Below are 144,179 nucleotides of genomic sequence, written 5' to 3' on the forward strand. Positions count from 1 at the left end.
CTATGTATATCTCTATAATATACACATAGTCTTAAGGTATGATGCTATATTTCATCAGAACATAATGAAAGATTATTCTGAATCTGTGGCTGTAAAAGCTGTAAAACCAGTATAGTTGGTAGTAAAGTACATGCAAGCTTTTCCATGTTACTAAAGTACGTACACTCAAAGTGTGACTGGGACTGCAGAGCAGGGGTTCCTGGTCATGACCCTGGCCCTGGAGAGCCTCAGTCCAGTTAGTCTTACAGGCCCCCTGCTTTGAACGATTGACAATACCTGTGAGCTATTTGATGAATCATGCAATTAATGTGTCCAGTTAAGAAAACTGTGGTCCTTGAGGGCTGACATATATTTAGATTGTAGCCCAAAATCATCTCTAAATTCTGAAACAGACGACTTGTTAAATGAATTGATCAGATGCCTGGCTCCAGAGTGCAGGGAATGTATCAGAAGAGTGGTACATTCCCTATATTTCAAAGCTCTGTATTTCCGCAAATATAGACCTACAGGAGAGGAATGGCCTCCTCTTATTTGCAACTTTCTAAAGTTCAAATAGATGAGACCGCATTATTAATACCAGTGTAATTAAAATCATTCAATACCAGTACTACTCTCCCACAGCTACCATTTCTGCTACTGCTAATAAAAAAATAAAACAGATAACTATTACTGTTAGAGTCAAAAACAATATTGCACGTTCTCTGGTAGTTTTAAGTATAAACTCTACTGTTGCACAGACATGCACCATTTGTATTATGTCTGCAAAAAAAATGACTCAGAATAATTGCAATAATCATAATTCTAAAAACATAAAAATCTGGCAGGTATATTACAGTATGTAAAATAGTAACAATCTGAGAAAAACAGGCAGCTTCCTGCGCTTAAAAAGTCAAATATTTACACTAGGTGGCAGTAGTAAGTTACTTAGAATACACACTACAGTACAAGCTGTGCACTGTATATTTAACAGCTCTTACAGAGGTATATTCCGTGGGACTGCTACATTAATCTTGTAATGTGGGAATAAAACAGCTGAGTGAGCTACAGGCAATTTTGGAATTCAGCAATAAAATAAACACATAAAAGAGCCTCCTATTTTCCTTTGCTTGCAAATTTCTGTTCCCTTTGATTTTGCTTAAGGACACTGGGCTACAGTCTGGTGTAGCTGTTCCTATTACTTGTGGGAATAGATGTGGCAATATCTGTATATATTATTAATAGAGTTGTGCTTATTGTCAAGTTCTACAGTAGATGTTTCCGAAACTGCATTTTGTAGTGAGTCCCCAAGGTAGAAAAAAAATATTTTCTGGCCTCTAATTTCTTTCAGGAATACCTTCTGAAATGGAATAGTTAACAAGGTGTAGCCTCACTCACACTACATTTGGAAAGATTGCATTCAAGGGACACAGAGATGTATTAGTTTCTATGAGATGACTTAGCCTGCTATTTACTGAACAATTATAGATTGATGGTTGTTGAATTAATATCTCTGTTGTAAATTTAATCTGGTGTTTAATTATATGAGGTTGTTTCAAGGGCAACAACAAAGCTCCATATTTTTTTAGTATACCAGCTCATTTGTTGTGTTTTAAAATCGTAGAATCATGATACAAGGAAAACCACATTATTATTATTGCCATTGTCGCTGTCATTGTTGCAGGATGCCAAAACACAAAATTTCAACAGTTATTTTAATCCAATTTTTCATACGATTTTTTCTACTGTCAGTGTCCAGAAGGCGGTATCATCGTGAACCTGTGATTTGACTGTTGAGACATACCGTGACTTTTGGTTAAAGAGCATTGACTGACGGAGAACTTGAATCCCTCTGGCCTGCTCTGTTAACTGAGCGGCACCACTATGGCTGAAGAACAGCAGCTCTGGCTCAGAGCTTGAGGGCACGCAGTCGGAGGCAATGAGTTTCTCTCGATAGCAGCCTCAGCTCACTGCTTGACCACGGCAGATTTTTAAGTAAGCCTTTCAGCCACTTGGTGGAGCTGTGCATCAACTCAACATACCTGTCTCGGAGGTACCTTGGGATCGTGCGTCCTCAGAAGAGAAAAGGGTTTCAACACTGCATGCAAATGTGTTTTTATTTGTGATACACTGTATTTAAATTGTCATGGCTGCCTTAAAAGTGGCCCCTATCTCTGCAGCCCACCCACATGCACTGTCCCCTAGGTAAAATGTCCAATATTAAGTATGGCAGCCATAATAAAGACATGCCTAACTATTTTCTTTCATTTTGGACAGAGACCAGATCATATCCCCATGATTTATAGCAGACCGATTCAAAGATTAGAAATCCAAGCACTTGGAGCAGGTGTTACATTTCCTCGACAAACCAGACACATCTTAAATGAGAAAAACCCACAACAGGGAGAATATGGAAAGCTGAGGAAATCTGAGAATGTGGTTATTGGTATCCAGATTATAATGAATTAAAGCATGCCATCACTCAGAAAGCAAGCCTTCAATGCAACATTTCAGAGAAAAAATGTGGTTAATGAATGTAGATTTTAGCATGCCAGAATTATTCAAAGGGCTTTCAGATTCTAAATCTAGGTTGGATTAAAATGGAATATAATAGTAGATTTTGGGAAGGGTCACCCTAATGGCAATATTATTACCAGGACGTGTGAGAGCAGCTCTAACTCATTTGTTACCTAGTCAGGCCATCTTCTACAGCCTGAACAATGCACCCAGTGCACTTCAGAGCACCTCACACCACAGCTAAATTGGCACTAATTCAGATCAATTGGCAATCTTTGCTCAACAAGCTCTAGACTCAAATGGAGAACAAGTGCATGTCTCTGAACTGAAGGCAGCTGTCAGTCAAGGTGGTGGCTATAAAGAGGAATGCCAATGAGTTCTATTTTCAGCGTCCTATTGATCTGGAGAAAAGGGACTGGGCTTTCACAATTACACAGCTTTCCAAATGAATAAAGATATGCCTCACTGTTCCGCTGCTGATTGCACATTTAATACAAATGTAAAAATGTGTAAAAATGAACACACAAATGCAGAATCCTATCTGCCAGTTCTCTCTTGTAGAACATTTCTTTGCTTCTGTACACAATGAGGCTGGATGCATTTATTGGTTGACTGGTTCTTGGTTTGTTTATCATTTTACGGAGCTGTTTTTCTCCAGCTTGTTTAACAGCCCGGCTTCCCAGTGCTGCACTTGAGCAGAACTGCACAACATCTGGCCCTGGGTTCTGAAGAGCACAGCTTTTGCAGGAGTGATTAGAGAAGAGACAGACAATGCACACTCTTTCTCTTCTGATGTTTTCCAACATGTGATATGAAAATGAAAGACAATGATGCAGTAAAAGATATAGAAAAGAAGTAACAGAACAGTACAGCAACCAGTGTGAAGACATGTCATGCTGTTGCAGATTCTAAATTAAACAGTCATCCCCTACCTTCAGTTAAACTATTGAGACAGAGATTCACACATTTCATTCCACTAAGTTCAGTAGTTGTTGGAGCCAGTTGACATTTCTTTCCATAGTCTGAATTTGCAGAAGGATAAATGAATTCATCAGAAGTCAACATAAAATCAAGGTCTATAGTACCATGAGCTGATCCATATTTGATGTACATAATTACATAAGCCATTTCAGTTACATGTTTATAAAGGAGTATGAACTGTTGGATCAGGTTCCTAGTTTGGTTTGAACATAAGGGGGGAGAAAATGATATCAGTCACAGGGCTTAAGTGTCGAGCTCCAGCAAGCAAAAAATAAATTCACACCTATTGAATCAACACTAGATGGCAGAAGTACCAAAGGTGTATTTTGTCAAATTAAAACCTTTAGACAAGATTAAGCAAGAAAATGATTTTGTCACTGCACATTCAGACCCAGGTGAAGCCTTTTGTTAAAGTGCACCATCACGGCCGTAATGTGCATTAAATAAAGGGCAGAACTCTTATTTCCACCCAGCATGTACAGTATGAAAAGCAAGGTCAGACATTTTGGTAGTGTGCCCTATCAAACACACAGGTCTTTCATACATTTGGAGTGACTGGATGTATGCTCTAAATGGCTTTTTTCCTCATAGAAACACTTTTAAATGTTTGTTTTGTTTATTTCTAAATCTGGTGATCTTATTCCATTAGCTACAGCCAGCAGCAGATACTTTAGATTTCCCATCAGAGGTTCAGTTTGTGCCCCAGCCACCCTGTTGTCTTGCCCCAAAGGTCTAGCTGTTGAGTGGTGGCCTGGTGCACAATGGCAGATGTGTACCTGTCAGTGCGGAATACGCTTTGTGTATTCAGACTCTGTATTCACACTCGTCCTGTGCTGCATTATAAAAACCTTTTCAAATCAGAATATGATGAAAAGATGCAGAACTAACCCCTTGAACTATTTTCTCCCCACTCAAAACTGATTAAATGATCACACAAAAAATTAATATATATAATTTAGAAACATACTGAACAGAGGTAACACTGCTATTCATGTTGTTGACCTTGTTTTGTATGTTTTCATTACATCTGCAAGCTGTGAACACTATATTTGTAATTTCATCTCCTTGAAACCTGCCTGTATGCTGCTTTAATAATAAATAACACAAATGCTCTTCTGTAAAGAACACATACATCAGTGACTAACAACATGCTCATACTGAAGTTATTTAATGAAAAAATAAGTTAATACCACATAGCTTTAGCAAATTTCTAACATAAAGGGCAAAGAAGCTTCACTGAACTTCACAATAAAATATTTGACATACTGTACCTCTTTTGGATGTTGAATCTATAATAAGCACTACCACTGAATCCAGTCATCAAGCATTACAGTTCATTTACATAGCATGCTAAAAATTCCATAGTCAGGTAAGCATTCATAGCAGAGAGCATCTGCAATGATAAACATAAGTACACAAATGAGCTTTGCTCATTATTTCAAAATTCTGTGTTCCCTCTCAGCTTTAGTAGCTCTACCCATAAGAGAGCAAAATTCCCTCTAATGCATTTACAGAATACTTAGAATTCTGCTCTGGGATTCCAAGCACTTCATTCACATGGTAGAAATAAATAGCAAAGCTTTAATTTAAAAATTAGGTTTGGGCATGTTAAATCAGCAAGCTCTGTCTACATATTGATACAGTCCTGAAAACTACAAGGGAACCTGGTCTGGGTATTCAAAATCTTCAAAGGCACTTACAACATCAACCCAGCGGACTTCAGAATCAGCTTTGAAACGTTTTGAAGTACAATAGTAGAAAATAAAGGGACATGCATTTAAAAGTGTAAAGAGTACACACTTGTTTATACACACATGTTGTGGAAGCATGAAATCTATCCACTAGCTTGAATGCAGGACTGGATCAGTTACTACTTACTACAAAATTGGCTGGACATGCTGAATGGCCTATCTTGTCTGTGGTGGTTCTTATGTTCACGTACAGTACTGTATATGTAGGACTTGCAAGCATCTGTATTGAGAAAATAATCCGTTTGCCAGCTGTTCCATTTTTTTAAATGCAAAACAAAAATGTGTACAAACTTGCCCATGTTGAAAAGTGCATCACTGCTAATTTAAATAAAGCCTGCATTGATATTAGCTATTTATATTTTAAAAAAGTCACTCTTAGGAACATTTGCATTTTGAGACTTTTGTTCAAAATGAAACTCGTTTTGAAAGAAAAGTAAAAGGCTAGGTGTTTGGGAGCTGCTAGAAAACAGAGAAACGTTCAGAATATCAAACACATGTATAGCGCGCAAATTTAGAAGCAGAAAATTGGATCTTCAGATAGAGAGACAGGCCTGTAGCTCGGTAAGTCAGAGGGTAAACAGATACTTGGCCCTTATTTTCCATTCAGTAAACAGTGAGTTGACTTGGTTGTGAAGCCAGTCCTCATTTCCTTATTTGTGTTTGAAGCTCCAGCCATACACACCGATAGCGGATTTCCAAAATGAGGAAAAAAAAGAGAGAAGCACACACAAAGAGGTTTCCGATCTTTACTGTGAGGAAATATCTTACACAACAAGTGAGCAGAGGAACCAGTAGCACAGTAACGGTATTTGTGAGAAACGTTTTTAATGCCTCTTACTAGAGTTTTGGGATTCGGTTCATTGTTGGTCTTCTCTTCCTTGGACATTTGGAATTTCAGCGACATTTCCTGCTGACACCTGTGAATTCTTCTTTGGTTGCAATGTTTTTTGTTGCACAGTGATCATTTAGCAATTGACTTTCAAATGTAAACATGCAATTGCACACAACACAAGCTTCCTCTCCCAGTAAATAAGCAGATGTTAAAATAATGTTAAAGGAATGAAAGACACACTCCTCCCAGGCTGTGACAACTCCTAAACTGGAGATGACCAAAATCTGTGCAACCAGCCAGCAAATGGCACAATAATTAAGATGATTATTTGGCATAACGAACTGAGGCACCGTCATACACTGCAATGGGAGCCTTGTGTTGGATGCCAGGCATGCCCCAGGGCTCTGCAATGCTTCAAACAACAGAGATCACAGCGGTGACTTTAGACTGGAGGGTTTACATTAACACAGCAGAATCCTTAGGGCACAGATGCTATGGAAATGCCCCTGTCTGCCCTGGTATAATCACAGCTTTCCCTACAATATCTTCAGATGCTACAGCGCAGTGCAGTTATTTGTCACGACAAACATAATGGAATGTGATGCATGGTTAATTTGCTACGCTACAGTTCCGACCTCGTGCAGACACCAGAATCCCTGAACTTGCTTACAGGGTATTTGCATACAAGTTCTAATCATGTCCCTTTTTAAGTTTCAGCACCTGCAGCAGCAAACAAAAACACTAAGCAAGGCAATTAACCTTGTTAAGCAGACCACAGTACAACTAAAGAAAACAACAGCAGCCTTATATAGAACTAACCATATGTTAGAATGTGCAGACCTGTTTTCGCTTTTTTAATATCTTCTTTACTCCGTAATCAAATCCTTTAAGGCCAAGGAATTTAAAAAGGGAAGAAAAGAGTTGATATCCATCTTACTGCCAACAACCGGGTTTCTCGGCCAACAAATTGTGTTGGGGAAGCAGACTTTCAACTCAATTAACATTTCAACTTATCACAGTAATAGCCCATTAGGATATCTTATATGATGAAGAAATGACCATGTGAAACCCTCTCTCCACGTTTCCCAGGAGTACAGCTCAGACACCTCGGCTGCAGCCCCTAGTATCTCCAGGTGGCTTGTGGAAATGTACTGATCCACAGATGCTGCTCCAGAGGTAGCACAAAACCCAAAAGGTGCTAGATTCAGTTTCTCTTTAATTAAATGCCATTCTAATAAATTCTCTGGCATTTGTCTGCTGTACCAGTGGTTATGAGGTACGTGCCTTTACAGTAGCTTTATGTTTATTAAAACTGCAACTTTGTTTGTATCAATGAATGCATGACAACATTCCAGAAGCTCCAAATTATTTCTGGCACGCAAATAATATATTTCAAGGTTTTGCCAGCTTGCACCCATCACTAAACATATTGTATCGTTTGTAGTGCCTAGGGATACTGAAAATTCTAGCTAAGTGAGTTAAAGTCTATGTGTACAATGTGTTAAATTCTGTGAGACTTCGTTTGTCTGTGTGGATGAAAGATGCAGCATTAGAGTTACTGTAGATTGATTCCTATTTACTCAATCATCACAGACCAGAGTGCTCCGTAATGACAGTCTGCTCCTCTTTCATTATTCAGTGCAGATTATACATTGGAAACGATGTAATAACCTCAGTGGAAGAATTAACATGCTTTGCCCATTTTTATTTTAATATTTTCTGGGAAACAACTGAGTTCAGCGTTGCTCCAAAGAAAAAAGGAAGGAAGAACATTTCCAAGTGTGTTACTCTGATGATGTGCAGGATCAACACCGAAAGATAATGGAAAGGCTAAAACATTTGACCCAGATTTAAGTACACAGAATGGGGGGAAAAAAATGCTGTTGAGATCAAAGGATTATTAAAGCAAATAAAATGTGCCCTGCTTTTTTCTAGGCAGTCAGCCCAAGCGAGCAAACAAGTTTCTAGGGACGTTTCAGCAGATGCATCTACACTACAGTAAGTAAACAATGTTGTACTACTGACAAAACACAGCAGCCAATCTGGCATTCTGTTGCTCTGAGAATTTTATTTTTCTTTCAGTCAACCAAAATACTTTGAAATCTCACAAAGGCTTCAGACTTCCGAACCCTGTGTGAGTGTCCTTGAAAGGGAGTCCTTACAGATTCAAGAAGCACTTCCCAGCTGTTCAGAGCGGTCACGTGCTTCCAGACAGGGCGCCCGCCACTTTGTGCCCACCTAGAGACTGGCACGGCAGCTTTCGCACAATAAGACGGAGCTCATCAACAACTTTCATTTCCAGTCTGATGTACGCATCTCGCATAATGAGCTGAGTAAAATCAATTACCAGGGTTGTACTTTACCAGAAAACACACAAACCACATGATGCATGCATAACTAGATTTGCTCCATTCTGGATAATTTCACTTCATCTGCAATGCATTACAACGGGTGTTTTCACGCTACTTGTGCTCCTTCATGGCGGAGTTTTACAGTATGTTACAGAGTATCACATGTCATGCACTAACATATATTCTGAGCAGGATAGATACAAGGTGACTCTAAAGTTACTTTGTGAATTAGATTTCTTGTAACAAGAGCAGTAAATATGCATTAGCAGAAACAGGTTTGCACACACATTGGGTCAATACTTAATATATTCCTGGAGCTTATAGATTTTTCTACCTTAGGGGAATGGAGCACTTACATTATGTTAACATTACCTGATTTTTTTTCTATGTATGCTAGCTTACCATGTTTTCAGAAGCATTAGTTTGCTTTGGTTGCTTCATATATTTGAAGGTGTTTCTTTTTGCAGTTAACCCAGTGGATACAGTACTTCATGTTAAAAGTAGGTACCGATAACGTTAGTACAGTACACCTGTCAGAGATTCTTAATTTCAAATAAAAAACTTTAAAGGCAGTCACACAAACGGTCATTCAGTACACTGGGCTAAACATGAGATTGTGATTCTAAGACTATAACCAGGTTGCCATACAGGGACCCAACAATTATAACCACAAGTATCCACCATAACAACAACAACAAAATAACAACAAATATTCACCATAATAGAATCATAATGATTCTCAAATATCACTGTGGCAATTCTAGACTTTTGTCATGGGATGTACTCAGAGAATAGTTTGCTAAAGTTCATGTTGCTGAATCTGTACAATTCCACGTACAGCTATCTCCAAACATTCAAGCCCTTATCATTCCTTACCTTGCGGATATCAGTTACAGCAATTTAAACCCCAAAAGAATCACCCCAAAAAGAAAAACGTCCTAATGGACACAAACGGTCATTTTCCTTGGGAAAACAAGTAACTGCTCACTATTCAGGTCTTCACTATGTGCCATAACAATTCTGAGAAGTCTTAATTTTTGCCGTTTGTATGCGTTCGCCAATTTATGTGGTCGAACACTTTATTTAATACATACTTTACACGTCAAACAAAGATTAAACATGTCAATGTGTCTAAACATGTCTAAACACGTTGTATAAATGTACAAAACGGCATGTTGGGAGAGCATGACCTTAAGAAGTTTAAGAAATTGATACAAAGCAAGACTTCATCACCTCAAGTCTTTGCAAGCTAATTCAGTATAAAGGTGTATGCGGCAATGCAGAAACATGCTTGTGCATTTTTATCTTAAGAGGTATCTTCCTGCCTTCTGCACAGAGCATGGCGATGTGGAATTCTTAGTTTCTGTGCACGGTGCAGCTAAAATCTAATTCTGGTGTCATGAATTATTTAAGACTGTTATATGGAGCTTTTTCAACTGAGAATATCAAGTACTGTACTAGCTTAAGATTAAATGTAGCCAGGAATAATAAGAGCTGAATCAATACAAAAAGTATTTTAACTGGAACGATAACATTTGCAGTTACTGTAATGCAATTTCAGTTTGGTATTCTGTTAATATATTTTGTAAGACAGACAACAGGGGAAGGTGTAAAAAACAATATCCCAGAATCATGCACCAGGTCCTGAAAAGCTGTGTTAGGCAGGTCAGAGTGAATATGTACCATCTCAGTGTATTTGCAAGCAATTTACAAATCTGGGTGACCCACTGAAGGACCTGATAAATACAGTACCAATAGGGCAAGGCAAATTTATTTCTATAACACATTTTCGTACACACAGGTAATTCAAAGTGCTCTACAGGAATAGAAACCATAAAAAAACTGAAAATTAAATAAAACTTAATTAAAGGAATATCATAGAAGAAATATAAACACAATAAAACTAATCAAAAGTAGAGGAAAATAAAACAGTTTTTAACTTAGATTTAAAAATGGCTAAGGCTGGGACACGTCTAAGAACCTTTGGGAGCTGGTTCCAGCTGTGAGCAGTGTGATGGCTAAATGCCATTTCACCATGGTTAGTTCCGACTCCAGGCACCACTAGCTGACCAGTCCCTAAAGATCTAAGAGACCTACCAGGTTTATATTCCTCAAACATATCGGAGATATATTTGAAATAAGGCATTTAGTTCCACATCCTGAATTGGATTAATCAGCTATGCAGTATCATTGAACAGTGAACATCCATCCACTTTTTAAAAATAGCAAAAAGCAATGATATTTGTTGTATATTTTTGTGGAAAACTGAAATTTCCTCAGCTCAGACCAAGATGCCTGATAGACTTCAGCGCAGGAGCTGACTATGAGATCATGGCTGGTTCTGTCACCTGGTGTGGACCACATCTAAAGCCAGAATCAGAATGAATCGCACCTCATACACACTAACTGGAATCCTGTGTCCAATAATCACCTCCAGCTTTCCACTCTTGTACGAGAGCAAGAAAACTCAGGGGAATTTTCCATAAAGCCTGTTTACTCAAAAACAACGGTACACCTCATTACTTTTTTCTATTACTTTTTCTATTATCCAGCTATGCATTGGATAGTGCAAGTTAAAAAAAGAAACACCAATTGAACTCCTGTTGGCTGCATACAGTACTTTGGTCTTTTAATTAAGTTCCTGTCATATCATATTGCATTTCATACTGTAGTGCCTTCCATTATTGTACTCACAACAATGGAAATGTATTTAATTGTATTAAAAGAGCTGATATTCGTCTTAAGAACTATAGCTCATCCAGGACTGCACTGAAAGAAACGGTCTAAGTGTTTTGCATATCCAGGACCTAAGCGAGTCACTACTTGTTTTAAACTAATTATGTATACATGCTGAAGTGGATACTGCAATAAAGTTAATATTAAATACTGGAGAAAACCAGTCAGTTGATAAGTCTATGAGATTTATTGTCTTTACGTACAGTATATACAGCAACTACAGTATTAATGGGCAATTGATAAATTTTAAGAATTAAGATCACATTAAAATATTTGTCTGTGCAATCTGTGAAACTTTCCTTTTAAGATGGTGAAATTTAGAAAGTCCCTGCAATGAGACACAGTGAGAAGCATGAGTTAACAGCTTTTCGGGAGAGAAAATTATTTTCCAATGTGCATAAAATTTAAAATAGCCATAAATTTCAAAAACCATGGTAAACTGAAAAAAAGAGCCAGTAATTTATTTTCTGCAGAATCTCTCCACTCTGCTGAATGTGTCTATAAAATTCTGAAAGAAAAGTAGGTTGCTAAAATGCACTTAATTTGGCATGATAGATTGAGTCCATGCTTCAGTGACTGTAATTGAATCTGTGACCTATTTCTTTAGAAGAAAATTGTCTCTTGGGTTTTTGTCACTATACTTTTTAATGGAATTCAATAGACTGTCACAACATTTGTACATTTTCAACTAATTGTTAACATTCCCCTTTCCATTTGTAATTTTTTTAATTGATACTTCCTTGTATAGGTACAGTATACTGTACTGTGAGGAACTGTGTATATAATGGTCATAGAGAACACTGCCCTGAAATGGTTTAGATCAAAGATATTGTCAGAAAAAAATCCACATTACAGATTTTCGAAGTTATCTCTCCATTTTTTTTACACGTCAGTACAGCGCTAAAGCCAGGCTTCATTTAATTAGACTTCTTTAACTGAATATGTCATAAACCTAAACTGCATCATTTAACCAGCAGGTCATTTTCAAGTCATTTGTGCTGATCTCTTTTAACATTCTAGAAGGTTATTTGTGGCATGGCACGGATAATACTTTTCTTGCCAAATTAGAGGGTTTTGGCAGTAAAGCCCAAAAAGATCAGAACCTAATTCTTGGCCAAAATAACGAAGACAATTTAGGAAAGTTAGGAAAGAAAACACTGATTATTAACTTATCACTGGATGGCGCCTGGGCTGGGTAGTAGTTAGAGCTGCTGCCTTATAACTATATCTTCTGGGTTTGATTTCAACTTGGGGCACCTTACAGTATGTGTGGAGCTTTATTTAAATAAACAAGTCATCAATTAGCACTGGTTATTTAGAGCTCAGCTGGAATGAAAACGAGGAGACACAGTGTTCCTCCAGTACCAGGGTTGGGAACCAGTGCTGTCTATCATCACCAGTCTGAAAGTGGCTGATGGTTTCTATCAAAACCTTGAGAAAAAACAATGTGGACTTCAGAAACACATGAGGCAACATTAAAACGTCTGGGCAGATTGTTTAAATCAAATGGGAAAAGAAATGCAGCTGTAATGTGCAGATTGTTCTCACTTTCAAATTCTTGGGACGCAATTTACTGGAAAGCAGACCAGTGTTGACAGGCTTGTGTTAATTCAGACACTAAATAAAATAGAAAATTACTGGGCGAAGCTTTTGGCTTTCGGTTTTCCTTTCAGTTCAGCGGTAGCTCTATTACCGGGCAGCACAGGCGACACCACAGGACAACAGCAACGGTGAAAATCGGGAGTCTACGTTCGAAAAGTGTCAATGATAGAAGATCGAGAGAAACAACCAAACAGGTGGAAAGGAACAGCGATGACAACACAAATGATGAATAACAGTGCAACACATGACTTTCTAGATCTAATTCACAGATAAATGCCCTTTAATGTGTGATAGTGTATACATGTGAAACATGAATCAGTGGTGACAACAGAGACACTACATAAATCATTTTCCTTTAATATTATTATTCTTTCATCAGTTCTTTGCAAAGTGAAACTGGGGCTGTTTAAGTGAAAGCAATTCTTAAGTGCAACAGAGGAGATGATTAAAAAGAACTACTGTTTCACTGGGGTCTCCACCGACAGGGAAAACAGAGCATCCCCACAGCAACTTTGCCCGTGTGAAATGCTATGACATGGGCAAGTTATTACAATTACACCACCAGCTCCTCAAGATTAGGTAACAACCCAGGGAGCCTTCAACAATCAAGACTTTGTACTATAATCCCAGAGATTACAAACTCGAGAGCCTGTTTGTCATCTTGAGGAAGAGGATGGGATCTTGTGTGATGTTACCATGTCTAAACCCAGTGGCTCTACAGTGCTGTTCCATCCAGACAGCTTGGGAAGGATGGCTCTTGACAGCTCTGAAGTAGCGCGTGGGGTGGAGCGCTGGCTCTATGGCTGAGGATCTGAGCCTGTGGCTGGAAGGTTGCTGGTTCAAATCCTGCAGCTGGCAGAGGAATCCTTCTCTGTTAGGCACCTGAGCAAGGCCCTGAACCCCAACAGCTCCAGGGATGCTGTACAATGGCTGACCCTGCACTCTGACCCCAAGCTTCTCTCTCTCTCATGGAGAGCAAGCTGGGGTATGTGAAAAGATGAATTCCTAATGCAAGAAATTGTATAGGGCTAATAAAGCAACATATTATTATTATTACATTATTGAAGCACTGTGATCATGACCATACTGCAGGAAGTGTGAATGATAAAAAACTTGAAAAACTTGGTTGACACTTGAAGAAGGCTCCACAGCTGAAACATTGTGTTTCTTTTCTTCTCTTTTCAGCACGGAATAAACCTTTACTTGTTCCTTTATTTCTGAAAATGGTGCAAAAACGGCTTCTGTTTGTCGCTTAGCCTGGCTGATATAGGAAATGCACGGCTGTCTGGCTTTTTTGTGGGTGTGTTGAGAAAACCTGGGACTTTCTGTAAAAGGAGATTGGGAAGCAAAGTGCTGCAATATGTCATTAATCAATATAAGTTAAAATTAAAACACATGGTATATCACCACAGTTAAGAAATGCCATGTAACAGCATAATGAGGTTCTCTCTATACCAAGCTGAGTCTAATGAGCAAATATTCATCATCATAATCATCAATCAGCAGTAAGGCAATGACAAGTTAAAGAGAAAATCACAGAGACTGATTGCAGGTGAATGTCTGGCTAAGCAATTGAGAGAGGTTCTTTTTTTGAGACAAATCCAGCACCAAGACGCTCAGAACCCCAAGGGCCCTACAAGAGGTGTCTCCATCAGGTGCTATAGGACACCATTTAAACACTAGTTTCCAAAGATATGGAACAATTTCTGTTGTGATCGAACTAACAGACAATTTGTTTATTTAAGTAACTTAGGGATAATTTGGGGCTGAAATCTAAGTACTCTTCAGTTCTCAAAGAGCAGAGTTCTCTTAATTGGGCTTGCAGGTGTTGCCAGTCTTAAAAAAAACAGGTGATTTGCAAGACTAGCTCAGATGGGGCTCTTCAGGACAAAGGCTGGAGCCCCTTGCTTTACAGAATAATAAAAATGACACCTTAAGCAGTTTCTTGGTTCTTGTAGAACTGTGCCTTGTCAGAGACAAATTCAATTAGTGAACCCGTGAATCATTTGTTTTATGAAGTCCCTGTTCAGCACGAACTTAGTTTTGCAGTTGGGGGACTATCAAGCAGGCACAGAGATTCCGAAAGTAATTCATGAAACTCACCTCAGCACACAGCCCGGAAGAAAGGGGATTAAGTTCACAGTCTTTCTAATAACTGAACAGTTGTTCCACTATCAATGCATATTGAGGGAAAAAAGTATGAGAATTACTATTTTAACTTTTTTTAAAAATGTGTCCTGATCAATTAGCAGGCTTGTTTTATTGCAATAGGCAATGACAAATATATTTGCATCTTTAATTATTAATTCATAATAAATCCATCAGTGAGTGTAAGAATGACGATCCGTTGTTTATAGGAAGAAATTTGTCAAAAAAAGGTAAAATAATTATTAAAGTTACTTTGACTTAAATGAAGGTCAAACTTCAGAAGACTCAGAAAACAGCTCAGAATCACTGGGCAGCAGTTGAAGTGTGAAACATATACAGTGCATACAGAATGTTTCAGTTAATAAAGTGGCGTTTCTGCTTCTCTCAGCTGAATCATGCAGAATGCAGTGTTTTTTTCTCTGCAAAACAATCATCCAAAGTTCAATTGGTTGCTCTCCACAGAAATGTTATCCATAGATCACATTAATGACTTCCCAGACTTTGTTATAATTAATGCATTTAGTTCTTATTAATTAATTGTAGCTAAATTTTGTTCCATCTGCTAAGTTGTGGGGGGAAAGGGACTGAAATTAGGTCAGTCTTAAAAAGCCATTTAGCAGCATTGCTAGATACCTCATCACAGCTGTAATAAGAGATATCAGGCTGTTCTGTTAAGGTTTAAGATGAACCCTTGTATCATCCCAAGGGCAGAAAGAGAACAATCTTTTCAACAGCAGGAAAATGCTCTGATACAATAAACCTTGTTTTCTAGCTGCCAACATCTGGGATATTGTTGAGAACCACTGGTGAAAAAAAAAAAAGATTCCAAGAGCTTTCAAGACAGTTGGCTAATCTCCTGCAACTGCTTAACTAACTGCTCCCAAATTCAACTGGTTATTTCCTTATAGGACACAGAACAAGGAATTGGGAAAATGAGGTACCCTTCCATTGGGCTCCTACTACCACTTCCAGTGGTTCGTCCACCCAGGACTGAGCACATGTCCCCTGAATTAGGAAGAAATAAAAACACGGAAATCACCAAGTGAATTCACTAAGAGAATAAAGGGATTGACTACCGATGAGGAAATCAGTTTGACAGCTGTTCTTCAATGCATGGATGCAGTTGAAAGCCTTAGAGGAGGCCTCCACTGTCCGAAGCTTATGAACATAAGAACAAAAGAAAAGGTCATACACAAGAGTACTGTAGGCCTTTCGAGCAATCTAGTTCCTTTAGTTTTTAGGAGCCAAATAATTTGAGAATCTAATTACAGTACCTAGTAAATTACCTCCTGCCAGTGATTTATGTCTGACATCATCTAAGGCTCTTAAAAAACACAGTGATTTCCACATTTAGAATTGTATAGTACTTTTGCAGGTTTCACAGTTTTTTACCATACTGGAAATCTTTTTTATTTACCATAGATTTCTACCCTTGTTATCACGCCATAAAGTACGTTTTACCAGGACTTTACCATGATTTCACTGTGCTTTACTATATGTTTTACTGATTTCACCACACCCCAAATGGGTAGCAAGCTGTACAGTAAGAGTGAACATACTGGTATTACCTACAATATGCCAGAAAATTAATATAATCCACTTGAAAATGATCGATGCAGGCTTGTAGATGGTCTTCTCATTGTTGTTCCCTATCCCAATCCACTACTCATGTCCCTGAAACACCTAATCAGGAATGTGCAGTGTCTGTTGTGTCCTAATAGGAGAGCAACGATCATGGAGAACATGCCAGTGAGACAAGTCCATGTAAATATTCATACTCACTTTGTTTATGAAGAGTGCTTTTTCCAGAAAGAATTTACAAAGGCATGAACAGAAGACAGCAGAAACAGAAAAGATTTTGTGTGGTCGTCGTGGGGTGTCCCTATTATGGTGCAGAAGGAAACTGTGGTTCCTCTCATGGCTGTCTCCCAATGTGTTTAAAATTTCCACTATTGTTGAGAGAGAGCCATTGTAGAATTCTGTATTATTCTTGACCAGGGTGTCACCCAGTGATCTCTGCCAGGAATACATTCCTTACCTGCTGTACAATGCTTCCACCAGGTACAGTATAAGTGATGTCATTGTCTTTACAGTATATTTTGACCAGGTTGAGATTGAAAAGATGATGAGGAACCAACAATGACTTCTTGCCAAGGAAGTCAAAGAAGAGTACCGATGCCAGTATCCGTTTTGTTCATTCAGTTTCTGTCTTTCCAATCACTGTTTTGGTTTATCTTTAACTCTCAGTTTGAGCCCAGATTTTGTTTTTCTAAATTTCACCTTTGACTTTCTACCCATCGACTTCCACATAAGACCCCTACAGGGAAGGTGATACAACCAAAAAAATATCTGTGCTGAAATATCTACCCTGATAATGAAAACACTAAAAACTCTGACTGAGCTAGTATGCCATTTAAAAAAATAATTTTCGCATATTGGTAGAAAAAAAAATCTGAATGTTATAAGACAGGAAAGAGTTTTCAATTTTTAATGCTCCTGAATTTTATTTATTTAAAAAAATGATTTTACAAGGAAGAGCTCATTGAGATGCAAAATCTCATTTTTAAGCATGTCCTGAGGGAGAGCAGAGGCAGACAGCATACTGAATCCAATCAACATTTAAAGTTATTAAAATGTGGTAACCTTTATTAGTTAATTCAGTCAAACTCTGAGTCTTTATTTATTTAAGGTAAAATAAAATCAGATTTAAAAGCATTCCTCATCTGGGAAATACTGTACATATATATATATAAAGCTTTTCAAGCAAAGCAGGACTTGCCAACTTGTTAATAAGCTAATCTTGCTGTGCTGTATGTTCCTTGATCTCTAGCTGCTTAAAGGCCTTTCCTGCTGCATAATTTCTTCCTGCAGATGATAGCCTTTTTAATAAAGAGAAGGGAAAGTGAAAAAGTGGGAGAGAAAGAATTCAGCCTGAAGGACTCAGCTACAGCAGCTATAGAGCATGTTTACTTTTATTTCGGTGCCATGCAATATGGATATAATCTTCTTCTACTTGACTAGTGCTTTACAAGAAAATTATTGTCCTCATCTTAATACAAGGCTTAGAGCTATGGTGTAAAATGTATTTATATCTTTCCTTGAAAAGGACAGATTGCCACACTGATTACTTTCTAGGAAGAGCAATAATGCACACTGCTTTCTTTGTAATATCAGACCTTCTGTTTGTGCAGCCTTGCATTAAAAGGCCCAATAATTATTACTGTATTCTGCAATAACAATCACTTCCACAGGAACATTAGTAGTGTCATGGTTCCTTAGAGACGTGCAAAGATTATTATTCTTAATGCATTTTAAAGCAAGCAGCTTCACAAACAAATAAAAACCATCTATAGGAGCACAAGCTTTGCTGCAAGTATGTAGCACATTATCGGCAAACCACAAAAAAAAAACATTTTGGTAACAGAGCTAGAATTACTAAAGGGAAAAGAATAGTTCAGGTACTTTTATAACCCACTGTTTTGAGCACAGGCAGGAGGGCCCGCAGAAGACAATTTTCCTGAGTTTATAACAAAATGCTGGTGTTTTTCTCAGCTGGCTCCCATACTATGAGTATATGAGCTTGTAGTTTACCTATGGGGATTCGTGTATTGCTATTCTAAACACTGATTTCAATATGAAATACAGGGTCAGGTTATAAAATGTTTTACTTGCATATAAACAGTTTCCTTCAGAACCGCATCAGCAATTGCTTGCTTAAAGAATCAATGGTAACCACAGCTTGTCATTAGTTTTAATTTAGAGAGTGTGTATGGATATAGGGTGAGGTATTCTCAGATGTCATTGATAGAAACAGGAACAATGGCAGAAAGAAAATATTTAAATGTTGTGAGGTGTGAGCTGGCAAGTACCTGGATGAGAGACCTCCAGGAAAAGCTAAGGGTCCTGCTGGAAGAGGTGTTAGTGCAGCCAGTAGGGGGCGCTCACCCCACTGCCTGTGTGGGTCCTTTGATGGGGACACTATACTGTGAAAAGGTGCTATCCTTCAGATGAGACATCAAATCAAGGTCCTGACTCCCTGTAGTCATTAAAAGGCATTTCTTGAAAAGCGTAGGGCTGTTACCCCAGTATCCTGGCCAAATTTCCCATTGATCTTTAGCAATCATGGCCTCCTAATAATCCCCCTCTCTGAACTGGCTTCAGCACTCTGCTCTCCTCCCCACTGAGAGCTGGTGTGTGGGGAGCATACTGGTGCACTCAGGCTGCCGTCACATCATCCAGGTGGGGCTGCAACTAACTTGATGTACAGTAGCAGTAACACACAAAGAAAATCAAAACTGACCAAGAGTGGAGGAACACCACAACAGATATCTGCTTGGTCCAATACGGACTCTCCAAGTGTGGAAAAAACAACTTTTTACAGGACGTGCCAGGTGTGATCTAACCAGTTCATAAATTTCCAGTTAGACCAGCCAAGATCTTAAGGCAATGCACAGCAATAAAATAACATTGTCCACTGTCTACTGTATGATATACTGTACAGCACTGAGACTGAGCACTGAGAACAACTTCAGCATGGAAGTAGCATCCACACATCAACATGTCACTGGTAACTTTAACTTTGACTACTGCAGTAGGAATCCTGACTGAAACTTGAAATTTATTTGAACTCATTTCTTTCAGTATAGCCTTTTGAGATGACATTTCTAAAAAAGGAAGATTTAAAATGGGGTTAGAAGTCTTTAAGTGGAGGCTTAACTAGGGCAGTTTAAAAAAACAAGTGGAATCATTTTTTTTCACTGCTAATGCCGTTAAGGCTGGAATGTGATCTAAAATGGAACATCTAGATTTTATCTGTATTAAAGTCATATTTAGATCCTGAACAGTTACAATGATTCTATTAATAATTCCCCATGTCTATCTGGACTAGAGACACCAGATGCACAGACTGGAACTTGGGCTCTGGTGGTCTGCATTTTAGAGTGACAATGAGAAATTCCTTCCAGGTTTCAGGAGCTGATTCTAGATTGTAAGGGGAGCCGGACCGGGCACCCGTGAAGCATAATTCAGGACCCTGTGCAGACGGTTTAATCCGGAAGTAAGTGGAGAAGGACAACAGGGAGTTCACGATTTACAGTATGCTTCAATTTAAGACATAGCCTGTCAAATGAAGTCATTAATTACAGGTGTCTGTCAAATATTTAAATCAAATCACCATTAAGAACAGTTGTACTAAACTTACCCAGACTTTTATTGTATAAAGGTAGACTAGTCTCATGTAAACTGCCTTAGAGATCAGACAGCTTAAGATCTTTTACAGATGTAATATAATGGTCTAAATCCTGAGACATAACGAAATCTAATGTGTCCTATGAGTGAGGTCTTATCACATTATGTGTGAAATCCAAAAAATCTGCTTGCTATTATTTTATTGTTTATTCATATTACTGTGTTCATGATTTCTCCAGAAGAATTCATGTCACAGTGATTTCCAGCAAAGAAAGGAAAATCCCTCCATCTCCAGAGTTAGATCTTTATTTGGAAAAATATAATTAAATAATTGTATTCAAACAAATAGAAACTGTGTTTACAAAACAATTAGAGTAGTGCAAATGAAAGAGGCAATCTGAATGACCATTTTTCATTGATTATGACGATCTGAAGGCTAATTTAAAGCATCACCTAATTGCTATTCAATATTAAAGTATGACCCCAAATTCTAAAATCTGAGACTTCTGAAAAAGGCATTTCAACCACATCTGCAATGCAATTTACAACCGGGGGTCATTGTACCCTTATCTGTAGAACTGGGACAGGTCAAAAGGGACAAAATGATGAGATCATCGCAGATGTAATACTACCATTACAGTTTTGCAAGCGGTTTTCATTTTGCAATTTACAGGTCTGATGAAAAAGTTGAATTGGGGTTAATGTGGTTGGGCCAGAATTAGGGTAATGAATTAAGTTCAGGTTTAGATATGCTAAGAGGTAATGACTAGATTTGGTGTGGGGCTTAGCATACAGTTAAGGATTATGAATGGAATTTGGACTAGAGTATATGAAAAGGTAGAAATGAGAGAGGACCATATGGCCCATGTAGATTGCTTTGCTGATTGTAGCTACAGTAATTGATCCAAAGATCTTATCCAGAATTTTCCTTAACGATGGCCAGGTGTTGTTTCTTTTCAGACCCCCACAGCAAGTGAAACAGGCACTGGTTAGGATAAGGGCTGAGCCACAGGTTTGAGGTACTAAGAATCATTAATGGAAGAGCTTTAGTCACCAGTGAAATGCATTAGAAGGCCCCAGTTCACAGAGAACCCAACTATGTTTTACCAAACACTCCTTTGTGCTCAGAAACATCAAGCAAGCAAGAAATGTTGCACCGAGCAGAACAGAGACACCAATTCACAACATGCAAGCTGAAACTATTAATAGTACACACATGCTGCTGAATCTCATATACTTCTATCTGAAGAGCAGCCTGGTGGAACACCAGAACAGAGCAGAACAAACAGTGCTCAAGCCCACAATAATGTTCTGTCTACTTTGCAAAGTTTCCAGCTCCTCCTGGCCAAGTGAAGTGGTGTCTGTATTGTGTTGCTTCTAGACTTACCATTTATTAAGTATTGTAGCAATTATAATCCTGCAGCTGCCTCACCAGACGCCAGCAGCTTCTGCTCAGAAGTCATTTTCCCCAAATTAAATCCAACACAAATGTTCGCTCTACTTTATTATCTCAAGAAATTGCCAATCAGCAAGAATTACTCATGCCAGCATTCAACGAATCTATTTTATTGCATTTATGTAGAAACGTTGATGTAAAGAAAATAAATCCCAAACCACAGCGAACTGTAGTCTGTAAGCCAGGGTGTGTAAGAAATATGATTATGATCAGCTCATGCATACATTTGAAGTGTTCAAAAGGGCCACCTCAGTTTACAGGTAAGTACTGTACAGCCCATATTGAAGCTTTTATCTTCCTGTTGCTCCACTCTGATAAGAGATACTAACAGGTGGATGGCAGTTAGGTGGAAAAGTGGTCACATTATCAAACCACAGAACAAGACACAGAGCAGGTAGGGCATCTATGCTAACGGTCTGCGCTATAAAAAGAGAGATAAGGACAGAGGGGATATTCAAAAATGCAAACCCACAGGATACAGACATTTATCAACCTACTGGTAAGTAATTTGGTATGTATGTGTGAAAAAGATTAAAATTTTCAATCAATAAAAATACTGTAGACGGAGACCAGGCAGGTGTAAGCTGTACACCACAGAGTTCATTAGTGTTATATCAGCTTACATAGAAGGTTATGTTTCTATGTTAATTGTCTGTAATTCATACCTCAGGATTTTAGATGGAACCTATTGTCTTAATGTTACTTTCACTTAAAATACACATTTAGAAAGGTAAGAGATTTGGGTTATCCTTTTTGGCCTTATCGTGTGTTGTTTTTGGACGGTGTTGTGAACTTCAGAAATCCCAGCAGTAGAATGCTGTCCTGACAGCCCAGGTCACTACAAGGTGAACAATCTACATTTGTTCAGTTGGAAAACCAGCCGGTTCCCTAATGAAAGCCTCCAGCATTATGTGACTCTTGAGTTTTTGTACATTTATACGCACTCAAACCAAATCCTAAACAAGGCAATGTGTTTTAGGTGGGCTGGGAATATACATCTTTAAGGGGAAGACAGAATATATCACATCACAGAAACAAGGCAAGGCACTACCCTAAATTATGCCGTTTAAAACAATATCTGTCACTGTCAATGTCAGCCCAACATCAGCTTTCTCTTCTTTTCTGTTAGCATGGTGAAAAAAGGATCAGCCTAAGGCATGCATTCTGACTCTTAAGCAGTGGGCCCTTTCAAACACAGACAATTCTTTGAAACAAAATCAAAGATGCTCATCAAAATAAGCCTTGCACTTTTATTGAAGGTTCTATAATGCAAATAACATTGCTAAAGCTCATCTTTTAAATACTGGAAAAGCTTTGTTTTTTGAACACTGTATTTCCTGGAGCGGAGTTTGTATTAAGAGCACAATGCACTCCCAAGGATAATGCAATATGATTCTTGCCTGGTTTGCTTCACATGCTTACACCCACAGCAGGCTGAGAATATTTTACATATATTTGACATTAGGCCTGCCCCAGGAAATTCGTTAGCATGTATTAGAAAGAGTAAAATATATAACCTTAAACGTATGGATTCTGCTATTTTGTAATTTTGCAAATTTGTAAAAGTCGTTCGAGATACCGCCCTCTAGTCTCATAGGGCTATCTGTACCCACCCAAACCATCAAAAGAAAAGGTGAGTAATTAAAAACCCAGGAAGGCTGGACATCCAAGCAGGAGGACGCTTCTCACTCTAGAAGAGCATGATATCACTGGCATGGTTTTCTTCAGCAATACAGTGTCAGTCATATTTCAAGGCTCATCCATCAATATTGTATAACATTTCATTTGGGGTATATTGGGAGTTTTTATTTTTCTTACAGTGTCCAATTACATAAGATAAGATCACTTTATTGGCCATATACAATTTCTTGCATGAGGAATTTGTCTTTTCACATACCCCAACTTGCCCTCCATGAGACACACAGACAGGGAGAGAAGCTTGGGGTCAGAGCACAGGGTTGGCAGTTTAGACAGCACCTCTGGGGTGGATGGGGGTAAGGGCCTTGCTCAGGGGCCCAACGCAGAAGGATTCCTCTGCCGGATGTGGGATATGAACCGGCAACCTTCCAGCCACAGGCACAGATCCTGAGCCACAGAGCCACCACTCCACCCCCTCTTTTTTTAAAGATAATAATCAATTATCTTAATTGTCAATTGTTTGAGTGTTTCACTTCATTTGCTGTTGAAGTAATCAGAGCACATAGATTTGTATTATTTATAACATGCAACAGCGGAAATGTAAGCATACATTAAAGATAGTTCAGGTGGGTAGCTGCGTCAGCATGCGAAGGCTGCAAAGGAACAGGCAATATGTTTATTCCATGCTGAAAAGAGAAGAAAGAAAACACAACGTTTCGGCCGTGGAGCCTTCTTCAGGTGTGAGGCTAACAAATATAAATATTAGTAAGTTTGCAGCAACGTTACAACACCATATTTTGAAATTCATAATTTCTTGTTTACTACTTGACCATGTCTTGAGAAATACTTAATGTCAAGACTTGTTTACATGCAGTCTAACAGACAGGGTTATAGGGTTACAATAGGCCAGACACAAAAACCTCTTCATGTAACAGGCTTGTAATTTATAACTGACTGTTGGGCTAGAGTGTTCATTCAATACTGACCATAGTGTGAAACTCCTGCTGGCTGAGCCCCTGTCTTCACATGCTAAAGTACAGTATATGCAGCACTGAAGGAGTTCGTTTAAACTGAGAGATGGTAATGACAATTTAAATCAATAATTAAAGCAGACACACTCATACGAGTACATTGTGTATATTAATAGTCTTAAAAACATTTTGTTGTATCCTTTACAGTAACAACCAAAAGCCATAGACCTACTGAGGGTTCATCATCTTTAACAATGTGAGGGTTTATCCATTTAGCAATGGAATTTCATCTAACAGGAGCTTGTGGAATTTTAAGACTCACAGATTGGAATTCTATTTTCTTTGCCAACATTCTCAGTGCAAAATCAAATACCACAGGAATTCAAATCATTTGTGAACTTTGTCTTGCTCATGTTTTCATAAAATGTACAGTAAAATGTTTTCTGTAGTGCCATTATGTCGTTGCATTATTGCTAACCTATTTTCAAATAGTTTTAAGTACATGCAGACTCTACATTGATGCAGTAAAATAGATTCTGGCCCACAACAGGTTTTAATAAACATTTAAATGAGAATGAACCTAAATTCATATCAGATCAATCTAATAATCCCTAGGAGACATGTTCACTGTAGCATTGTGAGGCTGATTAAGTATTTTAAAAAGAATTAAATGTGTATACTTAAAATTATGCAAAATTAAAAAGAAGGCGTTGGAGAACACCTGGAGAACAGAAGTATTTAAGGAAACTTGAAATCAAATCTTTTGAAAGCTGCACTGCAGGGATCCCAATGGAGTCAGACCAACAGAATTGAAGGGACTCGTCCCCAATACAGACCTCATTATGGTGAGTTTTTAATGAGCTTCACGAATAGGTATGGCAGTGTTCCAGCTTTAATGTTGCAGATGTGACCTTTAAAATAGTTTTTTTAGAAGTTTACAGCAGCCTTCTGGGGTACGATGGAAAAAAGAATCAAAGCAGAATTTAACAAAGCAGGCCAAAGTAATATTAAGAGTTTAGTGTTTTTATTGCCTTTTAATTTATTTGTGCAGCTGTTGGTGCAGTCTACAATCTCAGCACAGAATTTTCAGCTTGCTTGGCTAACAACAGCAAAATACTTTCATCAGCTGCAAATCCGTAGAAAAGCTGGAGCAAAGGACCAGCAGCAGGATGATTTTATTATACTGTAAGTCATGTTTAGTTACAGGATTCAGATTCACAGATGCCTTTGCAACCTAATTGCTTATGCACACTGAATTCTAACATGTCTTATTCACGCAATTAAGGCAATGTGTTTGTAATTTCGCGCATCTACTGAAATACTGTTGGATGGAGAATGTTAACCAGGGCAATGAAATCAACACGGCACGATGAATTGTGAAGAAGAATTTAACAGAAATTCAACAGTCAACTCAATGAGATGAATCTTGAGTGATGAGGCGAGATGAGGTACAGTATAAATGGACACAGACTGCAGAAGAGCATGAAGCTAGACATACAGTACCATACTAAGTCTTCACCTCTGGTTTTCCACCAAAATTCTAAGTGTTTCACTGAAACATGACAGGCTGTAGGCTGGAGAACTACTGTACATACTGTACTGCAGTACAGACACAAATTGCATCTGTAGCACTTTTTTCTGCCGAAGGAATTAAATTGCTCTAAAACTGCATCAGCAGTCCCTAGTAAACAACACTGCAGTTAGAGACAGTAGATATTGTTTCAAAGGTCAAAATAAGGGGCACTTCAGAAAGGTCAGATCGTCCAAGCCCAGATTGGAAATTAGTCAGGACACAGGAATGAACTAACTTTCTCGTACGGTGCCACAGAATCTTTCATGACATCAATACAGAGCAGCACAGTAGTCCCGGTCACCATACTGTTGCATCAGTTTGGAAAATTCTGATCCACAGAGAAGAGCGGCACCTATTGGTTCAGTAACACTTGTTGCAGCAGCATGGTTTTCCTCAGAGTGCTGCAATTTGTGCATATTTCCCAGTTACATGTATGTGTTTGGTCATGCAGTAAAAAAGATTTATACAAAAGATTTTTCATATAGTATTGACTAAGAAGCAAATTTTCTATTTTTGATTTGCAATTCATGCAGGGTAGCATCATAGGAGAATAAATAATTATTATATAGTATAAACTACTGAAAAGGTGTTTAAGGTTTTGCACTAAAATTGCAAAATGCTTTATTTAGTATATTTATTTCTCTACAAACTTATAAAACATTTTTTTTACTATAGATACATTATTTACATTTATAGACTAAAAACCTTTTTTACATGGTACAGAAATTAAATTTTGTTCAAAACTAAGGTCTTGAAAAGAGCCTTAGTCAACGTTTTGAGAACTAAAAGCACTCATATAATGTTTAGTTACACTTTATAGTGTGCTACGTATAAATGTTTTTATGTATAAAATAAAAGCAATTAATTAGTTTACAAACTACAGGAATATTCTCTAGTTGTCATCTAAATGATGTGAATATAATAACATATCATTATAATATCACCTTTATAATAATTTATTTATTGTTGATTTACTTATATTAACCACCAATTAAACATTCATTAAACTTTAATAGAATCTTTCTAATTAGTGTCTTACTCTGTTGTCAGATTATTGTATCATAATTTAGTGAACAGAACAATCAATATCACTAATAATACTATATTAATAATAATAATAATAATACTGCTGCATTAAACAATGATAAACAACTACTAAAGACCCAATTTGTTCACAGAAAAGTAACAATAATATTAAACTGAAAAATATTAAATGTTAAGCTCCCATTAATCACAAGGTGAACTCGTAGTATTATGGGTGTTTTTGAATGGTATAAATGGTATAAATTGACAGTTTCCTAGTGTACACTGTACATGTAAAATGGTCTGGCTTTTCATACTGTAATGAAATTGCAGCTGTAATTCCCTGATGTCCAGCATCTCTGGCATCTTGCTTGTGCCACAGTGCCACCCTGTTTCTTTGGAAACAGGTAGTGGAAAAACGCATTTTAAAAGTTCAGGCAAGCATCTCAAATTGAAACTGACCGAAATCGATAGCTGCATAAATTAAAGTTGTGAACAGAAAGTGAATTGCTGAAAGATGAAAAATTTACAGACGATTTATCCTTATTACTAAAAAACTTAATCTACATGTTAGTTATTCACTTGCGTATCGAAGGATTCCATAATAAAATGCGATAATTACTGTAGATTAGGGTGGGGGTATTTGTATCATGCCATCCGGGTATATTTTGCTTGAATATTTGACAACTGTAGTTAAGTCTGTCACTCAGACTTCACAAAAATCACAGTATATAATATATGATTAACAGGTTAGTATTAATTAAGTGTCTATTTGGAATTACAGCTTAAAATTTCATTGTTCTTGCACAAACAAAAAACCTCCATCCTAATAAGAACAACAAAATGCATCTAAAGCTCACTTGGTACGAGGCTTGAATTCTGGTTCTGAATGTATAACTGCAACTGAGGAGCAGCGCTTTCAATAGGACCCTGTGATAACCACCTGCCCCCAGGGCAGAGGTGAGTGCTGAGGCAAGGCTGGGCAGTGCCCACAGAGCTCTAATTACATTCAGAGCCAAGCACAGACACAGCGAACCCCTTTCTCCAGAGCAGCTAATCAGACTTTTCATTGTAACCTTTGTTGTGATTGTTCCATGTGCGCAACCTGCAGTATTCATTTATGAGAGCATAAGAAAGGTTAGAAATGAGTGGAGGCCATTCGACCCATCAAGTCCATTTGATAGCAGTTAATTGATCTGGGGATCTAATTTAGCCATTTCTTGAGAGAAAAAAAACGTATCAGCATCGCTAGTATTGCCGGGAAGCTTGCTTAATTCTTCCACAGCCCTTTGGGTGATGAAGTGCCCACAGAGCATATACAGTAACTACTCTTCAGGCACAACTGTTAAATAGACTGGTTGCCATATTTAGAGGTAAATCAAGACATCTGTTAATTCTAAATTTACACCTGTATTAGACTAAGAGTTAGTAATTCAATGCTGGCACCCGAGATACCTAATTAATTGCACACCCACACTGCCACCTCTGATCCTGCAGAGCTTCTGACAATAAAAGGTGTATTCCTTCTGGGCAAGATGTACAGTACACATCCTGCTGAAGACTGAACACTGAAGTGTGCAAACACATTGCCATTGCTTACTGCACCTGAAGTACTGTATGGAGCACAGGTCCCATGGATTAAAAAAAGGAGACTGCATTGTACCTTCTGTTTCTATAAAGGTTAAATCAACCCCAATCATCTAATTACACCCTAACCTGCCCCAGATTCCATAGTTCAAAAATAGCTCTTTGAAATTAACAGATGTTTGTGTTTTCACACCAGCTGTCTGAGACTGGTGCACGCTGGTGCTCACAGCCGCAAGTCATTGTAATTGAGAGGTAGTTCTCTGCTTGTCAAAAAATATCATTACAGACTGCTCCAGCTCCCTGGCAGTATTTATTGATAAGGTTTGAAGGATTTAAGGCATCTTCAAATGATTTGAACTTTGTCATGGAGCAGTGAGCTCTCCTGAATCACAGAACATCAGTTCGCTATCATTATAACTTTAAATTTCCATCCATCAGCAGAGATAACTGAGATTCCTTCTCCTGAGCCCGGGCTTCAGCTTGAGATGCTTAGAGAAGTACTGAGCAGCACGAGTGAGAGCAAAGTAAAATATTCAGAAAGAGAGAGGAAAATAACACATTGTATGGAGTCTCATTAGCTTCAGATTTTTAATAAAGTAAACTGAGTAACTCTGTAAATGCTTGCCTCAGCCCTGAAATGTGTTGTGAGTAACATTGCCTGGAGATGCGTGGGATGATTTAAAATGTCCTTATTTTATACTGGAGACTTTTACTGTTTGGGCTTCTGAGGTTGTGGTCCCTTTGTCAGGGATGTGAGAAATGAGGAAATGCTTTGCGTTAAAGCACATGCTGAGCCCAGCCATGCCGACAATCTCCTGTGTAAATCTCCTCAGATTTATTTGCAATGCTTCAGTGGGCACCAGGGGAAAGCTGAAGGATATCAGGGACTTCAAAAGTCTGGGTGCTCATGCAAAATGCTCATTACACAAATTATGGCCCAAACTGTGAGCAAGGTGGGTTGAGATGCAGCCTGCTGGCTGTCCCCCGAGTGACCCATAATGAGATCAGTTACTGCCGAGATTTTCATGCCTTGAACCAGAGAGCCTGCAGAATGCATCCTGACGACCTGCTCATGTGCCACAACTGTGAAACCTAAAAAGGACCAAATGAAAGATGAGGCTCAAGTTGATGGGCTGATTGTCTCAATGAAAACTTGGTTTTACTCTCTTTATTAGCTGCTGTAATATAAAATAAGTCATAAAACTTATAATCAATAAAGTGACTTAGCTTTGCTAGGAGTATAGTGTTGTTAGGCTCAAGACTCTAGGGACAAGAGTGAAACATCTAGCTAGTGTCAACATTTGTAGTTCTCAGGAGAACAAAGCAACAAAGGAAATGAAGTGTTTACTTGGGTCTGAGACACATGGATCAAAGGAATCTGAATCTTATTCACCTTGATTAATTAAGCTCTGGGTAAATGATAAAGAGTCATCAACAGGAACAGAGGATAAATCAAAAGAGCTTGTTATTCTGTTGATTTTAGGAAATTGATTTACTGGAGAATCCCTATGTTAAAAAAGATCTCTCCTAGTTAGTGGATACATTTTTTAGTATAGAGAGATAGGTTCCCATTCATTTTAAGCATCTAGGCTTTTACAGTATTTATAGAGATTTAACTCTAGCTTTCAAAATATTCTGCTAGGTGCCTCTAATTAGACCACCCATGCAGATATATTCTTGGCAGAACCTTTACAGTTTGGGGGCTATTATTATTTTAATTATTGATTAACCTGCTCTGTCTAATTTCGATATTCTTTATTTTCATAACTCGATATTTGTAACAGTATTTACAAGGCCCCTAGTATTACACCTTGAACACATAAGGCCAGACAGGTGTTAGTTCTTAACTATGATACAGTATATAATACAATTGTATAATAAGTATCTTTCAAACATCGTCAGGTAACATTTGAATAGATTAAAGTTGTTTAACCACAATGAAAATACAGTATTTATATTGTAGTATTTTTCACCACAAATTTCAATAACAGGATGAAACAAAAAAAGACTAGATACAATAACCATATCACCCTGCAACTCACAATAGGAAACCCACTGAAGCTAAGCAGGTGTGAGCCTGGTCAGTACCTGGATGGGAGACCTCCTGGGAAAAACTAAGGTTGCTGCTGGAAGAGGTGTCAGTGGGGCCAGCAGGGGGCCCTCACCCTGCGGTCCATGTGGGTCCTAATGCCCCAGTATAGTGACAGGGACGCTATACTGTAAACAGGTGCCGTCCTTTGGATGTGACGTAAAACTGAGGTCCTGACTCTCTGTGGTCATTAAAAATCCCAGGGCGTCTCTTGAAAACGGTAGGGGTGTAACCCTGGGGTCCTGGCCAAATTTCCCATTGGTCTTTATCAATCACGGCTTCCTAATTATCCCCCTCTATGAACTGGCTTCATTACTCCACTCTCCTCCCCACTGAGAGCTGGTGTGTGGTGAGCGTTCTGGTGCACTATGGCTGCTGTCGCATCATCCAGGTGGATGCTGCACACTGGTGGTGGTGGAGGGGATCCCCATTACCTGTAAAGCCTGTAAATAATAATAATTATTATTAATATTCCAAGAAACATCCACCTTAGTCAGCAATTAACAGAATAACATAACTGAGTGTTACAGGCCTGCCTCCTTGAGTCCTAAGCATCATAATTTAAAAAATCATTTATAGCCACAAACTGCCCAGGTAGTCAGATCTTCAGTCTTTTTAATAATACAATAATTTATGAAACACAACATTTGAAAGCAAATAAATAGTAAGTGGCTTTTCAAAAGTAGCTTTTTCAGGTTCTCCAGACAAAGCTACCCTTATCCGAGTTCACCTGTTTAAATGAGATGGTAGGCTTTTTGCACTGAAGGTGAATGGACCTTGTAATGTACTGGAATGACAGTGTATACTGTCAGAACCTAGATCTGAGCCATGGTCACACCCCAGCAGCACCAAACCCGTACAGCTCAGCTGAGTTCCAAACAGTGCCATCTTGCACCAGGATGCATTTCTCTCTCGTTCACTAAAGGCTACAGAGCTTACAACATGATAGAAGGCCAGTAGGCCTTGCTCTTTCTGACACTAGTGGCTTAAAGGGGAACTGCATTAGTTTTTCTCTTTCTCAGACCAGTTATCAGATCTCGGTAACAAAATAAATTCATTGACATTATAACATTTTTTTTTTTACAAACTTGAAATTAAGCACAAAATCGTGAACTTTTTGAAAGAGCTGTAAGTCGCCATGTTGTCACAAACTCACATTCAAGTTCCTATGAATTGCGACGGGATGCAGCCCTTCCTGCTCACTAGTCACTGGAACGACCGATGTACTGCGATGTAAGAGCACATAAATACAGGTTGTATGGCAGACATTTCACCGCAGAAATGTTGCAATGTCATTTGCATGCAGTTAACAAGTAAGTAGTATTTGTTGGCAAAACAGTCTTGAAATCAAAAAGCAATTTTTCTCCTGGATTAAAAGAGATGCATTCACAAGCCTGCATGTTAACAATGTCTCAGGGCCACACACATCCCCAGACATGTTGTTGCCTCTTTCTAAATCGCAAAGCAGGGCGCTGTGCATACCTGGAAATTTAGTCTATTTTGTGAAGTAAATTGGAGGTTTCACAACCTATTGTATACATTTTAGTTTTATTGCAGTTTGAAATACACTTGTAAATGTTATTATTATTATTGTAAATGCTGATAACCCCAAAATATGAAAAAAGCTTTACAGTTTCCCTTTAATGATGCAGGACTCCCTCATACTGCTTCTGAAATTATCAAAGTTAACTTTCACCATAGGGATAAGGAGCTAGTTCCAGACTCCCACAGTCACCTGTGTAAAGAGGAGTCTCTCAATGCCCTGAACATTCCAAACTTCTGTTTCTGATCTTAACATAAACTGAAGCTTTAAAGACATATCCATAGCAATATAATCACACTGAACCCATTGGCAGGACCAGAGACTATAAACACTACTGGGCAAAACAATATGCACCAACTAACATGTTTACTTTAAATTTACCCATTTTAAGGTTTCTAATTAAGAAAGAACACAATTTTACTAATTAATGCTTCAGTCAATTAGGCTTTTTGCATGTCACTAATTAAAAGGAGATGGCAATCAGCAGTGAAGCATTGTTATTAGATCATGATGTCTTTCTTTAAAGCCAATTTAAAAGCACAAGATAGCATGTACCAATGCCACTTGTGCAAGCTTATAATTGCCTAATGCAATGCTATGACTAATTAAATCACATAGGAGATTGTCTCTTAGTAACACACCTGGCCCATTCGCTGTTGTTTATTTCTTCGCAATCAAAGCTGGGCTTTCAAAGGACAAGGGAGCCTGGAGCAAAACAAAAGCACATGGATTACAAAAGCTGCAGTCGGCAGCCACAGAAAGTGGCTAGTTTGTGCTAGAAAACGAAGACTTTAACTTGTAAAAAAAAAAGAGCTTTGCAGCCTCTGCTGAAACATCATGAATGCTGCAGTAATTTCCTGAACACACGATGGTAATCTCACTGACAAAGGTTTCCTGTCATTATAATTATAATAATCCCTTTCACTTATATAGTGCTCTTCTGGACTCTCCACTCAAAGAGCTTTACAGGTCATGGGGATCCCCTCCACCACCACCAGTGTGTGGCCCCAACCTGGATGATGCGACGGCAGCCATAGTGCTCCCCACACATCGGCTCAGTGGAGAGGACAGCAGAGTGATGAAACCTGATAGATTATTCATAGATGGGGATTATTAGGAGGCCATGATTGTTAAAGGCCAGGAGGAAATTTGACCAGGATATCAGGGTTTACACCCCTACTCTTTTCGATAAATACCCTGGGATTTTTAATGTCCTTGGTTTTATGTGTCACCCGAAGGATGGCACCTTTTTACAATATATACTGGGGCATTAGGACCCACACAGACCGCAGGGTGAGCGCCCCTTTCTGGCCCCACTAACACCTCTTCCAGCAACAACTATTTTCCTAGAAGGTCTCCCACCCAGGTACTGACCAGGCTCACACCAGCAGGGTGATATGGCTGCTGGCATATACAGTACAGTTACTTAACAGTACACAAACCTGAAGTTGAGAGTATTGTGCTGCTGAGATGACTATACAACAGTTTGATGCATCAGTTCCTTTGTGCAATCCTACTGACAGAGTACACCAAGCCTCTCAGCTGTCCCTCGTAGTTCCACAGAGTAGTGGTGAGTATGGTGGAATTGGCAGCCTTATAAATGACACATAAGAGGGTGTCTCTTTGATTCCCATAAGAGACTTCTCCATTTTTAATCCCCTGGGTGAGTGTGCACTTTAATAATTCTCTGAGCCACACGGCAATGAGGGTGAATAAAAAAAAAACTACTTTTTAATGCAAGGCAAATCTAAGAGAAAAAAAACACAGATACTGTTCTGTTACTCATACTAATAACTGCCTGAAATCCATCTGTGGATTAGTAACACCTTTAACGTATGCGTACATACACACATCCACTGGAGCCCTGCCGAGCACATTACTGTCCTTTAGAAAAAGGATTCTGTAGCTACAGGGAAAAGCAGAAACAGAAATCATTTAAAAGAGAATTGGATACAGTAGGAATGATAATACACTGTGCTGTTAAAATGCAACTGGCATGCAGGTTCTCTCACAGCACTTCAAAATGTACTCCTGTCTTCAGCTCCTTCCTAGGCTTGATGTGAAGAAACCCAAAATGGCATGAAAAAAAAAGACTTTCTTCTGTTACAGAGCCTGGAAAAAGAGCTGTGTGGGGAGGTGTAGTCAGGAGAACTGCAATTTCAGGTCCAATCTTAAACACCTCCAGCTCCCCAGACAGACCCCTGGTCGGGCTGTCATGTTTATATTACTGTATCAGAAAGATGAGGTGTGAGATTGAGCTAATTCCTAACCTGTAGCTGAAGACAAGGCAGGCTGGCCATTCTAATCTACATCATAATATAATCATTAACCTTACATTTATGCTGCTTCAAATTGAAGAAAGTGGGTTCAATGGGAGTTTATTATTCCACATTAAAATGAATATACAATACATTAATCTTTCTAAGTTAATTTAATTTAGTTACAGATAACTATTCTTTATTATCGGTCTAGACATATACAGTACATGGTGAGCGTTCTTCAAGAGAAAACACAGCAAAATCACAGTACATCATTTATTTCCAGGACGTGGTTCTATCTGTTACCACAGTTTTATACACAGAACAGTGAAAAAGAACATCACAATATGTCCACAGAGTGTGGGTGTGGGCAGTGTTACTGAATACTGAAATATTCTGTGCCCACTTAGTCAAAACTCAAAATCCCCAAACTAAATATGCCATCGGATTGAATAATCTATCTCTCTGGAAGATGAGTGCTAAAACGGGGGACAGTGTATCTGTGAGAGTTATGGGCTGCAAAAACGTGCATGGTTTCTGAACAGAGAACAGACCTGGAAAATCAGTTAGGGAAGCAGAGCCCAAGAGAGAGGCATGTCTGAACAGGGAATTTCATCCTTTTTCATTTGTCCCATAAAAAGTAAATGGGTATAAAGAGCATCAATAGGATTTAGCTGTACATTTAATTCCTTTGTATTATTATTAATAATATTAGTGGGTAGTAGAAGCTGAGGTGCTTGTGGTAGTATTAGATTGCAGAGGAGGGAAAATCTGTAATTTTTATTAGCATTGCCAGTCGACGGACCAGTGTGAGGAATTAATAAAATTGCAGCATTTCTCTCTGTAAAAATGTAATTAATGTAATGGTGTTTTATATCACGTCTGTTTTTCCAAATTTCTTCCACTTGCTTTAGAACAACTAATTAAGAGCAAATGAAAAACCTTTCAGGCAGCAATGAAATCAAAACACATTTGTTTCTGTTTGCTGTTGCTCGTGAACTATATCCAGGCAATTACCCAGGATTTGCCAAGCAAGAGAGACTTACTGTACTGTCAGCCTGCAGCCTGTCTTTATTCACTCACTGACACCACCTAATCCATCAATATGTAATCAATCAAAAAATACCTGCAATAGTTTTCATCCTATGACTTCATATCTTTGCATCCCACAATTCCTTCCAGTTTTCCAGGTGCTGGAAATCTAACATTGTCTTTAAGAAAACTAAAAATCCCTAAATGCTCCAATTCTGGTAAGGGTCACTAAGGTTCAGTTCTCAAGACATCTCCTCATTCACCATAAGCTAATGGACTGGGGTGACAGAAAAGTAACACTTGTGATATCATCACTGCAATGGCTCGATGGGGAATAAAAAAATCGAATACATGTGTTGTGTTAAGCAGAACAACATGATGGAAGACTGGAGGCTGATAAGCATGGCTGGGGCTGAAACGGTTTTCTCTTCAGGTACATGTACTTGATGCTGTTCTCAAGTCTCAGATAAAAGAGGATGTGTGTGGCTTGCAGAGACAATGGCTGGGACACGAGCAGCCCCATAACAGCTGAGCGGCAAACCACACTTCTGACCACGCTCATTCAGTCGAGCAGCTCAACATTCGTTGGCTGACCACCGGAGCACGCTGATACCTCACCTGTGCAACTGCAAGACATTGTTCCAGCACTTAATGCATAGGACCCGTTGTGTTTATTCAGTAAAACTCCATAGCAAACAGCGCAGACATGTGCACAGTGCATGAGACATACAGGGAAAAAGTTAGCAAGGCTTATATCTAATAATTCAGAATTACTCCTCCATACCAACCAAACAAAACAGATGTTTTATAAAGTCATGCTTTCCTTTGAGTGTCACTACATTGGTGGAAACTCACGATTCTGCTATAATTATAGTGCATGCACTCACCAGCAGTACTGGATTGTTCAACTCTGCAAATATCAGTGAGCTTGCTCAAGCTCCGGTAAGTTGTACACTTTTTATGATTAAAGGGAAAAGGAGAATTGGTTAAAACAGGGTGTATTTCTGGATACCTTTCAACCTTTTAAAAACCACACATTTCCCACCAGCACCAAACGAAAAGAGGATACAAATCAAACTAAAAGTGAAATATTCTATTTTTACCCCTTCAGCTCATGAGCACCACATTAATTACTGTGTGCTGTACTATTGCCTCAAAGCCAGGTTAAATATTTAAGATGTCTTCTCACAGCTTCATGTACACAGAGAATCTGGAAACAATTTAAATGAGCATTTGCTACCTTGCAACATATGCATTTTATACGAAAGCATTATGTTTATAAAATATTAAAAGTACAACATTAAATGTGATAATAATCAATCTATTATGTCTAATAATTGGATGTTAGCAACAGCCTTTGCTAATGGGTTCACCTTGCCCTGGGATTTGAACCACAGTCCTCCAGGCAGGAGTCCAGAGTCCTGATTAGTGCTTTACATTCCACACTCCCACCTCGGGTACAAAGCCTACTTACTGTATAGAAAAGCCACAGTGTAGCCATATAGTTAAAGCGCTTTTCTCAGGACAAGACTCCCCGTCCAAGATAATTCAGTGCCCATGAGTCTGACAGCATCGTTGGGAAACCCTTCCACAACGCTAACAGCTTCTGGAAGGTGTGGCTGTGTTTCTAAACCTAGAAGGCAGATGACAGGCGGTGTCCCCAGCCTCCAGCATGCTAGTGCAAGTACAGCATCAGCTGAGAATTACCCACCTGTTGACGTGACCCTCCTCGCACTGTTAATGCTCATAAACCACTTCCAAATTCAGCTACTCTTCAGCTCTCCATGCTGCAACACATTGTTCTGTTAAAACATCTTTACTTTCTCCACCAACAGAATTACACGCACCTAGAAGCTAAAATCACTAAGAATATAAATGCACTAATTGGAGTGTAAGTGAGCTAATTATAACATAATTACGGAGCACAGCTTACCTTGTTTTGATTAGGACACACTGGGCTTTAGTGGGTAAATTGTTCATGCCTGGCTGGTTGTGGGTGAAGGTAAATGTTTATTAAGACAAAACAGGCCAAAATTAACAAATGCAAGATATAAGCAAAATAATATTCCACTGATTGTTTTATTCAAACACTAGCGTCCTCGTGAGGTGATCTCATTTTGTTGGTTTCATCCCCCAAAAACTGAATATAGTCATGTGAATGAGCATGATCTTTCCAGCAGTCCACAGCAGCCATGACACTCCCAGTATAACAGAATTTTCTTTATTGAACTGGTTAGCACAATTCAGAACAAATACCCAGCTGCAATGAGAACCTTGTGTCAACCCCTCCTGTGTGTTTTGGAAGGTGGAAGGAAGCCAGATTACCAGAGAAAAAAATAAGATATGTTCCGCTATATGAACACAGGGAGAACCCACAAACTCCATGCCACAGACAAATACTCAGGATCATGGGGCTTAGAGGTAACAACACTAATCACCACGCAATATTTTCAAATTCAGTGCTTAAGGGGCCATGAGGTCCTGCTAATTTTCACTCCCCATGAGCTTTTAATTAGGAAATGCAACTAATTATTTACATAACCGATAATCTAAAAGCCTAATTTGGCTTATGTTTTACCAACCATTTGAGAGCATGGTCCCACAGCCGGGTTCTTCATCCATCTCGCCCTGCTCTGGTTTTGTTCTAAAATACTAACCTGTCCTGAACACATAAAAGTAAAATAAAGTTAAAAGGCTCATGCTGAAATCCATGACTGTGCAAAAATGTAGCTTAGATGTTTTATTTTACTATATTATTTTACTCCCATTGTACACCATCATTTTTTCCACCACAAACACCCTCAAAGCCTGTGAAATAAAATAAAAAAATATCAACTCTCTGCAATACATTTGACCACAGCTCGCTTGATGGAAACCGACAAAAAGAAAGCGATATATTTTTACTTCTGTTCACACTGTAACAGAGAACTGTTGCTCACGATTAAATAGGACAAAATTGGAATCCACCTGTTACAAAGTTCAATGACGTGTTAATGTTTTACTTATCAAATCACTGATCTCTTAAATCAATGTGTTTTTATTTTTAAGTATTTCCAGGTAAAGGGTAAAGTCCCTCATGTTATTGTTTTCCAATACACAATGTGTGGAAAATGGCATTGCAGAACTGAAATTAATCATTTCAAGACAGGCAAGTTCCCTATTAACCATTTGTTTTCCTCCTGCTTTAGGGAATGGATGGGATTGTATTTCGCAGCTATGGGCCCACTGCCAACTACTTGTGGTTATACAGTTAATAGTCCCAGCCCACCCCTCCTCTGTTCTTATTTACAGCTCCTTTGATGAGCCCCGAGCAAGTTATGTGGCTTGTTCCAGTTGTTCCATGTTTGGCTGGATTAGAATACCTGATGACAGTTTGGACATGTTTGAGGCAGATGGTTCTTGACATTTTTCATGGCATCAGTTACAGGTCACACAAGGAAAGTCTTTCATCTTTTGTTTGCACTTCACTTAGAGGGCCACTAGAGTAGATAGTGAAACCCCCCGTTTTTCACAGCCCCAATGAAGGCATGCTACTAGGCAGATGTTGTGCAGAGGCTAGAGCTTGACAATTTGCATTTAGCACTCAGGTTGGTTTTGTTCCTGTCTAACTGGGTCACTTCTCACTTGAAATAGTCCCAGGTCAAGTGTTGCACACTGAAACACCATTGCCTACCTTAAATAACCAGAGCTGGTTCTCTGTCCTATATAACTTTAGGTTAATCTCACAATCAGAAAAAGTAAAATACAAAGAGCCTGCTCTTATATTTTGGAGTTGCAAGGTACAGAGCAGCTGACTAAACACCCTTTGACAGACCAGACTCCAGCTGCTGCTTTCAGGCGACATTCCCATCTCTGACAAAGAGAAAGGCATTTGCTTTTTAATCTGTTTGCGTTTCTCTTACTTGTGCTGTGGACTTTCAATGGCTTGAAGAAGGTGGGAAAAACCTAAAAGCTTCTTGCAAACATAATGAAAAAAGGATTATAACATCAGGACCTTTTGGGTAGTTTAATTTAACTGGGGGATGGGCTCCCTAGCACCACTGCTGCTCAGCAAATTAGATGTCGTTACTGCTGCAGCAGCTGAAAGTAAAACAAGTTTTGCTTATGCAGATCCAGCAACACCCATTGGCTGAAATAATTCAGATGTGTAATGTTTTTTTCTTCTTCACTGTCTCGGTAAGAAACAAAATAAACACTGTATTTTAAAATTATTACAGTAAATATGAATTCCACAGCTTTAAAGGTAGGAACACCCTTAAGAATAAACAAAAACTAGCACTATCAAGTTGAGAAGTCTATTGTATTTATACCTGTGCTAAATCATACTTTCTTTCATGTAATCTCTACCCAGTCTCTTCTCCCAACACACTGGATAGAAAATCCACAGAGGACCCTTGGAAGGAGAGCACAGGAGTTGAGATGGAGCCCTCATTACACAGTTACCTCTAGCTTCATAACAGAATTGGGAAATGTGATTTGAACTTGTGATGATCCTTGTTTTCAGCACTGTTATCACATTACAGTGTGTAAAACTACAGTTGCTTGGAAAAAAGACACCCCAACTGTTCTTGTACCACAGCTGCTGAATAACCCCACTTCTGATAAAATCCAAGAGCTGCTGTTCACTTGAACTTTCTTTGAATGTGCTGAAGATCCAGGATGTTTCCAAAATGCAGTTACCTCACTCATTTCAGAGCTCAGCCTTCAACAAACCTGAACCCTTGTTACAGTATGTTTCTTCTGCTGTTGTGTCATGAAAAATGTAAACATCCCATACACATACACTTGCATGCCTTTCTGTCTGTGGATTTTATTTCACAAAAAGTCTGTTTGGGCATTATTATGAATTGCAAGAGCTCATTTAAATGCCATGCTTTCTGTAGTGATTAGGTATAGAAAAGGTTCTGAAAAGAGAAAAGAAAAAAATAACCCAGAAGCCTTGTTTTCATTCAAGTAACATTTCATAGTTCATTTCATCTCAGATATTGATAAGAACTGCCAGAGCTTAGGTACGTGACCTGAAACACATGAGTCCATTACTTTTTTAAAAAAAAAAGAGAAAATAAGGAGGCTGAATGTATTATGCTAGCCGCGTATTAAAGGGCTAAACAGAAGTGCCCTTGTGTTTACAACATGATTGCATTGGGCTTGGCTGGTCATAGAATCATTTACAGGGAAATTAAATTAGAAAAAAAACACGGTCCTTGGCATTTATTAGAATACATTAGAAAATAAACCATCTGATGAATGTATTACCATTAAGGCTTCTGCACTGTGAAAATTTAAGTTACATTTTGCCGCAGCTACTCAAAGCACAGGCAAAACTCACATCAACACAATATGCTCGACTCTCACACACTATTCCAATCCAACCACCGAGACGACCTTCAGGAAGAGGAGAAAGCCAGGATGTTCCTGGCCTGAGCCGAGCAGTGGGAATGTCCCTTTACCAGGAAAATTGAATCAAGGGAGAAAACAAAGAATAAAATAGGATCCAAGACACGTGATGAATTTAGGCCAAGTAAAACTCCAAATGGATTGGGACACAAGTATTAAGACAGCGTAGGATCTAAGCTTTTTCACACTGGGTAAAATGCATTACAAATGGGTTGCTGTTGCACACTTTAATGATAGAAGTAAACTATTACCAAATATTTGAAAAGGACCATTAATCCCTTTCAATTACAGTGTGCATCCAGAAAACTGTCCTGTTAACAAAATACTGGAATGATATGATGCAGTACTTTTTATTCGAGGACGGTGACTAGTGCGACTTGGATTTAGTAGGAGTTAGGCAAGAAGAGACAGGCACACATGCCAGAAGACATAACAGGAGCCACAGTACAACTACTGCTTCACTCAGCGGAGGTGAGGCCCCAGAGGTCTTTAAGAACACCACTTCTGGAAAGCTGGGTAACAGAGGAGTAGGAGGAGGACACAGGGCAGGGGGACCCCACTGGTTCAAGAAACTAAAGTTACATGTGAGAGACGCTGCAACTGCCTTCACTCCATTGCTGCAGGCACTACTGCCCATGCCTCGTTGCTTTCATTGTCTGCAGACTGAGCTTGAAAACAAAAAACTCCGTCTTAATGATCTCAACAAAAACAAATGCAGCTTAATTATTTGCACGCCCCCTGCTTTCGCTGTAACTCTCATCGAGGGAAGTTGATTAAGATACTGGATACTGACCCTAGGTCGCTATAAACCCTTTCATGGCTTTGAGCTTTAGCGTTGCATAATTTCTTTGGTTTTTTTAAGTCATCACGGGGAGAACATTTCGAGGAGCTGGGTGTTGGACAGATTCATTTGCAGCATTTCAAGAGCAAACTTCCCCACATCCAACTCCAAAGGATATTCATGACTTGGGACTGAACTGAACTTAATTGGAGGTGTGAGTTAGAATACAAACAGGGTTACTGTATGTGTTCTGTAGACGTAATAGAATATGGTTTTATTTTCATTTATACATTTATAATTAAAATATGGGTCAGAAACTGGCAAATGATAATGAATGGATACCCAACCTTTTAATGCAGTACAGTACATATAGCTCTGGCAGAACCTGCAGTCTATCACGCTGTCAAAGCAACACCAGCCTGCACTAAGGATTATACTATATATAGTGTACAGAAATTGCTCTTGACTGAAAAGCCATTTTCTGACAATATCTTACACAGGAATGGCAATTCGATAAATATTGTGGGGATTTCTGTAACTAATTGGTGTATGGCGTAAGAAAATAAGTGCTGCTCGTTTAGCCAAGTGAGGGATAGCTGGTAACCACGCTCTGAAAGGTTGGCTGCTCTTTCGGGAATAATCTGCTCACTCTTCTATTTATTCTCAAAGCCCAGATAAACAGAGAGATTTCCTTGTCTCATATGTCAAGGCTATGAAAGGAAAGAATGATTAATGAACTCTCTATTTTCTCTATACCAGTACCATTATTCCCCCATCAGTTCCCTCTTTGTTAATAAAAGCAAGTTTCGCAGGGGGAAGAAATAGAGGCTGGGGGCAGGTAAAATACCAGCACTTGTTTATAGTATTGATATTCTCCATTTTTATTCCACTGTACATGTTAAATTAATTCCAAGCTACACAAGGGAAAAAAAACAGGCCACAATGTCCTAATTTATTATTATTATTTTTAATCTCAGTTCTTTTCTTGTGTCACCATGGTAGCATTCAATTAAAGGGAGGCATTTTATCATGCTAAAAGCACTAATTAATCATTGAGAGAAAGGTTTACCTTAAGATGTATTTTTCCAAGAGGCTGTAAAGCAAGGTTATTGCTCAATATTGGTTTATCCTTTTGGATCCTTTGTTTGGTTGAAACAAGGCATCTGAAAGAGATGCTTAAGAAAATTACTTATTTTCCTCTCATGAGATATCAAACCACTCAGAAAGTAAGATTGAAGCGGTTCTGAATGTCATTAAACCCAGAAAAGCTGCCCATTCTTTGTCACTAACCTTAAATTGCCCATGTTAGTCTGAATTGGCTCAGAGGGTCAGACAATATCTATGGAGGATGATTTTCTTTCTTACGCTACTGACATGCTTTTGTTCAGTGCAGTGTACCATTTTATATGTGTTGAGAAATGTCTCCGACAAAGCCTTAGCTCAACAACCCTAAAGACTTTGGTTTTGTTTCTTATTTGTTGGGTATCTGAGGAAGATGCAAATCAAAACTGGTCTGATGAGTAATACCTCCTAATTTCCCATCATAATGCTAGAAACACGATCAATAAAATTAATATAATTGGTAATATGAATCAATAGAATTTGACCAGACATTACAACACAATCTGTGTTGCCCACTGAATTGACAATGGCAAATAATCTTCAGCAAGATTTCTTCTTTGAGAACATTTTCTCTAGGAATCAGGTAAATGGAATTGAAACTCTTTCAAAGTTAAGAAGCAAGTTCTTTACAAGAAGGTACCGGGACTTCAATAACTGGTAAATACTTTTTCTGTTAATACAATGATAATGAAATGTAGATTTCAAATATCCGGTGTCAAATACTTCACAGACTTGTAAAAAAGAGGTTAATTAAATGTGCCCATGTAGACATGCCCTTTTCCAAACTAAATTAATATGAAAACATTAATTTAACAGAGGAATTTGTATTACCAGGGTTTGATTTGGGTAACTTCAGGGCATTGCAACACCACACAGCTCTTCGCTATATAGGTATTCTCTAGTGCAGGTCTTGCACGGACTCATAATGAAACAAGTCAGCTTTAATTGTAACTGCAAAGTGACTTGTCTTATAAGAGCAGAGCAGCTGACAGTGTGAGCAGATTTGTTATTTAAACACGTCGAGTCTCATCCGTGTAATTGCACAGGTGAGGCCTGTGGGACCTTTGTGAAGCTTATCAGGAAAATAAGCTCACTAATAAAGTACCCAGCAGCCAAGAGCACTGCGCTTTCTGACATGGCCTGAACTCTAAAGACACGTTTCATCATTTTTCATTTTTGTCAATTTACATCACTGGGCCCATGATTCTGTCTGCTGGAAATGTCAGCCGAATTCTTCCGCTGTTTTGCTAATGTCATAAAAGTTTCCTTTGCCCGCTCTGTCAGAAGGTTAGCCAAGCCGTGTGATGCCTTATTTTATGATATGTAAAGCAAAACCACTAATTTGTTTCTAGCAGGAGATAAATAAGAAGACAGAAGAAAAAAAGAAGCATTTTGATTGTGACCAGAGACCAGCTATATGATCTAGTTATCATCATCGAAGTGAAAGTACTTTTTGCACTTTATAATGGATCGAGTAACTGGGATAATTCAAAGTGAAATGTTATGTTCAGTATCAAGATTTGATTACACTGATGTCTTCATTTTCAATGCCTTAAAGGTCAACAAATGCATATGAATAGACCATCCTATCATAACTTAGGATAAATAGATCAAGGCATTAGTTTATAACGGGAGTATCAGATGGATCTGTTGTGGCACTGCTTCATGTAATATTACACTAGTGTCTGAACCATATAAAACCAATTGCATTTATTTAACAATACCTCCAAATGCAAACATTAGTTTCACATGCAATAATTATTAGCAGAACAGATCTGAATTACTTGGAGCAAACATCTCACAAGGTTGCATAGCAACCACAGAGCAAAATAACCTGAACACTGTACAGAGAGGAGGTATTATAGACACGGAGATGATCTCGTATTGTTTCTTTATATAGTCCTTTTCACATTCTGGGAAATTCATGCTAGAGACTCATTCTCTCAAAAAATGTTTTGGCAAAGGGGTCACATAATATTAGTGCATCAAGTAAGATGACTTTGCGAAACAATAGTAGAATATAATAGATTGTAGTAATTAGAAGGTTGTGAAATGTTTGCCACAACCAATGTGTTTAAAAAATCCACAGTCATGTCTGTAGTTTAGGGCAGTACAGATTACAGCTTGCTATATTCAGAAGTAATAACCATGTACATGATAGCATTTCTTGTAAGAACTGCACATTCCTTTTGAAAGGCACTAGAGAAAAATATTCAGTTATTCCTCGCTCCTGTGCTGGACAGTGTGATGCACTTAAAAAGCCTGCGATTAATGTTTTTCCCTCAGCACAATCCAGCAGCACCTTTTCACTGGAAGAAGAACAGTTAGCAATTTCTGTTCAATTCCATTCAATTAGGTGCAACAGAATTACAGCAGCGTCACCTTTGCAAATGCAATCAGAGGTCTTAATTAGTGTGCTCAGAATTCTGCAAGCATTATTCGATTGCTCTCTCGGTAATATAGCCATGGCTGATAACAGGATTTAACTAATTAAAAATATTAGGAAATTATTAATGGAAAAGGGAGACGTTGATTCTGTTTTTAAATACACAAATTAAGGTTGGTTACAAAGCAACAGAGGCCATGGAGCCATTCCAGTTTCTTTGGCTCCTAGTAGATAATTAATCCAAGGATCCCATCCAGATGTTTTTGGAAAGAAGCCAGGAGATCGACTTGATCAACCTGGCTGGGTAGCTCGGTCCACACTCCCACAACCCTTTGTGTAGAATAAAAAGATTTAAACGAGTAAACCCAAATGGAAAATATGCCCAAAGATGAATTATAGACATGGGCGTAGGGTTGGAGGCCGAATTCTAGACATTGTTCAACACAGACGAGTCCTGTGACAGAATGGCTGAGGTCTCACATGGGGTGATTATCTATTTTGATTACCTCTGGCCTCTGGATTCTGCAGGAAGACCCCTCAGCTCTCAGAAGAGAAGTGGAGACTGAAGCACAGAGATCTCCCATCACAGACTGGACAGTGACCAGCACTTTGATGAGTGGTCCTCACTAGGAGCTCTAGGAACTGCTGCTACTGTTGTTCTTTTAAGCTCCTCACATATTTACATAGCATCTGACATCATCACATAAAATGTTACTATGCCTGTTCCTGTTATACCATTTGTACCTCCTATAATTATACAAATGAGTAAAAGTAATTCAAGAAGGTAGCTGCATCAGCGTGCGTAGGCTGCAAAGAAGTACGTAAAGGGTTATTCCAGGCTGAATAGAGAAGAAAGGAAACACAACGTTTCAGCAAATTGAATTTGCTAACTATCAATAGGGATGACTAAAATGTTTTATTTCCTTTGCCATAGGAAATCTAAATACTGAACACAGTTTATAAACCGCCACAAACAATGTTGCAAACTGAAGATTGAAACCCTTTCAGTTTCTGTCAGAATCTCATGTCCTGACAACGATTCGAAATCTTTTGAACTGACAAGCCCCTGCTTTCACTCTCCCTGTAGGAGACACTAATAACAGACAGGCTCTGATCCCGGGCTGCAGCAATGAAGACTTTGGAAGTCAGGGCTGTCAGCCTGTGTGGGTATTCAGTGCATGATGACTAGAGGACAGCACACTGTTTGGTTTTCCTGAGCAGGTCTTCTTGTGTTTTGGCAGATGCATGTCATTCCCTTAGCTAATATATCATCACAGGTGTCCTGAAAACCACAGCTGATAATAGACTTTGTTTGATAACAGCGATTGCAAGGATAGTGCTCCAGGTTAAATGAGATTTGTTTCTATCTACAGGAGTTTCTGACGGAGGGGGTCACAGAGGCAATCTTGTAAACCTTTTGTGCGGGGAGATGTAATTGGATTATTATGCAAGTCTGATCTAGGCTACAGGTCATTCTTTCTGTATGAGCTTTGCTAAATGGGCCATTTAAACTCACATGGTACAGCTGCCTGGAAAGGTATGCAAAAGAACAATTTTAATACTTGAAATATTTAAAATTTGTATATATTGTAAGAAAGCAGGGTTGGTTTAGACTTCTTTCAATGGGATTAAAAGCCAAAAAGCTAAATGAAAATGTTTTCATCTCAGCATTCGGAATGATGGTAAAATATTGCAAAGGGACGTCAGACCTTTGTCTCCTAAACTGTAGGTATTTCAATAAAACTAAGAGATGTTTTATGAGAGGCAAACCAAACTGCACATATTAGCTGGTTTTCTGAAAATTTAATTAATGTCATATAACACTTTCTGTGCAATGGCTCGTTGCCGATTAATCATTCTTTGAGAAACGATGTCTGCTTACACATTATGTGTGCACTCGTTTGACATCTACCAAGCATGTACTCATTGACATTTACAAACTGGAATCTGCTCATTTCTCGTGGCACATCCTTAATGCACATTCTGTATTGTCTGTTTATGCAATTGTATTAATTAAATGTCTCCACTTGCCAAAAGAGCCCTGGCGAGATTTGCAAATGTTGTCTCAGTGGGTTTCCCTCAGAGGAGCAGAAACAGGAAATAAAAATCTTTAATGAACTGCACGTTCCCTGGGTTTTCGTCTGTAAGAACTGTTGTAAAAATCCAGACACCTATGTGCACCTGCAGCAGGGCAGTGTAATCTTTGTCTTGCTACCAGTTCCCCATTTCTCGTTACTTTACCCTGTCTGAATCCCTTCCAGCCCAAACCTTGAGTTAACGAACAAGTAACCACGTACAGGTCATTAACAGACGAAGCGTAAAGTGCTGGAGAGACCGTTCCAGAAGTTGAAAGATTTATTAAACCAACACAATTAATTATTAAGCCCAGAATGAGAGAAAATAAGCCCTCGGGGCAGGGGGGACTGGCGGAGGTGATTGAAACAGTGGGAGATGAACGAGAGACCAGTGGGGTTGGACGACAATTTGCGTGCAATTTCCTCTTTTGGGAATGTAGCTCCCTTTTCCGGTCCAGTCCAGCTAGAATGAAAAACAGCAGATCGGGAAGCAGAAGGCATTTCTGTGGCGTGGAGATCATCTAGTTCAGGGGTGACTTCTCACTGGTCTCAGAGAGCCTCATTCCAGTGAGGTTCATGCATCAATCGGAAATTGGCCAATTTTAAGCATTCCGCCCAATTTCGTTTTGACCACTGAAAGACGCGATTTGTTCACTTAAGGAGCTTAGAGATCATTGAAATGATAACACCATCACTCTCTCGCTCCACCACTGGTGGATACTGGCTCAACTGAACCAAATCTTTTACTAAATCGATCAGAACGCACATGTTCACGAATTTATGATTTGAGGGCGGCCTATATGACCTGTTGAAATATATAGTTAACTCTTCAGGGCCTGGGCAGACCATCCCTGATCTGGGCAGAACAGGCAGCAAGAAGCAACTGCAGCACAAGTTCAAAAGAGCCACATTCTGCACTGTGGGCCACAGTAATAAAGAGGCACAGCCACAGTATCATTTAAGGCAAGGACAAGGCAAATAAAACCAGACTGATACACACATTAAAATAATATGGGGCAGGACTTCAATAAAAGTGAAAACAAATCCAATATTTTTTTATAGGAAAATGTTAAGAGTTTATCCAATAAGAGTAACATTTGTGGACCAATATCTACGCTCTGTTACAGCTATAATACAACAAATAGCACCGTCACAATGTGAGCTAGTCATGATCTCCATCGGTAGAGATCTAACGGAAGTAAAAACTAAAGCACTGGCTCTTCTCTAGGTCCTGGGATGTGTGGGTCAGCATGCAGGGTCTGTCCCTGAAGAGTGCTGGTCAAAACCTTAGATGAAACATAACCTTTAGTTCCTGAAATTCCTCACATCATGAGAAAGAAACCTTCTACTAATTGGTACTGTGATTACAACTCTATCTACCAAATATCTTTCAGGGTTACAAGGTGCCTTCTCAGTGCAGTCAGTCGTCATGTACAGTATTATGAGATGGGTGAATATTCATGACTTCTGGTAGTTTAGCAGTGTCAAAGTCAGTGTCACACTGGTCAAAGTTTATTGCGTCATGCTGATAAACCCTAATAAGTGTGATATACAGGGTAACTGTCCATGGCTGATCTTGACATTGTCTACACCTTCTCAGATGGTCCTTTTCTAGCATTGTGAAATAGCAAGAGCTTATTAATATTCACATTCCCATAATGAACCTCTCTGTTTTTGTTTGGCAGAACCAGTCCCAAGAACAGAAAATAGTGTAAACTCAAGACAGTAGCTTTTTAAATCAAACTGTTTCAAAGAACGACATATGGCCTGTTTTTTTTTCTTACTGCATTAAAGGTTAACTATGAACATGAAAAATCAGACAAACCATTTTCAAGTAGGCCTGTGGTTTATATTATTTATAATGTCCTAACAAAAAACTCAAATAAATGCTTGATTATTATGTATACAATGTTTCTGATCAGCCAACTGAAAAACTAATTTCATTTTCTCATTAGAGGCCTCTCCCTGAGGCAGACTCTCATGTCAATTTTTATTACACTGAAAACAGAAAATTAAAATTATCAGTTGCAATGTAGAAAGAAATGCTTGTTCAGAATCATAGCAGTGAATCAATAAAGAATCTCCTTAAACCAAATAATAATGAAACCATATCTTGAGGAAAATAATAATAATAATGATAAAAAATATATTGCATTTTTCATTACATTATTACATTGCACAGCATCTGTGGCCTTTTATATCTTAAGAGATTTAGCCATGCAGTTTCAGGTGACTTTAGAAAGTGGCATGTTGTATTGATTGTACAGTTTCTGGAACTTGAATTTTCAGTGTTTGCAAAATCTTTTCACTGAGCTGTTGGCATGGTTTGTACTGGACCTGAGATTTTATCTGCGTGATTTTTCCTTACGCCAAGAAAATAGCAGGCACTTCAAACAAGAATTTCTCTAAAGATTCATTAACTTGATATTTACCATTCACTTCTGCAAGGTGTTTTGAAGTCCAAGGCCAGAGAATTATTTATTGCCTAAGAAGACTTTCCAGAGGATCTCCAAATGCTACACAAGTATATTTTATACAGCAGCCGCAAAAACATTTTTCTTTCTATAGTGCAGATTTATTACATGAAGCCTCTGCAGCCCTGTTTTTTTTAAACATACACATATCATGCATACAAACCAGACATTCAAGGTCATTCCTTTAGACAACATTACTACACTGAATTCACATGAGATGCTTTACAAAAAAAAAAATCTCTCATTGGTCTTTAATGCTTTTGTTGGCTATAAATTCCTACAAATACAGGGTGATTTAAAACAAAGGTGAAACCTTTTCACTTTGTAGCACAATACACACTGCAAGGATGTATATCCTCACTACAAGATGTGATGCAATAACATTATTCTCTATAAATACAAAACATCAGGTGTGACTAGTACTGTGACAACAAAACTGGACTTTATTACCATTCCCATGGGCAAAGATATAAGGAATGATTTGCTGGACTGCTAACAAGGTCCTGACAATTTACTCTGAATAGAATTTAAGTTGACCACTGTGGCTGAGCACCCCAAGTGCCAACAGAGTACTGATTCCATCTCCTCTCCTCCCGATGCACCCCATCTGTTGATTGGCTTTTGTTGACAATCACCATGCGGACTGCTGAAAGGAATTGAGAAAATTTGTCAAATGCAGGATCATCACAGTAAACCATGACACAGAAGAACTTAGGCCAACAGCCAATTGACTCTCTAACTCTTACATGTACAGTACGTGTAATTTGTGTAGGCAGAACATCCCAATAGTCTGTGTGCTTTACAGGAGATCTGCCTTCGTACCAGCATATCACATGTAATTCTATAAGTGTAAGTGTTATCTTGTGTTGCTATTGCCTTGTTACAGTTTACTACTGGTCTACCATGTATGGATTCCTGCACTTTAACCTTGTATAATTTTCCGTATGTATTTGTAACATTAAATGAATGTTTTGTGAAGTATTACTGTTAAAAACTATGCGGTAATAACAGGCCATTAATCATCAGAAATCTTTTTCATGAGGACATTCACAGCAACATGGAGTCTATCCCTGAAGTCTATCCTTGCCACCCTGGGTAGGATTCCAGTCGATTGCAGGACACGCACAGCGACCGTGCAGAGACAAGCTGGCCAAGCAGAAGCAGGAGTAATCCAGAGCACCCAGAGAAAACTCACACACACACTAGGAGAGCATTTAAGCGCCACAGAGAACAAGCCCTGTTGCAGGAACAAATACCTCCCCTAGTGTATTCACATTCAGACGAAAACATTGAACAGACCTGTGCACACGCCAGGACGTCTCTGTTCTGTGAACTACTGCTCTTCCTCTGCTGCTGTTGCCCCACTGCTCAGGCACTTCAAGTACATTAATTTTGTGCTTCTTTTGTGACTCTCCCCCCACCGAAACACTCACCAACACCTCAGTGCTCATTCCTTTTTTTAGCATTACCTCTGCCCAGCATTTCACAGAAGAAAGGTCTCCGGACCAACAGACTAATATTAGATTTTAGTGAAACATGTGTCTTGACCTTTTCAGAAAGCACCTCTATTTACTTTTTAATGTAGTTCACCTCGCGAGGTACTGGGTACTGTTCCCATAGCTGGAGTAAAGGTCAGAGCACGTGTGAGCAAGACCTTCCGCTGCTGAATCTGCTTTGTCACCTTCCTTCTTCCCGAGCTGCAGCACCTGCCTCTCAAGCATGGGGGGGTTGTTTTTCCTCCAGAATGGGAGCCCTTTGTTCGAGGCTGTGCACGGTCTCCTTCACTCCCTGGTTACGATGCTGTGACTCTTGGCTAAAACCTACAAAACAAACGTGCACGCAGAAACGCCAACTAATGTCCAGATGAATAAAGAAGTTCTGGGTCTAGAAATGAACAATGTGGTGCCCACAAAATTATGAGATAACTTACAGGCATACATCTCCACAAAACCTCATAGGCGTTTTAAATCACAACCCGTATTACCTACAAAAATCGTAGTGTAAGGTACACAAGCATCCGTTCAATTTAGGATATCTGAAAGGATATTTTGGTAAGCATAGGTTAAAAGTGCAAATTTGTTTTGCTGCAATTTAGTTTGCCGTGATTTCTATTTTCTCACAGGGCCGATTTAGATTAAGCAAGAGATAATTGCTTGTGGCGATTCAGGTAGCTCTATTAAAGAACAAAAGGTTCATGAACCGTGTCTTTTTAAATACTCTCTGACCAAAAGAAATGAGCACAATACAATTTTGAAAAGTGCTGTGCAGTTTCCATTAATCAGCAATGACAGGGTTTTGCTCATTTGCGTTTGCGCGAAGTCACACAATTCCGAATTTTCCAAAGTGAGAATGTGTGACCCTCTATGTGAAGAGGGTGGGGGGGCAGGCTCTGTCAATTTGACAGTGATCGATGATGCCGCGACAGATTATGAACACAGAATTAGCACATTAGGGCCAATATGATAAATAGACTGACCTCCTCCCCCATTTCGTCCTACAAAAAGACAGATTGCCAGCACTCACTGATTAAACTGTTTCAAGTTGTATATTGAAGTGTTCGCACACTGCCTTTATTTCCTCTCTTCTTACTGCTGGCCTGCTCATTAGGTGGCATTTGTAATCTGTTATTCATTAGCCGTTATAAATGATACGCCATCATCCACGAACGAACAGCCACTAAGAGCAAGAGCAAGAGAGAGAGAGAGAGAGAGGATAAGGATTGAAAGTGACTTCAGTGTGAGAGTATAATTAAACACATGTACACTATCGATCGCCTAAGAAGCTGTAGCGTTTACAAATGAACTGAAGTGCCGATACCAGTAACTTCGAGGTCACAGTGAAAACGAGGAGACAAAGGTAACGCTGTACTCAGTAGTAGCTTTTCATGGCCGCCTTTAAATTAAAAGAAAAGAGCAGCCAATGTTCTTCTCTGCACTCACACTCGCCACAGACAGACAACCACAAGCGCTCACAACATTAATTACCATTAATAAAATATCTCATCAGAAATAGAATAGGTCAGGGGCTGATAAAACCACAGCTTGAACCATGCTGCTGAAGGAGAGCTGGCAGCCCCACTGGAAATAACCAGTCCACATCTTTTGAAGAATAAGCACACAGCTCTTGAATACTAGGTTGTGTGCGAGTAGTATTGGATTTCCTTAAGGAAAAAAATCAAAATTCTCCCAGTTAGAAAAGACAAAAATATTGTATACATTATTTATCCAAAAACGTTATTACAATGGTATCCTGTAACATGGTGAAGGCAATTATTTTATTACTATTGAGAGTCATGTGGAAAAATTATCCATGAGCAGCTCTGCGCAATTCAGTGCTAGGTTTGTCTTTGTCCACTCCAGTGTGCTCTCGGAGCGCAGGTACTGTAGGCAGCTTTTACATGCAATATTCAAACGCCCAGAGGTTTGGATCTTGGAAGGTGGTCAGAAGGGTACTGTGTCTGCATACAAACTGCAAGCTGGCTACCCTGCTCTGGCCCCTCACTCTGTAATGTACAAACAATGAGAGAATATAAACAATGGATCACTCTGGGCACTGAATGAATTCTGGGGTCAAGCACTAAACCTCTTTTGACAGAAACACAACCCACACTTGTTCTCCTCAAGAGAGGCTGACCTCCCGGCAAAGAAATAATGAATGCTGCTTCTGCATTAAATAGATAAAACTGTGGGGACTGTGTTCAGTTTTGCAGACAAATCACCCTAAATAATAAAGAATAAAGGCATGTTCTGTTTTTTTCCCCCCAGTATATATGATATCCTACCCAGCATGTTTGCAAAACAGAACATACTGTTTGCCATCTCTGGATACACATGCACACAAAGAGATGTCTGGCTAAAGCATGAAATAAGACCTTGAAAAATGACCTTAGAGGTCTGCAGTACGAGGAACACAGCTGATAATTAGAACAAGAGCTGCAGCTGGTGAGATTTGAAAGTGCAAAACCTTGATAATTGAGCAACTTGTACGCCTTTATGGAGACCTTTCATCATCACAGTTCTAGGCCTCAGCTGTTTGCACATTGGAAGGTCCACAGACAGTTCTTGGAAGATGCTGCCTGAGATTCCTACAGGCACAGAACATGCAATGTAAATGGAACTGAACTGCATGGGTGATGAACATTCAGAGTAACAGGCACAATGCCTTCAGCCCACTACTAAATTCTCTGAGAACACCCTACTCTAGACCTGTATAGCATAGTAAGTTATATTAACAGGAGTTCTCAGATGTTCTCTGTTTTTTGAGGACTGAAGACGTCATGGACCATTCCAACTCAGACCTGCTGTAGAAATGCAAGTTCAGAAATCAAATCATTCTGATCAGGCTCCACCCACTTGAATAAATAAATATGTAAGTCCTTGAACTGACCTTCTGGATGTTAAACTTACTTAATTATTTATTAACAAGATAGTTAGGCGTTCTTAACCTGGACTTTTTTTTTTGCATAGGTATCTGTATTGCATCCTGAAGTCAAGAATGTGCTTTCAGGAAAGGAGACGATACAAGCAAGCACACGTTTTTCAGACAGCAATTAACACCTCCAATTACGGAAACATTCTCATTTTTGTTTTTGAGCGATCATGCTGCTTGGGGTTTATTTTGCAGTCACCCCTGAAGAAAACCTCTTTCACTATTTGAAGGACGATCCAGGCTGTCCTTCACTATCTTTGATTTGGAGACTTTGGCTGAAAAAGAACCAGTCCACACCAACAGATTGGGAAAGCTCTGTGAATGTTAATGCAACTCATGCCCATCAAAGCGAATGGAAGTTCTTGCTTTCTCATTACAAGTAGAAACAAAATGTTTGAGCTGTTACCTCTCCTCTAGTTTTAATTCAATTTAAGATTGTTTTCCAAAGGAGACAGCGTGCTGAATAGTACTGCGTTTATCTGCATGATGTACAGTGCAAGGGTTCTCCTGGACATGGATTTAATGCTTATAGTTCTTGCAAATAACCCGGAAATTTCAAGGAGTTAAATGTTAATGTTTTTCCAAGGCCGAAGATAGAGAGATAACCCTAGTAGAAAATGAGACATTTTGTTTGGAAGTCTGAATTAATATTTCTGACAATGCAAACACAGTTTCAAACATCTCTTCCCAAACAGTTTGATGTGCTCCAATGTAAATATTATTGCAATGCTGACAAACAAGAAGAAATTATTTCTGCAATGCATTAAAAAATCATTCGTTTCATTCCTATGTTGTATTTTAATGAAAGCCACTCACAAGACTTACTTGTGAGTGAAGCAATTTTCCCCACTGAGAGAGAGAAATAAAGAGATGCCAAAACAGCTGCTGGCCTTTTTGTTCTCCAGCTTTTCTGCAAGACAAAAGAAGGAAATGCAGATCACAGTGCAGTGAAAGATAATGGCCAATTTTGTAGAAAGACTTTAGATATCTCCTCTATTTCCAATGGGAAACAAGATTGGTTTGCTACAGTACCTGCACTGTCATGCTGACCATACTGTATGAAAGAAATGTGAAAGTTTTACACTGTAACACACTCACAAAACACATTTCCATGAGGTCTGACTAAAGAAATATACACAACATTCCAAATTAATTAAGATTCAGAATAGCACAGTCATACTCTGCCCTGGTCCCATTCTGCCATCTAATTTATATTCAGCTTTGTCTTGCCAGCAACTATAATTATGGACCAAAACTGTAGTTAATGTGGTACTTCACCAAAATCATCAGCCCCCCCCCCATCCCAATTCACCAGGCAGCAGCTGTCTGGGGAGTTTTTGAAATATTTGGATTTATTCTTTTGTTTCCATGTTGAAATACCTTCAGTGAAAGAAGGCTTGTTTAATTCTCCCACTTCTTTCCTTCATTTGAATACACCCCTTGCCTTCTCCAAATCATGGACCCCTCACTCTCAGTCCATGTGGGACTCCAGGTGCCGGGCTCGTCCTCAGCAGGAAGTGCCACGTTTCCCCTTTCTTTAATTCTTTCCCTTTCTGTCCTGTTAAGCCCCTTCTGTGTTTGTTAGCTTTCTGAAAGGTTACAGAGCCTGCCGAAACAAGACCAAATTCCTTAAATCCGGTAAAGGAAAGTTTCCTCAGTGTCGACCTTTAAAAGGTCACTGTATAAACACTTAAACTCTCAATGTACTGCAAAATAAAGAAAGTACTGCAGACCCGCAATCAAATCATATAACTCCGCACTGGAAACGGTTGGAAACAGGCACTCCTGAGGGCACTCGGCAGTCTGATCACATGCACACGTTCACCAAGGCACCTCAACTCCTGTTCTGGTGGTGTTTTTCAAACCTCCTTCAGTTCTGAATTAGAGGATAGCATTTCAAGACAAAGGAAGATTCCACACGTAAGTGGAGTTTGCCATTTACTTGCAATTTGCGTTTGTTCCCTACAGAGAGTTGCTATTTGCTTCGAATTCCTCTTTCCACACACACCCACCTACTGTATAAACACACATTCACCCCTGTATATAGATAATTATGTCGCATTTTTCCAATGCTGCTAAAGACACTGCAAGCAATCTCACTAATGTAGTGATTACACTAAGCTGGGTACATCGTAATAGAACATTAAACACCAGAGGCTGAAGCATATCTCCACCATTACACTAATATATAGAATGATTTCCTTTTGTTTTGTTGCCAGGACCATTAAAATGATGTTTATTTTACCCTACTGGCACTCCCTCATAACCAGTTCCCTTCATCATTACTGTGAGGCTTTATTTCCTTTGCAAAATCCAACTCAGAAATTGCTTTCTATTGCAACTTACTTAGCCTATTAATGTAAGTTATTACTGAGCTCACATGTTACTATGGCAACAAAACTGATAAAGTGTACCAGGAGACCACAATGATAGATTACATGTACATGCTGTGTCATATCCAATTAACTCAAATTGACTGTGTACCGCATTATGCCACTGCTCTGAGGAAGATCAATAAATATGGACAAAATCCAACAAGGTTCCCCTTTTTTCCCATCTGACTGTAGGGAGACTGAGACAGATCATGCTACTATGATGTGTTCTTGCTGCTAAAGGGGGCAGGTGCTGCATAGACACCATTCAAACTTGGCCTATTCAATCCAAACTCTTCTAACTCTCCATTCATGCATAGCAAAACACCATCTGCTCCTATTTTGCCTCGAGCAATCACAGCTGACCAAAAACCGATGATAACAGCTGTTGTGAAAGAAAAGCCAAACAAAAGGGGGTAAAGAAAGGTTAGGCGCAAGTCCGGTGTGGAAAAATATTTAGTGAAGTGGGCAACGGGGGCTTGCACGCACTTAGCAATCTAGGCACCCAAGCTGCAGCTAGACGTGAAATATTTAATCCATTTGTCTAGAAGAGGCTTCAGACTTCAATGGGTCAGGTGGTAAAGGAGGACTGAAAATGAAGCCGGGCATCGTCCATCGCCGTCCATTCTGCACTTTTACCAACCCGGCAAAGGCCCGAGAGACGCCCTGCGTTCTTCCAGTGAGTATCGCCAAGGCGGATCGCGAGGTAATGCGCTTTAACCCTCTAGGGCCAGCACGGTGGTGAAAACGAAAAAAAGAAAGCTCCTAAGGTAAAGAGAGAACTCACTTGATTACTTCTAAAACCAGCCCCAGCAAAAGCAAAAGAAAATGGATCTCGGCTTCCGCCTTGAGCCGCGCATTTGAAACACACTGAAAACCCTCCCGTGGATTTTCCACGAGCCCAACCCATCACAAAGCAAGCAGTCACATCTGAACTACTTGATCGGCATTACGCTCAATAACAAAAGTTGTGGACAGTGATATGATATTCTTATTAATCCCTTTTCCCCATTATCCAGGAAGAAGAATGCTGCAGGGAAGTGGGTCACGTTAAAGCCTTTGTGTTCAGCCCACAGACCTTCAAGTTACTCTTTCTTCTTCTATTGTCGACTTGGTGCATCATTTGCATCAGACACAAGCCCCTGACAGGCAACCCTCGTAATGTATGGCTGCTGACCCGGAGGAGGGCTGACCAGGGTGGCTGAAAGACTCCCTCGCATGCTTTTGATTCTCAGCTGCCTCAGCTCATTTTAAGCAGCTAGACATCATCATTTCATGCACCACTGCATTTCTAACAGTGCAACAACCAGAAGAATAATAAGTTAGCTCAAACCTCGCAGCTACATAAGTGTATAGTAAATATTTAGGACACTGTCAGTTGTATCTTTTCAATGTACATCTAGCTCACTTTGTCATTTCTTCATGCCACCTGTCTTCTTTAAAGAATTGAGCTGATTGACCTTTTACGCTTTGCTGTGTGCTGAAATGGATTTTACTGGCTGATGAATTTATCCCGCCAACCGACTCTCCTGATATATATATATAGGCTTCACAGATGTGTTCCCTTCTAGGACAGACACAACATCTAGGTGCACTTGTCTTTTTTCATTTCATGGAATTAAGCATGACTGTGGCTGGTCTTTGGAAAACAAAAAAATTATGTTGATCTTTATGGTTGTTATAATTAGAACTTTCCTGTTACATAATAGAGTCATACTTCACAGCATAACCTATAAAAGTAGAATAAGCTTTTCAAAATTTCTGCTTATGTACAGTACCTTTATTTATACATCCATATCTACCCTTGGACAAAGAACCCTTCTCCTTTATTAATCCTTGCAGGACTCACGGGGTACAGATCCCATTTCGTAGTCAAGACTCTGGGGTCAGTAGCACAGAAAAAAAGACTCTTCCGTTCACAAGAATTGTGCATGGAGAGTGAAGAGGATTAGCTCAACCTTTGTTTCAGTGAACTGGGGGGCACTGCCACAACACATCACTGTCACAAAAACACTAAAGCGGGCATGCAGCTGGATTAGAGGCTTGATTTTAGAAAATACACTAAAGATGTAGAGAACTGTACAAGGTGATGTTAGCAAAAGTATCTGTAGCTAGAGGAATGCCCAAGCACACTATGGATACTACATAACAATTTTCTACATCATAACATGGTACAACAGCCTTACAATGAGGTCCCAGAGATAAGCCCCGATACTCACGGGCAGGTGAGACTCAGTGAAGATCAGTTTCCCATTTTTCACAGGTCAGAGCTCCTCCATGGCCTCTCCTCCCAGCTGCCTTGTGTACTTCCTTTCGTCTTGCAGGTTTCAAGGTCTGCTACATCCACACGAGCCAGAGGGGGCTTGGAGTTTAACAGGCTTGTAGTTTCTGTTTTGTTGTTTCTACTGGATCCAGAGCAGCTGTAACAGTGTCAGCCATTTTGTTTTGGAGTTGTGTTCAAAGGAGATCAGCTCGATTTTATTGAAGATGACCTCAGTTTAAATCTGACTACACTCTGTTCTGGAACAGATTTTACTTAATGTAAAAATCTGTTGCAGAATCTTGTTTTTTTTTTTTCAGTCACAGCTAATGTTTTCAGTGGCTGATCTTTTCAAGTATTTGAGGTAGCAATCCCATGATGCTTTGTGATTATATGTACAACTGCTCCAGTTAAATACATGTAAAAGGTCAAGTGCAGGTGATTGGACCAATAAGGTTTTTCAACATCATACAGGTGACTACATCAGCCAATTAGATTCAACATCTTTTACTTAAGAGAACTTTAGCCTTTTTGCAGTTTTGAAAAACAAATGTGACCCAATCAGATCTTCAAAGCTATAATGGGGTCATTACCACAGTTCTGGCTGTTATTGCTTTCAAAACAACAAGAAACAACACTGATTTTTGCCAAACCTTTCACTTCCTTATTGTGACCACATCCTATCGGCCATGATTGCAAAAGATGCACAGGTAAATCAGCAATTTAGTGTAAATTTATGATAGACATAATGCAATCACAAAACAGCTTTGGCTTTTTTAAGGCTTGTTTATTTTATTGGTTTAACCGTTTTCCCACCCCTCCATTGAGAAAAGATCAAACCGTCACTTTTTTTTTCACCAAGAACAGTCCTGTTCAGTACTCCAACACTCCCTAACCCTGTACTTGCCTTCCCCCTGCACCACGTCTTCGCTTCTAGACCTTTTAAAAATCCCCCAAAGAGGAAAACGATAAAAGGAGGGAGACCAGGTCTTTTGCATAATGTATTAGATTGTGGAAGCAATTTCTAACACTAAACATCTAGCAACTAAACAAAACCGCTGAACTGAACATCCTCCTCCTTCTAACCTCTCTTATATCCTTATGTTGTGAGCAGTGCCATACTTTTTGTTGCACATGACTAAATGTAATTTACTTTTCATTTCCAGTCCACATACTCCAGCCACATCCCCTGAGCGCCTTCCTTTTGACTAGTACAAAATGGAACATTGGGTTTCCACTCTGCACATCTGGCCTACCCCTTGAGCATGGGGCATGACTTGAGCATGGTGGTATTGAGTTCTATACTTGCAAAGGAAGAAAGAATTGAAGGATAATGTTCTAATGCATCCCAAAACGTCTATGAATCTTTCAGCCTGTTAAGACAGTGATGGCAGCGGCCATCTTCTCCTTAAGGCAGGGAACATGTGATAGTGTGCCACACGAGAGGCTGGTAGGTTTGTAATCCCCATACAGCGGCTGGTTTCTTCCTGGATTGAACCTATTGGGGCAGCCTCATGGCACGTAAACATAATTATTTAGAACACTGCTGCGTTTTTGCAAAGAAAAAAAGGCAAACCTGTTTACAGCAAACATTAAAGAACAGTACTTCTGCGTATAATAATTGGCTAAATGTCATGCGACAAAGCCTCCAGTTAAGACTGGAAATTCACAGCCTGTCGCTCTTGGTTATTTTCACTTTGGTACACAATCCACATCATTTAATGTCTTGATAAGGAGCATTGGAGAGATTAAGAGATTACAAGCATTATAATAACAGAATTTAAGACGTGTCTTTTTTATTTACGGCGAGTATAACCATTCTGACCTGATCAGATCGTCCTTTTCTATACAAATGCAATTTATTCGAACATCGAATTGAAATGCCGCCAGCAATCTTCCACCAGCTACGAGAAAGAGCAGGCGTTAGAGCCGTGGGTTCAGTCTGCGTGCGCAGAGCAGGGGACAAGCATTAATTACAGACTGGCAAGGCGGGCTCGTTTTTCAGAGAGGGGCTGTGGGGGAGAAGCCGGGCTGCAGACTCAAGCCCCCACTCTCCGGGTCAGCAGCAGCGGGGTATTGTTCCAGCACCATTGTATGTGTGCACTGAGAGAGAGGAACACAGCACCATGTTAAATCGGGGGAAAAAAAGACACTTCTCCAGCCAGCCTCTTCCTGCTCTCCCCTGGCCTTCTCTGGATGTTTCGCCAATGATTTAGAAAGGAAACAAAAAAGTTCATTAAATGAAACAATGAAAAAGGTTACGTTGCTGTGTGAAGTCATTTAAACCATATGAAAACGACTCCGAGTGTATCTATTGTGTTCTTGAGATCATGGCACTATTTTCATTCAAATTACGCTGGATAATTTATTGCATCTAGTCTTCTAATAGCCCTGATGGCATGTTTTTTTTTAAGTCACACCAATTATTTTAACCCCAGGAGAAGTGTTGTCAGTTTTAAATGGGTTACAAAGATTGTTTCCTTTAATTAGAGAAAAAATAGGAGAAAGCAAATCAAAAACGCAAATCTTTTTCGGTCAACTGCAGGATCTGGTCTCCTCCTCCCGTTTTATAGAGAAGCTAGAAATGTTTTGGTTCTATTCGTTTTACACAGAGGGCTCATATAAAAATGCTTTTAAAAACACATTTGTAACTTGGTTTTATTGAACAGTCCCAAAAATACAACCCTTGCTGTGAAATATTTGTACACAGTGAACACAATGCTAAAGGGTTATGGAATAACAAAAGCAGCATGCATTATTAATACCCTTCAACATAAATCTGTTCAGAATAATAAATGCCATTTCCCAGAGCCTCATTATTGTGTGTTTTTAAGTCTCGTGTTTTGGTAGTCATGGACACCTACTTTAACATTCTCCCATACCCTCTATTAAGATTCAGGTCATGTACAACACTCGCTGCTTTTAATTTTCATTTTATCATAAGCGGTTTAAGATTGTTGCCAGAGCGTATTTGCAGTTTTTCTCCAGACCTCTTCACTATAGCTTTTGACAGGACAGATGCTGTAATTAATCATGCAGGGGAGAAGGGAATTGCAACTCTACTGAATTCAGAGAATCATTACGGTCTCGTCACCAAATTTCAAAATAAAAAAATATTAAAACACTTTATCCTACAGGTATTTCCAAAATACACCAGGGCAGTGTTCACTTTTATTTTAAACAGTGTTCAAATCAAGTCGTGCTACAAGACACAAGAAACCAAGCAGCTGCGTTACATATGTCTTGTGGTTTTATGGGCATCAGTGTGCCTCTCCTTCCCTTCCCTCTACACCTTTTCAGAGAGAGCAGACCGATTTGGAGAACATCTTGGAAACAAAAAAAAAAGGCAAATTAAACAATGGCATTTAGGCTGTGGGCTCCACAATGCTCAATACTGCCCGTGCAGAGATTTAGGAATAGCGACTAAATTAAACAAAGATTTTAATGTAGCAACAATAATGTTGTTTAGCACCTAGAGTTCGGTTTCCCTGACAAGTTTATTGTATGAAAAGAAAATGTACTGTACATCTTCTCTTCAGATTCTCTCATGTTACCAGAACACTGGAAAGTCACGGGTTACTAAATGTATGGTTTTTGGGGGGAATTTTATCCTACCATTTTAATCCCAAACAAGTACACCTCAAAGATCACGAAAGGAAATATTAAGCATACTTGGCATTTGACAAACTTTATGGCTCAATTCATATTATATCAGTTCTGGAAGGTCTCTATATTACATTGTAAATAAGCAAGAATAAATTTGCCTAGTAAGAGTTCAAAAACACTTGGGTTTTTTTACTGAAATGTATTTATTCTATAGCAAGATAAAAAAGCAGTTCTCTTTTTTTCTGTTAAGCAAAATACAAACAAATTAATTGCTGCTATTGTAACTCATAAAAAAGTATAAAACAGCAGTAAATGCACTATGCGATGTTGTAATCCACAGTTCATGTTACCAATGTGAATATTAAAGCTTCACATATGAAAACTTTACAACATGTGATACGAAAAAAAATGTACATCTTTTTTTCTTTTTATTCTTAAAGGAATTCTTTACAGCTGGCACTAAATATTTCCACGCCTATTCAAGTGGCTTTTACAGTGCAACAAAACGGTTTTGCTACAGGTCTTCATTTTCCTTTCAATAAGTACATGGTACTGACCATACGGTTTTAAAAATACACTGATCATGAGACCATTGAACTAGAACCTGTGAGTTACAATTACCATAAAATATTTGCATTTTTTTACACAAAATTGAAAAAAATAAACATAATTTAGGATAGCGTTAAAAGTCTGAGGTAACAAAAGACAAATACATTAAAACGGTGATCCATTTGGAGTGCTGTTTCTGGGCTTAGAGTGAATGAGCTTCAGATTTCCCAACCCACATACCCACCCACCCCCCTTGAAACTTACAGTAGTTTACCATCACAGTTTAAAGACACACAATGACGTGAATGGTCTATGGCAGTTTTTAAAATCTGTCCGATCTTCCTTCTGCCTCGAGCACATGTGCATTACTCTTTCCAAATTCCTCCAGTTTGGATGCCAATGACAAGGTATTGTCTCATGTTTTTTTGGGGGGAGCTGAAAAAGAACAAGCCTAGGACTAGGAGCTCTGACAGCCAGTACTACGCAGAGAAAGCTGCTGGAATGTTGAAAAAACCAAAACAAAAACACAACCTTTACAATGAACTGGCCTGTGGAAAAGAAAAAAAAAACATCCATTTTTTCATTGGATGCATTACTGGTTACCAGTACTGTAAGTTATCATGTCCTTGTGATCCCCATCTTATAAAGGGCTTCCCTCAAGATTCACGGCAGATCCAGGTTACACACGCATGGTACAGTGACTCTCCAAACCCAACGTGGTTGTCCTTTCACGCAGCACAACAGACACCGACACCAGTGTAAATAAAGCTTTGCCATTAGAAAAGAATACAAAGTCTCCCAGTGATCATTGCAGCAAGTTCTCTCAGTTATGTGCCCCAACTCCATTCCAAAGAGTGGAGAACAAACATAAGCCCATTGTCTGTTTCCCAGCCTATTTTATAGACAGAATTGGTTTCAGTGCCTTGTCCCATTATGTCTGCATATCCATCAACAACAATGGACAGTTCTTGGTAAAACTTTATTTTTACACACTTCTTAAGTGCAACTTAGAAAAGCAACTTGGATGATGCTTTTATTAGTTTCCGCCTCTTTGTAATTCATTTTGGCTCAGAAGATGCTGACTTGTGATAACACCTGGGCCTGGGCATGAGCTTGTATTTGGGACTGATGCTGCTGCTGTGAGGTGGACTGAGGACTGCCCAAGGTTACAGAGCCTCCCACAGACTGCGGCGTTCCTGGGGAGTGCTGGGGAGGGGAAGACTGGGGTGGATGTGGCTGTTGTTGTTGCTGCTGCTGCTGCTGCTGCTGGAGCTGCTGCAGTTGTTGTTGATGCAGCTGTTGCATCTGCATGTGCTGCAACTGCATCTGCTGCTGTTGCATGTGGTGCTGCTGCTGCTGCTGATGCTGCTGCTGCTGCTGCAAGTGGTGCTGGTGCTGCTGCAGCTGCTGCTGGAGGTGGTGCTGGAAATGTTGATGCTGCATCTGCTGTTGGATCTGCTGGTGGTGGATCTGCTGCTGCTGCAGCTGCTGGTGCTGAAGATGCTGCTGCTGAAGATGCTGCTGCTGCTGCTGCTGCTGTTGGTGCTGCTGCAAGTGCTGCAACTGGTGTGGCTGTGGAGGCTGCATGGGAGGGCTCATCTGAGCCACTCCTGCAGGGGGCGCCCCCACCATACCCCCACCTATCTGGCTGATCAGGGGTGAGGGAATGTTTGTGGGCATGTTTTGAGGAGAGACAGTAACAGAGGTGACAATCTGGCTGCCTGACAGCCTCATCTGCAGTGGTTTGGGTGCGATGGCCCTAGGGAGGGCTTGCTGCAAGGCCTGTGCTGCTGCAGAAACAGAGGGGTGCTGGGACAGCGGGGTGTTCAAGATGAGGGAAGGGGACAGGTTGGTGGACGCCAGGGTCTGCTGGACGGAGCGTATGGTCTGCGCCTCAGCTGACTCTGCAGCTGCCTGTGGACAGGTGGGGAGAACCAAAGAACCCATTTATGTCCGATTGGTCATAGAATCGTTTATGGAAACATGCAAATGAAACTTTGCTAATGAAGCAGATGTATATAAAAAGAACAATTGTAACTTGGACAACCTAGAAGAAAAAGAAACTGCCAGGAAGAGCTGGAGAGATTTGTTGACCCTTTTCTTTGGATGAAGAAGTTTGCTCTTATATTTTATAGCCATCGCAATTCTTGTGCATGTCTACAACGAATCGCTACAAAATTCAAAGCACTTTGGGATCTTAGATCTCAGATCAAAAGGAAATGTCCAAATAAGATATTTATGTAACACATCTCCTTTGAAATTCTTCCAGACACTCAATTGGATGAAAAAGGGGTCTTCTAATTTCCTTTGTCCACTGCTAGACCACAGTACTCTGGGAAAGCAGCTTTGCACAGATTAAGTCATGCAAGCCTGGAGCACAGCCAATGGAATGGAGGGACACTGTACAGCAAGCTGTGAACTACTGTATGCTGTCATAGTTCACAATATGATATGCATTAATTACAGGCCAAGGGTCTGTTTTTATTGCTGTAGCTTTTAACATTTTAAAAGGCTTATTAGTGATGGCTCATTACGGCAAAAGGTAACTGAATATTGGCATATCTCACCTTTGAAACCAAACTGGCTCGATAGGCAGCGAGGGCTTTTAAATATTCTTTTTTGGCGGCTTCGGTTTTGCTTTTATAGACCTGTGGGACACAAAAAAAAGGGCAATTAAAGAACAGAAGAGTACTTCTTTGAGTTCTTATTGTGAAAAACAAAATCCACATGCTTATCATTATCTACATGCCATATATTGTAGTCCTAATACAGGAATGGCCAGACGATTTATGGATGGATGGACTGTACTGATGTCTGAAACAGGTGTCCTGCAGTCTGTACAGGTGTGGGGGTGTGGTACCTGTTTCTGCTCCTCCCCCAGGCTGTCCCACATGGAGGCCACGATCTTCGAGACCTCCCCAAACGTAGCACTGGGGTTCTGGCCCTTGATGGCTGCTTGGGTGTCTCTGAAGAACAGAGCGTAAGCGGAGACAGGCTTCTGGGGCTCATTGGGGTCCTTCTTTTTCTTCTTCTTGGGGGTCTTGGGCTTCTTCCCAGTGTCCGGGGCAGGACGCTTCTCTCCAATCGCCTACAGCGCAGATTCAGAAGGTCAGCAAAATCAAAAACACTAAAGCTTCAATTCTGCTCTTCTCAGTCAGTGTTCCAGTTTCTCTGCGTACAGGGCAACATTTTTCAAATATATATCATATAAAATATATAATATAAATACATCTGTTTGTCGATCTGTTATGGGGGTTCAAACTTGCAATTACGAATTAAGCGATGAATTAAATTGCAAGATCACAAGGTAACAAACTACACTGAAACCCAGAAGTTAAGATAAATGTGCACTACTGCATGCTGGACTTATGAAATATTGTGGAAAAAAATGCAAAATGCATATGCATATTTAATCATGTATTCATATTGTATTGAGTATAAAATGCTTTCATATTATGAAGAAAAAAAGGTGGTTTCAAGCCAACAGACAACAGGTGAAAATAAACAGGTCATGTGCAAAACATTTGTGAGTGGCGCAAAATGACTTCAGAAGCGTGATGGAGAGCAACTGTCAATTACGTGCCTTTTAAAAGGCACAAAACGATTAATTTCTCCCAGATCTTTCTCATCTGCCGGCTCAGGCCTTCTTTCCTACTAGAGTATCTTCTAAGGATCTGAACACTCAGTACTCAGATCCCGAGTCCTGCAGAATCATTTTAGCAAACAAAAAATGCTTGGGTAAATTGCACTGGCTCTCTGAGAAATGTAGAGTGGACTTTAAGATTCTTCTGCGCACACATAAACCACTGGTCAAGCTCCAGGTTGACTTTAGGACTTATTGCACAAGAGCAGTCGAAGATCTTTGAGCTGAGATGTGCTGGAAGAGTGTTTCGCACTGGCTGGGAGGTACGGATTTGTCTCTCACCCTGTTTCCTTCCTCGGGGTCCTCCTCATTGATGGAGCTGGAAGGGGAGGGCGTGGCCGACTTGCTGGCAGGGGGTGAGGGGGAGGTATGTGGCATATTGGGGCCACCCAAGTTCAAGCCCAGCTGTGCGCTGAGCTGCGACTGGTTGATAGTAGTCAGCTGATTACGTGACATCATTCCTGCAGAGGGGTTGCTCATGTTGACCACAGACCTCATGACCATAGAGGTGTTGGGATGACAGTGATGCACATGACTTTGGGAAATGTTCTAAACACAGAAACAAAACAGAAGCAACAGTCAGTTCTGCAGAATTAGATTTTAATAATTTTTAAATTCAAGGATATATATAACTGTTTTACTCTTAGAATTAGATGTAGGTCTGTTACATTTTCTTTCCATTAGAGCTCTTTATAGCCTGGACAGCTCTGTTATCTAAAAGTACAGATTGCACTGCTTTAATGTAAACATTACAGGATACCCCCAGTGTGTTTAGCATGTAAACAACTGACTGTTTTCAATATGTATTATCTACTGTTCAGTAGATGAACATTTCCAGTCCTTGAGGGTCAGAATCCTTCAGAATTGCCAGGTATCTTTAAAAAATTTACTTCTGAAAACCCATTGAAAAGTGTTAAAATTGGTCCTATTAAGCTAATGACCAGCTCGATTAAGACATTAAGAACACAGATGGAAAGAAAGCCGCAGATTTGGTGACCAATCTAGGACTGGAGCTGTGTACCCCTGGATACAAAATCCAAAATTTTAAATATACATTGAAAATATTTGTACACATGTAAGTAACAAGACACAGGGATAAGAACTGAATGATGACACATTCTTATCTTTCGCTGCCTCATCTACCAGCCTCATTTCTTTTCTTAACAGCACGCAGATGTAACAATTCATCCGGAAAAGCCTTTATGGAAAATACAGTAAAATTGTTTGCATTGACTGCGCTGGAACACAAGTTACAGCCACTGCCATTCCAACAGAAGGAAGACTGATCAAGAAGAATCAAATGCTGACAAGGAACTGTGCGAAATAACTGAATACAATGAGAAAGCGATTTGTTCTCCCTGAACACATCCATCAGGTTTTCAGCTGCATAAACTCAATCTCTTCAAATTTCATTGTAATATCAGGAGCTCATGCAACAAGCTTTATTAAAAAGACCCACGAACCCCTTATTTAATTCTGAATTCCATACATCTTTTTTTTCTCGAAAAAGGCAATATTGATTTTTCTGCCTCCGTGTTCTATGTTTTTCCATAGTACAGATTTCTTACTGCACAGCTCTTATGAACCAACAGCTGTGTGCTCTTGTACGATGATTGCAACGCTGACTTTAGAACATGAATCGATTTTAGAATTCCACTTCTCCTTTGCGTTTCTCACATTTCACTTAAACGCAAACAGTACATTATTGTAATCATTCAATTCTCTACAGCCAACATCCTGCAAGGGTTAAAAGGGCTAAAAATTGACTCTAAAATTTATAACTCTAAAATTGAAAGCATAAGTCATTCTTTATGAACAACCCAAATGTTATAAATGCTCCACTGGCTATTGTAAAATACTTCTGCTGCTAAACGTATGTTGTCACACAGCATTCAATCTGAAAATCTAAGACCAAAGGCTGCTGCAGGGTCTTTAGTCAAATCTTTCTCATCTTCCTCACAATGCTGCAAAATGGATCTAGGTATGGAGGACATCAAAGATGCACCGAGAAGCAACATGATGAGCTGGGAAGCAGAACACAAGGCACAGGAACACTCATAGGATACATCTTATGTTCAAACAGTAGTTCACCGTTCTCTTTCATCATTTAATCGATAGCTATTGATATCTATATAATAATCCTTTCACATGATCCCAAAGGCAGAATTCTGCTGAGAACAGTGACACAATCACGTAGTTTCTGTAAACCAATAATGCAACAGCAATCTGAAAAGGTCTAGAGTTTTCAAGTCCGTTGATCACTCCTGTGCAGAAACCAGGAATGGAAAATAACTCCCCATTTAGGCAGGCAATGTCAGATCACTTATTTAAATAAATCGGTTTTTAACATCCCTTAGCAGACCTGAAAACCATTAGTCCTTCCATCTTCCACCAGCAGTATTCATACTTCTAGATAATAGATAACGGATACTTTTGGATAATGAAAACATTTGAAAGAAACAAAGAAAGAAATTAATGTTTTTTTTTTCCAGTAAGGTTATTAATATTTGTGTTAACATCAATTATTATTACTAGTAAAAGTAATCACAGAAGCAGGACCTTAGGAAAAAAAAACGTAACATCATAACCACAATTTTGTTCTAGTTTATTCTACACTCATGCAAAGCAGATATTATAACCCTCACCATGGAATACAGGCCAAATAGAATTGATTAAGTCTCTTTAAAGGATAACTAGCTATTGAAATTTTTTTTCCTGTGTAATAATAATTTACAGTAGCTCCATTTGCAAATTACCTATTAGCTATAGACCAGTTCATTTTCTATATTTATGAGCATTTAATAAATAATTAATTGCTACAGTAAAGTCTTACTCAGTCATACTCCACATTCCTTGGTTATTCTGAATAACTGTGACATATATGATATTCTCCCCACACGGTGAGCGTGCTGTACAAAAGTAAATACCGTATTAGGTGTAACTGAATTAATAAAAAAAACATGAAAATTTCTGAAAACGTAATGAATAACATTTGCTTTTTGAGTAACATCTCATGCTTGTGTTAACCATTGAACAATGTACGGAAGGACTAGATGACTAGATGAGCACTTGTAAACAAGATGTCTCGGTGTTTAAAATTTAGGTAGAAAGAAGATTCAGTGGACAGGGATTCTCATGGTGCCCATAGTATTGACCCCATTTCGCCTGTAGTGCAATAATAATGATAATAATGATAATGATAATGTTTCTTTATTAGATCTATACAATTTCTTGCATTAGGAATTCGTCTTTTCGCATACCCCAGCCTTTTCTCCATGGAGACACAGACACACAGACAGGGAGAGAGAAGCTGGGGGTCAGAGCGCAGGGTCGGCCATTGTACGGCGCCCCTTGAGCAGTTGGGGTTAAGAGCCTTGCTCAGGGGCCCAATGGAGTAGGATTCCTCTGCCGGCCGCGGGATTTGAACCGGCAACCTTCCAGCCACAGGCGCAGATCCTGAGCCACAGAGCCACCGCTCTGCCCTTAACACTGCAATGTTACACTGCAGGGTTTCCTCACCCTCAATCACCGCCGCTCGTGCTGTCCGGGGCCACCGCACGCCAGCGGGACAAATCCGGGGGCTGCAGAGAGCTGGGGCATTCCGCTCGCGATTGTGATCTCGAATTCTACCAAGAAGTCGGCAACCAAATACTTCAATATTCAATGAATGGCCAACACGTAGCACGTGCCCTGAGCTGTATGATAAATTACTGTTTTGTGAGACCCCATTACCTCCATGTCCTCCAACAAAGCTTCTGAACAAGGCGTAAGCAGCAATAATACCCTAACACACCCCTACGTAACCCCCGCAGGACGCCGAGAAATGAAAGTAGAAGCAAGAGCAAAGCCTGGCATTACAGTATTAGAATATGCGCGGGGCAACATGTGAATCTATCTGAATAAAAGCAGCCCCAATCTGGCTCTACAGATATCAGAACCAGAATTTTGGGAAAGAATTTATTAGCGGCGACACTGTGCCAGATATAACAGGCTGAAAAGAATGCTAACAAGTTCAATTTCCATTCAGTCAGCAGTGCAGCTCTTCGAAATGTTTCATTGCAGGAGAGGAATAAAATAATCTATATGGTAATTATGAGGTTGAGTCCCCCCAGTAACTCCCACCAGCATGAAAGGTCAGTCCTATTAAAGATAGTTTATCAGTCCCCTGCACATATTCCTGCACTGTTGCTTTAAAGCAGGAACACTATTTTATTTTCTCTATTTACAGCTACCTGCAGAATGAAGTACTTAAGCCAAATACGAAAAAAATGAAATTTTGAATGCTGGCAAAGGCTATAATACCATGAAGATAAATAGTTTCTCTCTCTTTTCTCTCTCGCTCTCTCAGTACTCCTCCCCCCCCCCATCTTTTTCGTTATCCCCAACCCCCTTCTTCCTTTTTTCCCTCCCCCCACCACCCCAATCCCAATTCCTCCCTCCCTTCCCTTTTTCTCTAGCCTACAGGGTTGCTGTTTTTTCTCCCATTTCTCCTGGTGCACTGTGGGTATTTAAAACTTGTTCAACATGATTTCATTTCATTTCAGGCACTGCCTGAGAAAACTAAATTACAGAATCAATCATACAGAAGGTCAGACTGAGACTTCATTATAAGTATTGCATGCTTGCATGAATATCTTTCATTTCTGACTGACCCAATATGTCACAATAGCTGTCTCATAAAAAAAGAAAGAAAAAAAATCCACTTTCTGAAATTGATGTACTACTGATGTCAATGCTACTCAGCAAGCAAGGAAGATTAGAGAAAGGTGTAAAAAAAAAAACTCTTTCCAACACTAGTCATATTTTCAAAGAAATGTCACATTTTGTAGCCTGAAATAATTTCACAATGCTTATCTAAACAGACAGCACAAAAGTGCCCCTCGGTTTAAAATAAAGAAATTCAGAAAATAAAAATACTCCTTAGCCTCAAAACACCAAATAATTTGAGGCTTTAATGCAGGCGTATTCTTCTTAATCACAATGTCTTAAGAAAATCAAATGGGAATCTAGCGTTATCACGTAGTGTTGGATGTAGCTAATAAACAAGTTACTGAGAGCCAGCTGCTTCTTTCCAATGTAAATCTGTTCAATAGAAATTACTGGTGAAGGATTTGAACCAGCAGAAGGAGGCACTGTATCCTCCAAACCACTATTACTGAGTGGAGTCACGCCAATGTACCATGTCATATTTCTAATGGCAGTGCACAAAACATTATACATGTATACTATATCAAACACATAATTAGCATGGAGTCTCCAGTTTAAAATCGGTCTTCATAATCCAATATGTATCTGAATGACTATCATAGTGACAGCACAGCACATCGGTCTAATCACTGCTTTATGCATATTTATAGAGATTTTCAATCATCTCTTGCAGCCGACAAAAACACTACCACGTTTACTCGGTTTATGTGAACAATGTAAAAAGAATCTGCCTTGTTCTTCTACTCTGGTGCTCCTGTTTCGCCACGGTGGAATATCGGTCTTCGGCATCGTATTTTGCGGATGTCGGGATCAACCCCACAACGAGGGAGAGTCTGTCCGTACCTGTGCTCCATGATGCGTGGGGCTTGGCTACCTCTCATAACCCAGGGAAAACAAACTGAGCCCAGGCTGTAGCCATGCTTTGCACTTTGCTTGTCTGTAGCCATGAATAATTAACTGCACTTTCTTCAACAAACTGTCTTGTATCTTTCTTTGGGGAAATAATACTGTTGTGTTTGAATTATTCGAAAAGGAAGCCAGCCAGGTTTACCCTGGTGAAGGGGGACTCCCTGCCTGTTATTAAGCTACAGCAAACCCCCTCCCTTGCCAAAGTAAATCAGTGCTTAGCTAGTGCTGGACAGACTCAGAAGCCAGATGCATATTCAATTTCCTGTTCCCTCAATTTCTTACAACAACCAAAACTCAATATAATGAGTCATAATTAAGGTTGGAATTTAATAATATGCAACTTTCACTAGATGTCACATTATACTGCAGTAAAACTATTTTCTTCATTATTGAAAATGGACTAAGCAAGTTTCTAATGTGCAACATGATTATTAAGCAGCAATTATGAAGCATTATTAAGTCTGATTAATACGTTTTGGAGTTTGCCGGGGTTTATTTTCTAAGAACTGCAGACAAAAGAGGTCACATTTTTAAAACAATGTAATTTGGCTCAGAAATGGTGAGGCTTTTGCCCAAAGGCATCATGTTTTTGTATGCAAAGTTCAGCTTTTTTATAGGATTTTTTTTAAGTACAGGAAGATAGTGCCCTTCATTAAAAAGCTTCTCTTATCTGTCAAAAATTATACTTGGCATGCCCTCATTTTTCATAGAATTCCTATTAACAATTCGGCTTTAAGGAAGCAATCATCTATATCTCTTCATTATAGCTTATGTAGATGTGTGTTTAAAAGCACAAGAAGGACATACAGGTGGACAGAGAGGGAACAACAATGGTATTTTCTAGTCTGATATTTGTCGTGATTGAAACTAAACACATATCAGAAGGTCTAAAAGACTGGCTACCGCATGCTGTGAAACTAAAATGAAAGTCAGAAGCTTGTTAGGCTAACAGATTAAATAAATAATGACTTTAGATTCACTGCTTGCAAGAAAGAAAAGAGATTTCTGGAGCAGGGCAGCATTTGCTCTGTAGCACCAGAGCATCTGCACCCAATTTGCAAGACATACGCGGAGCATTAGGAAAGAAGAATTAGTGCCCCATTTGGCAATCAGTCTGCAAAGAGGTAATTTAAAGATTGCAGTGATATGCTGTTCTTAATCTTTCCCGAATCTGGATTCAGACGTTAAATAACATGTGCCCTTAAAAACAAGGCAAAAATAATCCCCATTTCTCAGTCATTTGTCTTTGTTCCATATTTTTCTTGACACTTAGACATGCAGAATTATGCCACACTTACAGTGCAAATGATTTCTCGTGGGTTACATTTTCTTGCCACTCAACTAGGAGTTGAAGAAAGTCTTCCAGAGGGGACACTGCAGTTCAACAGTAAAAAAAAAAAGGTCTTTTTCCAGCCTTGTGTAACTTCACCTCCATTGGCTCCAGGCTGAGATGTTCAACCAGAAAGCCTTTCAGTGGTAAAAGCCTTCATGAAATGATCACCTTCTGTCACAATTAAAAGTCTTTTCTCAGGAGTGAGTAGTATAAAGGGAACAAACCTAAACTTCCTTTACTCATCTGCCACAGTTCCAAGTCTCCATTTGTGTGTTTAAAAACACATATTTGTGCAGATTAAAACCTGCTTACCCATGATGCAAAAAAAAAGTCGCCAGTAAAAAAAGCAAAGTATACATGCAGCCTACAAGTTGACCAAGGACTGGATACCTTCTGAAGGTCACACACCTTGTGTGAAAGAAACACGAAGCTCTCCTTCCGTTCTCCTCCGGTCCACAATGCTACCCCAACTCTTTTAACCTGACACTACCACGGAACAATGCTTAAAAAATAAAGGCAAACATTCCCAGAGGGGATTTAATAAAAGCTTACTTGGGATGAACACATTCCATGCTTAAAGAGGAAGAATCCAAATGGAAATCAAAAATTAAAATCTACTACAAAAGTCACGACAACAGTCAGCACTATAATTGTTTTAAGGTTCCATTTCTTCCAGATGTAGGAAGCTTAACTGACCATGAAATGAAAATTCTTTAGGCAAAAGCCTTCTGAGGCTATATTATGCATTACAGATATTTTAAAAGCTGCAATTATTTTACATGCCGGCAGTAAAGGGAAAAAGCAATAAAAAATTTATAGCGCGTGCAGGAACTGGAATGTACATATCCCTAATATCTGCACAACTCTCCACGTGCCCCACAAAATGAATCATTTGTGTTTGTTTCTGATTGCTTACACTTTCAAGTATATTTTGACATAGGTTGCGTCACTGTTTTGTTTTATTTGCACTACCTAATGCGCAACGGCAACAGGAACGCAGGCAATCTAGTCACAACTCTGCTTTTGTTTTTTATACATACGGCTTCCAATGCACTTGACATTTGGAAAAACAAGAAGAAAACGGAGAGCCTGAATTAGTTTAAAAGCACTTGAAAAACAAAGTCGTCTCTGACATTCTCTCTCTCTCTGCAGCGCTGGGCCTAGTTCATTTAAGGAAGTTTTGTTTTATCTGGAGATCATAAAACAAATCCTCTATCAAGTCAGTGTTCCCTTAGCTTAACAAATTGCTTCTAAACATTAATGACATGTAATTAAGTCCACTGCCAAATCCTGAAATGGAGCCTGTGCAGTTCTTCTCCCACCAGCCTGCTCCAGCATGATAATCAATGCAAAAAAAAGTGTAATAAAAACATAATAAAAATTTAATAACATTAAACATGCAGAGGACACTGCAAGGCAATGGCCATTTTCCCCCATCTTTCTCTGAATCGACATGCTTTTTCAGTAATTATCAGGGCTTTGTTCCCAAGTTACAATGATCAGTTACCAATGCAGCTGTACAGCACCAGTGACCTGACTGATGCACTACCTCCTCTGCACCTGCTCTGAACATGCAGCTACTCTACAGCCCTGGCATACAGCATCTGCCCCCTGCCTGCCTACAACACACAAAGGAGGGGGGAGGCAGAGTGTGATGGGAAAGGAAAACCGAGAGAGTGATGGAGGAGAGAAAAGGAGAGGGGAAGAGTGATGGGGGAAGGGGAAGAAACGGGAAAGAGGAAAACAATAGATACAGGATAAAAGAAATGCAAATAAAAAAAAATGCTGCACTGTTCTGCTGTCCTTTAGGGGTCATTTAAAACAAAAAGGCATACTTTTCCTACTGCAGTTAAATCCGGCACAGCTTTGGAAAAAAGTTTCAGCATAAAAACCGGCAGACAGCTTGGGTGAGATAGCACTCCCCTGAGATCTCCAGGGCACTAACGAAAATAAAACATTCATTGGAGAAGGTAATTTCCATTAAATTAATTCAGCCTTTCGGGGCAGCGGCTACTCTGGCTACTGGCTGTGATGAAGCGGGCCATCTCTCTATTCACTGTGTCCCCCCAGCCCCGCCGTGCAGACAGTCTCACCCCCGGCCCTGGAGGTCAGGACAGCAGGCGAGATTTCTGGACAGAGCCACCCACACCCTCTGAAATGAGGAAGGCAGGCTGCTGACTCTGCATCAGAAGAATAAATGATGTTTTTCTTTAACAGAATGGCTGGGCCTTTTGTCCATTTCTAACAATGCACACCAGCTTCACATTCAAACACTGAGGGCAGACACAGCCCTCATATCGGCACAACAGATGTGTATCACGCAGCAGTATGTTCAGGTGTTTCTGGAAAAACATGCATAATATATAGGCACAGGCAGCAAAAAACATCATCAAGGTCATAATCTGTTTTTATAAACACGTTTACTTTGCTACTTTAAATCTGAGGCAGAAGACTCAAAGAGAAGGCAAAATCCATATGATGGCCAGTTCCCAAAAACCTTGCAGTGTCTGTTCCAAGATTCACCCATTTAGACTTCCCTGATCTCAAACGCACCCTTCAGTAACTCTCACATTGCACTGCATTCATGCTCCTAACTCTCAGGCTGGTAACATACCTTGCAAGCTGCAAACGCAATATATACCTACAGGGTGTCTACATTACCACTCTGTAGCCACACTGTCTGTACACCCTCGTTCCTCACTACCACTACTATTTCAGTATTTTTATTTTGTGCGTGCAGGGCACTTGTGTTGCACTACATCGTTACGCTTGCCCTGTTATAATAGTGTTGTAATTTGATTAATCTTATTTTACTGCACCTAATTGCTACTGTCTTCTTTGGACTTCCTCTGAAGGTGAAACTCTGTAGACAATGCAAGTCACCCTGTATAAGGGGCATCCTCGCAGCACGCTAATAATAAGGAATATTATTGAACTGGCTGAATCAATTAATTGAATCAATGAATTGGCTTCATTACTCCGCTCTCCTCCCCACCAATAGCTAATGTGGGGTGAGTGTACTGGCGCACTCTTGTTGCCGTCACATCATCCAGGTGGGGCTGCACACTGGTGGTGGTGGAGGGGAGTCCCCATTACCTGTAATGCGCTTTGAGTGGAGTGTCCAGTAAAGCGCTATATAAGTGTAAGCAATTATTATTATTATTATAATATTAGTAAACGGCAAAATTTCTCCAGCAGTGCGCCATGGCACATCACAGCGTCATGCCTTCAAAATACCACAGAATTCTTGAAAGAGTCACGTATGAGAAAAATAAATGAGATATTGTTAAGATGCATCAGTTCTCTGTAGTAAGCAAAGTGTCGGTGCATACACGAGACGGGATGCGCTCCAAGTCTGTCCCTGTGGGAGTAGGGAGTGGCGAAAAACTCCATTTTTCCCCAAGTTTGACGGAAATAAAAAAACAAAAAAGGAAGAACTGCTGTCTGAGAGCTGCTGGGCACGGGCGCCCCATGTTTCACCGGCATCAATAAAGGCAACTGTGCACTTCGACGCCAACTCGGATTAAACGCCGAGATGAGCCCGAGTTGTAATATTAACACCAATGTGCTCAGGCTGGTGACGTGTGTCCTCGAAAGTTCCTGGGTGTGGGATGCAGAAGACTGAGAAACACTGGTGTAAGGTCTTTACAAGAGAAAGAGAGTGTCTTTATTATCCCCAAGGGGCAATCTGTTTGACAGCACCAGACAATAATCAAGAAACCACACAAACAACACACACAAACATGAACAAAAAGAATCATCTGTTGAGCGGGGCTATGGATATAGGTATAAATGAGAACCTGCTTAGCTTGTTTTCATACCAGAATGCTGCCCGTTGCCAGCTTGTGTAGCGCAGTGTCTGAGCATACTCACCACAGGTAGGCCGTTGTTGAGGACAGCTCCTTCCGGGTCCATGAGATTGCGGGATATTGTGATGGAGGGCAGCTCCAGGCTTTGTGGGGGGAACTGCGGGGTAAACCGGGCACCCTGTGTGCTCGGGGGGTTGGGGAGCCCCTGAAATGGCGAGCCCATGTCCGCGATGCCCATTCCCGATTCTGTCTCCGGAGGAGGGGTGATGGGCGGAATTTCAAACTCCTCGTCTCCCAGGCTGGGTGTGTGGAACGTTTGCTGTAATGCGGACAAAAAGAAGAGTGTCATCATCCAATGGGGCACTGTACAATGTCACCAGGCCAGCTACTGTGGGGCACGATGTCACTGGTCATTTTAGCATACTGCGTAATGGAATACAGAGAGCACCATTATATCTGTGGGGAAGTATTTCGGGAGACAGTTATTTTTTTTCTCTGTCTTCTATTCTTGTCCCTGAAAGTTATTTACTAATTCTCGTGGTCAGGAAATGGATAGGCATTTCTGTGCCAAAATAAGGAAAGCAGAAAAAGGGTGAGAGGACTGACAGAAGATGCACAGTAACACAGAGGCTAAACTCAGACTCCCAGAGCCTGCTCCATCTTCTCAAATAAGAGGCACAGGGGAAAAAAAGACCAATACCAGCTTATCAGCAGTAATCATCGCAGGAGGATTACACGACAAATGAGCTTTAAATCTAGAGTTATAGATGTTCGGTTAAGTGTGGAGAAAATACACGTCACTGAGAGATAGGTTCGTCTAATATTTTACAAGGTTATTCCAGCTGGCTAGATCCGTTTCCCTTCCCTGTCTTCGCTAAGCCTGCACCCTCAAATCTGCGAATCAAACTGGCTTAATCTATATCCCTAAGAAATTAGTTAATTTGCTTATAGGGCTTCTTCACTCTCTGTACCTAACCTGATCAAGCCTGCAGTGTGCAGTTTCACAGTCTACCTTGCCTCGTGTACATCAGCCGCATGGTGCACAAACCATTTCATAAAACTGTTTCCACATGCCCAAGTTCTTTGACAACCCAGCTTTAAACCCATCTTAAGATGCCAATTGAAGGAGTCTGTTTATTTTTCACTAGCTCAAGGAACCAACCTACCAAACCTAGTGTAAGTTTGGTAGGTTGTAGAAAGAATTTACTGATTTCATGATTTCTACTTTTGGACACTGCATTGGACAGAGCAGAAGCCACCGGTCCATACTCTTATTAAAACAAAGCTTTTCCTCTTATCTGAACTAAGGTGAAAAAATGAAAGCAAGCACAGAAGGGAATATGTTAACACATCCGCGATTAAAGTGTATTAAAATGGCTCTCAGTGGTTTAACACATTGACACTTAAACTTAAATTCATTGCCTACACTGGAAGCCACTTTCTTGACAAGCAGTGATGAAATGCTCGCAGAGGTAGCTAATAGCATTTCTTTTTTGTTTTATAACAGTGTTCAGCTTCTTTGACATCTGTATTATAACCATTAAATCAGCCCTCCATCCTGTTACGGCAACCCAGCTCATCCAGGCTCCCCCATAGGTACAGCATGTGTAACAAATTACCTCCCTCGCAATCAAAAACTGTTTACAGTGTGTCATTGCCTTTTTATCCTCTCTGTTTGTCACCGAAACTGCCTTCGCTTTTTAATGCTCGTATGAAACAGGAGAAACAGATAACTAGAGACTATAACATGGCCGCCTTTCGGAGTTTCAGAAATATTTCTATTTGCTGCCAACAGCTCCTATTTAGAAGGCAAGAGGCCCTCCCCGATTCAGAGAAACAGAAGGAAGAAATCTACAGATATTTAAGCAAATAATCAAATGATTGGGGTCAACATGATTTGACTATATCTTTCAGAAAGAACCCAACTCCCGACACTCTACCAGGATTTTCACGCTACACAGCACATTGTCTACTTCTGGGCCAACTTTCCTAGAGAATGCAGAGTTCCCATATTCACAGTTAAGCAGAATGTTGACAAATTATTTCAGAATGACAGGAAGAAAAAATTGTATTTCTTAAGTTGGTACAGAGTAAGACAAGAGGACCCAGAGATCATCGTTATTAAAGGCTGCAAAAGTTGTCGTCCTTTTCAAAGTCTTAATGATGATATCAATTAATAGCTGCCCACAGAGAGCTGAAAATTGAGACATACTGAGCAGAGGCTTCACTTGCATATAGAATGTGTCAGCTGTCATTATTGGTCTCTCATGTAACGTGATGAGGTGCCAGACTGGCACAGCCTGGTGGAACAGTGTCTGTGTTACACCACGGTCTCTATTAGTGTCACTTCACATAAAGCTTGCTTAATTCTGCAAGGGGAGGCTTACACTCTGATCTGAGATTAAAAGATGCAAAATCCACTTTCTTCAGATGTCAGGCGACCGATTATCCTTTTAAATTGTTCCGAAAGCTAAGTTAGACAGTGCCAGACCAGATACTGGCTTGGGGTGAGAAAATAAATACACACAGGACCATCAGCTCCTGCCCCTGATTGCTTACTCTAATGAATAAGGGCAAGTAGAGGCTTAATGGTGACGTGCCCAACCCAGACACAAATGCAAGCATGAAACAGTGGTACTGACTCTGGACTCATAACTGGAAGGTCATGGGTTCAAATCTCTGGTGAAACACCCTTGAGTTTTGGCCGTCTTTCAGATTTTTCCTGTAATATGCCCCAGCTGTCTAAATGTGAAAGCAAATTCAGGTCGTTTTGCATTAAAGCGATGGCTATTAATGAACTTTACTTTATTTAACCCATAACAACAAGGGTTTGCAAAGTCTTTTGGGAGAAACCAGTGCAATGCTATGAAATGCCATGTTAAAAAAAGCTCTCTCTGAGTGATGGTGTTTCTAAGATACCATATGGACACTAGAGATCGAATCCAAAGTTCATCTTAGCTACAGCTTCATGAATATGAGAGATATGGGGAAATAAACTGACAGGTTTTAACCACAAACCACACAGAAACCACACACACAGAGTCTTTAACAATGCAAAAACAAGCAGTATATTTTTTTGCATTTTAATATCACTCATTTCAAATCTATATAATCTAAACTCCATTTATAAATATTAAAGTAGGAAATAATATCTGAAAAGTGTTGCTTCTGAATAAGATTCTATCTGCTAAATATAGTATCTTCTCCTTGAAATATACAGATGTAATGCTGAATGAAAAGTACTTCACATCCAGGTTCAATTTAAACCATCTGAATGGGCATTCTGAATACCAACAGGAATTTTAAAATTTAAAGAACTAATATGTACAATATATGTTTACCTTGACTATATATCAGTCAGGAAATTCATTTCCTTATTCAACCTTTATGGTTGAAAATTAATGTTTTTTTTTTGTTATACGTGTTATATAAGCGTAATAATTTCCAGTGTTAAGTCTCTGACGCAGGAGGACTCTGAATTTAAAATTTTGAGTGCCATCCTGTACTGCTCCAGGACCTGAAAGAACGTAAATATTTAAAAGGTTAAGAAAAAAACATCCAAAGCTGCTGGATGATGTTCTACAAATTCAAACTTCACCTTCTATTCATTCAAACTTACAGGCTGTGGACACTATCCGCATATTCCACTTCGAAAGCAGTTGTGGAAGTTAAGATTCCATGCGAGATCATTTGCTAAATCACATATGCTTTAATAAATTGTGTCATTTTCTTGTAAATTATTGGGGGGAAATAGTGTTAAAGGGTTCCAGAGCATGATTCCTTTGATATTTAACTAAACTCTAATAATTTTTTTTAAAAAAAGCTGTTCAACATACACATGCTTTGCTAAATTGAACCTTGATGCCATAAGAAAATTAACGCCAAAGCATTTGTCGGAGTTTTAGCTACAGAGTAATCATGCTCCTCTTGCACAGCCTCTGTGAAGGGTACAGGCTGTTGCAACAGATGCAGCTATAATTTGTGACTCATTTGACATTATAGTTTAATGAAATGCAGCACAAAACCAGAAGATAAACTCTTGTCTTGCTGTAATGAGCTTTTCCCATCCGTTATTTAAGGTATAGTTAGTGCTTGAAACTGTGGTCTACAGCCAACGTATGTGTTGATTTTTAATGAAAAGTTTTAATAGTCCTATGGAACGAACACAATAAGTACCCCAGTTGCATATTTAAAATCAAACTTGTGCTTGAGCATCGGCCATTACTCTGATTGCACACAACACAGAAGACTGAAACACTAAGTGGATTAATATGGTATTTCAGCAGAAAAGAAAACTCAATTTTTGTGTGAAATTGCAGTACTATAAGAGGCCATACTTTTGATTTCCCTCCAGTTTGGGTAACAATAAACAATACTTTATGCCTAAAGCCCACTTTTGAACTTAGCCTATATGGTTACAAGTTTAATTTGTAGAATCTGTGTAGACATCCATCTGCACCGTAACACTAGAAACATTTGTTCCTTTTGATAAAATGCAAATCTGAAGGGCTGTTATATCAACACACGACAGCCAACGCCTGACATGGAGAGTTAACACAGCTGGAATTAAATTGTCTCCGAACAGCTGGTGGAAGCACAGCTTTCATCGACATTTGATTCAAACGTCTGTCGGCGGGGGAGGGGGGGCGATGAACCATCGTATGTTTCCTCCAGGTTCGTGTTACTGAAGAGTAGTCCAGCTCCTTCTCCTCAGGCCTGCGCGAACGGTCAGCGCCTGTTCAACAGCAGCACCACCCTGCCCGAGATCCTAGAGGCGCTACTGGGAGAGGCAAGAGCTATTGCCTCTCGTGTTCCCTCTCTTGTAGCCCCCGCTGTATTTCAATACCCATGTTGTCTTTAAGCTCTGCAGTGCTGATCGTGCCACTGCCCATAACAAAAACAGAACCGTGGCTTTAGAAAGGACAGCGCTGCCCAGTGGTTGGGTATAACATTACACAGATCCTAAAGATGGGTTCAAATAAGGCAAAGAGGGGTGGAATACGTTTTTCACAGCAATATTCATCAGTGCATTTATTTTTGGACAGAAAAGCCAAAGGAAAGCAGGTGGAGGACCTGGAAGCAGTGGAAAGGGACAGCTCGGTTTAGCAGCTCCCCCCACGCTTTAAAGCACTTATTTATTCACTAAGGAAGACACAGGTGGTTCATTCCCACCCCAATTCCTGCTAATGCGCCTTGACATAAAAGCTTTTCAGTGAAAACAAGAGAATTGTCATGAATCTGGACAAACGGCTCTGGGTTGTCCCCGAGAGCTTCTGGGTGGATGACATGGAAACATTCAGCTTTCAAACAGAGTTACTCACAAACACAAAGCCACCAAAACTGGATCCAGGACTAAAACCTCGGCAGAACTAGTGAGTTGCTTAATAACCACCTTCAATTCCTTTTCTGCTCAGACATCTTTAGTGACTCATGGAACAAGATAGTTAAAAAGCATTATCCTCCTGTCTATGAACCTTTGGTCAATTATGTAAGAACTCAACTGTGACTCTTCCCTGTGACCAGGTTGGGGAGCTACAGTCCTAGAGCTTGAACAGCCATCATACTGTCAAACATCAGCATGAAAGAAACCAGACAACATGGGACAAGACCCTCTCTGTAGGGTCCATGTGTAAGTTTTGAGTCTTGGTATCCCAAATGTTATCAAGCAAATGATTAGATGACTTCCTGGATCAAACAGCTCCAAATCTTTCTGCATTACAGTGCCCTTCCATGTGACACTTAAGCAGTCTGTATATTAATAAAGCATTGTAATACCTTTACAAAATATCCAGACCCATGAAATCAATATTTGGTGGAAACACCTTTGATGGCAATTAAAGCCATAAATCCTTTTGGATAAGTACCAACATTGCACACTCACTTGCAGAATTCACCAACTTGGTGAAAAGTTTACCTATTCTTCTTGGCTTTCCACATGTTCTCAGTAGAATTCGGATCAGGACTTTGACTGGGCTGCTGAAGCACATTCACTTAAACCACTCCAGGATAGTTCTAGCCATGTGTGTTCAGTCATTCTCTTGCTAAAATATGAATTTTCATCTAGTTTAAGGTCTTTAACAGACAGAGGTGGGTCTTTAAAAAGTCCCTGTGCTTTGCTCAGTCCATTTCCCCTCAGTCTAGAGAAGCAGACCCATAGCGTGTGCTACCTTCACCATGCTTGATGATGCTGCCTGGGTGATGCCCCATGTTGTTTGCACTAAATGTAACCTTTTGTTTTGAGGTCATCTGACCACAGAACCACTTGACACGTGTTTGAAATACTCTGCTCCAAACTCCAGGCAGGATCTGAGATTGCTTCACGAATCGCTTCCTTCTTCCCACTCCGTTATAGAGGTCAGCGTCGACTCCTAAACCATTTTCTTCCATCTCAGCCATTAAATTCTGTAGTTTTTTCAAAGCTGTGGTTGGTCTCACAGTTTCCCTCCTGCTCAGTTTGGAGGGGCAGCCTGATCTGCCTGACTGAAATACAGTACCTTTCTGAGACAGGTGTACTTATTTCCAAATTCATGTGAACTACTATTATTGCCCAGATAGACCACTCAACTAATTGCGTGGCTCGTTCAGGTAATTTTGTGCACCTGAATCAATATCCTTAACTATATTAAGGGTAGCAATACCATTTGAATACTTATGCTAGCATGACTCTTGAATTTTTCCCCTCGTGCTAATTATCTACATACTTCTCTCTCTGCGTTTTGCATAGAAGGTGTGGAGTATGTTCTGTACATGACAAATATTAATTGCTACTTCAAAGTGTCTTGACTTCAAGCTTTAAAGCACCACAATGTGCAAAGGCCAGAATACTTCTGCGATGCACTGTAGACTCAGCCCCTGTCCTCTGGAAGACTGTAGAGACCCTGCTCATGCCCAGCACCACTCCTTTCTCCTGCTCGTTCTCTGGGCCGCTCAGCTATTCCGCAGGCACGTGCGCCAGGCAGGGACAACTAGATGGACTGGGTAATGAAGAAATGGCATGGCTTTCTGTTTCTCATTAAACCCCCTTTCATATTCGACACATCACAAAAAATAAAGACATTCCGTTTCGGGGAATCAGTCTCATTTGTCTGCTGTGCATTTCTGTCATCAGCGCGGACCACAAAGGATCAAAAGGACAGGGAGATGGATACTTGCCTCGCTGGCAGCAAGAAGGGCGCTGCTGGCTTCGGCCATGCTCATGTAGTTATTGTTGTTCCCAAACTGCAAGAAAGAAAGAGCAAGCAGATCATTAGATTCTTTGATATTATTTCTGCAGTGAATGAGCTGGATAGAAGCACTGTTGAATGGCACCAGGGAATCTGATCTGCCAGTAATCTGAGAAATGGAAAAGCAGCTTTTGAAGGTCTGTATATTGTGGGGTTTGTGTGGTATAAATTACACAGTATTGCCTGCATTGATCTTTCGTCCACAAACAAGCAGATGCGTAGCTGCGATGAAAGCTCTCTAAAGCTAATATTTAAATGACAAGTTGGTTTGTGAGAGAGCAAATATGAACTGCCCTTAAATGCACAATTTGGGTACAGGCAAAAATTTATGAGCTTAAAAGTTGCAAAAGCTTCCAATAGCTAAAACAACATCAGTCCCCACCACACACCCCCATTCATTTTTGGCAAACTTGTCTGATTTGAAGTTATTTCAAGGAAAGAGTCAAAACCAGCCTGAAACAATTGTATTTTATAGACTCAATGCGTGTTTCTCCACTGTGATAAGTAACAAAGCAATTACTGACAAAATGCTCCATGACACAACATTATAAATGTCATTGCAAGAATATGAAGGAATGTATCCTATGTTCAAAGAAATCTGTCTGCTATAATGCAGAGTGAAACTCGATGCTTTTCGTGTCTCACATGCTGTTATGGGAAAGTGTCATCAGATGGAAGAGGCTCTGAGGCACAGAGAATTCAATATCAAGCAGAGACAATCTGCAGTGGCTATTCATAGCCACAGGATGGCAATTAATGACACATAAGCATCACAGAATTAAAGTTGCAAGATGCAGCATTAGGTTATTAACTTTCAGTAACCCTAGGAGAGAAAGCAATTAAGGTGTAAAACAAGAACCTAACAGTACAAGAATGCATTCATTCACATAATATTCATTTTCAAGGCAACGGTTTTGAGCTGGGTCTACTTGAGCAGCAGAACCATTGTAGTGTGCTTGTGATAGGAAGCAATGTTTCACACCCAGACTCTTACCCACACAGCTTGGTGGTAGAATAGCAGACAGTTCCCGTTCTACCGAGACAGAACAATAGCGACAGGTAAGAACAATGGAGCATAGAATGAAAAATTATGGGTGAACATCTGTACCTAAAACTTAGTGTACCTTCTTGTGTCCACTTCATTATTTCCATCTTTTGTGCAGAGGTATGGAATGGTGACAAGCTCTATTATTCAAGGTTTTAATGGAATTCACTGTCAAACCGTCAAATTGAGAAAAAGCCCAGCATCCCTTCTGCTTTTGCCTAATGTTGTGAACACTGTAGCTCTCCTACATCATACTGTACTTTACACCATCACTGCAGGACAAACTAAAAAAGAAAAAACGACTTTTATCTAAACTACCACAAACAATAGGAGAAACTAATTAAGACCAGAGTGAAATGAGAAGTGGATTAATCTTTTAGATTTTTTCAAAGAAACTGTCTTCTGAGCAGTTAGTATGGCAATGTAATTACCGAAGAAACTGCTGCTAATCAACTGAGAATGGTATCCATTAATTAGTATATACCCTGGAGAAACGGGGAAAAAAAATCAGTAACAATGTTAACAGCGTAACGCACCAATGAGTGGGGAAACACGGGCCCACAGCACTCAGCAATGCAGGTGGCTTCACTAGTCCAAGTAATTTACAACCCTCTTACCTGAAGCTTTGCCACTAAATTGGATCACAGCTCTCTGCTTGTCTACACATTCAGAAACCCGGAAAAAGATCACCTTTGGTAAGAAACACCCATCTATCAGTGAAGTTCCAGCACAAGCCTGCTTCTTAAGGCACACTCCTGCGCTCCCCCCCGTTTCCAGAACCTCAGCACTAGACTGCCAAGTTAGAATGAATACCCATGTCACAGGGTAGCTGTAATTAGCCTTAAGAAGCTAATCTGTGAAGTGTTATTTTCTACTTTCTATTCCGTCGTATTACCAAAAAGAGACAGATAACGCACTTCTGGAAAGAAAACGTTAGCTCGGGCACGAAATTAGCTAAGGTGCTCGATTAAGGTTTCATTAGGGAGGTCCCATACAATGAAAACCAGCAGGTTTTGGGAGTCCCATTTTCAAACTCATAATAAAACTATCTTAGCAGACAAAAAGATGTCTGATGGCAAACAAAAATGCACTTTACATCGACATCAGCATCAGCATCACACCAAATCCACACTGCAATAATCAAATGGGTTTCTTCAACAAAAGCATGAAACTTCAGGATCAGTGCTGTCACGTGTGCTACGTATACGGTCATGTAACTGTTATGCCCCAACGAGCTCCAGCACTGCCACATCAGCTCCACCAATTGGCAATGTGCATTCCGCACATGCTGGAGACTCACTGGGGCCATCCTCAACGAGATCAGGCCGGGCCTATCAGGCCAATTAGGGAACATCGCACAGTATTTAAGCCTCAGACATTGACTCACTAACCCTGCCTTGAGTTTGTCTTCAGTCTTCAGTCTTCAGTCTTCAGTCTTCAGTCTTCAGTCTTCAGTCTTCAGTCTTCAGTCTTCAGTCTTCAGTCTTCAGTCTTCAGTCTTCAGTCTTCAGTCTTCAGTCTTCAGTCTTCAGTCTTCTTTCTTGATTCCTGCATATCCTGGCTCATTGACTCTCATTTCCACCAAGCCCGCTTCAACACCTTGTTGGGCCCGGCCTAACAGTAACAACTTCCCAACTGTTCAAATGTAGTGCGTTTGATCTGTTTACATTTATCGAGGGTGCGTAATTCACTGGAGAGTACCATTCTAGGTTCAGCAGCCATGAAAATCTAGTGAACATGACTTCCGATGGGTTTTAGAGGGCCAGGTGCTGACGTAGCTACTGTGACAACAATGAGCACAGTGCTTCTGCGTTCAACAGCGCGGGCTCACAGCAAGGAGTTTGCAATGAGACTTTTCTCCAGTCAACAGAAAGGTGAGGTTTATCTCCACGTGCTTAACGTCGCCAGGGAAAGGAAGGCAGGAACAGCAGCTGCAGCAGCTGCACCCACAGTGCTTCAGATGCAGAGTCAGTCCTTCTTTCCATCTCTTTTAGACTGAGCCCTGGCAGGCTGCCCTTGCGCCAGGGGCACTGCGCTCCAACCCCAGTCCCAAACTCCACTCGTTCCCAAAGACAAAGGCTGAGAGGGGGGCTTCAATTAGGACTCCTGAGCAAGTTATTTTTTAATATTTCTTTATCGTGTTCACAGTCTGTCGGACTGAACAAAATGCCAAATTAAATTAAGTGAGATTGGGAAATCTGGGCTGCTGGTGGGGAGCCATGCGAAAATGGGTCAGCACAGACAATGGACAGTCTGTAATTAAAAGATGAGAAGCTGGACGAGCACTGTTTCAGCCTTATTAGCACAAACAGCACAATGTGCACGGAAAGAATTTCGGCACCAACAGGGGGTCCAAACCAGCAGCCTTTGCTCTTAGCATAAGCACAACAACCAGATGTACTCTGACACAGGATAATAAATGATGAATGTTTTCCCAGGCAGGAATTTAATCGATTGGAGCTTAAAAATGTAATCTAAAAGACCACTTGACCACAAACCCATCACTGAATGTCAACAGGAAGGAAGAGTCTCCAGTCTGAGCAATGATGAAGGCCTTTCAAATATTCTGCATTGACTGCTCAGTGCATTCATCTTGAGAGGACATCTCATTTCCAGAGCGTTGTAAGCATGGATCGGTTTTAAAACAGCTGAGGGATAGAAGGCTTTTATTCACACAGTTGTCAGTTGCTGTAGGGAATTTCCTTAATTCAAGCCTCGTGAAGATGCACACATGCCTAAACAGCACAACTCCATTATTTTGGGAAGGCTCCACACTTAAAAATGTCATTAACATGTAACATAGCATTTAAATGTAAAAACAAATTATGTCTTGGTTTTTAGGTTAAAAACCACAAAAACTAAATTCCTTCTGTAAGTGTTTTTATAGACAGGCAAAATAGAACAGGTGTTCTGAGGATACAAAAGAAAAAAAATATGACTACATCAACAGTTGAATTGCCCTTCCTCTTTGAAATCGTTCCTGAAAACAGGTCAAGTGAGATTTATTTCCCCATACTCCTAATCTGCTCTCTGGTTTTTAAATACTGGGACAGTATTTGTTTTTATGAACTGAAAAGATTACATGAACTGGGGTTGGGGTTATTTCTTCGCACTATATTTCACTGATTTCACTGTCAGCCTTTTGCAGATAAATCAAGTTTTTCCTATAATCGTTTACTCCTTCAAGGACCCAGTGTAAAACTGTTGACAGTCTCCTGGTGAGAAACCTTCTGGCTCTGCACTACACTCCCAGAGTCTACATATTACCACTGAAAAAGACTTTTAATACCAAAATGATACCAACAACCCCCCCCAAAAAAACACACCAATTATTCACACATATATGGTGCCCATTAATGTCTTTTACGTGTAACCTTAGCAGGAAACACCCAAGAGGTTCTCCGAGGATGTCAGTTTTAATCAATACGACATTATTTCAGTAGCTAATGAGAAATATTAGGTCACTAGAACTTTAGAGCATTTTGTTAGTGTGTTTTATAACCTTAGGAGATTAGAGCACACATCACAGGCCATGACCTGTCCCAGTTTGCTCACTTCCCTCCTAAGGTTAAAATTGCCATTGCCACCCCTATGACAAACAATTTAAAAAAAGATCCTTCCATACCACAGTGCTGTTTCTTTTCCATTTCCACAAGCAGCGTTTTAAGCATACTGTAAATCACAGTAATATCTTGCAGTCGTGGACACCACACTCTCACTACTCCATCACAGAAAGGTAGTGCAGTAATCAGTAGTTAAAGCTGACTTTTTGAGTAGGTCTTCACGACCTTGGTCTTTCGCTTCACGTTATACACATTTTGTATTATGCCAAAAATAGGTCATTTATTTTTTTCAATTTATGTCTAACATTTGTTGCTAAAGGGTTTATAGCACAGATTGTCTGTAGGTACTGTAACACCAGGAGACACAGCAACTGCCTCTTCATACACGCCCGGTGCTCTAGAATGGAGCCTGCTTGACTTTCTTTCTGTGATGACTTTGGGTCAGTGCTCTTGAGTTCTACACTGTGATAGGGTAACAGCTTCAGACAAGATGGAGACTCATGTCTGAACTACATTCCCCAGAAGGTCTGAACTACATTCCCCAGAAGGCTGTGGGCAATGACCTGCCCTCCTTCAATCAATCAACTTCTCAAAACTGGTCAAGTGACAGTATGGCTAACCACTGGCCTATGGTTGACAGGATGGCAGCAATCTTTTCATAAAACTTTAAATGACATTATTTTAAATACTTCCCCTTTCCTCAACATTCATGTTTTAAAAGAAACTTCTAGAATTTATTTAACACTTCTTCTGTGTGAATATATGGTTTTGGTTTTTCAACATTTTGAATAAGGAGCAACAGACCCAATAAGAATTATCACTTGCTCTTTGTTTTTCTTAATCTTTGCTAGTTAACACGATTACTATCTTAGTGCCTTTAATTATAAAAAAAATACTTCTGAAGAGGCTTCTGAAACAGAAGGCTTAAGAGCAAGTTAATTCCCAGTAATACACAATCTGGTATCAGGCATTACAGAAATACTTTTAAGGATCAATAGGCTATAAAAATTAAACAGAATACCTTTTAACATTTGATTTTCTTTCAGTCAGACATGCAATGATATCAAGATCTATTACCACTTAACAGCAGGTAGGCTGTAGGTATGCACTCCTAATCAGGGCATCATTATCCCAACAGAATGACCTTAATTAAGCTTTTAAACTACAAATTTTATCAGCTGCTGGCAAGCAATTTTACGGTTCATCTTGAGCTCTGTAATCAAAACAAGCTACAGGTCTCTGAATTTCCCTTTTGCAAGATCCCTCCCAAGCTAATTTGCTTTTCAAGTGATCTCACGGAACAGAAATAATAATTCACAAGGCATCTGTAACTAGCCCTGAGTGTTTTTGAAGTTGAGGCAAAAAGAAAGCTTTGCTCTCTTTATTAGGAAGAAGGCACTGTGAGGCCAGACAAGAACAGCCCCTCTCCCAGCAGCCTCTCCTTCTGTTTCTGCCTTTGCCAGCTGCTGCTGGGTAAATACAATCTCTGAAAGGTTACCGTTTGATTTCCAAGGTCCTGGACAAACATGAACTCATTCACTACACAATTATCCACTACCCAAGCAGCTGTCCAAACAAGATCATCAGGACCACTGCAGGCAGCACTTGCACAAAAAGTCAAATTCTTTGAGGTCACCAAGTTAGTTTTAGATGTACTTCTCAGCACATTAAGAACATACACTAAGTATTCAGACATTTCTCGGTTTAAGACTGAATTTCTGATGAATGTCAAAGATGTCAGGAGGTGTCAACACTGGAAAAAGGTAGAAACCTCTGGCTTTAAAAAAAAAAAGATTTGGGGACCTTACCTAGCTTGTCCTGACATGCCACTGACAATATAAACAGCATGTTTACTTCAGAGACCAGCTAGGCAGATTTTGTTTCTGTCATGGCTGCTGTTTTACCTGATAAAGCCACTCTGCACTGTGCTATCACAGTGGAAAGAGCTTTAAAAACCCTTTGGTTCAAGGCATCGCTTTATCTCTCTGGGAAATCAAAATGCCAATAAAAAACCACCTGTTCCTCCTTCTGCTGCTCACAGTTGCTTTCCTGTATGGCACACATTTTCTTTTCCCCCCCTACTGAGAAGGAATCTTAGTTTTCCTCGCCTTTAAATACAAGACTGCAGTCAAAAACATTGAAAGAAAGAGTGTGAATTGATAACAAAATAAGACTTGCTGAAAGAGGAGTGCATCAGTAGCAGTAGCATAAAGGCTTTCAGTAGATTCTCAATGCAGGAGGCTATAGGACAACACAGTCAAGAGTCCTACAGCTCTTTTAAACAGCCGAGATTAATCAAGGTGCAAGTAGAGTGTTTCAGCTGTTCAACAGTAGAGGAGCTGATGTTAAATCCAAGTTGGGGGTCAATGCCTTTGCCTTACACTGTGTGTTAACCCCATCAGTGGCTCGTGACAGTTTACCGCTGCCTAACCTATTGATTTTCTGTGTCCTTTTCTTCACCAGCTCCTTAGGCCAAGCTCATCTGGGTCAGCACTCCAGACTCCAGATACTCCAGACAGGATGCAGTATTAATAGTGGGATTGGAATATAGGTGGAAAGGACCCAGAAAAGGTCCAAGTAATCATGGGGAGAACATGGAAACTACATACAAAAAGTGCCCAGGCCAAGACATTTAAGTTTGGTGAACAAAGAAATCCAATTTAAGTTATACTGTACACGTACTTCTCATTAAAAGAAATTACAATCCCCAAAACTAAGGTTAACTGCAATATGAATTAACTTTAGAATGTAGATGCTCATTATAAAATATGAAATAATCGTGAACACATAGAAGTTCTATTTACAATATTAACATTAGACTGAACAGCTGTGCTTCTAATATAGCATGCAGCTCCGATAGATTTTCTAAATACCCTAGAAACTATTTTTAATGGTATGAAACACTGATACTATTACAATCTAATACCTATTTGTAATGAGAATTTTGGGGCGATAGGAAAAAAAAATTCATTCAGAAACAAAACATTTAGAAAACAACAGACTATGCACATGGTATGTATTCGATTCTTCATATTTCACAGTGTGAGGTTTCAGTTCCTATGCCCTGAGCACCAGGACATGATTTGCTTGTTCAGCAAAACACATTTCACGATCAAACATACCCAGGCCTAAACTCAGACCAGGTAGATAGCATTGCACAGCCTGCCGATTTCATTTAAATGAGCATTATAAGAAGACTGCCAGACATCTTGTGTTTTGTTCTCCCAGAAGGACCCACAGGAAACTGGATTAGCTGGTGCAAACAGTATTAAGCACTTTAGAGTCTTCGGAGATTTGGCTCCTATCAGACTGACAGCGTTGAGATAAGATACAATTTTGTTTTGTGGGTTTTTTTTGCAGATCCTGCACTGATAATCTTTGACTAGCATCTCATTTGCTTCTATTTTTGGATCCTCTCCTGTAAATGATATTCTGCAATCTGCTCTATACATTGTTAATCCCTTAATGATGTTGAAAATGTAGCATTATCAAAAGATGAAGAATAGTTCCCCTCCTATAAGTATAGTGTTTTGGGATGGAAAGCTATTGTTAAATAGCAAACTGTGGCTACCTGGCTTTAAAGATGGAGAAGCAGGTTTTTGAGAATGCAGATATGTATCCTGTATATACCCTGTGCTTTGCTTGACTTGAGTAAGAAATCGATCTTACTAAATCACAGCGACTTATTCTGTCATTTCAGTGATGCTGGCAAATACTTTTGAAGAAAGAGCTTTCAGAGGATTTTGGAGAAATTAGAAATTCATTTTCATACTCAAGCTGATTGATTTAAAGGACACAGACTTTCTAAACATATGCTTAAGGAATTCTTCTGCAGTTAGAAACACTCAAATATTCCCATATATAGTACTGCACCATCTTAATTAAACAGTCTTTTTCATCCTAATCTCAGTAGCACAGTTATCAGTTCATATTGGAAAGAAGGAAGAACTATGCTCTGACAATTTTATTATGAGCTCATGGTGAACTGCCGACATCCCTCCATAATAAAAGTCTCTGCTGTGATTCTGGAGGTGAAAGGCCCAACTCTAGACTGGTACATTACTGCTTTCTCACTGCTTTGCACAGAATATGGTCTAGAGGGGCTCCAAGATTGTGATCTTTATGTCAGTCCTGAGGTGAATAGGGAGCTGAGGAATTAGCAGTAGCTGAAGGGCTTGTGGCTTCTTCCTATGCCTCACTAAAATTAATCTAAGAGCTTTAATATTAAAACTGTGGAAAGTGCATTATAGATATTCCTTTGTTGCACCCTGTATCCTGCTTGTATTGGTGCAGACGTATATGTGAACACATCCACCTTCACACAAAGTGAGATTTTAGGAATTTGACAATAGTAGTAAAATGAAAAGATTTGTTAAAAATGTTATTTATATATATATAAATTCACGATATGTACAGACACTGTTCAAATACGATACTTTAACAAGCACCCTTGAATTTGTTTTGAAGATCTGCTCTAGCTGGCATCTGGAATCTGGTCAGCTCCCCTGAAAGCAAAAAAAAACGAAAAGCCAAAAAAACATTTAAGCTTTGATCTACTGGGGTGCAAAACTGCTGGCTTTCAGCCACAAAAGGCTTAAGCACCACCAAGGGTCTCCAAATCTCTGCGCTGGCATTCGGCTCGAGTAAGCAAACAGAGACGCCCTTCTTCAGGAAGGCAGAAGAAACTAAAACATGGATGGAGCTGCAGAGCACGGTCTCCGACGTGCCTTCAGGCCCCATCCCAGTTTGTTTACTATGGTGGGAACTGACGTAACTCCGGCTAAAGATGGGAGGTACCAAAAGCTCCGATTTATATCTGCAAAGAAGCTGGGTGTATGTTTTTGGAGTTTTTATACTTCATCTGAAGAAAAGTCTTTGCAAAGTAACAGAAGTTAACAAGTTAGTCTTGTTCTATGTAGCTGGATGTGTGCAAAGGGGAAGCATTTTGTGTGGCTGCTGTAGAATTGCGTCTTCTTTATTGGCCTTTGTCACATCCTTCCATGATTCTTATGAATTCTTATGTTTCTTATGTTTCTCCACCACATCTTCCAAATTCTTGCTCAAGTCCAATTACCCTAACTGCCTATGACAGTATCAGTCTCCAGCACCAACAAGAGCGTGACCTTTCACAGCTGATGATGCAAAAAAAGGAAAGAGACCAGCATTCTCTAGAGCAAGCAGAGAATCGAATGCTAGACACTAGTGCATTCAGCACTAGCTTTTCAACCATGTTTTTTAAATGCATACAAAATATTAGTGGGACAGGAGAGCAAAATGCAGCCCCCATGACAGAGAATCGACTGCTATGTGGACCCAGGCAATAACCATCACTGACCCAGTTAAGGCCGATGCCCACTTTTCTCGCTGGCTGCTAACCAGACCTCGGGAGTTACTTCATGATTTAAAAACTGACCTCCACATCCATTCTCCAAACAGAGTTGTGATCTGATGTGGACACACTTGGCCTAGCCTCGCCCTGTTTTTCCTGTGACAGAACCTACAGTAAGTACAATCCCAACCGGTTGTTCAATCTATATAAATTTGAGAAACACAAACTGCTGAGCGGTGGCTCATATATCAGTCTATTATACACTACGGGGCTCACTGTATTAAACAAATGGATCTGCCTACAGCTGGAAAAGCAAAGCAATATAGGGAGCAGAGGTTATTGTCTAATTTAAATCTTGGCTGCATTCCCAGCTCTGTGCAAGATTCCAATTTGTGGCAGAGCAGCTCGGTGCTACTGACAGAGGCCTCGCTGAAAATACAGTTGGGCTCCTTCCAGAAATGTGTCTGGAAACTGCCGATCAACAAGTCGGTAAAGATTAACAGTATGACTGTAGCAAATTAATTTAAATTATAGAAACATATGGCCGTGGATGTTTTCTTTTCACTTAGGGTGGCACCTGCATTTTGCAAACAGCAACGAAGTGTACTGCGTTCTGGAGACGCCCGTATGACTTCCGAAAACATCGCTGCCAGGCCCGTGATCAGAAACGCCACATTCGCTCCCTCTTTCGGTCTGCTTTGCTTAATTCCTTTTTTTTATAATTATATTAGAGGATTTAGAAATAAGCCATAACAGATAAGCAGATGGAATTGAAGGCTCCATCTCAGAATAGCACCAGGTGCTGTCGGTATACATTTAAAAGGATGAGCCATTTTGAGTCGTGCAGTCCAAATTCAACTGTTAGCTTATTCAAATTTAACAGTTTATAAACAGGGCCTATTCCATCTGATTCTATTTTCTTAATGCTGGAAAAATGAAGCTGACTGGCATGAAGATTATAAATATCCTGGCCATATGGCTAGTGTTTTTACTCAGTCCTACCGTCTCGGAGACCTGAGGACTCAAGCTGTCTGGAAACTGCCTTACAATGCTTTACAACATTGCTCCTTTTAATGAAAACAAAATGAAATAGTGGGAGCTGGACATGAAATGCAGCTACGAAACCCGAGTTTGATATTTACAGTACCCAGCTGTGTTTCAAAGCATAATTCGAATTTTTTTGTTGTGAAGACTCCATTCATTGTGTGGAAAAACAGACCTTAGAAAATCACCTTTTTAAGATGCATCTCGGCAATGGCAAGGGAACTATCAAAACAAAATCCTTTTACCTTAAGTACATTATGCATTTCCCCGAAGGGCAACATTACATTAAGCATTTACATTAGCCGCTAATGTACGTACCAATCGTACTAAATTGTGTAACTTAGTCTATTAAAGAAGCATTCCAACCACAGGAACAATGGCTGAACTGGTGAAGAGAGAGCTCTGGGTTGGTTTTCCTAAGCCAGCTCTTAAAAAAAGGAGAGAAACACAGCCAGAGAGAGGTCTGGCGTACGTGCCCATTTCTGACAAATCAATCATTTCAGCTAGAGCTCGGGTCTCTGGATCAGATTTATACATTTATTATTCTAACTCTTTCCCTCCTTTTGCTGTTCTAAATTCAAACAAATGTGCTTAAGCACAAGAAGCACAATTTAGTATCTTTTGCAGCTCGTGGTGAAGCAAAGCTCTTAATAGCATTAAACTCTTGATAGGTTTAACAATTGATTACAGTCTCTCTGAAAATATGCAAAATAACACAATTACTAAAGAACAAGTTAAAGTGCTATACAAACAGCATAAAAGGCCTATTAAAAGGGTTCTCAAAATAAAGTCTGTTTGATTCAGCATTATAGGAGTGTGCAGTTTCAATATGGATATACAATGCATCAGTTTTGCCATAACAGGGAGCTGGTTACAGTCAGCTAAAAGGACTGAATTCTGAACCTCACCAGTTAGAAGAAGATAACCCTGGGACCCCAGAAAAAAGCACGACTCTCAGCCATTCCTGCATTTAAAGCCAGTTCTTTTATTATAGAAAGGAAATGGAGGTATAGTGCATGTTCAGAATAGGAACAGGGAAAGAGTATGATTCATACAATAAACACTAATACAGAAAAGATTTCTACCTCAACGTTATCTGGCTGATGTTTTCATACAAAGTGCCTTACATTTGCACCCATTCATCCAGCAAGGTAAATTACTGGGACAGTTTGGGTAAAAGTACTTTGTTCAAGAGTAAAATTACAATGTCTCACCTGGGATATGATACCACAACCATCCAGTTTCAACTCCAGAACTCTGACCAGTCCTCCACACAGCTACCTTCATTGAACATGGGTAATACATCCTCATGGGAGCCCTGATTTATGGTTTACTCTACACAGACAACCAATACAGCTTTAGCAGATTCCCAAAGGAAAACAGAAACCACCCTTACTTTGCAGCGTCAAAGCTGGCTTTCAAAATTAAAATGTTCAAACAATTAACATTTTGTGATCTCAGGTAATTGACACATCCCTGCAAATGTGTTCCAGGGCCTTCTGTGAAGCAAGGAAGCTGTATTATTCAACAGTGTAAAACCTGTTAAACTCCCGTTTGCAGGGTGTTTCAGTAGTAATTGCGAGTCAATATAATTAAAAGATACTTGAATAATTTGCATACTTTTATATATCCCACGACTGCACGGTGCACTGAACATGACTAACCCAGTAAGAAGCAGTCCATTAGGAACTCAACAAAACCTGATGACACTAAGTGAATTGTGCAGAAGCAATCCTGGATTATACAATTTTTTGATTATATAGATCATTTACCGCTTAACTTCAGTTCCAGTTCCGATGATAATTGAGTTCACTGGTAATATCATACAGATAAACGCATTTACAGAATTAGTCACTGAAGAATTCTGTCACCTTTACAAGTGATGAGTGACTTGCCTTCCTGCGACAAAGCATGTGAGCAATAAAATGTCTTTAAATGCATATCATTTTACTTTCCATCGCAGTGCGCACCTTGCAAGCCATACACACCAGTTTTTACATTGCCGTGCCAAAATAACCATTCGGAGATCTTCTCACCAGAATCCGGATTTTGAGAACTGACCTCTGCTTTTACTGAAAATCTGAATTCTGGTGTGAACTCTACAACTAAATATGGCACTGATAAATGAAGCTGTTAGGATCCATCTCACAATTCAGGACTGAGCTCCTTACACATGCCTCTTGTACAGCAATTTCTCTTCATTCATCTTCATTAGGCTTTCGTTTGACCTGCTTTTTCGCATCTCTGTCAGCACAGGGTCTGCAGGGAGCTGTTGTATTTCCTAACAATGTACGCTGGATCTCTTCAATGTGATCTCCATGATAGGTCTTAATCACAGCCTCTTTCAAAGGTAATGAGAGACATGTGCTTTTTTTCGCCAGGATAATGATCTGCCTATATTCTAAACAACGGTGGCGTGAGTGGCAGCCTTCTCAATAAAATCTCCAAAAAGAAAGAAAATGAAAAAGAAAAATCTCTCCTCCGTTCCTGTCATAGAGGTACTTTACCTTGAGAGAGTGCAGTGCCCACATTGCCCATGAATGGAGTGCTAATCTTTACATTCATCAAAGCTAAAGAGATCGACCCAATTACCTCCTGGTATTGACTGTCAATCCCTCCTGTAATTGCATTTTTTTATCTGAAAAATTCAAAGCGATTCACAGGGTCCACAATACATCTCTATACTCTCTTTGTACAAAAGGTGAGAAATTCCCTCCCTTTAGAAAAAAAAAAGTGTTTTTCCCCCCAGATTAAAATGAATGGCATTGTGCCCCTCATACTGACTGGTTACCTACTGAAGTTTCTCAAGTGTCCAGAGTAGCTTTGCTGTCCTCTGCTGTCTTTCTCCCATCATTTTTTATACAGTTGGCTAATTAGCTTACTTCTTCACTGCATTAAATCTCTCTCAAGTACATGCAAGTACTCATTTTATTAGGATAGCTGGAGAAATTTTAATTTCCATAACACAAAGGAAAAAAGGCAAAGAGTGTGATCCTTTCTAACAGAGTAGTTATGGAAATCATAGGAAAGTTGTCTGATTTAGTCACGGCCTCTGGTGAGCAAACTAAGGGCACCTACTCTTTAAAAGAGATACTTCTGTATTTTAATTAACCGCTGAGGTAACTCCCTGGGGGGTCTGAGCTGGCAATGAGAAGTTCTTTGATTTATGTGCTACTTTGTTATATCAGCTTGAGGCTTGCCTATTATAAGACGTCTTGCATAATTATACTATTTGTTAATTAGCTACTTTTAAAATATTTTGCATCGAAAATATAAACAAACTGCAAGTTAAATGAGAGCATGTCCCATTATTTCCTATCTCCACCTACACGCAATTAAAACTCTTGTCACCTTTTGGAACTCCAAGAAGATGTGAAATGCCATTAAAAAGAACAATAATGCACAGCAGATCGGTTTTATAACACTTGCACATCTTTCAACAATTAAAAAAAAATGGCCCCTGTTAATGTAAGAACTACCTGGCTGTTTCTTCTTTAGCTCTCATTTCACTGACCATCTTTCAGACCCCAAACCCTCCACTGATTACTCGTTAAATACCTCCACTGAACTGGTCGTTTCCACTGGGAGTACAAAAACATAACTCTCCACACTGGATCCACTGAGCGGGCTTTTCCTGCAGTTCCAAACCAAGTCCAGATTTGCTTTCAAACTGAACTTAGATGTCACTGTAACAGCAGACGGATTGTAACCTGACAACATTTATGATCCAGAATCTCCGAGAGCCATCGCTGAAATCAAAAACAACCACTGCATAATTGCAGTTTAAAAAGCTCCTAAAGTGCAGAAACATTAAAGACTATTACAGCACCAACAGCAGAGAATGCAAGCACACCAACAGAAAGTCACCCCACATATAACAACACCTTGGAAATATAATCACCACTATTGTAAATACCAAAGTGTGCAGATGTAATCTATCCCTAATGCAAAAACGTAATTAAAATCAAGCATGGAACATAAGGCATTTTACAAATATATTTTCTTTTTCTTATTTCCATACAGCCATTGACTCCAATACTAGCCTCTACAGTATGTTCTTCATGTCAGGCTGATTTATAATTTGCTTTTTCCCCCCACTAAATTCAGTCTAATTATATACAGACTCATATAGTGGGTTCATCATCATCATCATCATAATAACAATAATTACTTACACTTATATAGCGCTTTTCTGGACACTCCACTCAAAGCGTTTCACAGGTAACGGGGACTCCCCTCCATCACCACCTGGATGATGCGACGGCACCCATAGTGCGCCAGAACGCTCCCCACACATCAGCTATCAGTGGGGAGGAGAGCAGAGTAATGTAGCCAATTCATAGAGGGGGATTATTAGGAGGCCATGGAAAATTCCATGAGGGCCAATGGAAAATTTGGCCAGGACGCTGGGGTTACACCCCTACTCTTTTCGAGAAGCACCCTGGGATTTTTAATGACCACAGAGAGTCAGGACCTCTGTTTTACGTCTCATCCGAAGGACGGTGTCTGCTTACGGTATAGTGTCCCCGTCACTTTACTGGGGCATGAGGACCCACATGGACCACAGGGTGAGCGCCCCCTGCTGGTCTCGCTAACACCTCTTCCAGCAGCAACTTTATTTTTTTCCCCATGAGGTCTCCCATCCAGGTACTGACCAGGCTCACACCTGCTGAGCTTCAGTGGGCTGCCAGTTGTGAGTTGCAGAGTGATATGGCTGCTGGCATCACTATATAATATCATTGAATCAGCATGTGGAAGTCTGAACCAGGAAAATAGGTGGGCATGAATTTCACAAGTTTGCTAGGGAGTTAACCCCCTGTGCATTTAGGATTTCCCATATTTTTTAAAGTGGTGATTAAAAACCTTCCTTTTCACTCCAGTTGGTTTTATGCAGTTCTTTTACTGTACAGATGGATTTTTATCTTTCCTGAAATGGTTTGGCATGTTCCCTTGGGACCTTTATGTTATACAAGACAGTGTACTGTGGTGGGGCTCTACATAAAAATAAAAATTGATTGCTGCCGAACTGCAAAAACTATAGCTAGATATGAAACCCACTTTAATGCACTTTGGGAAAAAAAAACATACGTTGCCATTATGAGACAATGGTTTTTCTACACACCAGTTCTGATCTCTACTCATGTTTACTCTACTTACTCTCCTCTTTACACTGTTACATTTGACCTTTGACTTAACACTCACAACTTCCTCTCTTTGTACAGTATAACCACTACAGGCATAGATGGTGCACTGCTTGAATCTTACGCGGTCTATAAGCTTTAAGAATATTCTTGCCACTTTTCACCTATGGAAGAATGGCTCCTCATTACTGTGGCTCATATTTACACATATCTAAATACAGTACATTAAATCAAGCACTGAATCTGACAACACTGCAGTCCCAAGAACATCAAATGTCGACCATGCACTGAAAGAAATACACATTTCCTGAAACACAAGGGTGCTGAATGTTCTCCCTGATGACGTCCTCCAACAGCTGAAGGTCATCACAGCACTGTTTAACAGGCAAGAAGCCTTAATAAAACTGTTCAGCGTATCATTATTTTTACAGTGTTTCATTATGGAAGGTTAACCTTGGATAACTTGAAATGAACACTTTAATCAACTGTATATAATCTCCCCGATACAATAATCATTCTGTTTCTCTTTTCTATCAGCTTGTGGAAATGTCCTTTGCCTCATTAAAGAGCACTCATTTTCAAGCTGCTGCAGGTGCTGGAAAAAGCTTAAGTGAAGGTTGTCTGGGCCATTATGTGTCCTGAAAAAAAAGGCTAATTTCAGTTTATTGGTAAAAGAATCAATGGATTAATCAATTAATAGAGACCATCAATCTGCAGAAAAAGATCTCAATTATGTGGCTGTTATTTCCTCCGCTGACATGCTCCACTGTCATCGCCATACTGTCCTGGTCTGTACATGAACTCATCCAGTGCAGGAGGATGTTCTGAGAAAATAACTAATCAGCCAGTCAAGCCAATAGTTATCACTGGCTGCTCTGCTCATAGCATGCTGGTACAGGAATCCTATATCTTATCAAGTAAAAGCAGAAGCTATTCCCAAATGGCATGCAGAAGGTGGTTGCTTTTTCTCTTAAAAATACTTAATATTTAAAGACCCATTGAAGAAATCTTTGAAGAAATTTCAGTAGCACCTAGACCTCCAACACTCCTCTTCCCAGCATTCATCAGTGCAGCCTTCAGTCGATAAACTGTGTCCACCCAGCCGTCAGGCAGACATTAATGGGGAGTCACGAGGGTTAGATACTGCCTGTACAACAAAAACAAAACCCTGCTTCCGAGCTGTCAGACGTATACAAGAGAGAAAATTACACATACTGAAATATATACTGACAGAACAAAGGGACACGTCCTCAAAAGCTGTTTATTCCAAATGACTACATTTGCCTCCATTTGCCGTGTATAATATTTAAACAGGGGCATTTATGTTTTTTTTTGTTTCTGCCTACAGGTAACTGCTATGTCCCCGTGCGTGTCCGTGCGTTTTTTTCCACACTTCCTGTATGCAGGTACCCACCCAATTGGTCTCTGCATTTGCGACATCATCACCAATCTACTCCTGGCCAATCAGAACCCAAGATCAACAGTTTATATACCTGAAGAAGTCTCGACTCCATCTGCTTTCAGCTCAACTTCAGTTGGCTCCTTCGAACTTCGAATGCTGATTGCTCAACCTTTCGCTTGTTTCGCTTGTGTAGCTTTTGTTTTGAGTTATTTGTGCTCGCATTACCTTGCTCGTTGCTCCTTGCTTGTACCCCATTCCTTGCTTTTGCATCTCTTCGTGTTTTACCCGTTTCCCATAATCATGCGACTGGTTCACTCGTGTCAGGTTAAGTGTTAGCCGTGAACTTGTTGTACACCAGGGGAAAGGGTATAGGCAAGGTCGTGGGGTTACAGAGTGCACACGTGGTTTGTTTTTGTCTAGACACACTAGGATAGGGGCGAGTGCCACCTTTGTATTTTCTGTTTTTTGGGCAGTCGGTGTAGGTGAGTTAGGGCGTTTGAAGACACCTAAGACGCTGTATTTTTGTTTATTTGGGTTGGTTAAGTTAAACCTCAAAATTTGGTTGTCACGCTTCCCAAGTCCCTCAGCAGAAACTCTCCTGCATCCGAACCCATCCTGAATGTTACACCCCTTTACCCCTAGACACCTGGGGTCGTAACAGTAACGATCCCTACACATTTCTCCTTGATTAGGCTTTTGAAGGCCTTCTGCATCATTTTGTGTGTAAAGTGAGGTTCAGGACAGTGTACCGTGGTGCAACATGTGATACTCTGCAGTAGCAGGCAGTTATAAATCATTCAAAGCATTCCAAGAATGAAATTAACCTCATCGGGACACCCAAGGCATAAATGTTTAGCGATATGCGAGTGATGAACGAGAGAGTAACTCTTGTGTTGATATTCATGCTATAACCTCAACTGTTTTCTAGCTAAAGGAAAGCACTATAAATAAACCTCAGGGTGAATTTCTAGGTCTCTCCCTTACATCAAGACTGCTCACAAAGCACAGATGGAAGCCAGCTGTATCGTAACACTAATTGAGTCTTTATTAGAACATCCTAAATGCAACATTCAATTATGTCCAAAGGGAAGGGTGGTTCCACTTTTATTAAGGATACTTTTGAGGCCAATAAAATCGCATTCAGCAATGAAGCAATCGCTGTACAATTTTGGAATAAGTCTACAAAGTAACCACTCTCCCAATTTAATATGCACATGAAATAAATATTAAACAGCTGCCAAAAATGAAAGAAACCATATGCTTGGTGGCTTAGAAAGCGTTTCTGTCTATTGCAGTTTTGCCCCAGGATCTCTGTGCCTCTGCTTGTCTACAGCAAGAAAAGTTACAATGTGAAAATTAAACATTCCTCATTTTCATCGATCATTCCTGGTTAGCACCTCATTTCCTGCAGTAGTAATGGAGTCCAAATCCCTGTTGTTTTTTTTTCTGGTGCATTTGAAGAAATGCATCTTCACCAAATGATAACAGCACTGGCCACCTGAGGAAAAACTATTCAAGTTCTCTATTATTATGTATATCCATCTTTTTAATAGTTAAAGAAGCACAACACATCCAAGAACAGTGATCAGGCTCCACCTGAAGTGATACTTTCTTGCATGATTAAAGGCAACTGGACTGAATTCCGAACATGCACTTTGGTTGTAAAGTGAAGTAGCTGTACAGCAATTTCCAGGGATCTGCCATTTTTTTTATTAACTAAATGGTTTTGTAAAAAAAATGGATTCATCTTTTCTACTCTTATTACTTTGATCTAGACCTCGCCATGTGACTCAGTTCACTTTGCTATCAAAATGATTAATTGGTCTAGGTTGTACAGTCAAGCTCTATAAAAGACAAAGCACCCGACAAGCTGCCTAGTTTAAAATAAGGTGTCCTTGGAGCAGATATGGCCGCAGTACAGGACTGTGGTTTATTTTCCTCCCACATAAGAAAAAAATAAAATATCTTTGGGATCCTGTGAAACATTTAAATACGATGAACAGTTTCTTATGTTTTCTTGAGTGCTGAGAACAATGATTGACAAGCACTATAAACTGGGGAAACTGCCATATGTCACATAAGGCAAGTGCCCTTCCATAAACCTAAGAAGACTTTAGAAAGAATTGGAAAGAGTCCAATAATTCAGCACTGTTTCTCTTATTTTAACTGGAGCCCCATGCTACATACTGTTTATAAAGGCTTTTAGAAACCTTAAAGAATTGCTGTACAAGAACTTTATTTTTTCTAGCAATTGCCATGAAAAATACAAACTGCTAATATTTAAATTACTTTCAGCCACTCAAGCCAAAAAGAAAAACTCATGGTAATTAAATACTCAGAAAGTGTTATCAGCCTAATGCATGTCTATAAAATATTCAATTAAAATCTGCCAGAGAATAATTTTGCCCTCAAACTATTATTTATATTGGCCTCCTCTAACACTACTAATGTATATTTATTGGGCAGAGAAGACCTTTAAAGGCTGCAGAATTAATACAGTAGTAGTATTGGATTAGCAGTCACTTTTTATGATAACGGCTATTCTTGATGTATGGCTACATTCACAGATCAGGTCATAAGGCCAAGCCGCCATCTCTCTTTGTAAGCTGTAACAGGTTAACTGGAAACCACATCATAATGAACGTCTACAGAGAATTTTACAATGGATAGCATCCGATGATTGTCTAGAGTAAAGTCTTTGATGTCCAGTGTCAGAAAACAAACAGCCTTTAATATTGTACACGTGTACAGTATATGCGTAGAAACATTTAAGCATTGGAGACAAAAATGTGCAGATATTCTGCAAGCCTCTTTCACAAACTATAACCCCCTGCAATCAAAGCTAAGCAGGCTGTATCTCAAAGTACAAAAAAAGACCTATTGCAAAGGAGCAATCCGAACTACATAAAAACAACTGTTTCCCACACAGGGAACGAGCGTGGGAGAACAGAGACACAGCTTGTGAGGTGAGTGACAGCCGTAGCAGGGGATGTCCTGTAGAGTTAGCAGTATACTACCTGCTCACTCAATTTCCACAAAGCTAAACTCAATTCCTTAAGCAACTCAAACATTTCCCCCACTTTGATACCTTACCCAAGAATGCAGAGCGATGGGAGGATTCTGGGCACAATAAGCCACCAGACTGGTTTGCTATGCAAACGTTTTTTGAACTGTAATGAAAGTGAACAGTAAAGAGCATCATCTGAATGCATGCTACTCAAGAAGCCATCGTTTATACCGCAGGGTCAGATAAGGGTTGGTATGTCTTTTAAATGGTCTGCAATACTACTGTCTATTACCTGGATCATCTGTTCAGTAGTTTCCACATACTGTATATATAACATCTGGCATCATTGTCATGGTGAGGCAGCCAGCTCAAAGATGATGATGATTCCTTGTTATGCCATGCATAAAAAACAACATGGCCTACGTGGTGATCAGATTATTGTAGAGGAAACAAGGTGGCAACAAACTTTGTTTAATTCTTGGGATTGGCTCTCATTACCGATACAGAACTGTGACGCACCGCTCTCAAAGGTAGTGGACTTGGTCATCCTCAAAATCCAATGACACATGCCAAAGGATTAAAAACACTATCCATATTGGAAAATCCAGGTCTCAGCAAAGAATAGGTAGAGAATGAAGAAAAGAGCAAAGGACAAGATAAAAAGGATACTGTCGAGCTTGCGAGTGGACATCTGAGGAGCAGGCAGTGTACAACACAGCATGACCAATAATCAAACAATTCCAGTGCACATTGATGAACTGCATGTTCATCTGTCCCTTCAAATCTTATTTTACATTCCTATTGGTAAGACAAGCATCATCCCCTTTCTTTCGTCTTTTAAATAACCAGGAAGAACACATTTCCCCCTCCCTGATATGAAAGGTTTAGCAGGTGACATGCTTGTCACTGTCTTGACTCTACAGGCATTACAAAGCAAATTACTCGGTTGCTCTGCCCTTCAAAAAAGTCAATTGTTGCAAAGGAGGAATTTCAATAGAATTATTCTAGTTGACAATAAAAGCCAAGTGGTACAGCACACATCTAGGTCATTCCCTCTGTCCAACACACTGCTAGCCTAGCCTTACAGCATAGAAGTGAGCTCCAGCCCAGTGACCTGAGCAGACTCAGATTCCGATCCATCTATGGATATATGAACATCATTATCATTAGGTTATAATGACACACTGTCACATCAGCTACATTTAATTCCCTATATTAAGCAGAAAAGACGTGTATTTAGAACCTGAATGGTTTCCAGGTTCCATGACCAATAAGATTAGTTCAAGCAGTATATGTCTTTTAATAAGTGACTATTTCCAGAGCCCTTGTAGTCTTTGTGTACTTAGTTCCAACTGAGAAGCCAGGTAGCAATGCCCCTGTTAAAGTCTGGGCATTTCAGCTTTTGCAGGGAATAACTCTTTAGATCTGCCTGTAAAGCACATCAGCTGTCCAAACACTGTTCGAGATCTGCAATCGCTTGAGGACTGTGTTCATTTTTTACAGACCACCACTCTTCTCGAGAGGGTCTGACTCTTCACAATTACTGGTGGAGGGGGAAGATATGTCCTCTCTGGGGAACAATGCACCAGTGCAGTCATTACCACCACCAGTGAAAAACATCCCAGCAAACAGATGAACTGCATCGGCCCAAATGTCAGGCCAAGAGGTCAGAGGCGAGACCATTTTGACATGCAGCTGTGATATTTCATTGCTTGATTAGACGCTGGGCTTAGGGTGGGAATGTCCATGCAGGTCTCGCCCGAAAGCATGGATCTTTTCAGGGGTCTTTAATAACCCTTGTTGATGTTACTGATGATTCAATACCATGAACCCCTGAAAGTCAGAATGACCTTTATAATATTAAAGTTAAATAACATTTCTCTGTAATTTTTTAAAAACATATTCAAGAACAGAAAAAGTGCTATAGCTTAAGATATGAAAAAAACAAACTGTGTTCCGTAATTCCCTCCTGCAGTATCCATGTTTTTCCCTACGTTCTAAAAAAAGATTGACAACAGCACACAGGATTTTACTCTCTTCCTGCTGTCTGGCTCTGGGCATTAATATTTTTCAACAGCATGTCAGCACAGGGGTGGTGCATTGGTTTGCATTGTGGCTTCGCAATGCTGGGGCCCTGGGTTCCACTCCTGGGCTGTTATCTGCATTCCATACGTGTGGAGTTTGTACGTTCCCATCACATTTCCATGGGTCTCCTCCGGGTGCTCCAGTTTCCTCTCACAATCAAAAGACATACTGGTAGGTTAATTGGCTTCTGGGAAAACTGACCCTGGTATGATTGTGTGCCTGTGTGCGCCCTGCGATGGACTGGCATCCCATCCAGGGTGTATTCGTTGCTTGTTGGGATAGACTCTGGCTCCCCCACAACCCTGTACTGGATCCAGTAGCTACAAAAGGGATGGATGCCAGCATAACATCAGCTACAAGATCCTAAGGGGAGCAGGACAAAATTTAAAGCACTGTACACTTCCCAGTTTTGTTGAAAAAAGATGCAGGTCCCAGTGCACAATAATGCAGCAGCAATACCACTTCAAAAATGTGCATCTTAACTGGAAGGCAAAGTATTTTGCAGGACGCAACACTTATAAAATCACCCAACCAGAAATGATTGACTTGTCCTTCGAAAACTGCTTAATTCAGAATACAACCAGTTTCTAGGGCACAGGGAATTTTCTTCTGCAATAAGTCAGTGAAGTTGATCCTGTCAGTGATATAGAGAGTGAAAGCCAGATTGAAACAGCTTATCACAGTCAAAAAAATAAATCTCGCACAAGACAGTGGCCTGATATGCACAGATGTAGTATTTCTCACTATCCTCGACACTGCAGAATTATAGGAGCATGCAGGGGGCTTCCACATTGTAAGGTTTGTCGTTTGTTATTCTTTCGTTTAAAAAGCAAGACTGAGTTATTAAATGTTACCATGTGGACGTGTAGCACATCTCGGGGGGAGGGGGGGGAACAAAATAAATAACATTTTACTGCAAAAAACAGCTGAACTGGGCAGAGAAGGTCAACTGGTTAAAAACCGCCTCTGGGTTACATTTTAAATTAATGATTATTGTGTTTCATTTATATTTTGCTTTCTGTGCAAGATTATTAATTGTTACGGTCCTGAAAACTGGATAATCACTTTTAATCACCTTAATTGTAAGTGTCATTATAATTTCTAATAATGGTTTATAGCGCTAAATAATTACAGTGTAATAATAATGATTTCTGAAATTTAAGATTGGAGAAAGTAAATTAGCAATTAGGAAGCAATTAAACACCAAGGATACTTGTGGATATACTGTATCCTTGTGGATAATTGCTATCCTGGCTCTTTTTTCTGAAAGCACAATGCTATAAAAATAACCCCGGAAAATGTTGATTATCAGAGCATATCTTGTAAGGCAATATGTCCAATTACATAAGAACATTTATTTCGATTATTTTGAACACTGTGCAAAATATTCAGATGCAATTTTGTTTTTATGCACTGTCTTAACTTTTGTCTGTCAGTCCAAAGACACCAATACTATAGTGTTTTTGTATAGAAATGAATAGTTATTAGTATACATGAATTATAAATATATAAAAATGAATGCATACTATATTAGCAATTATAATGTATAAGCATTTTACTATATATATTAAACCATATTAATATATTATCATTAAACTTGAAGTGTCTAGGTGTAAGTGGTTTTTCAACACTTATCCAGATGGGGGTTATGGCCTCTTCCTATCCCAGATGAGGAGCAAGGTGGGACTGAAAGCACTAGGGCTCGCCAGCCTATCGCAGGGGCACACCTTAAGGGATCCCCGAGAACAGCCAATCATAACTAGCGGGTGAGCATGCAAACTCCACGCAGAAGGACACGAAGATGGTATGAAATTAAATGAAATGCAAGAGCAGGGCTAACCACCATGTCTCTCAATGTTTTTTATGCAATTATACATTGAATATTTTAAAACTGGAATTCCTCAACTGCAAGACCCGAAACAAAGACCGCAACAATGGAAGATTTGTTTTTTTTAGAAAGCACGAGTGAACCATCCGCACACAGCTTCAGACAGGAAAACTCAAAAAGATCTTCACTCCTTTCTTAAACAAAAATTAAGGAAATGTTCATGTCTTTCTGCAGAAAAGAATTACAGGGGGGCACTACAGTAAAGTAAACAAAATACTGTGTCCTGCTGTTCCATAACATAAAACATCACAGTATAAGCAAGAAAGGGAATGACAGCAACAAGGGTTAGAGCACCTCTTGGTAATTTTAGGATCTTTGGCACTCTTTGTTTTAACTTGCCCATGGGCTGCTAAAAGAAATATTCTGTAGGAGAACATTCATCCAAATATGCATGAAGCTCCCATAGCCAAGACTATATTTACATACTACACGGCCATCACGCTTTGGATATTACATAAATATATAGTACTTTTCACTAGGATCAAAGGCAGAAAATACCACAATGGCAGCATTTCTACTGACAATTGCAGTATCTCATTCAGAATGACTCCAGCAGAAAATTCTCTATTCTTAGGGAAAATTAATGTGTTTTTTTCTGCTCCTCTTTGGGAAGTATGAGCACAGATATTTTTTTAAATATTTCATAGCAGCAATTTCTGAGGAGAAACAAGATTAAAGATGCACTTTAACAGATCAGGGAAGGAGTCAGCGTCAGCCAAGGCTTAAATATTCAACAGCGTCCCAGTGGTTTGTCACAGGGGTAGATAATCCATCTAAGCATTGAACTCAACTTACAAAAAAACTTAACACGTTTAAATCTTTACTTACTACCACACACGTTTAACATGACACAGCAGTGTTCAAGCACTTTTAAAATCCTGGTGGTTGCTACATATCACATCCAAGCAAAAAAAAAAAAAGTTTAAATTAGAACATGGAAAAATTTATTTTTTCATTACGCACAAAATCTCTCTTGTATGCTTACAGTAAAATGCTCCGGTCCAGCTGCCAAACAATGCTTCTTTCATACTGACAGGATAATCATATTATAGCAGAGTTCATCTGGAAGATAAATGACTGTATGCTGCATAAAGGACTACTTTATTTTTACACTGTGCACACTGTTACTGCATGTTGACATTGTTGATCGGAACAGTATGGTGCAAGGTCAGCTTATTGCTGGGAGTACAGGGCACAGAAGAGCTTTGTCAGAAGAGCAAGTACACACACATTGTACTGAGGCCTGAGCACTCAAAGCAATGACAAAAACCAGCAATCTGTGGATGAATTTCTCTTTCCGTTGCAGAAAAGCACTGCCATCACTGAAGATTTAACGGAGGTAAATACTGAACCTTTCCTTTTTTCGGCAAAGCACATGCAAACTTGACGTCGCAGTCGAAGCAAAAATAAATATCCAGAAGAGAATACAGCCTATTTATCAAGAAATAAACTCACACCACCCAGGCCCCCCTCCCCAGGAGCGTTAGAGGGCATCACAAAAGATAAATCAATAGGTTATTTCACTGCACTGGGACCCTGAGTTCTTTCTGCTCTTTGTTTCCGAACAGAGGCAGGAACCCTCTACTCATTCTTGAACTGAATCACAACTTCCATGGCAACCGCCACAGTGCATCATGGGAGCTTCCGGGTTACTGCAGCTCACAGGAGTTCAAGCGTAGACAGAAATTTCAAGAATAATGTTTTGGTTACATTTAAGTAAGAAGATGCATCAAACTGCAACCAAAAAAGAAAACCAAGAGAAAAAGCCAAGGTCACCACACCTAATTATAGCTGTTTGCCCACACATACAGATAAATTTACTGTAAGCTCTGTTAAGAATTGACCTGTCCCAGGTTTCGCATTATTATGCACAGGGCCGATGTGGAAAGTATTTCTGGAATGCATTGTGTGCAGGGTTTCGTGTTAAAATAGAAGGGCTGTGTAAAGTGTTTGGGACTTTCTTTAACCTTTTCATCGCTGGTAGCAAATGCAGTCAGGGAGGACTGAGGGGCAGTGGGGTGGGGGATGTAATTTAGTATTTCTAGGGCTTCTTTGTTTCCTGTTTGTTTTTGCAGCATAAGGGCTAACTGTGGGGGGGGGGGGGGGGGGTATTCTTCACTCATAGTAGAATGAATGGGAGCTCTCAAAGTGTACCAGCAGCAAGTCATGGTTCTTTTTCTGTGTGCAGTTCTTGTTGAATGAAGTTTGACCATGTTAATAATTGAGAATAGGATACCATAAAAAACAAAGAAACTTAAGCCTGTGAAAGGAAAACTGCGACATGCAATGGAGCACAACGAAAAGGCTCCTTTCTGATCCTCACCTTGCAGCAAATATCTCAGAGAGCTCAGAATGGAGTCCAAATCACAAAGCTTTTAAATGTATGACTTTTATGAATGCACTATTGAGTCAATTCCTTAGCCCCATCCCTAGGTGATAACCGACTCCTTTTCCAATTGACTATATGACTGGTTTCCCAAGAAAAAATCTCCAACAGTTGAATAACATTACATAAACCAGAGATGAATGTTAAATTTAAATGTTCAGGATTCGGAAAAAAACATCTTGTCGTAACTTGCAATATCTACAAGCACCTCAGAACACTGACAGCCTGCATCAGTGCATAATTATGGAAACTCCACTTTATCTTCCCATTTAGCTACACTTTGAAAAGAAGAACCTGCGCATAAAAATAATGGTCACTAATGGTTGAGCGTCTAAGTCTTCTTACACAAGATCCGTGAACACCTAGGTAAGGTTTGATCTCGCCCAACCCTCGTTTGTACCTGAAAGTGAGGGCTGCAGATTGGAAAACCCATTCAACAACACACAAGCAGAGCATTTTTGCTTTTATTAGTTCAAAAGACAATCAATGAAGTATCGGGTACACTCAGCCCTGTTAATTTATAAAGCATGGTTAAAAATAGCTTTGAAAGATGCCCCCTCTCCCTCTTCCTTCTTCAGTAGTCAGGGATAAAAGGAAGGAATTGGAATATGAACAAGCCGGGTAATTTTAAGTTTCCCGTTTACCATAATGCAATAGAAAACAATGTTAACGCCTCTGACTGTTCTTTTCTGGAAACTTATTTTCAAATAAGGCTCACTGAAACCACAGATATCTGCATTTTAAATCAACCCCAATACATTACAACTTTTCTGTGTTAGAACCAAGCTTTTGACAAAATAAAAAAAAATTACATCATTACCAAAGCGGATGCACATGTATTCATTAAACTCTTTAAAACTGCATTTGGTTTTTAAGATTCAATGACTAATTCTGCACGTGTTTTCTATATAATCCTATATAGCCTGCAATAAAATCAAAAGCACAGTCATTATCCCCTATGAATTAAATGTAATGTAGACCTTCACATATCATTTTTAAATGCCGGCCAATTATTACCTCAAAGGAGCTTGCAGGAATGCCCTTGAGTGCTGTTTCCTTTGTGTTTAAATTCATATCAAAGCACTTTATTAAAAGGTACACCCTGCTGGGACAAATCTGTCATACACCTGGACACAATTCAGGTGATTAAGTATTAAATACAGGGATATTCCATGGTCTGCTTCTACAAGATTAAAATACACACCACAGAAACAACATTAAGAGTGTTTATAAAGTTTCATAATATAATCACTATATAACCATTACAGGATGGTTTGACAAAATGCTGTTTCAACAATTCTAGTCATTTTCTTTCTCTGTAAAATCAAATTTAATTACCCAAAAGAGCCAATTTCAGGCAGTTGCAAATGTAAATTTTCCCACCACTTTTCACACACATTTATATAATTATAAACCCTGTCTGGTTTGCTGGTTTCACTCTTCAAACAAATTACGACTCTGTAAAGGTTCATCTGGGATTATCCTGTACAGTGGCAGAACGGTGAGATGTTTAACAACTACTCTTCAGTCTCCTGCATCGGTACATTTGAAGTCTGCCTTTTTTTTTTTCAGAGAAGATTTCGAGGTCATAAAAATCAGCAAATTTTTAAAACTATTTTTCAAACAAACTGAGCAATAACAGTTTCTTCCAGCAGAGCAACAGCTCAGTGCGAAGACCTCTTCCTCAGCAAGAAGGCAAGACAGTGAGACAACACGCCCAGGATCCGCCAAGCCTTCCTTCCGATCAAGCCACACAACGCAAAATCAGAATTAGCACAAAGGCAGATTAGCAACTGGGGGAAGATCATGCTCGTCCCAGAAATGAGATTGGCTCCAAACTTGCTGCTGCACAGCAAATATCCAGCAGGATTTATAAGTACCCATTAAAACATCAGTTCTGAAGTGGGACTGCGATCACTTACACGGGCGATTTGTTTAATTAAGTGATGAAGAGACTCTTTAACCCTCAAGGCCATGACTCTAAAAACTAGAACATTTATGGTGAACCTCACAACGTACTACACCAGGGCTCTCCAGGGGAGTCTCCCACCATAGGTGATGTTATACCTTCCCCCACCCACCCATATTCCAACCACTTCCAGTTTAGATTCAAGGGGGAACTGGAGCTTAACCCAGAAAGCCACAGGTGCAAGGTGGAATGCATCCTGGGTGGGGCACCAGTCCATCGCGGGGAACTCTCCAACACACCCGGCCACACTTACACCAACTTTCCCAGAAACCAATTAACCCACCAGTATTACTTTGGACTGCGGCAGGAAAACAGAGCAGATAGCACCCCAGGTCCAGAATTGAACCCAGGACCCCAGGATGCTCACCACTGCACCACCATGCCAGTCCTACATTGCCCCTCATTATTAAAAATGTATCTTTTAAATAATCGAGGTCGAATGAATTTGAAGACTGTACCTACCACTGTTCACCAAGGTGAGATTCGCTAATTACACTCCCTGCCAACACAATGCTGTTAACTCCGTTAAACTCACATGCTCGTCAGCATCTTCCCACTGAAGATGACAGTTTGAAAGGGATTTAATGAACAGATTGAGTTTCGCTGCAGTGAAAAATATGGCAACTGGTAGAAGTAACAGCCTCACAATCTGAAAAGCTGAGCTGTGAACCTTACCTGGCCAGACCCTGAAAGATCCTAACGAGTCTCCTAAATCACAGGGGAGGCGTGTCACTGCCTGCACCCATTCACTTCAGGATAGTGTGTATCACCTTCTTGTACCGCCGCGCCCCCTCCCCCCCCCCACACTCACACAAAATCAAAATCTGCCGGTGCATCTTCTAGTTCATGGTTCTGTCCTGCAGAGGCTGAGAGTTGTGTGGAGTTTGTGTTCTCCTTTCCATGGCATCAATCACTCGTGTCAACTGCAATGCATGCAGGCCAGGTTCAGAGTGAGAAAGATGGACCTACAGTTTGGACACCGGTCGCTGTTTGACATGGCACGTGCACCCATGGGCGATCCGTCATGGTTCGTTCATCCAGCCGCCTCTGCACCTTTCTGATCTTGCCACCCAAGCAGGCAAACCCTCGATGCACTGGCTCTGTAGACCTCACATTCACCTCCTAAGACTGCCCAGCTCTCTTGTGACTTCTGACCCGTCGCCTCCAAAAAACCAAAGCCCTTGCCTGCACACGTCTCATGGATGAAAGGACACAGGAAATGACGACAGGCACAATATTCTGGGCCAGGTGCTTCAAAAGAACATCCCACAAGCTATGACTATTTCAATAGCTTTCTTCTGACCAAACGGTAAAACCCACTTTCTCACAGCCCATACAACACAGGCACAAATATCCTTTAAGCACATCTGGGATTTCAAACGTTTTTTTCCGTGCATTTTAAAATTTGGCTTACACCTTATAGGAGACCCTGCATAATAGAATCTGACAAACTAAATTAGAACTGATCACAAAGAAACAAACCCGACTACAAAGTTCACTCTGTGATACTGATTGCAATTGAAAGGAGACTGACTTCGGCCATTGCCCTGATGAGATTTATCTCCTCTATTTTACACACTCTCGAGCCAATTATTTTATATTTACAGAGCTGAATGGGACCTTGTTGTGACCGTCAATAAATTATGAAATCTTAGTCTTGCTTAGTCCAATCTCTGGTCAGGTTTGCATTTAAATATACATCACTATTCAAAAAAATCAAACTGGATTCATTTTGCTTCCGACAAGGAAAAGCAATTGTTAATAATCTGGGGACAAAGCTTATTATAATGGAAAGGCATTTCCTAGATCAATATTGATTCTAATAAAAAAATGATTCATGCCCTACAACAAAAAATTGATTACCTCTCAGCATTTCCTAGAATGATACTTTAGGCTCATCCATTTTAATGGCATTTTACCACACCGTCTACAACAAAATACAAAAAGTCACATAAAACAACCACACATGTATTACGTCTTGTTGTGTTACGTACTGCTCCTTGTATTTTAGCCGACACACAATATTGTTCTCGTATATGTTTGCCATCGCCGGTGATTCAATGCTTAGGAACTGAACAGATCGCGCGAACAATGGCGATTATAGGGTGACAAGTTAAAATAGTCAGCATTAAAAAATCAGAAACCACCACCGTACCATTAAAAGGCGTGAGCAAAGGCTTCAAGGAGCTCGCACACTTTATTTCTTTCTAAATGTCGACAGTGCAACAGACGTGCAACTGTCCACTTAACACGCTCAGTGGCGCGACTTGCTCAAACCCGCTTCGGCTAAACATGGCTGCACCGCCAAAGTTCACAAGTTTTGGCAGGACGCGCTCTTGCTGGAGTAGCCTGGGTCCCCCTCAGAAACACCAGGGCTTTCACTGTACCTTTTGTCATTTTAAATATTGCCCGTTTATTAAAACTATCGCCCCCCTGTTTTTCACCTTTCGAAACACGTCGGAGTTCTTATTCAGAAGTTGTCCGCTCGAACGCAGACTCTAAAACACAGAACGACGCAGAACAGTTGGAGAGTTTTAATGTTCCAAACGCAAGCGTTCCGCGTAGCGCAGCTGCCACCTTCTAAAACAAGACCGTTTCAATCCCGGTGCCCTTGTGGGGAGTGAATGCCCCGCATCTCTGAGCAGAAACAGGCAAGGTTGAATGTTTCACGCTTAACAACTGACAACTTGGGAAGGGTTTCCAAAGAGCCCGGCACATCGCAAGACATCTTGGCTCATTAGAAACTGCGAAGGAAGACTGGATTGAAACTTCCTCGGACTACAGAGGAGAGCCGAGGAACCAAGAGGGAATCCGAACGGCAGGGTCTTCAACCCCGACCCAACGTCGAGCAGTTCCTTCGCATAATCTGCTCCTAAACATGTGACTCGACGCCAAATTTTGCTCGTTTTCACCCTGCTTTCCCAACCCCAGACGAACGGTTCAGCCTTCGACCCCATCAGCCATTATCCGGCCGCACGAAAGGCTCCCGAACTGACAGTTCTTTGTTCACGGTTCCCCAGCCTCTTGACGCCGTGTCCTGTACGTGGATGTGGATGGGGGCAGGGACGTGAAACGTGTGTAACCTTGTGAAGTCGCACAGCTTCGGGGCTTAAGCACGGTCCTCAGCACTACTCGAGAAGAGTTTCTACAACTTCTGTGCTTCTTTTGCACGGGCGATGCAGGGTCGGCACCCCCTAGGATCATGACCAAACATTAAAGAGATCGAAAACCGGACAGTACATAACATTACATCCGAGACGCTTTTCAGACAAGATGATGTGCAGTACGGGTTAGTCCTCCCCTCTCTCTTAGAAACTAAGCCAAGCGGCTATCTGAGCCCGAATGCTCCGATGCCATCCCGAGAGACAAAGGAAAGAAAATCAAACCATCGGAGGGAAAAAAAAAAACACAGCAAGGAAGCTGGACTCCACTTTCTCGTCGCGTCCTACCCGGCTTTTACCGGACAGCGCTCTCGCAAAGTGCACCTGCGAGCAGCCGGGAGCTCCAACATTGTAACTCGTGGCTCAAACATTGTATCGAGGTGAACAATCAAGAGCAGCCCAAAGCCTCCCAGCAAACTACACTTCCACACGCGAAACGACGCCCAAACTTTGGAACACGTGCCGCTTAGTTTAATAATAAGAATTATAATAATAACAACAACAACAACAAGCAATATTAGTAACAGCTGCGACAGGGCCGGCAATTCTAGTGGAAGTACTTTGTTTAATCATTAACTCTGTGGAAATACTGATTCCAAATAAGTTAAAACAAAAACAGGGTCTGAAAGAAAAGTGGGGCACCAGCGCACAGGAATGAAAAGTTTAAAAAAAAAAGATATATGTAAAAAGTTCACCTTGTTATAATTGTAGTAACCCAGGCAGTGGGGAAAATCCAGGTTCGACGGTTCTCCGGGAATGGGGTTCCCACCCGCCGACGGATAAAACCTTACATCCATGGTTTCGTCGGATCAAAGTTGCTCAAGCGGAATCGATCAAGACAGAAACCCGATCGCGATGAGCCGCCGCCGCTCTCCCGTTTCGTTTAACATCCACGCGCGGTCCGGCGGTGCGCAGCCGAGCTGGGCGAGAAGGAAGACAAGCCCGTACCTCTCCCCGGGACGGTCCTGGGGGGTTGTGTGTGTGTGTAGGAGGGGGGGGAGAAGGTAAGAATAAAAACAGCACGGGGGGGGGGGGGAGGAGAAGAAAGGAGGTGTGTGGGGAAGGGGGGGAGTATTCAAGTTGTTAGAATCCTCTTCTTTGTTTGTAGTTGGGGAACTGGAAGCAGGTACACCGGAGGGGCTCTCGCTGCGCCGAGCCGCAGTGTTTGCCCATGCATCGAGCAGCAGCTGCTCTACACAAAGAAGCCACGCGACCGGCAGCGATAGAGGCAGGAGGCGACCCCACAGCCCGGCAGGCTGGGCGATTCAGACGCTGATAACAGCGGGAGGAAAGCGCACACGGGATGGAGGAGGGTCCGTCAGCGCTCGTACGCCCTTTTTTTCACCCTCTTCAGCAGCCCCCTCCGCCTTCTCTTGCTTCAGCAGTGTTTGTTTTAAGTTTGTTGCTGTTTGTGTGCGGCGATTGAGAAATTACAGCATGCCGGTATCCTTCTCTGGCTTTCTTTTTCTGTTTTGTTGTTGTTGCTGTTTCCTTTGGGGGTGAAGGAATCTACCTTTGCGACGGCCCTTTTAAAGTTTTTTTTTTTAAAATAAAGAAGTAAGAAGCAGAAGTCCAGAAATCTTCCCATCCAGTGGTGACAGCTTGTAGTTGGAGAAGAGGCGCTCCGCTGCGCTCCTGGCACGGTTCCTGCTCCACAATAATGAATAAGTAAAGCGCGAGAACAGCCGGGGCCCCTCCCCGAGCCGCGCTCACCACGCCCCGCGGCCCCGCGGGCACGCCCCGGCGCACGCTCCTGCTACAGTGGCACACCGGAGCCGAGACGTTTGCACGTTTTATCAATATTTATTTTCCCGAAAGCACCCCCCAACACACCCTTTCCCCACCTTCTGCACCTGACGTTAGAGGGATGCAGTTGGCTAAAGTGGGCAAGTGCTTTATGAATCTGGTCCAGATCGCCTCAGTGTGACCACAGATTTGCGTATTAATGTTTTTAATTCACGACCCAACACCAAAATAATGCAGATGCGGTTTACTTCGGATTACTACAATTCTATCAGTGTATCCGCTGATCCTATGGACTTATTCTACACGACCAAAACACGGGCTGAGATTGTACCTACTGTGTGAACACAAAATGTGTTATCCAAACTCATCGAAAAGTATTTTTTTTACAAAGACATTTCTTTTTAGTCCCACTTGCAGTCCTACTCCCCAAACGTGTAGCGTGACATTACTGCTGTTCATGTTTCCACATCATTCTGCTGTCTTTCGTATTTGTCATTTTTACAAAACCTTTCAAACGCACACAAAGCTGTGAGGGTGTGAAGGGAAGGCGAAGTAGGAATCAAATCCAGATTTGAACTCACAGAGAATATCACATTTTTAGACCTGTCTGTACCAAAATAAAACCTGCATGGGTAAGAATTCCTCTGTAGTGAAACGCACAGCTCGTCATGACCTATTATGGAAGAAGTCGTTTGACAGACTTTTTCTTAAACTTCTCGTCTACAGTACTCCTGTGCCTTTTTTTTTAAACGAGCTGCTCCTACTGGATCGTTAAACCCAATAATTTTTTTTAAAGAATTTAGTATCCCCACGCGTACAGGGCCGCGAGATGATTCAGAAACATCAAGAAACAGACTGCGTACACTGGGAATCTTCTTCAAAATCATAGTACTGCACCTTGGCATAACACAGATACTCTGAAACAATGTGCGAGTTCCACTCTCTGGGTCCCAGTAGCTTGAACAAAAGTGTAGATCCTATGTGTTTATCTGGGCTAATTCCTTGTGAGTTTGGGCTCAGTCTTTGTCGAGCAGACTGGGCCAAACGCCACATGGTACATCCATATATATTTTTTATTTCACCAGGAAAATCAATTGGGAACAAATTCCTGTTTACACTGGTAGCCTGAAGACCTGAGTGTAAGAGCAGGGCATTTACTGGAGCAGTCTGAGTGAAGTGCCTTGCTCAGGGGTAATTCAGCGTCCCATCTAGGATATCGAGCCTTGACATGAGCAGTTGTGCTCCGCTGTCCATGCAAACCACAGAAATACAACGTTTTACCATATTTGTATTATGCTTATTTTTATCTCTTATTTTTTTATGCGTGTATTGTAGTGCCTTTCCTGCTAGGGCACTGAGACCAGAAACATGGGCAAGTGTCGTGGTCTTCGTACAGTCAGAAAGATGCGCAAACACCACCATGCACAGAAATGGCACGATAAGCAGTGCAAAAGGGCTCACCTGAGCACTACCCTGAAGGCAAACCCCTTCGGTGGGGCTTCCCAGGCTAAAGGCATCATCCTGGAGACAGCGGGTACAGAGGCTAGGCAGCTCAGCTCGGCCATCAGGAAGTGTGTCAGAGTCCAGCTGACCAAGAATCATTGTAATGTATTGTATTATGCTTATTTCTATATTTTTATAAGATCTTATCTCTTATCTTATCTCATTTGTATTATGCTTATTTTTACTGTGGTCCGATAACTGCAGACTAGCTGTGTGTGTGTGCACAGGGGGCTGAAAGCATGGGGTTCCATCTTTTCTATCGGGGGCAAAGCCCACCAGCCCCCTGCCTCTGGGTTTATCACTGTTGCAGAGATCTGAAAGCAACCGGCATCCAGAAATGGAAACAAATAGTGTTCGCTCATTCGCTGCCACTGAGTGGCCTCCTCACAAAGAGCGTGTGCCTTCACCCAGCCTCCCGTCCTGTGGTTCGAGTCACCTCTCAGCTTGGAACATGCTGTAACGTTAATCAGCCCAGCCTGCCACTGTTACATGAGTCATTGAAGATGAAGATCCACTGGTAGCAAATCTAAAAACATACACTGCACTATTGATCTTTTTAGTCTTGACTTTACAGACAAGAAACTTAGTAACCCCAGTAAGTTGTTCAGGTGTAATACTAAATGTATTTCTTTCGACTGAACAGAAGCCAAGCTGCCAAAAAGTAATCAAGGTCCTAGATTGGTTGGTGTGCTTTTCTAGAGACAGGGAGCTGAAGGAAGGTTTGTACTGAATTTGTTCATTTTAAAAGTTAATCCTTGCAGATCAGCTCCTCTTGAGAGCATGGGTCTGTGGGCGTGTGCTTGTGTGTGTTCTGCATTCAGAATTGGCGGTTTTCCCCCTGAGACAGAATCAAAGAAGTTTAAAAATGAAACGTCTGCAGGATTCTAATGTCAAAGGTCTTAATGTTATTAGATTAGTAATCATCTTCTTTTTGAAAAATTTGAAACAATGTCAGCAAGTGAGCTGTCTCATCAGCATAGGAGAACCTTAAAATGCATTCTGTTTCTCTCACTGTGCACAGTAGCAGAGAGTGAGGTTTATTTATTTCACCATCATCAGGCAGCTACACTGGGAGAAATCACTGTTTCCTTTGTATTTGCTGTTTAAGTGGAGGAGAGAGAAATGTTCTGTTTACCCTTCAAATTAGCATGGGCAATCCACACACACTGAGTTAAATAAACTGAAAACAAATGATCTTGTGCTGGCTTCTGTTCAGATTGAATTAAATGAGTGTACAGTGATTATACTAAGGTATAACACCAGAATTGTGCAAGTAAAATAATTCATTAACCAAATAAACTTGATGTTCCCCTCAAATAAGTATGTAATTTTCTTATTGCTGTATCCCATACAGAAACAAACTGCGGCTGTGCAATAGACTTCCTTTCCTCTATCTAGTCAAAACCTTTGGAGTTTATGTTTGAGAATTTTATGGAAGTCATGAATGGACATTTTGCATATGTTTAAACGTTTTTTTTTTAAGTGGTAGGATTGGCCTGACTGAGTCAGATTCCAAGTGCTTCTGATTTTCCCTCTTTGTTTCTTCCTGAATGCGGTACTGTGCAGTTGCGAAGAAGCCCTGTCATCTCCCAGCTCTCAACTTCATCTTTAAGTATCTCTTACACTGTTTGGAATTCTCATACAGATGCTGTACCTTGCTAATTGTTCAAAATAGACATACTGTACTAAAGTGAGTGTTTGCATTACCAATCTCTTTCCTGTTTTATTCCTGACTGCTGTATTTAATTTTTATTTTGTTTTGTTTTACAGTGTGTGCCAGCCTTATAACTATGTATTTATGTTTACCTAATTACACCTGCAGGATGGTTCCATGTACTAACAATTAATGTAAATTTCATGTACTTTGCCCTGCCTAAGCAGGTATACCAAAGAACCTCTGCTAAGTAAATAGATAATCCCCCTTTAACAAGCCTTAAGACAGATCTTTACATGTAAAGGGAATTACTAACACTATTTTAATGTGTTTTGTTGTTATTTTATTTTTTAATAACAACACGATTATTACAATTTTACAAAAGAGAGGAGCCTTTAAAGCCCATGTGGTAGAAGCTAATTGATCCAGGAATCCCTTTCAGTCTTTCCCAGCAAGAAGTCAGGGTATTGGGTTGGGCTGGCTGTTCCAGACTCCCACCACCCTTCAAGTAAAGAAGTGCCTCTTGTCCTGATTGGAGCATCTCATTCAGCCATTTCTCTAAAGAAGCCATATCAGCTTCAACAGCATGGTAAAGGACTGTAACTTGTTCCAGCCCCAAAATGCATCATATGAGAAAGTAATCTGATTGCAATATTTCTGGTTGTTCTGCCACAAATCTGATCTGAAAACTGTTGGAGGGGCAACTAGTTTTAGATTTATGTACTGTTACACAAGTAAGATCCAAAGTTTTCACCAGTTGCTCACTGGGGGCATAAATCAAGTTTTTTTTTCCATTTCAAACAGTGAGCAGAAGTACTGCATTTATCGCTTGTTGGAATGGTATTGTTCCTTGGGATAATGAAACACTGAGATCACGCAGTGTGATTTCATTAAAATGCTGCATGCTTAATATTTGACATTTGAGATGAGGTAACATTGCCAAATCGAGTTGATTAAGAATCTGTGTAAATAACCATTCGAAAAGGTATGATTTTAATTAATACAAAAACAGGGAAAGATTCAATCAGTTCTTGGGAAATGAAGATCTCCTGTGTTACTGTATTCTGTGGGTCACAGAATATCTGAGGAGGTGACAGAGAGCTTTATCTATTTAAATGTCATTTACCCTTGATAGACAATGCGTGTGGGGATGCTTTGGTGTGCAACACTGTTGCTGACTGTTGTATTGTTCAAGCCAACCACTAGGGTGGTGGAAGTGAGGTGGAAAGAAATGTTCTTCACACAAGAATAACTTTGGTTCGGTTTGAGGGCACGTTCTGCTCAGCAGAACATCGTCAGAGTCCTTGAGAAAAACATATTTCCATTCCTCCAAGCCAGTCTGGAAGTGTGGATTTCCAGCAGGACAATGCGAGACCCTGTAGCGCTGTGATTACAATGACAGTAGTTCAAAAATATCACCATATCACCTTGCAGCTCACAGCTGCGGCCACTGCAGCTAAGCAGGTGTGAGCCTGGTCAGTACCTGGATGGGAGACCTCCTGGGGAAAACTAGGATTGCTGCTGGAAGAGGTGTTAGTGGGGCCAGCAGGGGGGCGCTCACCCTGTGGTCTGTGTGGGTCCTAATGCCCCAGTATAGTAACGGGACACTATATTGCTGCAATGCTCTGTGGAAAGTGAAGGGCATGACAAGACACAGAAAGGCGTCATGGCCATCCACTGCAACCGAGGAAGTCTGCAGTAGTATCGACTATTCGTACCACTGGACCCCGGCTTCTGAGGTCGAGAGAGTGGGACTGTCCCAGTGCAATGGCTCTCCCGCTTCAAAAAGCTCTCCCGCACTGGTTTCTTCACGCAGCTCAACTCCCAAACAGATGAGCTGCACAAAGTACAACCGTCATCGTCACTTCAAAAATAATAATGCTGAGATCCTTCCATGGCCTGTGATTTCTCCTGGCCAACAGGCCAACAGAACCTGTTTGACTGAGTCAACATTGCCATCAATAGGCAGAGATGTTACCAACGTCTGCAGCTGTACAGGTGGAGAAGCAGAACATCCCACAGCAGTTGGTGCAGAGACTGATAAAGTCTCCACATCAGCACTGCCATGGTTTTGTTAATGCTCAGGGAGGTCATACTCAATACTAAATATGGCACTATGTTCCATAGTGAAAATGTATAATGATCATCGATCTGTGTTTTTGTTCATGTTTAGTGTGATTTTGTTTGAAATCAATGTTTAAATTACTTGATAAATCATAACTCAGCATTTCTTTTTGTGTATCAGTATGTATTTATTCATTCAGTATATATGTGCTCATTCATTAATTTGCATTAGACATGTTCTTAATAATGATTGTAATCTTCTGCTCTCCTCAGGGTCTTTTTTGGAAGTATTTGTTTTCCATGCTCTTGCAAAAAAAGAAATTCTGTTAATGACAATGCACTTTAGGCAGAGAACACGTTGACATCGAAGTTGAACCGATATTTGTTGCTTAGTATTGCAGGAGCAATTGTGTACCATTATTACAGATTTATTCTGATCAGAGTCTCAATACACACTGAAGCATTTGTGAGGCATGTCTCAATATCATTAGGTACATCAACATGTGACAGTAAGCAATTCCTCTTACTTGAATACGTCGATAAACTTTGTAGTTTGCCGCACAATTGACATGTTGCTAGATGAAGCTCTGTAAAAATGAATCTCATTTACCATTGAAGTCGTGTGACTCAGTGTATAATAATTCAATACATAAAGAACATTGCTTGGAGTGCATGCTGTTGGTTCTTTTGGAAAACGGAGCACAGCTACAGTAGGTTTTGAAAACAAACACTACAGTTTCACATTACATATGTTTCTAAAATAAGAACAATCAGCAAGGTGCAATCGAATCTGTCAGAAGATAGAAGAGGCGGAGAGGGAGGGACCCATTCAAATCCCTCAGAAGTCAGGAGAAACACAGAAACAGCAGGCAGCTCAAATCAGTGGCAGATGGGATCGGTTTAAATAGTTATTAGTACACAGGAATCTTTAAAGGGAATCAAGGAGAAACAAAAGATGCCATAGCACACTGGGAGCTGAGCAATTTCCTCAAAACAATTTCAAGCAGAAATATGTTGCGGGTGTGGTAAATACTGTGATATAGATACAGAGATAAGGAGATGTATCTAAATGTAATAATGGAACTGCTTCAAATTTCTCTATTACGTGGTTGAAAAACCCATCCCATTTTTGTATTTTTTTTTAAAAGAACATAGTTCTGATATTATGCTTTCATGCAGGTCTTGATGTACTTCCACTGCAAAGCTCTGCCAAAAGGCCGTCATGGGATTGATCAGGATTGAAAGGAGAGCCGACTTTTTATCGAAATAGTGAATGAAACAAACTGAAACGGAACTTGTCGAGCTGGCCCAACAACAGACAGGGGAAAACAGGAGCACACTGGACTCATAATCTGCAGAACCCGACAAAAGCAGCAGAACTATTTTTATTAAGTGGGAGTGTGGAACAGGCTACCCAGCTATGTTGTTGAAGCTGATCCCTAATTTTCTGTCGATGAATGACTGGATGGGATCCTGAGATCAATTAACTACTAACGTTTGTACCCTTTTTTATGTTCTAATATTCTAAAAGGGATATGGAATCTCCTAATTTAGAACAGGCTCCTAAGGTTAGGTCTCATGATTACATTTATGGTTCCAGTAATTTGTTCTTGGAAATTCCCTGATGTTATAAAGTCAAACATGTAAAAAGTATAAAGATATAAATGACGACCAAAGGTCATTTAAAAGCTCTCCTTCTTGCCAGAGGGATTAAGAAATCAACACATATTAACAATTAACCTTAGAGAGTCTTGTTCTGGGAGGTATTGCAGCATGTCTAAGACAGAGGTGATCTTGAGGTCCAGGGCTCCCATCAGACTTAATGAGTTACAGCTGAAATTCTCACTATTGCTGGCTCTCTAATGCTTGTGCCCACACGGCACAGAGCTGAGCATTTCTGTCTCAGCATAGTTTTATTTGCACTGCCATCACCCCTGCTCTGCTGCTCCACCTTTGTAATAAAGCTCGTGCCGTTGTAATCCAGTTTGCCTCTTCTTAATCTTACTTTTAGTTACCCTGTCCAATTCAAAGCAAATTAAATCACTAACCATGAAACAAAGACACGAGTGCTGTAAGCCCACCTACTATTATGTTACATCAAATGATATTGATTAAGTATGTATTTACCCAGAGACAGATCTCACAATTAGTTTGACTCTCTTTTATTTTCATCTGCTTCTGCTGTTTCCTTGACACTGCTGTGCCTGCAAATCTACTTCTAGGTTGCCTTGATGAAAATTCACCTTTGTCACTTACTTTAAAAGATCCGCTTGATCTAAATTGACCATTATTCATGAACAAGGTGTTTCACAAAGGGAGCATTAACCTGCCCTCACCTGTGAGAAAGAGAGAAGCATGTGTCTTTGTGCAGGTATTTCTCTGAGCTTATTGAGGGCAGCAGTCCAGCAGTGATCAGTCTGTTACAGTACGCACATTCCTGACAAATGGAAGTCTGTCAGAGGCTTTCTGATAAAATACAGCCCCAAGCAGACTACTGAAGGATAAACATGAAAGGATGATGTAGCCAAAGCCCACAGAGACAGTGAACAAGACACCATTGTGTAGCAAGTAATTTACCTTCTTCTAATCCATTCTCTGTTATTTTGAAAGTCTCAGCACAGAACACAAGGTGTCCATAGTATTGATCAAGATGCTGTCTAATTTTAAATAATAATGGCCATTGTATCTTCATTTTTGCCTGTTTGCTTCATGATAACTTTTGGCGCTGGTTTAGTAATCCTTTGGAATAAGTCAAGACATATTACTGAGAAAGAAATATCAAAGAAGTATTTTGTATTGATCTGCAAAAACCCTTTTAAGAACAAACACACACTGACAGGTAAGCAACCGTTCATATCCCAGATGTGAAATAATCAGGTACATTTGTGACAAACACATTATTTCAAGTTATCTCACGCAGAACTATCTCTGAATCACAGATGCTTGTTAATGAGGGTTACAAAAGTGTTTTATGTTGGTGTAAGTTGTTTTTGGAACGTAATTCCATTAATATCCCGCTGTACTGTTCACACTTTGCCTGACATCTGCCGCGGATACAGAAGTTAATTTCTCTTCACATATTTATTTCTACAAATGAAACATCACATTGCACGTCCTACTGTATGCTTTAGGTTGTCAAATCAAATAACTCTCCACATTTGAAATCCAAACAGTCCCTTTCTCCAGGATTGTATGAGGCTGTACAGTGTATGTGTGTCTTGTACAAAATACCCGTAGGGCAACTGGCTCAATTACGCAACTCAGTCACAATTCCTGACACACAGAGAGAGATCAAAGATTACTGGGAGGACACTGGTTATTGGCTGTTTTCCTGTGATTCAAATACAGTGGATATTTCTGCAACCTCCATTTTTGCAGATTTTTTGAATGTGTATCAGACATGTGTTGTCATTTATTAACGATTTCTTTAAAATTCAGATCCCCACACCAAACACTACTACAGCTATGGTTCTTTTTAAAATGTAATTATCAACTCAAAAAATAAGCCTGACGCCATAGTTGGTCTGCTCACTCAGCAACAAATCAAAGAGGTTTTACTGGTCTTTTCTTTTTCTTGTTTGTTTATCTGAAGAACACATTTTCTGTTGCGCTTAACCAAAGTCTATTTTAATGGAGGGACATTTATTTTGGTGAGGCACTGTAGTGTTTGAGATAGATGCCATCTCTTTTCTAGAAAATGACACACTCTTTTAACAAAGACAAAAGCTTTTCTTTTTATACAGCACTTGTATAATAAAAATTGTCCCTGGCCTCTCAAAACGCTGGGGAAAATGATGACAAATCACCAATTTACTCTGATAAATTCACTGAATACTAAGTTATATTATTCTCAATTAAAAGCTGTCTTCTGCAGCATTAGTCATTTTAGTACTCATCATTCATGCTAATTAGTCCATGCTTTCATTGCCTCCTGCTGGAAAAGAATCTTTTAATATCCTATTAAAATAAAGCAGAGATATGTCAGTGATAGGCATTCTCTACATTTTAAAAAAAAACAACATATGCATCAAATCCTTTTAATGATTTCATGTTTTACAGAGCAGATTTTAAACATTTTTCACTTACATTATTGTTGAGATCTCCAGTTTCATTAGGCAAATAACAGGCACTCTGGTGTAGGAGGTATGGAGGATCAGCACCCAGCTGAATAAAACACAATGGCGACAAGGACCCCTGGCCCTGATCTGTCTTCTCATTCTGATAGTGTCACCATTACAGTAAATCACCAAAGTGTAACACAAGGGAACGATTCCAATGTGATCAGTTAAACAGTCTTGTTAAATTAAGTCATTTTAATTTTCACTTAAAAAACTAAAGTCTAAAGTACACGTCAGCCCTGCAGAGTTCTCTTGACTGGACAGATGGCTTGCTTGATTCATCAAGAACTTACAAGTGTAGAAAGTCTCTAAAAACAGGTGTCCTGGAAGACTAACTGGATTGGGGCTCTCCAGGACCAGGGTTGGAGACCCTAGGGCTACATTTGTCTGATGATTCCTTATCTGGTATCTGCAGTTCTTCCCTTCAAGAAAGGTAGCTCGATGTGTTTTAACAGGAGGGACTGAGGGAGCCCAGCTTGTCTGCTCATTTAAAGATTAAAGAATTTAAAGAGCCCAGGTCTGCAACTTCTGGTCCAGCTCCAGCTTCTGAATACCTGTGAGAAAGAGTCATCTATGTCTAATTACATCTGTTAGGCAAATTTAGACTTTTTCTAATGATAAATAAGTTAAGCAGCTCTGTGATTAACAATCATTTTCAACCGAGGGCATTAACGTATACACCGTATAAGATTTAGTTATTAGGTACTACAGTACATATACTGTTGGTGTTTAACTGTAGCCCATCCCCTTAAAAGGAATCAGACAACCTTTGGATTGTTCCTTGTTCCCTGCCTAAAAACCCTCCTCTGTCTAGTGCTGACTGGATTAATCATCTAACAAGACATTCTTATTGGCTGTAGTTCTTTTTAAGCTTTAAATTGAAAGCAAACATTTTTTTCCTACATGGTGGTTGTCAGCCTAAAATAGCAGTTAAAAAGTAAACAATGGCAGTCTGCCATATGCTCTCCATAGTGCAAAGGCTTCAGCTTGAAACTGCACTCACGCCATTCCCCCAGGGAGCACACAAGGTAGGACGTTCATTTGAAAACAAGGAACAAACATTTCTGAACCCTGGTGTCGGAGGACATTATCTTTATACCTCAATAGCCCCAAATCCAGTGTCTTGTTTGCTTTTAATTAGGAATTAGAAGCTTATTTATATACAGAAACATACACTGAAGCAGCTCCTAAAATTGACTCTATACTGCTGATTTCACAAATTGAACTGTCAGAAGAAATATCATCGAAAGCGGTTTTCTGAAAGCTTGTGTGTTCACGCTTTTGAGAGATACAGTGCAGGCTGGCTTTGCAATGCAGCTGTAGCTCATTATTGAGAATCAGCACAGCGCTTGAAGCAAACCCCTCTTGTATAATAATGCCATGCATTGTTTATGGATTAAATTAATCTTAATGCCTTTCTCTCCAATATCCACAATTATATCTCAATGGCAATGTGATGGTACTGTAGTTTTGTGGTATTAAACATTATTAAACTGCTTCAACAGAAAATAACCTCCCTTCCCCCTCCCCCTCCCCCCCAAAAAAGGTTTTGGCATTTCTGCTTCTGTCTCCTCAGGAAGAACTAAATGCCACAGCGGCTGTAAAACATAATGTAACCTAATATTCCACCGAATGTAAATGTGTCATTTGCTGATATAAATGGGACTTGTGTAAAGGGCCCCAGTCCTTATTAACATAAATTAGCACAGCAGTGCTGGCCGATAAATGGCACATTGTTGTGGTTTGATTTGTAGCACTTAATTAATTACTCTTTTACTCTTACATTTCATCGTTTATTGCTACATTAGTGACACCAGACACTTAAAAATACCCTGGCTTCTCTCTCCGAGTCACAGCTATGGAATGAAGGATGCCAGTTATCACAAAGGTTGGGCATTTTGTCTGAAACTCTGTGTTTACTTGGGCTGTTTTCTTCTCATTCCAAGGCCTGTCTGGGTCTGAGGGCGTGCAGGGCCAGTCTGCTGGGTCCAGGGGTGACTGTGTACATGAAGTGTCATATTAAGGTCCCAGGTAGAGGATCTGTGGGGTCGCCAGGTTGGTCTGTTAAAATGCAGAGCCGCTGGAGCTGGGCCAGGGAACCTGCCTGGGCAAATCAGAAAATCTGTCACTCAGCCCCCCTCTGCAGGCGTGGGGCTGTGTTAGTGTCACTCCTTTTAGGAGTCGGAGACCCCTGAGCTACAGCATATCACAAGCTGCCGAATAAAATGATGCTTTTCTATTGAGTATTGAGCATTTCTTTTGGCCATGCTATATATGTTGGGTTTTTATCTGAGTATGCATGACCAGCTATTGAAAAAATAATTGCAATTTTTAAATTGAATTATTTCCTTGGTGCGTGGGGAGGTCAAACAGCATAGATACAGAAAACAGCAAAGGGGAACTGGCCTTTCGGCACATTCTGCTTTTTCACCAGCTCCAAGTCACCTGTGCCTGGGGCACCTATGCCATGGTAATTTACTATTTCAGCATTCAGTGAAAGAGGTGAAACACCGCTGTTGTTATTAAAATAGATGTACTTCACAGCGTTTAGTGGCCATTACTGCCTGTGTGTGCTCGTTGAATGCTTGGCAGGCGTCTCCACAGCAGTGTGCAAATGTACAAGAAAAACCAAAGAGATGGAGAAAATTTTCAAAACATCAGACCCCAAACAAGACAGCATTTCTGTGGGAAACTCCTCCTGTTCACAGCACAGCCTGCCCCGGTCCCAGGCCCTCCAACATTTTTGCCATATGCCCCTGAAAGGAGATTTCTACCAATTAAAAATGGCTCTTTCCCACCTGCAGCCCTTAGTTATACTTCATTAAAAAGCCAGAAACAAAAAAGGCAAAGTCAGGACGCCGAGCTCACAGAGTGCAGGGCCGCGGAGAAAAGGGGAATGAAAAGAGACGAGGATTTCCAATGCTGCCAAGCAGTGATTGCTTACAGGCTGTGTTGGGGAAAGTTTCATTTAAAAAGTGATCTATTACAGTTGCACGTTATGTGTGCAAGGGATTACTTATAAATCCGTACATAACTGTTGTCATTGACGATTTCCTAGAATTGTTTTCCTCCCATTTCTGGTTAAGTGTAAAATATATATCTCCTATACAAGTAACTTGAAATTATCATGGAATATATATTAAATGTAACTTTTCCCATCACTGCTTACAGTATGTACCCAGTTACGGTCTTATTCTGAGATTGCTGGACCAAGAGCCTTACATTACAGCCCAGTTGCAACAGTAGGGTTAAGTGCATGAAATCTGGGCCAGGTGTAGGTGCTGCTCCTCCAGTTTTTCTTTGTGAAATGCCTCCACTTGAAGAAAGGCTCCATGTTATTTTCCACAATGTTTAAAGAGACCTAAGAGAAAGCGACTGAGCTCTTCCCTGACATGTAATTCACTCTAAACACAGCTCCTGTTATTGAAAATAATAACAATAAAAAAAGAACTTTGTATCATTGAATACTGACACATGTTTCTCTGAAGCTGATATAATTGCCATTCTTCCACCACTACAATCTGGGTGCCATCAATCTGTATTGCTTGGCTGTCAGAGCTGTCTGACTTGTTGAGAAAGCAGAGCTTATTGTGCAAGAGCTGTGAGGTAGCACAGTGAACTACAAGACAGTAGCCGTGATGGGAGAGAGGAAATCACATAAAACTGCTAAACACTCAAGATCTCACATCATGAGGAAACACAGAAAAATAACATTTTAGCTCTACAACCTCCATCTGTGTTGTAATTGTATTTTTGATGCTTTTAACTACGGGTCAATAGAGCTACTTTGCAGGACCCTACAGGCAGTGAAGCAAAAAGCTAGTTCTTGAAAATTATTGTATGTAGAGCCATTTAGATTATGACTATTATTGTAGATAAATTTTTCAGACACAAGCAGTAGGAGAGATTGTTGTGATCTTTTGCAGTGCAAATACAAAGTGGATCAATGGAAGAAAGAGCTGGCAATGTTCAGTGTATAAGAAATATGTATAGAAACTATCCTTAATTCTGCCAGTTCACCCGTGAAATCACTATATGTAGCTTTTAAAAATAGAAATTTTCCTTTTTTGTCTAGAAAAAAAACATGTTGGGCCGTGAAGGTAAGACCGATATGTTTTAAAGAGTACAGTAGTTTATAATGGAAGAAATCCACTGTGACAAGTTGTGAATGAATCGTTCACTCAGCCAGAAATATTCCTTTTTTTAATGGTCTGGGACATTCAAGAGAGTATCTTCAGAATTTGTGGAAATACTTCTTTTCTGTTAAAAAGACCACCTTGAAGAATTTATATTTTGCTAAAAAATGTAGATGGTATATGCGATACGTGCTGTGAAACATTGGTCGATCTCGCTAAAATTCCACGGAGGATGTGTGTACATGTTACTGGAATTTTTCTCATTTCTATTTTAGTCTCATGATGCAATGCTACTTGAAAAAGTGCCCATCATAAGTAGATATCTATAATAAAAAATAAGAATTAAGCAATTGATTTCTCAATGTGGAGCTGTAATTGACAAAACGGGACTATGTAGGATTATTGAAGGCTCATTTCTGCATTTGCCTCCCTCTGGCTTCTGGTCTGGTGGTTAGCTCAGACCCACACCATGAGAAGCATCTTATTTGCTCCTGGTATCACAGACACCCTAAGGGATACATTGTTCTTATCAAAGGTTTATATTATCAGCATAAGTATAGCTTAGAAATAAAATAAATGAACCCCAAATAAATGCAAACCGTGTTTGTGTTACTGGGCTCACTGTTCCAGGATGCCAGGTGTGAGGTAAGGTGAGCAGGTGAGACCGGATACTTCAGGGCTCTGTTGTTGGATCCTGGACAAGTCATGAATGTTCAGCTTTATCCCACAGCTTCATCTCTTTCCTGTCCAGCTTTCCTCTATGGGTTTTCAAAGAGCACTGCACTGTTGTTCTGACTGCTGGGAGAATTATCCTGACAACACAAAATCTGATGATTGCATTAGCTTACACCCAGCAGTAGATTCAGGTCTCCATTGACTGGCTTTTCTTTTTCCATCCTGGTTTAGCTTTTCTTACCTCACCTTGTGTCTTGTTTCAGGTACTGTGTATGTGGAAGAAATTAACTTCTCTTTGAAGTTATTTCACGATTGTGTAAATCATTTTTAGTTTCTGCTTTTATACCATTGCATGTTTCTTTCTGCAGTATAGTGGTCTGTGTATTAGTGTTGTCTCTGGTTGTGGTTGCGATTCTAGTGGTAAAGAGACATAGCTTTTATATAAACACTGGCAGCATCCTCAGTGTTTTACATTTCAGGGCTCCAGTAGTACATGTTCCTGGAAGGTGTTAATAATTACATGGCCAGTTGCTGCATTATCTGTCCCTGGCCATAGCTAGCTGTGTGTGATTAATGTTGTTTCACACTATTTTCTGCCTGTTTCTCTTTAAGATTGCACACAAGTTCAATGCTGATTTGCAGGGCCCATTAATCGTTGATAGACAGTAGAGCACCTGGTGTTCTATTGCAATAAAAGCAACACCCATCAAGAGAGTTTATTTATCCAGTCAAGCAACACCCTTAAACACACAACCTTTTCTTTGTACAAAGGCACCTAACCTGCACACCAAAGAGCGGAGACACTTACAGTATATTAATGTTTTGTCTCCGTTGTGATGGTGCTTTTCAGTGTTGCATACTGGAAGAAATGTGCCATTAATGCAAATAACAGTTGGACGAAAAACAATTCATTTTGCCTAAACTATAAAAACTTATCATGTGCTGCCAAGCATAAAATCTAAATTTAATCAATGCTCATTTTCAGATCTGCTGTGTACTTTGTCTTGCTTATTTTGTACATCAGCAATGCAAGGGCGGCAGAGAATCTGGGACAGATTCATTTTCTCTTCCTTCTCCGATTCCTCTTTTTCTGTGTTTTTGGTGAATGAAAATGTAGCGAACGATGAAAACTGGCTACACATATTGTGCTGCAGGCCATTTCATTTAGGAGTCATGAAAGGCGGGAGACAATAGCACAGACTAATGGCAAAAGGCACCCTATCTATTTATTTTAACCTTGCATCTCAATGTAGTCAGTTTACTTTTCGCCTTGCTGTGGAACAATGTGCACTGGACCTGAAAAAACTCCATTTCTCCAGCTGTCTGAAAGCAGATGGAGTGTGAGTGCTGAGTGTTGCTCAGAGGGTTCTGCTTATATGTAATACATACATGCAAGTCCACAAGCTTTGAATAAGTAAATAAATTACAATGAGTATACCAGTAAATTACATGAATTTCCTCTAGCTTGGAAATGAAATTAAATACTTATTCATCTATTTCAGTTCTTGAAGCCTAGTGCTTTTGGCTCCTCCAGCCATAGATACTGAGTCCGCTGCTACAATTGAACTTACAGTAAATTACAGTATTTAAACCAGAAACAAAATTAATCATGATGTTGCCAGCTTAAGCCCCTGCCACAGTGTGAATGTTCTTGTGCTAGATCGTGAAAGTGACCAGAGATTGTACGTGGGGTTAAATCAGATAGGTGCCCAGAGAGAGCACTAAGGCTTCCGTCGTGGGGGAGGTGCAGTGGAATCTAGCCCCCGATGAAGGCTCCTGCCTTGCATATATTTTAGCTGGTGTGCTGCCTGCTGTATGGCACTGTCACACAATGTTCAGACGCCGCCATTAGTCAAATCTCTATTGCGGAAAATGCATGCATAAATTCTACACATTTGTTCCTATGGCAACAATTCACCGTGTCATTCATATGTCAAGCTGCATCAGTGGAGATGAGGTCCATTGTCTTCTCCCTGACAGCTTTCTCTGTGTCAGCATGGATCCCTGAAAATATTTAGCACAGTCCCCTTTCTTACTACAGAAATTGAGGTCATCCAGTGAAGTATTTTTATGCACATTCTGCTAGTTTTGAGTGCTAATCACACAACAAAACAGCGAGAGGGAGAGGGAGAGGGGAGGGTGTGGAGGCCTTGGCATTTTCTCCTTGAAAGAGGATTAAAGAAAATTCAGAGGAATTCTTTCTGCTTTCCGAAGATCGTACCTCATCTTTTTTTTTTTAAATAAGCAAGGTCTTAGCATCTTAGACTTGCCTGTCAGGATAGGTTTTTGATTCACAATGGGAGAAAGCATTCATCCTCTGTAATATTTACTTACAAATGCTTGCTAGAAAATTGGAAACAATTTGTCCTTTCTTCTGTTTTACACAGAAGTCTCAGTTGCTACAAAGGGTCTGCATGAGCCCCAGTACTGCCATTGTTCCATGTGCTCTGCCTGTTACTTGTTGCTTTCCTTGGTATTTAATCCATCCATGATTTTAAAATACAATTTAACTATACATGCTCACTGACACAGCCAGTCATGTGTTTCAAAAATATAGTTTTTATATTTTTAGTGTATTGCCTGTGAAGTACACAATTCAGGCAATAATATAGAATTCTTTCCTTCTTTTAAAATTGAGGCACCATACAAGCCAATTTGCTTAACAAGTTAAGCATTCGATTCCCAGATCCATTAAGTCATTTGTTAATATAGCTTTGTAGAAATTTGATTCTTGAGGAAACGAATCAATAAGATATGACAGTGTGTTCCTGAGCACAAATTATTCCAGCCTTGTTTCGCATACTAAAAGAGTTATGTTGTGGTCTTTGAAGTGTAAAAGACATTGCTACAACAAACAATCAAGGTAAGAGACAAGAACGTGGGTTTTAACAACTGCTGGTGCATGACACTCACATAGGTTTCCCTTGTGCAAGAGTTTCTGAGCCCATAATGAAGAGACAGTGACTCTGATCACATTTCCAGGGGGTATGTGTGTCATAATGACAAATACAGCAAACATGACCGAGGCACCTAGCATGAATACCATCATCTGGTTAAGCAAGAACAACAGTCTGCCCAGTGGTGTCCAGAGGACAAGACCTTCTGGTGAACCAAACTGTGTAAAATTCCTTGATGGTCCTCACAGCAACCCATCTTACTTCCTTAGCCAGATTACTTTTTATGAAATAGCAGATATTACTCTTTGTCTGGACTTTGTCTATTTGTTGCATTTGACACAGAAGGGCCATTGAGAAGCATTATATCAGAATTCCACATTCAAAACCAAGAACTGAAATTGGTAGAGGCAGCAATTACGTGAAAAAGCTTCTATTATGTGGTTTATTTCTGAAGATAGCTAAAGATTCAAACGGGATATTTGATGGATTGCATAGTTTTACACAGAAAATTAGCAGGGATAAGGGTAGCATTAAATGAGATTTTTTCCATAACAAATACAAATACATATAACTTGTCTGCCCCAGACCTCCCTCTCCAAGTTCTGAGTTCTACCAAATTTCAGGACATCAGAACTTTAAGATACTGACCTATTTTTCCTGGATTTGCTATACTCTACTCTTTCTTCTTTCTCTCCTTCTCCCTTTTAATTCAATTTTCAATGTAGGAGAGCTTGCATAAAACTATTTAATGTATGAAATAGTCCTCCATGCGTGCGTCTTAAATATGCCTCATATTAAGGCATGATAGCTCCACAGCTAAAGGAATGCAATTGCCAAATTCATACCCCAGCCCCAGCCAGAAGAATGACCTTCATGCACAGTAATCCCCTGACATTACAGGAAAATTGTTCAGTTGTTATTTATAAAATCTTTAAAATGAAATTCCAATAGATGAAATCGCTACAGAGGTTTTGCAAAGAGATTTGAATAGGTCCAGAGCTAGACAAAAAGACATTATTAACTCAGCACAGCAACTGGAAAGCCAAATAAATGAGAACTTTATTTTATGTATTAAAAATGGAGCAAAGCAGAACAGTTATATAATAATATAGAAGCGGGTATCCATGGAAATGGAAGGTAATTGATGTACTGCTACATTGCAAGTGATTTTTATAAACCCAGCTGAATACATGAGAAAAAAATTCAATCAAAAATTCTCTTTTATATTCAACATCTGTTATACAACTTGCACCAATGAATGCTGTTCACTGTGTACTTCTGTAAAACAAAGCACTGTGAAAAACTACATCTAGACATCTATGGAAACAATTTACTTATGTACATCACTTTGCATATTGATTGATTGATTGATTGATTGGTTGATTGATTGATAGGCAGATACATCTATAGATTAGTAACCTTTAATAAGCAATTATGTTGAACAACAATACAAGCAATAATAATTACTTTAAACAACAGATTAAATTACACACTGAACAGGTGCCTCAAAAACCTTGTTCCAGACTGCAATGGGAATAAAGACCCAGGCTCGGTGCCTCCAAGAGAATAGAAATGGCGATAGAAAATAGAATAGAAATGGGAACTTTGTGAAAGTACCATGTGGTCTCCATTTTGCTGCAACCCAATGGTCTCAGCATGAGAGAGAGCGAGAAAGAGCGAGAGATTGCGACATGAGGCGGCCCTTCCTGCTCACTAGTCTCCTAAGTGAATAATGTAATGTGATGTGAATGAATAAATACAGGTTGTGCAGCAGACATTTCACTGCAGAAATGTTTCAGCATGATCTACATGCAGAGTTAACAACTAAGTAGTATTGGTCAACAAAACTTAAGGTCAAGAGCAATATTTCTATTGGATTAAAAGAGATGTACAGTACTCACAAGCCTGTTCCTTTACAATCCAACAGGGCTGCTTCATGTCACATGAAGTTTTGTTGCCTTGTTCTGAATCCCAGAATATGGTGCTGCACATTCGTGGAAAGTTTGTAGAATTTGTGATGTAAATTGGAATACACAGTGACAGCATAAAGCCCACTCACAACTGCACACTCATTGAAACAGCGTGAGAAGGGTTTCAGACCTCAGTCAGCAGGGCTGCACACTTTTAGAATTCTATAGCAACAATGGGCCAACTTCTCTCTGGCTCAGGACAATCCCCAGTTCTCAATATGCATTCTGTTCATGCACAGGTGCACAAGGGGAATAAACTAAGAAGTATGCATTAGTATTCCTAATACAAAGCAGAAGGCATGTGACTTTTTTCTGAATAGCCATGGAATATTTGTTCATGTAAACAGTGTGGACCAGATACCTGCTCTCACACAACCTCAGCTCCATCTCATTTCTTAGCATTTGCCAATGAGAGAATCCATGATTTCCATTCAATCTCAGTTCTTAACAAACAAAATCAGCTAGGTATTGGATGGACTGGGCCAATCTGTCTGTTTTTTCAAGCTCTCCAATGCTGGTGTTTTACAGACACCTGGATAATCTGCATGCTAGTGTAATGTTTAGTGCTTCATCTAGCCCAGGGAGTCCCACATCCTTGTCCTGCGTTAAGATCATTAAGATGGACTGAAAACTTCTAAACAGACCAGCTGTCCAAAACTAACATTGGGGACTCCTGATCTAGTACTATACTGTAGGTTTTTACACAGTGACATCTTGAGAAGCTACGAAGTGTGGAATGTAGCTGGACCGACAGCACTGATACTGTTTCCCTCTGACGTGAAGAATCCATACGAATTACTCTGTGTTCCCTCTCAGTCTCAGTCTTGTGACTGGTGCTCCCCCTTAGTTCTCATTGTTTTGACACTGTTAATAAGCACGGAAGAAAAAATGGGCTGGGCATGAAAACACAAAAAGGGAAATTCATGTTACAGAGGCTTATTATGCTGACATCATCACCTCCAGGCTGCATTTGCTTTTAAGCGACCAGCTTGTCCAGCAACAATAAAGTTACTCTGAGCTCGATTGGCTTCGGTAGCATTAAATCCCAAAGACCCCCTTTTTAAAATCATTCCCCTTGATTATCTCAGTTGTCATTCTGGTTTACCCTCGGCGTGTTCCCCTCAGCACCTCCCCAAAACCTCCCCTGGGGTCCCTTTGTTTCTCCATTGTAAAATTGCAATTTGTTCCTATTGTTTCACTGCAGCGGAACACCTGAATGTTAATATTGTAACAGCCCTCACCAAGGCACTGCTTCCTCAGAGGCAATCACAACTAAGATATTTTCACAGAGGGTTTTGATTAAAAAATCTTTCCATTTGCAGTGGTACTGTTTTTGTTATTACTGTTACATTTGCCAGTCACAATCATAACTCCACCTTTTCTTTCACAGGTACAGTCAATGAAATGAGATTAAGACCAAGCACATAACTAAGATGTGCAATAAGCTTTGAAATAACTGCATATATTGCATACACATGTAATTCTGTAGAAATATTTTAAGAATAATTTAAAAAACAGAAGAGATGAATCATTTCAAATTACAAATAATGAGCAATAGTTGAGTAAATAAGTGTTTCCAACTCACGTTGTTCCGAATGTGGGAAAACACTGAAATGCCTTTTAAAGAGGACTGAAGAAGAAACAAATCATAACAGCTAATGAAGCAGTGAGATCAATCTGAGGCTGTGCACCAGATCGTGACGAGCAGAGTGTCTGAATCAGAACCAGAACCGGTTTCGTAAAGTTGAACGAGGGCTCATTCTGTAGTTCTGATCATGCAAGGGCAAAACAAGCTTGGCTGGCTAGCGACAAGTCTTGAATGACTGGCTAATTAATTAATTGATTGATTAATCATATTACATCCGCACAACGGATTAGAATCATTAGAGATTACTTTGCTAATTAGTCATCAGTTTTAAATGAGGAAAGGCCATTTCTGCGATTAAAAACAAATTAAAATAAGAAACGTAGATTTTCTACCTCCCCGGCTTCCTAGATTTAAGATTATTTTTGGACAAAAGACCTGTGGTGAATCTTTCTGTCTTGTCATAGGAAAATACTTTCAGAATATAATTCTTCCCCTGGTGCCTCTATTTTTGCTTTTAACTAATGCTGCTGAAGGTTATTGCTTGACTTTCCAGCCTCCAGTCATATGGCCATGGGGAAGTCATATAAATGAAACAAGGCTCTTTTAGTCAATAAGCATTTGAGTGTCCCAGCAATGGACACACTGTAATTAGAACAGTTCCATCTCCTTGGACAAGGCCACCAAGAGATACGTCCCGCATGTGTACAACGTGAATCACTTCAATAGTGTATAAATTTCAAAACTCAAATGCACTTTTTGGGTCCTACCTGGATGTGCTATACCTCAAACCACCCACCAGGTAGTGAGTGTATCCACCCTCACCAAACACCCTGAACAGTTCCAGTGCGTTTTACTTGGTAGGCCCTGTGTTCTTTTAACACCTGCGGTCTTGAGCCTGCCACCCTGCAGCTGCTATTGCCTGGAATAGTAGAGCAGGGCCCAGGACACATGGGGTAACCCGAGATTTTCAGCCTGGTTTGGGGGGGTTTTCAAAGATTTGTCTCAGGTTCCTTGTGGCCTGTGCCTGGGCATCGCCTGACGTGTGTAAGATTAAATGTAATGTACTGTTTTACTCAGCGTTCTTAGCTTGCTTGTCTTTGATTTGTCATTTCCCATTTGGTTTGCCCAGGACATGGGCTTGTTTTAGGAATATTTCTGAAAAAAGTAAATCCTCTGATGCTACAACCTTTTCCACTTAAACGCTTAAGTGTATCTGTGTTTGTGCACCTCTTCTACTTTTTGTGCGGGGTTCTGTATGAATTAGTGGAAGGGTTACTATGCAATATTGATTATATTATGCAGATCTCAGAATGCAATCCCATCAGTGCACAGAAAGGATTAAACCAAAAAGGCAATCGGTTTATAGTTTACATCCGTAAGGATAATTGATTGGAAAGTCAGTTCATTTACTTTCTTTCTGATGTGTGCTCATTAACCTCTTTCAGAATCAGAAAACCCTTAGAAACAGTATCACATAAACAAGTGGCAAACCTTCTATTATTTATAAATAGTAGCTTACAAGGTCATTACAGTCTTATTCTGCTCAAGTTGCAAAATCTCAGCCATTGCCCCTACTCATTGCTGTTTCCTGTAACAAATCACCCTGTGCTTTCTCTCAGCACACTGTGGAATAAAGCGCATTGCATGAAAGAGGCAACATGAAAGAGGCAAATTCACAGCAAATAACACAGAAGACTACAAAAGAAACATGGACGGCCAAGGAGTTGGTCCAGTGAATAGAATTACACCAGGAAAATGCTGCTTTAAAGATCTGTATTCACTCTGGCACACGGTGTAGCATCGTATTCATCAAGGTACCCGTGGCGAATGAGAAACCTGCTCTGTTACTGTATTGTGTGTTCTATACAATATGCCCTGCGTTGCACATGCTGCCATTCTGACATTCCCACACAACACACTGCCTGCCCATTATGTCCACTGCTTCACTGATTTTGAGCTGCCGAACTCTTGTAGTGCCTTGGTAGCAGAGCTCGAACTTGCATGTAAAGAAGACGGCACACATTTGTGAAATTGCATTAGATTTGAACAAAAAGGCATGGCTTGGGATTTTGGGGGGGGAGTGTGGATGGGTCGTTTGGTTTTGCTTTCTATGTTTTTACGTTTGTGCAGGTATGCAAGAATCCAGATGCTGGAGCTGCAATTAATCCCTAGTTATGTTTCATGCGAATGTAGGTCCATTTCTATATACTGTAAACATATCATAATGTAATTTCTTAATATTAAATATTATCTTTATCTTTTACTAGATAGGTGCACATTTTATTAAAATGCTGTAAGAAATAAAGCTTTGAGCTGTATGAATGCATTTCTACTATGAATGTATTCTGTGGAATAGAAATATTGTATATATACATTGTGGTTTATGCGTGACCCCTTACAGGAGATATGTGGTATGTAACTATATTATTTATTTTTAGGACATTGCAGTTATAGTATGAAAGTGCCAGAAGCTGAGAAATCCTTTCACTTGTAAGTGAAAAACAAACGTCCAAAAGGAATTTTAAAATATATTAATTGCATGTGACTGCATTTAATTGCATATAATTGCATTCCATTGCTAGGAATAATATGATCATATAAATGATCATGACAAGTGACAATATTGACTATTATTCTTTAATATGTTTGAAGAATGTCGGATCTGACAGGGAGTTTGACCTGTGGGGTGGCTCATGTATCTGCTTGTATTGACCCTGGCTGTGGCCAGGAAAGGCATGATGAGTTAATGCCTTCTTAATTTGCTTCTCTGGCAACCTGAGTACAGTCTAATAGAGGGGTATCCATTAACTTTAATTGGACTCTTTAATCAGCCCCCATCCCACTAGATATATGGCATCTACACTCCAGCGACAAACTTTGTAAATAATGCAGTAACTACTATTGTCTCTAATAAGAGCACTTCCAAGCAGTTTAGCAGATAATGTCAAATCCAATCAAGGATCAAACATTAACATTTAAACGAAGAGAAAGATGAAAACCACCAGCAAAACCCCAAGATCCCCAGTGCAATAAAGCTTTGCTTTATATCTCTAAGCTTCTGAAGTAATTTCAGAACGGAATAGAGAGCCTGAAAGGCTTGTGACACCATTTTCATGTCAGACGTTGCCAGAATCACAGACGGAATTGTACAGTATGGACTGTATTGTGTACAAATTATATGCTCTCTTACTGCATTAGCATAATTAAAACTGAGCTTATCCCCTTGAACATCTTAAATGCTGTCTGGAAGACTCCATTACTCTTACAGAAATGTCAGAAGGTCGTTTCTGAAGGGAGATGAAATAGGAGAATAATAACAGAGCTGGCTGGTGGCAAGGGATATGGATATTATTGGCATATTTTGAATTAACTGTTTATGCCTCTTCCATTTTGCTGCCTCCCCAAGCACAATCTATTCACCCAATTCCAGAACCTAAGCTGCTTCACACTGGAATCTGTTTGCTTTGTTTTCGCAGCCTTTCCGCTACATTAAAACCTGTCTTTGTCTTGTCTGCTTACTCCAACGTTACAACTCCTTCTTATCCTTTATAAATGGACAACGCAGAGAATTTCTATTAAGTCACAGAAGAGCAAAACAAGGAAATGAAAACCGGATGGGTTTTCTCCAAAAACAAATTACTTGACATTAATGAACTGGAGTCAGATTTAATGTTTTGGCCACACAGCATTGTTATAAAAGCCTTTTTAAAAGCCTGGCTCCGTTGCATCAACATTTCTAAACATGTATCTGAAGGTGTGCATCAACTGAAGTCTGCTGTGCAATCTATGTGTGTATTGATTCTGCCAGAAGTGTTGAATCTAGGGAGCAGTTCAAAGTTAATCTGACACTCAGGAATTGCATTGCAGTCCATGAATAAAACAGTGTTTCAGAAACAAAACAAATCATAACAACTTCCAGATCATAACAACTGCAGAGCGATGCCGGGTAATGCATGGATTGAATGAAGACTCCAATGTCTACAAGTCAAAATGTTCATTGAATTAAAAAATGATAGTAAGATGGTGTGGGTGTAGATATCTCTTAACTCCTGGTGCAATTGACCCTGCATATGTGTGATGGTAGAAACTCTATCGCGATGACTAACAGCAACACCACTTATTTTCAATCTTGAAGATAAGACGTCCTTCCAATCCACCGTAATCTTAGATGTAAAAAAACTGCATCCAGCTCAGTTTTTCATGGTATCTATGGACTACCCATTGCTTTGAAAAGCTCACCTAGAGGTCTTTAAGTAAAAAAGACATATCCCTTGTGTTCTTCAGTGCACTGTTTATATTGCACTCATGGGTAAACCTTTCTGACCTGCATTCATTTCACATACTGTAACATACTTAAGGTTGAGAATGAACTAGGAAATCAATATAATAATAATAACATAGCAGAACGAGGACATTTTCCAGAAAACCACACTCTTCTATCAGGCCCAACTGTAAGGAGACAATTTATTTTTATATTATTTAAATAAAAAAATATAGATCTTATCCTATTTTAACAAATCATCAGTTTTCTCACACTGGAAAAGAATGCATTGACTTTATTAGATTGGAAGTTCAGACAGAGAAACTGAAAAGCTTTAAAAAAATGTAGTATGTGAATTGAGAAAAGTGAATTTTGTGAAAGCTCTGTTCTGGTTGGCACAAAAAATAAATGGGTTTCCGAGGGTGAGTTTGTCAGTGTGTGTGTTTGTGTGGAGTAATATCCAATAAATTTATTGTGTTGCAATTCCCAGTCCCACTGGTTTTGCCTGAGGGTGACTATATTACATTTCATCACAGTTTCATTTTCTCTCACAGATGAGAAATGGGAGTGTTATTGCAGTAATGTAGCATGCATGCGTTAAATCTGATCTCTAATAAAATCAAACACATCACAACTCACAGCACTTTAGCAAGGGGCCGGGAAAATGAAACACCATCTGTTATCGTATGAAGACTGCCTTATTAAAACATAAAAATCAAACAGACTGCATTGTGAGGACCATAAAGGATAATAAATACAAGAGCAAATAGAATGTGATCATTACACTGAAAATGTCTTTCTTTCAGGTCTTGTTTACCAAGAATAGGCGACTGGGTCCGATCAGTAACGTGTTCTGTGGCCACAGCTCCTGTCAGTGAATGCATGGCTTGAGTGTGTCGGGCTGCAACCATCTGTCACGAAAGCGTTCTTTCCAGACCCTATGCAGACGGTAGGGTAGAGGGTAGAGGGAGGAAACACGAGGAAAACAGCATGCGGGAGTTGGGAATGAAGACAGGGGGGCGTGTCCATGGAGTGCTGGTGGTCGGGGGAGGTGTGGCCGAGGCAAACGATCCAGGGATGAGACAAACGGGAAATCCAAAAACAGGGCAAAAGTCCAAGGCCAGGCGATCCGTCCGAGACGGACGATTAAAATCCAGAACCGGGTCGGGACCAGCAAGGGGCACGGGAACAGGAACAAGAAACAGAAATCAAAAACATAACA

The 144,179-nt window shown here is 40.1% G+C and overlaps 1 protein-coding gene and 1 long non-coding RNA gene across 2 annotated transcripts; both read right to left on the reverse strand.

The window, feature by feature from the left end:
- Positions 1 to 50,144: 50,144 nt before the first annotated feature.
- LOC138224362 (uncharacterized) lies at positions 50,145 to 58,992 on the reverse strand. The gene is made up of 3 exons (XR_011182829.1): positions 58,506 to 58,992; positions 54,740 to 54,824; positions 50,145 to 51,306 (listed from the first exon to the last, which is right to left on the reverse strand). It is a non-coding gene; the product is annotated as an uncharacterized lncRNA (long non-coding RNA).
- A 2,194-nt stretch (positions 58,993 to 61,186) lies between these two features.
- On the reverse strand, positions 61,187 to 117,142 carry tox3 (TOX high mobility group box family member 3). Its single transcript, XM_006641479.3, has 7 exons — positions 117,041 to 117,142; positions 84,255 to 84,320; positions 77,167 to 77,421; positions 66,627 to 66,893; positions 65,562 to 65,789; positions 65,269 to 65,349; positions 61,187 to 64,615 (listed from the first exon to the last, which is right to left on the reverse strand). The coding sequence occupies exons 1-7, from the start codon at positions 117,140 to 117,142 to the stop codon at positions 63,770 to 63,772; spliced, it is 1,845 nt and encodes a 614-aa protein (XP_006641542.2). The 3' UTR covers positions 61,187 to 63,769.
- Positions 117,143 to 144,179: the final 27,037 nt, after the last annotated feature.

This window comes from Lepisosteus oculatus, chromosome 20, assembly GCF_040954835.1.
Source record: "Lepisosteus oculatus isolate fLepOcu1 chromosome 20, fLepOcu1.hap2, whole genome shotgun sequence".
Classification (NCBI taxonomy): domain Eukaryota; kingdom Metazoa; phylum Chordata; class Actinopteri; order Semionotiformes; family Lepisosteidae; genus Lepisosteus; species Lepisosteus oculatus.

Coding starts and splice junctions, on each gene's coding strand:
- tox3 (XM_006641479.3), bottom strand. CDS start 117,142: ATGGATGTAAGGTTTTATCCGTCGGCGGGTGGGAACCCCATTCCCGGA. Junction 84,321..117,040: donor GTTACTACAATTATAACAAG/GTGAACTTTTTA, acceptor TCTTTCTTGCAG/TTTGGGAACAACAATAACTA. Junction 66,894..77,166: donor TCAACAACGGCCTACCTGTG/GTGAGTATGCTC, acceptor TTCTGTGTTTAG/AACATTTCCCAAAGTCATGT.